This window comes from Cladophialophora carrionii, assembly GCF_000365165.1.
Source record: "Cladophialophora carrionii CBS 160.54 unplaced genomic scaffold supercont1.13, whole genome shotgun sequence".
NCBI lineage: Eukaryota > Fungi > Ascomycota > Eurotiomycetes > Chaetothyriales > Herpotrichiellaceae > Cladophialophora > Cladophialophora carrionii.
The window spans coordinates 272,620-402,288 of NW_008481820.1; the positions used below are offsets into that span (position 1 = coordinate 272,620).

At 54.7% G+C, this 129,669-nt stretch overlaps 43 protein-coding genes and 1 non-coding gene across 44 annotated transcripts in view; 18 read left to right on the plus strand and 26 right to left on the minus strand.

Annotated features, from left to right (window-relative positions):
* G647_10247 (uncharacterized protein) overlaps nucleotides 1–573 on the plus strand; it is a gene marked incomplete at both ends in the record, with an annotated part of 1,275 nt that extends 702 nt beyond the window's left edge. The window contains one exon of the mRNA XM_008726239.1: nucleotides 1–573. This exon is cut by the window's left edge and continues 702 nt beyond it. Within this exon, the coding sequence (XP_008724461.1) occupies nucleotides 1–573 (573 nt within the window).
* Nucleotides 574–1,534: 961 nt separating this feature from the next.
* On the minus strand, nucleotides 1,535–2,235 carry G647_10248 (uncharacterized protein; the record flags this gene model as incomplete). Its single annotated transcript, XM_008726240.1, has 2 exons — nucleotides 1,535–1,800; nucleotides 1,863–2,235. The coding sequence occupies 2 exons, from the start codon at nucleotides 2,233–2,235 to the stop codon at nucleotides 1,535–1,537; spliced, it is 639 nt and encodes a 212-aa protein (XP_008724462.1).
* A 907-nt stretch (nucleotides 2,236–3,142) lies between these two features.
* G647_10249 (uncharacterized protein) lies at nucleotides 3,143–4,192 on the plus strand (the record flags this gene model as incomplete). The annotated part of the gene is made up of 1 exon (XM_008726241.1): nucleotides 3,143–4,192. The coding sequence occupies one exon, from the start codon at nucleotides 3,143–3,145 to the stop codon at nucleotides 4,190–4,192; it is 1,050 nt and encodes a 349-aa protein (XP_008724463.1).
* A 461-nt stretch (nucleotides 4,193–4,653) lies between these two features.
* Nucleotides 4,654–5,565, minus strand: G647_10250 (uncharacterized protein; the record flags this gene model as incomplete). The annotated part of the gene is made up of 1 exon (XM_008726242.1): nucleotides 4,654–5,565. One exon carries the CDS (start codon nucleotides 5,563–5,565, stop codon nucleotides 4,654–4,656), a length of 912 nt encoding a protein of 303 aa, XP_008724464.1.
* Nucleotides 5,566–6,342: 777 nt separating this feature from the next.
* On the plus strand, nucleotides 6,343–8,452 carry G647_10251 (uncharacterized protein; the record flags this gene model as incomplete). The annotated part of the gene is made up of 3 exons (XM_008726243.1): nucleotides 6,343–6,381; nucleotides 6,435–6,859; nucleotides 6,931–8,452. 3 exons carry the CDS (start codon nucleotides 6,343–6,345, stop codon nucleotides 8,450–8,452), a joined length of 1,986 nt encoding a protein of 661 aa, XP_008724465.1.
* Nucleotides 8,453–9,411: 959 nt separating this feature from the next.
* Nucleotides 9,412–11,270, minus strand: G647_10252 (uncharacterized protein; the record flags this gene model as incomplete). The annotated part of the gene is made up of 6 exons (XM_008726244.1): nucleotides 9,412–10,007; nucleotides 10,065–10,305; nucleotides 10,360–10,547; nucleotides 10,604–10,694; nucleotides 10,751–10,880; nucleotides 10,933–11,270. 6 exons carry the CDS (start codon nucleotides 11,268–11,270, stop codon nucleotides 9,412–9,414), a joined length of 1,584 nt encoding a protein of 527 aa, XP_008724466.1.
* Nucleotides 11,271–13,052: 1,782 nt separating this feature from the next.
* Nucleotides 13,053–14,105, plus strand: G647_10253 (uncharacterized protein; the record flags this gene model as incomplete). Its single annotated transcript, XM_008726245.1, has 2 exons — nucleotides 13,053–13,134; nucleotides 13,267–14,105. 2 exons carry the CDS (start codon nucleotides 13,053–13,055, stop codon nucleotides 14,103–14,105), a joined length of 921 nt encoding a protein of 306 aa, XP_008724467.1.
* Nucleotides 14,106–14,214: 109 nt separating this feature from the next.
* On the minus strand, nucleotides 14,215–15,193 carry G647_10254 (phosphoribosylaminoimidazolesuccinocarboxamide synthase; the record flags this gene model as incomplete). Its single annotated transcript, XM_008726246.1, has 2 exons — nucleotides 14,215–14,991; nucleotides 15,050–15,193. 2 exons carry the CDS (start codon nucleotides 15,191–15,193, stop codon nucleotides 14,215–14,217), a joined length of 921 nt encoding a protein of 306 aa, XP_008724468.1.
* Nucleotides 15,194–15,489: 296 nt separating this feature from the next.
* G647_10255 (uncharacterized protein) lies at nucleotides 15,490–17,808 on the plus strand (the record flags this gene model as incomplete). Its single annotated transcript, XM_008726247.1, has 1 exon — nucleotides 15,490–17,808. The coding sequence occupies one exon, from the start codon at nucleotides 15,490–15,492 to the stop codon at nucleotides 17,806–17,808; it is 2,319 nt and encodes a 772-aa protein (XP_008724469.1).
* A 207-nt stretch (nucleotides 17,809–18,015) lies between these two features.
* G647_10256 (uncharacterized protein) lies at nucleotides 18,016–18,584 on the minus strand (the record flags this gene model as incomplete). The annotated part of the gene is made up of 3 exons (XM_008726248.1): nucleotides 18,016–18,229; nucleotides 18,288–18,312; nucleotides 18,365–18,584. 3 exons carry the CDS (start codon nucleotides 18,582–18,584, stop codon nucleotides 18,016–18,018), a joined length of 459 nt encoding a protein of 152 aa, XP_008724470.1.
* Nucleotides 18,585–19,184: 600 nt separating this feature from the next.
* Nucleotides 19,185–20,342, plus strand: G647_10257 (uncharacterized protein; the record flags this gene model as incomplete). The annotated part of the gene is made up of 3 exons (XM_008726249.1): nucleotides 19,185–19,571; nucleotides 19,630–19,854; nucleotides 19,908–20,342. The coding sequence occupies 3 exons, from the start codon at nucleotides 19,185–19,187 to the stop codon at nucleotides 20,340–20,342; spliced, it is 1,047 nt and encodes a 348-aa protein (XP_008724471.1).
* A 581-nt stretch (nucleotides 20,343–20,923) lies between these two features.
* Nucleotides 20,924–22,835, plus strand: G647_10258 (glycerol kinase; the record flags this gene model as incomplete). The annotated part of the gene is made up of 4 exons (XM_008726250.1): nucleotides 20,924–20,926; nucleotides 20,981–21,117; nucleotides 21,207–22,377; nucleotides 22,548–22,835. The coding sequence occupies 4 exons, from the start codon at nucleotides 20,924–20,926 to the stop codon at nucleotides 22,833–22,835; spliced, it is 1,599 nt and encodes a 532-aa protein (XP_008724472.1).
* A 166-nt stretch (nucleotides 22,836–23,001) lies between these two features.
* Nucleotides 23,002–24,463, minus strand: G647_10259 (uncharacterized protein; the record flags this gene model as incomplete). Its single annotated transcript, XM_008726251.1, has 2 exons — nucleotides 23,002–24,307; nucleotides 24,420–24,463. 2 exons carry the CDS (start codon nucleotides 24,461–24,463, stop codon nucleotides 23,002–23,004), a joined length of 1,350 nt encoding a protein of 449 aa, XP_008724473.1.
* A 707-nt stretch (nucleotides 24,464–25,170) lies between these two features.
* G647_10260 (uncharacterized protein) lies at nucleotides 25,171–26,320 on the plus strand (the record flags this gene model as incomplete). The annotated part of the gene is made up of 2 exons (XM_008726252.1): nucleotides 25,171–26,219; nucleotides 26,242–26,320. 2 exons carry the CDS (start codon nucleotides 25,171–25,173, stop codon nucleotides 26,318–26,320), a joined length of 1,128 nt encoding a protein of 375 aa, XP_008724474.1.
* A 2,236-nt stretch (nucleotides 26,321–28,556) lies between these two features.
* On the minus strand, nucleotides 28,557–29,315 carry G647_10261 (uncharacterized protein; the record flags this gene model as incomplete). The annotated part of the gene is made up of 1 exon (XM_008726253.1): nucleotides 28,557–29,315. One exon carries the CDS (start codon nucleotides 29,313–29,315, stop codon nucleotides 28,557–28,559), a length of 759 nt encoding a protein of 252 aa, XP_008724475.1.
* Nucleotides 29,316–31,124: 1,809 nt separating this feature from the next.
* G647_10262 (uncharacterized protein) lies at nucleotides 31,125–32,679 on the plus strand (the record flags this gene model as incomplete). The annotated part of the gene is made up of 4 exons (XM_008726254.1): nucleotides 31,125–31,205; nucleotides 31,254–31,392; nucleotides 31,442–31,895; nucleotides 31,947–32,679. The coding sequence occupies 4 exons, from the start codon at nucleotides 31,125–31,127 to the stop codon at nucleotides 32,677–32,679; spliced, it is 1,407 nt and encodes a 468-aa protein (XP_008724476.1).
* Nucleotides 32,680–33,142: 463 nt separating this feature from the next.
* G647_10263 (uncharacterized protein) lies at nucleotides 33,143–35,800 on the plus strand (the record flags this gene model as incomplete). Its single annotated transcript, XM_008726255.1, has 2 exons — nucleotides 33,143–33,175; nucleotides 33,233–35,800. 2 exons carry the CDS (start codon nucleotides 33,143–33,145, stop codon nucleotides 35,798–35,800), a joined length of 2,601 nt encoding a protein of 866 aa, XP_008724477.1.
* Nucleotides 35,801–36,354: 554 nt separating this feature from the next.
* Nucleotides 36,355–37,645, minus strand: G647_10264 (uncharacterized protein; the record flags this gene model as incomplete). The annotated part of the gene is made up of 2 exons (XM_008726256.1): nucleotides 36,355–36,611; nucleotides 36,667–37,645. 2 exons carry the CDS (start codon nucleotides 37,643–37,645, stop codon nucleotides 36,355–36,357), a joined length of 1,236 nt encoding a protein of 411 aa, XP_008724478.1.
* A 1,244-nt stretch (nucleotides 37,646–38,889) lies between these two features.
* On the plus strand, nucleotides 38,890–38,973 carry G647_10265. The gene has a single exon. It is a non-coding gene; the product is annotated as a tRNA-Cys (tRNA).
* Nucleotides 38,974–42,014: 3,041 nt separating this feature from the next.
* G647_10266 (uncharacterized protein) lies at nucleotides 42,015–42,644 on the minus strand (the record flags this gene model as incomplete). The annotated part of the gene is made up of 1 exon (XM_008726257.1): nucleotides 42,015–42,644. One exon carries the CDS (start codon nucleotides 42,642–42,644, stop codon nucleotides 42,015–42,017), a length of 630 nt encoding a protein of 209 aa, XP_008724479.1.
* A 1,439-nt stretch (nucleotides 42,645–44,083) lies between these two features.
* G647_10267 (uncharacterized protein) lies at nucleotides 44,084–45,350 on the minus strand (the record flags this gene model as incomplete). Its single annotated transcript, XM_008726258.1, has 4 exons — nucleotides 44,084–44,636; nucleotides 44,697–44,938; nucleotides 44,991–45,074; nucleotides 45,189–45,350. 4 exons carry the CDS (start codon nucleotides 45,348–45,350, stop codon nucleotides 44,084–44,086), a joined length of 1,041 nt encoding a protein of 346 aa, XP_008724480.1.
* Nucleotides 45,351–49,507: 4,157 nt separating this feature from the next.
* On the plus strand, nucleotides 49,508–51,034 carry G647_10268 (uncharacterized protein; the record flags this gene model as incomplete). Its single annotated transcript, XM_008726259.1, has 1 exon — nucleotides 49,508–51,034. One exon carries the CDS (start codon nucleotides 49,508–49,510, stop codon nucleotides 51,032–51,034), a length of 1,527 nt encoding a protein of 508 aa, XP_008724481.1.
* Nucleotides 51,035–51,241: 207 nt separating this feature from the next.
* Nucleotides 51,242–52,153, minus strand: G647_10269 (uncharacterized protein; the record flags this gene model as incomplete). Its single annotated transcript, XM_008726260.1, has 1 exon — nucleotides 51,242–52,153. One exon carries the CDS (start codon nucleotides 52,151–52,153, stop codon nucleotides 51,242–51,244), a length of 912 nt encoding a protein of 303 aa, XP_008724482.1.
* Nucleotides 52,154–52,776: 623 nt separating this feature from the next.
* Nucleotides 52,777–55,275, minus strand: G647_10270 (uncharacterized protein; the record flags this gene model as incomplete). The annotated part of the gene is made up of 3 exons (XM_008726261.1): nucleotides 52,777–52,902; nucleotides 52,955–55,018; nucleotides 55,072–55,275. The coding sequence occupies 3 exons, from the start codon at nucleotides 55,273–55,275 to the stop codon at nucleotides 52,777–52,779; spliced, it is 2,394 nt and encodes a 797-aa protein (XP_008724483.1).
* Nucleotides 55,276–56,872: 1,597 nt separating this feature from the next.
* Nucleotides 56,873–58,396, plus strand: G647_10271 (uncharacterized protein; the record flags this gene model as incomplete). Its single annotated transcript, XM_008726262.1, has 1 exon — nucleotides 56,873–58,396. One exon carries the CDS (start codon nucleotides 56,873–56,875, stop codon nucleotides 58,394–58,396), a length of 1,524 nt encoding a protein of 507 aa, XP_008724484.1.
* Nucleotides 58,397–59,907: 1,511 nt separating this feature from the next.
* Nucleotides 59,908–60,521, minus strand: G647_10272 (uncharacterized protein; the record flags this gene model as incomplete). The annotated part of the gene is made up of 2 exons (XM_008726263.1): nucleotides 59,908–60,089; nucleotides 60,218–60,521. The coding sequence occupies 2 exons, from the start codon at nucleotides 60,519–60,521 to the stop codon at nucleotides 59,908–59,910; spliced, it is 486 nt and encodes a 161-aa protein (XP_008724485.1).
* Nucleotides 60,522–60,965: 444 nt separating this feature from the next.
* On the minus strand, nucleotides 60,966–61,826 carry G647_10273 (uncharacterized protein; the record flags this gene model as incomplete). The annotated part of the gene is made up of 3 exons (XM_008726264.1): nucleotides 60,966–61,535; nucleotides 61,589–61,760; nucleotides 61,816–61,826. 3 exons carry the CDS (start codon nucleotides 61,824–61,826, stop codon nucleotides 60,966–60,968), a joined length of 753 nt encoding a protein of 250 aa, XP_008724486.1.
* Nucleotides 61,827–62,273: 447 nt separating this feature from the next.
* Nucleotides 62,274–64,881, minus strand: G647_10274 (uncharacterized protein; the record flags this gene model as incomplete). The annotated part of the gene is made up of 5 exons (XM_008726265.1): nucleotides 62,274–62,303; nucleotides 62,423–63,568; nucleotides 63,627–63,897; nucleotides 63,948–64,652; nucleotides 64,742–64,881. The coding sequence occupies 5 exons, from the start codon at nucleotides 64,879–64,881 to the stop codon at nucleotides 62,274–62,276; spliced, it is 2,292 nt and encodes a 763-aa protein (XP_008724487.1).
* Nucleotides 64,882–71,099: 6,218 nt separating this feature from the next.
* On the minus strand, nucleotides 71,100–72,317 carry G647_10275 (uncharacterized protein; the record flags this gene model as incomplete). The annotated part of the gene is made up of 1 exon (XM_008726266.1): nucleotides 71,100–72,317. One exon carries the CDS (start codon nucleotides 72,315–72,317, stop codon nucleotides 71,100–71,102), a length of 1,218 nt encoding a protein of 405 aa, XP_008724488.1.
* A 2,574-nt stretch (nucleotides 72,318–74,891) lies between these two features.
* On the minus strand, nucleotides 74,892–75,593 carry G647_10276 (uncharacterized protein; the record flags this gene model as incomplete). The annotated part of the gene is made up of 1 exon (XM_008726267.1): nucleotides 74,892–75,593. One exon carries the CDS (start codon nucleotides 75,591–75,593, stop codon nucleotides 74,892–74,894), a length of 702 nt encoding a protein of 233 aa, XP_008724489.1.
* A 2,242-nt stretch (nucleotides 75,594–77,835) lies between these two features.
* G647_10277 (uncharacterized protein) lies at nucleotides 77,836–78,672 on the plus strand (the record flags this gene model as incomplete). Its single annotated transcript, XM_008726268.1, has 2 exons — nucleotides 77,836–78,218; nucleotides 78,264–78,672. 2 exons carry the CDS (start codon nucleotides 77,836–77,838, stop codon nucleotides 78,670–78,672), a joined length of 792 nt encoding a protein of 263 aa, XP_008724490.1.
* A 2,078-nt stretch (nucleotides 78,673–80,750) lies between these two features.
* On the plus strand, nucleotides 80,751–82,642 carry G647_10278 (uncharacterized protein; the record flags this gene model as incomplete). Its single annotated transcript, XM_008726269.1, has 2 exons — nucleotides 80,751–82,345; nucleotides 82,450–82,642. 2 exons carry the CDS (start codon nucleotides 80,751–80,753, stop codon nucleotides 82,640–82,642), a joined length of 1,788 nt encoding a protein of 595 aa, XP_008724491.1.
* A 1,436-nt stretch (nucleotides 82,643–84,078) lies between these two features.
* G647_10279 (uncharacterized protein) lies at nucleotides 84,079–85,074 on the minus strand (the record flags this gene model as incomplete). Its single annotated transcript, XM_008726270.1, has 1 exon — nucleotides 84,079–85,074. The coding sequence occupies one exon, from the start codon at nucleotides 85,072–85,074 to the stop codon at nucleotides 84,079–84,081; it is 996 nt and encodes a 331-aa protein (XP_008724492.1).
* An 843-nt stretch (nucleotides 85,075–85,917) lies between these two features.
* Nucleotides 85,918–87,096, plus strand: G647_10280 (di-trans,poly-cis-decaprenylcistransferase; the record flags this gene model as incomplete). The annotated part of the gene is made up of 1 exon (XM_008726271.1): nucleotides 85,918–87,096. The coding sequence occupies one exon, from the start codon at nucleotides 85,918–85,920 to the stop codon at nucleotides 87,094–87,096; it is 1,179 nt and encodes a 392-aa protein (XP_008724493.1).
* A 994-nt stretch (nucleotides 87,097–88,090) lies between these two features.
* On the minus strand, nucleotides 88,091–90,979 carry G647_10281 (uncharacterized protein; the record flags this gene model as incomplete). Its single annotated transcript, XM_008726272.1, has 1 exon — nucleotides 88,091–90,979. The coding sequence occupies one exon, from the start codon at nucleotides 90,977–90,979 to the stop codon at nucleotides 88,091–88,093; it is 2,889 nt and encodes a 962-aa protein (XP_008724494.1).
* A 610-nt stretch (nucleotides 90,980–91,589) lies between these two features.
* On the minus strand, nucleotides 91,590–93,990 carry G647_10282 (uncharacterized protein; the record flags this gene model as incomplete). Its single annotated transcript, XM_008726273.1, has 2 exons — nucleotides 91,590–93,704; nucleotides 93,760–93,990. The coding sequence occupies 2 exons, from the start codon at nucleotides 93,988–93,990 to the stop codon at nucleotides 91,590–91,592; spliced, it is 2,346 nt and encodes a 781-aa protein (XP_008724495.1).
* A 710-nt stretch (nucleotides 93,991–94,700) lies between these two features.
* Nucleotides 94,701–96,119, minus strand: G647_10283 (uncharacterized protein; the record flags this gene model as incomplete). Its single annotated transcript, XM_008726274.1, has 1 exon — nucleotides 94,701–96,119. One exon carries the CDS (start codon nucleotides 96,117–96,119, stop codon nucleotides 94,701–94,703), a length of 1,419 nt encoding a protein of 472 aa, XP_008724496.1.
* Nucleotides 96,120–96,876: 757 nt separating this feature from the next.
* G647_10284 (uncharacterized protein) lies at nucleotides 96,877–98,133 on the minus strand (the record flags this gene model as incomplete). The annotated part of the gene is made up of 3 exons (XM_008726275.1): nucleotides 96,877–97,529; nucleotides 97,581–97,996; nucleotides 98,051–98,133. 3 exons carry the CDS (start codon nucleotides 98,131–98,133, stop codon nucleotides 96,877–96,879), a joined length of 1,152 nt encoding a protein of 383 aa, XP_008724497.1.
* Nucleotides 98,134–99,405: 1,272 nt separating this feature from the next.
* On the plus strand, nucleotides 99,406–101,118 carry G647_10285 (uncharacterized protein; the record flags this gene model as incomplete). The annotated part of the gene is made up of 3 exons (XM_008726276.1): nucleotides 99,406–99,613; nucleotides 99,664–99,898; nucleotides 99,948–101,118. 3 exons carry the CDS (start codon nucleotides 99,406–99,408, stop codon nucleotides 101,116–101,118), a joined length of 1,614 nt encoding a protein of 537 aa, XP_008724498.1.
* A 788-nt stretch (nucleotides 101,119–101,906) lies between these two features.
* On the minus strand, nucleotides 101,907–102,526 carry G647_10286 (uncharacterized protein; the record flags this gene model as incomplete). Its single annotated transcript, XM_008726277.1, has 2 exons — nucleotides 101,907–102,443; nucleotides 102,497–102,526. The coding sequence occupies 2 exons, from the start codon at nucleotides 102,524–102,526 to the stop codon at nucleotides 101,907–101,909; spliced, it is 567 nt and encodes a 188-aa protein (XP_008724499.1).
* Nucleotides 102,527–104,558: 2,032 nt separating this feature from the next.
* G647_10287 (uncharacterized protein) lies at nucleotides 104,559–105,035 on the plus strand (the record flags this gene model as incomplete). The annotated part of the gene is made up of 1 exon (XM_008726278.1): nucleotides 104,559–105,035. One exon carries the CDS (start codon nucleotides 104,559–104,561, stop codon nucleotides 105,033–105,035), a length of 477 nt encoding a protein of 158 aa, XP_008724500.1.
* Nucleotides 105,036–105,711: 676 nt separating this feature from the next.
* G647_10288 (uncharacterized protein) lies at nucleotides 105,712–108,661 on the minus strand (the record flags this gene model as incomplete). The annotated part of the gene is made up of 2 exons (XM_008726279.1): nucleotides 105,712–108,130; nucleotides 108,183–108,661. 2 exons carry the CDS (start codon nucleotides 108,659–108,661, stop codon nucleotides 105,712–105,714), a joined length of 2,898 nt encoding a protein of 965 aa, XP_008724501.1.
* Nucleotides 108,662–109,178: 517 nt separating this feature from the next.
* Nucleotides 109,179–112,464, minus strand: G647_10289 (uncharacterized protein; the record flags this gene model as incomplete). Its single annotated transcript, XM_008726280.1, has 3 exons — nucleotides 109,179–109,265; nucleotides 109,323–112,222; nucleotides 112,272–112,464. 3 exons carry the CDS (start codon nucleotides 112,462–112,464, stop codon nucleotides 109,179–109,181), a joined length of 3,180 nt encoding a protein of 1,059 aa, XP_008724502.1.
* Nucleotides 112,465–113,898: 1,434 nt separating this feature from the next.
* G647_10290 (uncharacterized protein) lies at nucleotides 113,899–118,974 on the minus strand (the record flags this gene model as incomplete). Its single annotated transcript, XM_008726281.1, has 1 exon — nucleotides 113,899–118,974. The coding sequence occupies one exon, from the start codon at nucleotides 118,972–118,974 to the stop codon at nucleotides 113,899–113,901; it is 5,076 nt and encodes a 1,691-aa protein (XP_008724503.1).
* Nucleotides 118,975–129,669: the final 10,695 nt, after the last annotated feature.

The following is a 129,669-nucleotide window of genomic DNA, read 5'->3' on the forward strand; positions in this document are numbered from 1 at the left end:
TGGGACTGGCCGACCGATATCCCCGTGCTGCTATTCTACCCCAGCCTGGACGCTCGACTGCTGCCCGACGAGCGGCCGCGGCCCGAGGGTCTCGATCCGCCGACCGGCTTTGTCGAGCGCTGGCGCATCGAGCGCGAGTTGATGCCCACGTATCTGCCGCCGGAGAAGAGAACCCACCCGCGAGCCAGTCCGGGGTTAGCGGAGATCACGGTGGCGCAGGAGGGTGACAAATTCGGACTCCATCCGCGGGCGAAAGCACTCCTGGTCCTCCCGCAGTTCGACTCTCTGAACTCGCAGAGTCTGCTCTGGATCCAGAAGGTGCATGACCAGGGAAGAGGTGCGGATCTCTCGGTCGAGGAGGTCAAGGGCGTCGTGCATGGCTGGACGCAGTTTCCTGATTCGTGGATCAGCGAGGAGCACCGGAAGCTGAAAGTCGAGGCATTCGCGAGGGCGAGGGCGTTTTTGTTCGAGTGGTGGCATCTAGACAGAGAGAAGGGGGACGACGTCCAGGTCGAGGTTGCAGCGAACAAGGGAGACGACGTCCAAGTTGATGTTGTAGGCGACAAGGAGTGAATTGGAAACGGACGTTAAGTTCGGATGAGAGAGTCGCATGATAGGGATCAAGATCAGGATTACAGAACTTGGAGGTCGAGTTCAGCCGATGGCTTGGCTGTGAAGGTTACAGAATATTACTGGTTTGCTCTTCCTATTCCTATTCTCGTCGCTATTCCTGTCCATGTCCATGCTATGTTAGCTTCATGTTCCTGTTCCCGTGCTTGGCCAGGCTGGATACTGGATAATGTCAAACGACTAGTACCTATTGATCTGTCCTGAAATGCTTGAAATGTCGTGTACGACTTGATATCAGACTGTGGCGACTCCCTCACACAGCATCTATGTAGACAAATTGACTTGGACGTCAAATATCTCGCTTGACTGGATAGATCTACAAGCCAACCGTAAGCCACCACTTCAATTATCACAATACTACATTTCAAGGGAGGTCATGGGCTGGATCGAGGTAGGCGGATTGAAGAGCGTCGAGTCTTAAATGCTGTGGTCTGTCCTACTTGTCTTTCACCTACATACTTTCCCGGGAATTGCGTGATGCACGTGTTTGGCTTCGATTCCTGCCGGCCATACTCGCGTGGTGGACTCACTATATTCCCACTTCTGAGCACGAGGTATGTAGGTGTGCCGCCTTAGAACCACGCCTGGCTACCCTGTCCAACCTCCACTTGTCCAGAGTTCCCTTGGCAAGGCTGCCTACGACATTTGCTGGGCTGCCTACGTGAGAAGCTCGACCTCAGTCGTGTCCGACCTCGAGGGTGCTCAAGGTGCGACAGGAAACTACTGGAGAGGTAGTCGCCCTAGGGGCTCGGAGTACCGTCTGTAGCTTTATCCTTGTATCTTTCCTCGCTGAACGCTATCACAGTACCTTGCCCTGCCATTCCATGTCCATGTCCATGTCGCTGCGGATAACTCAGCCTCTTCCTCGTCGCGCTTGAGTCGCGTCATGGCTCGACAGGCTGCCTTATTCATTCGACTGTCTCTGTCCTTGTGCTTCCCTCAGCATGAAATAGACACTTGGATTCGCCGACCCGTAGTTCCACTGGGGGCTGAGGACCAATTCATCAATGTCCCGGAAGCCGAATTTCTGATACAACCGGTGCGCAACGGGGGAGGACTCGAGATATGCAGGCAAGGCCAGTGCATCTGCAATATCCAGGCCCCATCTGATCAGCATGCTGCCGGCTCCGCGTCCTTGATACTTGGGATCCGTCTGGAGGAGGTCAAGTACTAACAGTCGCTCTCCGTCAGTTGAACAATCTTTCCCACCTGTACCAGGACCACCGACTCACAGCAATGCGCTTTGTCCCCCATCAACTCACGTCGCTTCCGGTGAATGCCACCAAAGTACTCTTCGCACGCCTCGATGTTACATCCCGGCCCGAATGATCGGCCTGGGACCGGCACTTTGGGCTTCTCGATAATCTCCCACTTTGCAAATGCCGCCAGTTCACCCGTCTCGGTGTCCACAGCCTTGACCCAACGGACGGTCGGATCTTCACGCAGCTGCTTGATCATTCCTTCCGCACGCTGGGCTGCAGCTTCCGGTGGGAATGGGCCAGGGAACAAGATAGGGCTCAGGGGGTTGGAGGCATAAGCGAGACGCTCGACCTCAACGATGCGAGGGGCATCGGCCTCGACGGCTTCCTGCAACACGAGAGGCATCGTCAGAGCGAGGTCTCTTGAGTGCAGAAAGACGTGTGGGTAGGTGTAGTAATAGTGGCTACTACTGTCCCATGGTCTGCCTCAATAATCCCCAGGAGAACTGCTGCTGCCGCCCGCCAGACTTCTGGCTCGAGCTGTGTGGAGCTCCTAAGACATGGCCTGGTGTGCGGGCATCAGGTCAATGCTCGATGCTACCTCGAATACCTCCACAGCCGCCTTGCAGGTGTTAGTCTGTCCGAGCTCGCGAATCGCGTGTAGGATCACAGGGCAGAGACGCAACGTGGTGAGTCAGAAGATGCCCGCGGAGGTCTTCGATTGCTGCCGAAGCCAAGCGTCACGTCAGTCGCCGAGTCCAAGACTTTGGCGTGACTGACTCGCCTTCCGAGTCGCCGGTGTGTTGATAATCATCCTCGTCTTGCCCTCGCCCTCACTGCCGACTTGTCTGGAAAAGGCATCAAATCTGGCAATGCCATTGGTGCTCTGCTCTTGAGGTGCAGTATGGCGCGTGTATGCGACTGTCGCTCTTATCAAAGCCCCGAGGGCGACCATGGGAGTCCGTGGACACCGTCAACGCCGCACGCTTCCCAAGGCAGACCTGGAACCATGAATACGAGTGTAGGTTGGCTAACGGTCCACGGAGGCGAAAGAGGAAATTATGCTGTTTGAGACAACGATAGCCGACGGCGACCTCTGGCCATCTGCGGTCGTCGCGCGACAGCATGGGATGTACGTGGAAGAGATTCCCCTTCGGTACGCCCCAGACAGATGTATAAAGGTAGGAAGGTGGTGTGGTCTGTTCGAGCAGAGACCTCTCGACCAGACCTTCAGCTACATCCTCATGTCCAAGCATTGTGCTATCAGGCTTCAGCAGACCTTCAATTCTTGTCAGCACCCATTCTTCAGGACAATGTCGACGACGGCGCTTCCAAGCACGATGCGAGCCCTCTTGCACAACCAGAAGACCCAATCGCTCAGCATCGGTACGACACCCCTCCCGACGCCATCCCCGACTCAATACCTCGTCAAGACACATGCCGTGGCCCTCACGAATGGCGAGCTTCTCTGGCCCCGTCCCGAAGAGCTCACCATCTCGACCCCGGGCGTCGAATTCGTCGCCAAAGTGGTGACATCCCCGTCTGGGACCGCAAAGTTCCAACCTGGCGACGAAGTCTACGGCCGCGTGCAGTATCCCAACCCGGGCGCCGCCAGAGAATACACACTCTCAGACGACGGGGAACTCGCTCTCCGTCCGAAGAACCTCTCCGTCACCGAAGCAGCCACCGTCCCCGTCTCCGCCCTGACCGCGTGGCAGGCCCTCTTCGAGCACCTCAACCTCTCTCCTCCACCATCCCCGGTGTCATCGTCGTCTAACGCGACCCCAGAAACAGCCAACGGAACCGCACAGAAACGCATCCTCATCACCAACGCCTCCGGGGGCGTCGGCATCTGGGCCGTCCAGCTCGCCAAGCTTGTCGGCCTATACGTCATCGGCACGACGGGCACCCAGAACGTCGACTTTGTCCGCTCCCTCGGCGCCGACGAAGTCCTCGACTACCGCCAGACCAACATCCAGAGCTGGGTCACCGAAGCCGAAGCCCCCCACAGCCGCAAAGTCGACTTCCTCTTCGACTGCATCGGCGGGTCGTCCCTCGCGCAGGCGTGGCATGCCGTCAAACCGCACGGGCAGGTCCTCTCGATCGTGCCGCCTGCGGATATGCAGTGGAAGTGGGACCTCGAGCGGCCCGAGGGCGTTGATGGCAGCGTGACTGGCCGGTTCTTCGTCATGCACCCTAGTGGCGAGCAGTTGGGTGAGATCACCCGGTTGGTGGAACTCGGCAAGCTCAGGCCCGTCGTCGACAGTGTGTATGGGCTGGACGAGTTCGAGGGGGCCTTTGACCGGTTGAGAAGCGGGAGGACGAGGGGCAAGGTCGTGCTGAGAGTTGATGATCTGGAGTAGTGACCCTCTGCCGCACATACCTTTAGTTCTATATCCACTTTTGGTGAGGATGGAGGAGAGGGGATACGCGACGAGGATGCGCGTGAACGGGAGAGAGATAAAGCCTGGAGCAAATCGTGTCAGGGGATTGATGGCCCTAATCTGCTCTGCTCCATCCTACGTGAGTGTGACTTGGCGCCAACATGGAAATATGCAGTCCTTACTGATCAGAATCAAATCTCGACTCTTACTTACACGCATCTACTTCTAATTCTACGTGGACGCCCTCGTCTTTCCATACTTGCACGAGTTACTCATCCCAAATCTACCTGATCATCAGATCAAAGGAGTAGCTGTTTAAAATATCAATGTTCATTACCGTACGTGAAACGCTTTGATACACCACCCAACGCTATGCTGGCTCAAATATAATGCAGATGAGTGTCCTGAAATATATGTTTATCATGCACCTCGTGTCCCATTTATTCGTAAAAGATGAGAGCTCTAACCTCAATGCTTTGCCGACCAGGCGCGTCGGCGGGAGTCTGCGGGTCCACGAAGGCCGTATGCGGTGTGTAGGCCGCAATCCCCTTCTTACCGCCGTTGACCTCGCTGAACGAGTCGAAACACTTGATAAACATGACTTCCTCGGGCGTCATATCCTTCATGTATAAGAACTTGTGGTTCTCACTGGGTTGGACGGCAAAGGTTTCACCCTTGACTTCGTAACCTTCTGTCGACGTGGCTGAGCTTGGGTCAGGCAAGACTTCCTTGCCTCGATCATCATCATCCGTGGTGCCATTACTGGCGTCCCGCTTGGGGTAGAGAAGGTCGACCTTCACCAGGTCTTCAGGCTTGGTGCTCCGATAGTCAACGACAGCTAGGGGAAAATCAGAGGCAGGGTTGGCGATCGGCCGCCAGATGTTGACAATTTGGTAGCGACCTTTGAGGAGGTCCTCTGCCTCCTCCGCTGGCAGGTGCCGGCGCACTCTGATCTCCGCCGCCCTGGGCGTCTGATCAACATGGACCTGCTGGACGGGTTGACGCGGCGAAGCTTTCTCCCTGCGGCGAATGGTGTGGTCGAAGAAGACAACCTTCTTTACACCGGGCAGCTTTTGCCGCAACAGAGCCTCAACCTCGGCGTAGTAGCCTTCCCGGACTTTCGCATCGTCGGTAAACGCCTTCTCTTGTGCAGGAGACTTGTAGACTGCGAAACCGGCGTTGTCGATGTTATACTCCCGTTCTCGTCCTCGGATGTCCTCCACCGACCGTTCCCGGTCTGTCAGCTTGTAGGAGTAGCCAGGTCCGTCGACTTTGCCCCACGGCTTTACGAAGGGGACATCGCTTTTAACGTAGGAGGCAGGGTCAATGTACTTGAAAGTGGCGGCCGTCATATTGCCAGCGCGGGGAGCACTAGTACTGAAGAGTCGAGGGGCAGGAGATACGAAGGATCGAGGCGGCGTAGCGTGTGACAGGTTCCTCAGAAGCGAGGAAGATGCCTTGACAGTTCGGAGTGAAGTGGCGGCTTGCATGTACAGTGAGTGTTAGCTCTGACGGTTCGTAGAGTCGGTGGAAAGCAGGTGTGGTGGGAAAACTGGAGAATAGTACCTGTTTGCCCCGTCACCTCGGTATATGTATTCGTACGCGAGTGTCCTGGAATTGTCAGCAGTCGAAGAGTCGCGAAAATATTAATGACGTTGAAGAGTCAGGCCTGAGAGGGTAGATTTCCCTTCTCGTCACTCCAATGTCCCAATCTGTAAAATTTCCCTCGAGGCTCGATGACGCGAGCAGCAGCCGACTGCATTGGCTTCAGATCTGAATTGATTTCAAAGGCAGTCGTTCGGAGTTGCGTCGGACGTGGTCGGAGAGCATCACTGCCCCGCAAATAAGGCGCCAGATTAGTAACAGACGTCATGTCTTGGCAGCCCGCGCGATCGTCGCTATGATTGGCTGGCCTCTTTCACCCCACTTGCAGCGCGTCAACGCGTGAATTTCATCCCTCGCGGCGCGTCTGTTCAGCTGTCCAGGGGTGGAAGCCTACAGCACCAGCAGTCTAGGTGGAGAGAATCCACTGTGTGATGAGCAGCCTCAAGCAGACCAGGTCTATCTTATCACTTACCCTTTAGCCGAGACCGCTTTGGTCTTTGTCTGCATCACCACATCAAGTCAGAATGGCAGACCGAGACATCTACTCAGCGACCTACAGCAATGTTCGCGGCCTTACTCCGCCCGTGTGGATAGAGACTAACATGCGCGATTGTAGGTCCCAGTATATGAGCTCAAGATCGGGAACGACCATGTCATGCGCCGCCGATCGGACGACTGGGTCAATGCCACACACATCCTCAAGATCGCCGGCTTTGACAAACCAGCCAGAACACGGATTCTCGAGCGAGAAGTGCAAAAAGGTGTGCATGAGAAGATCCAAGGCGGATATGGAAAATACCAGGGAACATGGGTGCCTCTGAACGAAGGTCGCCTGCTGGCAGAGAAGCATGACATTCTCGACAGCATATCCAGGATCTTCGACTTTGTGCCGGGCGACCGCAGTCCTCCACCTGCTCCAAAACACACCACTGCTGCATCGAACCGTCCGAAGCCGCCGAAGCAGCCTGCTCCGCCACGAAAAGTCCATCAACAGCAGCAGCAGCCGCCGCCGCCGCAGTTGCAGAATAGCTTACCCAGTGAGTACTGCAATGTCCTCCTCAAGACGAGTACTAACTCGATGTAGTTCAACATCATTACCCAGCCGTCGATAGCTACGAGACCGCCAGCATCCCTTACAATGGTACCGACAGCCGGGATCCTACTCCGGAGACGGCATCCTTCATAGCTGAAGACGACTTCCTACCGATGTCACAGACTTCCGCAGCATCTAGGAAGCGAAAGCGGGACTTCGAGGAACTCCCTCAGACTGTCTCCGAATTGGAGCATACAATGTATGGCGATGAGTTGCTCGACTACTTTGTGACAGCTGGCGACGATCCCATCGGCTCCAATATCCTGCCTCCTGAACCACCCCTGAACTTCCACGTCGATAGGCCCATTGACAACCTCGGTAACAATGCCTTACACTGGGCTTGCGCCATGGGAGATGTTGTGGTTGCGAGAGACCTTCTCGCGCGAGGCGCCAATCCCGCGGCCCCAAACAGCAGCTCAGCGGAGACACCATTGATTCGAGCTGTACTGTTCACCAACAACTACGACAAGAAGACGTTTCCCAAGATTGTGGGGATGCTTGCGCACACAGTGGTGGAGCGGGACACTTACGGAGCGACTGTTTTCCACCATATCGCCGAGTCAGCACGGACGCGAAGCAAATGGAATTGCGCTCGGTATTACTGCGAGGTTTTGATCAACAAGATGCAAGAAATGGGCTCGAATTATGTTCAAGCACTTCTAACCTCGGTCGACCACAACCACGATACAGCCGCTCTGTGCGCAATACGATATGGCTGTGTCAAGGTTGCGACTTTTCTGCTTAATCACTGCCCCGAAGCGGGAGACATTTCGAACCTCAAGGGTGAAACTGCCAACGATTACCTGAGAGCGCTTCGGGAGAAGAAAAGCCTCAAGCAACCTGGATCTTCCCCACCGCGGACGGGAGAGCCTGTCTCATCCAAACAGTCCCGACGCCAACGTCAGAAGGAGTCGGTGTCTCGAGCAGCATCCATGGTCCTGGATAAGATCGGGCCGCTGATGGACGAAGGAGGTGGCAAGCTGGCTGACTTGTACAACAAACAGATGGCAGAGAAGGACACAGAAATCGCGGAGGCCAAGCAAGCGTTGACCGAGCTCGAGAACCAGCGCCACAAGATCCGGCAAGAGACCTTCTCGTTCATGGCCCGCGCCGAAGACGCCTCCAAGATCCCGGCTCTGCGTCAGGAATATGACATGTGCCTGAACGAGATGGAATCCCTCCTCGAAAACAAAGAGCATATCACCCTCCAGACCGAGATTTTCCTGCAAGATCAGCTAACCAGTCCCGAAGCTTTCCGCTTCCCCAACATCCACCCGCTGTCGCCTGATGAGATCCACGCCGCCGCACCATGGGCGGTCGAATTGAACACCCAACAACAGATCCGCCGCCTTTGGGTCAAAGAAGTGGCCAAGCTGATGGGAGACGCAGGTACGGGCGGAAGGGTGGGAAAGCACAGAAGACTGGTTGCTCTTGCCACGGGCCTCAAGGAAGAAGACCTGGATGCCATGTCCGAAGAGTTGCTGGAGAGTTTGCAGGGGAATCAGCCTACTGGAGGAGCACCTCAAACGCCGCCAAATTAGCCCCCGAGTTTGGCAGCCCGGTAATTAGACACGATGAGTAGCAGTACGGTTTTGTGTGTCGGAACGAGATAAGCCAACCCCCAGTAGCAACACGAAGTACTGTTTTCTGTTTGTGGGACTTGCCATCATGGTATTGTAGGTTGATAAAGCGCGTCGTCGTTCTTAGTGGCGGGCCTACTTCCTTGGGACACCCTATTGTAGAGCATATTGTGTGGTACAATACTAGGGCACCCATTCACAAGCTACAGTATACTGCGAGATGATATTGTGAATAAAGCGAGTGAATGTCATGCAAGACAAGTTCCAAACCGATGGCAGCGATCTGCGGAAGTTAGCTCAAGCTCATTGCATTTCACGGGAAGTGCTCTATGCACTTTTGTTGTTCTGCTATGCTGTCTGCTAATGCTCATATTATGCATTGCACTTGCACTTTGATTGTTCTGCTCTGTCCATGTCCCCTGACGCTCAGCCCTATCGGGCATGCGTCCTGTGTTCCGCTCATTTCAGGTCTTTTCCTATCAGCCATGTGCAAGTCCCTTTTCTTGGTGCAATTCTATTTGGCAAATGCCTCTCAGCCCGTTTCAATCCTCCAGCAATGCGTGCGCCTTTATCCGCGTAGAATGTCAATGTCTGACAATGATACAAGTCCTTGATGTGTCTTGTCTCGTTTTTGCGAATTTGTCCGCGTAGTGTGTCAGTCTCTGACCTTGATGCAAGCCCCTTGTCGTGTCATGTCTGTTTGTGCGATCTTATCCGCGTAGAGTGTCAATGTCTGATGGTGATTCAAGCCCCATGATGTGTCGTGTCTGTTTGTGCGATCTTGTCCGCGTAGAGTGTCAATGTCTGATGGTGTTGCAAGCCCTTGATGTGTCGTTTTGATGTGTCGTGTCCATGCGAATGCTCAGCCGATGTAGATGTGCAAGTAACGCCGTGTGTACGCCTCGAACGCCACCACAATCCTAGTATTGTGTCTCTTCGCCAGTTTCCTGGATGGTAGGGACAGACTGAGGGAGGTAGATGGCTGGGCCAGCAGGAGCAGCGCCAAAGGGAAGGCCATGGTAGGCGTAGTGGGCGTCAGCGAGGTGGGATGGTGTGGGAGAGAACATTCCAGTTGGGAGCATCTGATTCAACGGCATCTGCATACCGTGTTGGGATGGAGGAGTCACGATTCCGAAGCCAGGTCTGACGGCTTGCTGCATTGGCGTTGCGTAGATATGGTTGTTGTGAGGCACGGTGGCGGGCGGGGTGATGTGATGCTGGCGGTCGTAGCCGCCAACAGCAGGGTGACCATGGTTATGGCGATGACGAACGTTACCGCCATCGTAGCGGGCGTTGTAGTTGCCCATGACGTTCGCCATGCCATCATTTTCGATGGCGGTACCGTTGCTGGCGCGGACGCCAAGCGGCAACACACGGGCTTGATGACGGGCTGAGTATTCTTTGGCCTCAACGCGAAGCTTGACGCCATGGAAATGACGTTCGCCAGCGGCAGCATGGATGGCTTCATGTTGGTGGGCGAATTCGACAAAGGCAAAGTTGTTCACAACAGTGCTATCTACGACAAACGTTAGCGATGTAGGACGACAAAGCCACTGGGTTGACTTGGATTTACCATAGATCTTGCGCATGACGTTCACATTCAAGACATGGCCAAATGCACTGAAATACTGCTCCAACTCGGCCTTGTTAGTTCCTTCGGGCAGGTTTCCCACGTAGATTGACTTCTGATCAATGGCCGAACGTGGCTGCTGGAAGCCACGGACGACTGATCTGCCGTCGGGGCCCACGCGGAAGCGAGGTTCCAGGCCGGGCGCAATGAAGAGTCGGTAGGTATTTCTATGGTTGTCGAAGAGCTACACTTGTGTTAGATCGAGTCGTGGACAACTATGCAGGTGAAGCACACTCACTCTCAGAGCATCGCGACAGTCCAGGTAGTATGCGAAGCGCACGTAGATGGCCGTGGATGTGCCTGTACCATTGCGAGTGGGGGTTGTGGTAGGAGCGACGATCTCTAGGGGCCCAAATCTTTCCAGAATGCTGCGTGCTTCGGCTTCAGTGACGGTTGATCCATCAAATTTGCTGAGGATGACCGCTCCTAGAACAAGTATTAGCTCGTCGCCACCAAGCAGATGATATAGACTGTTGACTGACGCTCTGCTTTTGCCCGTTCGATGCGGATTCTGCGACCATCGAGTACCATGCCGTATGCACCCGACACAGCGGCGTTGGCTGCCTCAACAGTCTGTATGCATAATCAGCAGGTTGGGGCGGCGCCACCATGTTGTTAGATATGCGTACCTCATATTGCACAAAGGCAAAAGGATGCTTGTTTCTGTCTCGGCGAATCTTGACGTGGTTTGGTCCGTAGGTGTCGAAGGCAAGATGGACGGTGATTTCCAATTCCTCTTCGGTCCGGCGCACGGAAAGACTAGAAGAAGAATCAGTTATACAGCTTGTACCGCCCGGCGCTTGGATCTTACTTGGCGACGAAAATCAGAGCGTCGGGTGGAAAAATTCCTTGTGCATTAGCTGCCGTAGGGATTTGGTTGACTCGGTCAGGTCGAGGAGCGAAGCTATGGGAGCCTGCAGGAGCACGGAGGTTGTTCAGGATTCTGTGGGCGGCCGGATTTGGAGCACTGTCGTTGGAGGTGGTGGCAGCGGGAGTAACGTCGTTGGCGTTGATAACGGCGGGAGCAACGTTGGTGGCAGTAGCAACGGGAGACGTAGCACCGAAGACGTCGTCCTCAGCATTCAGGCCAGTTGAGTTCTGAACTGGAGAGCCCGATGCAAGAACGACGACAGGGACTGAGGGTGCCATAGAGGTACGTTGGGCATCGATAGCGTCTGAATCGCAAGCAAACCGTGAGCATAATGAAAACAGGTCGCAAAAAGCCGCGACATGGATTGTGGATGGGCGTGAGGAGGACGTCACGATAGAGCACTACTAACCTGAAGGTATCTGAGCAGTGTTCCCGCTCTCGCCCCCTTCTTGGAGCTTGGTCTCATGGAGCTCCTCGATGATCGAATTCATCTCAGGCTTTGGCGACAGCACACGGGGCGTAGTGGTGGCTGAACGCGAGATTGGAAGAGGCAACGCTGGCAGAACCAGACGCCGAGGGGAAGAACCGGCTGAAGAAACGAGTCGAGAAGTCATTTTGCCAGCGTTACTTCGTGCTGAGGTGGTTTTGAGATTTGGTGATGGTGTTTCAGGCCTTCTCTTGCTGGTTTTGGCTTCGACGTTGCGTTTATGAAAGAGAGGGGAAGCTGTGCTTGTTGTAAACGAGGTCGAATCTGTTTAGCTCGAGTAGAGAGCTCTTGAAGCAAGGTGACAATAGCTGGCAAACGAGCAAGGGTGTAAAGGCAGGTGGGGGCAAAGTGAAAGAGGTGACAGGTTCAAGTGAAGGAGTCCTGTATAGAGGGGGGTTCATTCAAAATGGTCTTGGCATCTGCATTGTCTTCACCACCAGCTTTCCCGACTCTCAACGCCCTTCCCATTCTTTAGACTTAACTTCATCACCCTGTTTCAGCGATCTTTTGACCTTGTGGAGATCAATAGGCAGCCCATCGTCACTAAGCCCCGCATAAGGACGATGGCCAGGTCGTCCTCACTTCACATCGTTATCCATAGTGACGGCTTGTCAAGTGCCCGCAGTAGCTCTCGATCCAAGGGGCGGCCACGTTGTGAGTAACAGAGATCCGATTTTCGTGACCTGTTTTCGGGTACCGCGACATCTTGTGTCGGTTCCCTAGCGGCTGTCGGTACTTTTAGCAGATTCCTGTTATTGCTTTGTGGTCCCTTTCCACTGTAGTCTTCAACCTTGACCATCCTTTCAGTACAACGAGGAGAGCGGTCCATGGCAACGGACATGCTCCTATCAGCCAGGCAAGCACGGGAATCGTTGTTGATGAAGCGAACACACCTTATGATGCTTCCCGGGTGCAGAATTGGGACTGTGAGAGGGAGTTACTCAGGCATAACGTGGATCTGCCTCAGCTATCTTCATGTGGCCGGTCGGTTTCCGTCCCGACCTTTTCGTAGACGGTCACGGCGAGAACGAACTCCCACCATGCTTGTCGCATGCTTTGATCCCTGTCGCTGAGGCCGGACCGCTCAGATATGGAAGAGTCACGCAATCTGAGAGGGTCACACCCACATCATCGAAGCTTGTCAGTGGTATTGGAATGAAGGTCGACGGCGTCTCCACGGATACATTGTTGAACCCTTTGGGAAGGCGTATCTAGGTATGGATCTATCATGGACTGGAGGCTACAGTAGACCTGCCGTCACATTGTGCCATGTGTGGAAAGTGACAAAGGACAAAGGGAGTATCTTGAACACAGGGAGGAGCAGACTGATGAAGTCCAGCGCAATGCCCCATTGAACGCTAACGCTATTTGGAAATCACCTTGGCAGAGATACAAAGCGGCGATAAATTACGTCATCACCTAGACTTATCGAAGACTGATAAGTCACAGCGACATTCTGAATCAACGCTGTGCCAAAGTTGTGCAAAGCCAGGAGACAGACTATGAGCAATACAATCATGGGCTTCTCATCTCATGGCTGAGAGTGCGAATCACTACCATTGACAGTGCAGTCATGTTCTTGCCCACGGTCAGGCGCTGTGCGCCTGGCTTCTGGAAGAAGACAAGCCAGGAGCTGGGAAGACAAACCAAGTTCGGTATGTGATCTTGTGATTGCACAATCTAGATTCCGGCGAAACCCTGGTCTCCTGGAACGATCCATACGAAAGTGACGCTATAGACTTGATTTTGCGTTGCAGCAGCAGAAGCTGACCTGTGCTGTGTGACAGCTTTGAACCTGGAAGGCCTCCAACTACCGGTTGCGCCCTACCCGATATTCGATTTCGCGGATACCGCAACGATAACGACGCTGAAGACGATGACAGATCAATCAGTTGGCGGCTTTTCAACCGCGAATCTTACGCAAAAGCCTCGCGATGAATCGACGGACCCTCCTACACCCGCACACATTGTGTTCAGCGGAAATATCTCCACGAAACTGCCAGCTAATCGACCAGACATCCAGAGGACAGGTTATGCGGCATGGCGAAACCATGACCGAGGACGAACATTGTTCGGCGAACTGTTCTGGAATGTCGATTCCTACATGTATCTGGCGTTACGGGTGAAAAGCGATGGACGGAAATATTTCGTCAATATACAAACAGACTCAATTGTCGAGTCAGACATCCATCAGCATCGACTGTACACGAAATATCACAAGGGCGCAGAAGGGCCGGACAGTCCAGCGCAGTGGGAGACTGTTTGGATCAAATTGCATGAGTTTGTACGCACGAATCATGGGATCGTCACAGAGCCGCAGTCAGAGATGCTGCGGCAGAAAGTCAAGAGCTTTGGCATAGGATTGATCGATAGACAGCCGGGTCCCTTCGAGCTTGGAGTTGCTGCTATGTGGGCTACGAACTTGAATGAGAGGGGCCAGGTTGATGGACGGACAGGGTGGGAAGAGGGCGACCAAGGCAGCGCAAGACTCAGCGAAGTCACGCTAGAGAAGCTAGAACAGAAGGCCGAAGAGAGGAGGAAGATGCCAGAACAGAAGAAGAGCTTTCGGGAACGAGTACCACATTTTGGCAAGGTCGGCACAGGAGACACGAAGGCGTTTCGATGACCGTGTAACTGTTCCTGCAGGGGCTAAATGCCTGAAACTGTACAATACATTCCCGCATCTGGATCGCTCGAGACGTCTTGGTATCACCCCGCTGCGAAGTGCTCAAATTCTAATTCATGGCTCCTAATGCCGCCTCTAGAGACTTGCCTGTCAAGACCTTGAAAGCTTCGAGATACTTGGCCCGAGTAGCCTCGACGACGTCGTCCGGCATTTCCACATCATCCTTGCCCTTCAGGCCATTCTGTGTCAACCAGTCGCGCAAGCCCTGCTTGTCAAAACTTGATTGACCCTGGCCAACCTGGTAATTGGACTTTGGCCAGAACCTCGAACTATCTGGTGTCAAGACCTCATCAATCAGAACCACCTCGTCCGTTTCCTCGTCCAAGCCAAATTCGAATTTGGTGTCTGCAATGATGATGCCTCTCTCTCTTGCATAATCCCTTGCAGCTTTGTAAATTTGGAGCGACAATTCCTCGATCCGCTTCGCGTGCTTCTCACCCACAATCTTCGCAGCGTGTTCTATGGATATGTTTTCGTCGTGCTCACCAAGCTCGGCTTTGGTGCTCGGCGTGTAGATCGGCTCGGGGAATTCTTGCGACTCTTGCAGTCCTTCAGGCATTTTCCTGCCATTTACCTCACCGGTCCTCTTGTACGACGACCATGCGGAGCCTGTGATGTAGCCTCGTACAATAGCCTCCAGAGGGAATACCTTGAGTTTGCGCACGAGCATACTGCGGCCCTTCAGCTGAGCAGCAACATCATCGGGTAGTGAGGGTGGCAGATCGAGGGAAAGAAAATGGGTCTTGAGGGTCGGAATTTGGTTCTGGAGATATTGAAACCAGTGTGCAGTCATGAGAGTCAAGAGGACGCCTTTCTGCGGGATACCCTACGCGTGGTACTGGTTGGTGAGCTGTGGGAATGAGCGCAGGATGAAGGGTGCTTACATTCTTCATGATCACATCGTATGCAGAGATCCTATCCGTAGCTACAAAGAGCAGGGATTTGGAGTCGACAGCATAAAGCTCCCGCACTTTGCCTGAGGCGACAAGAGGGAGGGCATCTCCCACATTGGTCTTGACAAGAGCCATTGTGGTAGAAGCCTGTAAAGTTGATTGCGGGACGAACAAAGATTTGTACGCAAATTGTTTGCGAAAAAGTCCCAGTACGAGCGTACGAGTACAACTTGTGAGGTACTAGTGAGTGACGTCAATGTCGGCCAATCATAACCGATCAGGCTGTGGACGCGCCTTGTGCGGCTTTCTACGAACGCGTCTCTCATGAATGAGAATTGTCGTGTTTGACAAGGCGGACAGGAGACAACCCTGGACGGCCTGTCCCCTCTCAATTCGATGCATGGGATGAAGTCGTCAATGTCTGCAACAAGATGAGCCGGTATCTGACACCCGGCAAAATCACTTTGCTGGTGGTAGCGTTCCTCTATGCCAGTGATCTAGTCCCGATCAAAGAAGCCGCAGCTGTGCTGTCATTCATCCTTTCCCATAGTGTACCATCACAAAAGCCGTTGTCGTCACTCCAGTCAGATCAAGGTGTCGAGCATGCTTTGCCAATCTCAGCATTCGAAGCCGCTCTTTCACCTCTTCCATCGGCACAACCAGGAAGGACCCTGTACGACTTGCTACTCAAAAGAATATGGGCTATTGACTGCTCTCATGCCCTTGAGGCCTTCATCGCGAATCTGCCAATCCATCTGAGGAAGTCAAGGGAGCAGATTCTACTTGAGCGTGAGACCGGGGAGGAATTCTTTCAAAACAATGGCCGGATCCTTGGGACGTCACCTCTGGGTTCGTTCATCCGTCGCTGTTACCTCGAGTACATCAGGCTGCAGTTCCAGGATAGCATCATCTTATGGCAGGATTTCGTTTCGTACAGACTTCCCACTCGACAAGCGTATGAGAAGAAAAATTATGCGGAAGACGAAAACGCGCTCGATTCGAATTTGGCTGATATGAACCTTGACTCGTCTCATGCTCTTACCCAGATCATGTATGGCAGACTGGCGGAGGAGGAGCAGCAGCAGCGTGGAGCGTACAGCATGTACGACGTGGAGAAGTTGATGGAATTCCAAGCTTCTGAGCTCCAGCGGCTTGGTGGAAGACTGCCAGACGGAATGAAAGCGGTTCTACACCAGATTTCCCGAGCGGGCACTACCATTCCCAAGATGGCACATTATCTGAATTTTCTTGACTGCTGGCGAGCTGGGGACTATCACTCCGCCTACGACAATATTCATCGTTACTTCGACTTTGCCATGCAGACACAGGACAGATCATTTTACCAGTACGCGTTGCTGAACCTTGCTATTCTGCAAGCTGACGCTGGCTGTCCGGCACAAGCGCTTCCGGCCATGCAAGAAGCCATTGCTGCTGCCCGCGAGAACAAGGACACGACTTGCCTCAACTTTTGTATGAGCTGGGTCTACCATTTCGCAAGATCCTTTCCAGGGAAAATGGATGCCATCCGAGACAGCGGCATCCTTGGAAACGAGATCGAAGGCCTTGCCTTTCTCAAGACGAGAGCCAGAGACGCTGAAATGTGGAGTCTTCTCAGCACGACATTTCTGGGCGAGGCGAAGCTCGGCCTCCAGTACGGGGACAGCATTGCGGGTGTGTTCGAAAACCTTGCGAAGGCATCACATATCAACATTGTCCGGTCAACACAGCGTCTCTCTGGAGCGACACTGCTTATGAAAGGACCAGCCTTTGGCCGCGTCGGCCTTGCTCACATTGGTTGGTGGTACAGCCAGATTTTTATGCAATGTCATTCCAAAGACGCCTCTTTGGAGGATGTGATGAAGTGCACCTGCAGGTTGGCTTCTCTTCTTGTGCAGCGTGGACGATACGATGAAGCTGGGGAGATGTTGAATAATGTCCCACCACCCATGCTGCGAGTAGTGAAGTTCCAGAACTACATCAGTCTCTATGGTGGGCTACTGAGGGTCAGGCGATTTCTACATCGAGGCAACTATGATGGGGCGGAACGCCTGCTTCGTCGGCTGCGAGGACGAGCTTCACCGGACGTGGAATTACGCTTTTCTCTCTCCATGTTTGAGGTCGAGTTGATGTTGCGCCGAGGCCTGTTGGAAGAAGCACTGCAGAAGATCGAGGACTTGTCTCAAACGGCGGTCAAGAACCAGGAGATCAACGATATCACTGTGCAGATGCGACTGCTCAACCTCAAAACCAGGGTATTGATCCAAAGTGGCAAGTCTCTGAAAGCATTTTCGTTGATTACACGCGCAATACGAATCGCACACAGGGCACGACATCTGGGTGCTATGTGGGAATCCATCGGTCTTCTCGCCACGATCCTCAACGAGTTGCGGGAGTTTGCTGCAGCAGCGGACCTGATGCAGTCAATCATGCCCCGAGTCTTGGAATGCCATGACTGTGGCCTCGCGGCGCGCTCCTACTCGGTGCTTGCAGAGGCCAACATGGGCCTAGCTGGATTAGAGACCGACGAGTCCACGAGGCAGAAGGAGCTCCTTGGACGGGTCATAGAGCACCTCGACCGTGCATGTACCCAGTTCGGACACCTCGAAGATGTGCGGTGTCAGCTGGGTTTGTTGAAGAAAAAGGCGACGATCATGCATTGGAAAGGGGATCTGGTGCTGGCGAACGATACAGCAACGCAGTATCTGGGATTGCTCAAGGAGTACGAGGCTCAAACAGACTGGACGGAGTGACCCATTCTCAACTCGCTGCAGTCCTTTTGCACCACTACAGCCATAAAAATATCGTGTATGATCAGTGAGACTGTGTTAACGCGGTGCCATGTCGAGCTACCACCTCACTTCCATTCCTATCCTTATGTACAGTTAAGGTCCACCGTCACCGACTCGTGCTTGAAGAATCCATCCAGCATGTCGTACTTGAGTTTGGCAGTTCCATGTTTAAGTTTGCTTGTCTGTTTTGTGATAGTTGACCTTGTCGTTCCAGAACAGAGTCTTATCACCGTCACCAAAGAAGAAGTTTCTCGTCCGGATGTTTTGGTAGGGGTATTCGACCCGTTCTTCCAGAGGAGGCATGTGTTCCCAATGCTCCCAATGTTCGTTCCACAAGTTGTAGGCGTTGATGGCTGAGAGGACAAGGCAAGGAATAACAACACTATACACAAGGTCAGACTTGTCTCGTGCGACTACAGTACGTCCCCGGGATCTCGTACTAGATGGATAGTTTGCGCCAGAGGTCTGCAATACGTCAGTCTTCTTAGCCCTCATTTCACAGCCGACCACGTCTTACCACTAGTAGCAGCAGCGTGAGCCTTTACAGCAGCCCTTTCTCGGTTGAAAGCATTATCGGCAGCTCCGGCTAGTTTGCTTCCTCCTTGACCTGGGGGGCTCGGGACACCACTGGCAGTGTTTGCATATCTTCGCTGTAGCGTCGATCGAATGGCGGGCCGGAAGGCTGGTGAACGGAGGTTCTGCTGCGCCAGGCGCAGGCCCACACGCTGGAAAGACATCTTCGTGGCCGCAAGAGAGTGGAGAGCTGAAATGGTGACTTTGTCCACGATGAGGACGAGCATCACATGAGGTTGAAGTGAAGTTCGCAGGAGCTCGACGGCAGCTCGGCTGGAACTGGGAAGGTTATCCGAGGGTCGTGCGATGACCACGAGTACGCCGTATTTACACCGTACCACCAGGTGCAGGTGCGCTGTGTATGGCGTAACCGCTGCAATGGTTCAACGAACCCTGTTACCAGTAATATAATGCGCGTTGTGAGCGGCAGCACTTCCCTTTGCACCTGCAACGGGTCTTATCAACTTGTTTCGAGTATGGCTACTGTGTACATCACCATCTTCTTGGCCATGTAAAGCAGCGTGGGACCCCAAAGGGTGGTTTGATCGCCAAGTGTTTTTCGTGACCGCGTATCAACAAATCCGCTTTACCGCATTGGAACTGCGAATTGTACCTCATGAGATCCGAAGCTTCGACCTCACTCTTCTTTTCAATTGACCTCCATTTGAACCTCTCCACTCCTTACCACTCGCTCTGCAGCTCCAGTCCAGCTGGCTCTGGTCGGCCTGTAGTCAATTACGCACTACTGACCAACCATTGCGAACATGTCGGCAACAATGCTGCGCACCAGCGCCCTCCGATCGATCCCGCGCTCCTTTGCTGCCTCCGTTCAAGCTACCACCCCGCGGTCGAGTGTCCTCAACAGTGCCCTCAGAGCTTCCCTGAAGACCTCTGCTCGTCCAGCTCGGGCTTCCCGTATCCTTGCCATCACAGCTTTCCAGCCCCTGCCAAAAGCCCTCGTCCGGCACGCGCACAATGCCCATATGTACGACATCGACAAAGCAGAGAAAGCGCTCCATGAAAGGGTCTTACAGCCGATCCCAGAACAAGTATCCACCGGATCGTCAACTCGCCACGTTTCTGGTGAGGTTCAGAGCAAGGCCGCTGATGACGAAGATGTGGATATGATGGCTGGTATTCGAAGTGACTTTGTAGGTAGACAAGGTGTGGGCGATGTTGTTCGGACTTGCTAACCTGATGGGGTCCCAGAATACGATCAAGGAGACGTTCAGTCTGGCGTCCGTACCGCGCGAAGCCATGTACGTTGGCCTGGCTGGTGTGGTTCCGTACCTCTTGACTTCTCTCACCACCGTCTATCTTTCCTTCGACATTCAGTACGCAGCGAACCACGGCCAGGGCTTTCTCATGTCTGGCGAGTTGGCCGAGTCACTACTTCACATCATCGAGCCAATTCAGCTTGGCTACGGAGCTTCGGTGTGTCCGTTTGAGCAACTTTGGAAGGAAGACTGTGGCTAATGCTATTCCAGATCATCTCGTTCCTTGGTGCCATCCACTGGGGTCTTGAATGGGCCGGATACGGTGGATTCAAGGGCTATCCCAGATACTCCATGGGTATCATTGCTACAGCCGTGGCATGGCCTACTCTGCTTCTCTCCGCCGAGGTCGGCTTGATCACCCAGTTCCTCGCCTTTACCTTCTTGTATTATAACGATGCAAGAGCATCTGCCCGCGGCTGGGCTCCCCCGTGGTACGGAGTTTACCGCTTCGTTCTTACCTTTATCGTCGGCGCCAGTATTGTGGCTTCGTTAATTGGACGCGGCCAGATCGCCGATCTGGTCACCCGCCCCCCTGGACCTGCCGACAAGTACAGAGAACTTCGAGCCAAGCAGATGGCTGATATTGGACCTGAGCCAGAGGGAGAGGAAGAAGAAGAGGGCGAGGAGGACGGTGATGATGAGTAGACGACGTGGGGAACCTGTGCGTTGAAATGGAGAGTCGATTCTGAGACTGCTGATTGTTTGCAGGGGATCAGTGATTGTACATATCAAGACCAAGGCAGGAAACCAAAGTATCCCTTTTGTTCAACAACAGTTTGCAGCCCGTTTTTGATTGCGACTCTCAGTCACGATAGGGACCATTGCCGCAGTCATTTCCACGAAAACCCACCGTGAGGGACAGCAAGCCATATTCCGATATGGAACATGCAGAAATGATCTGTCGGTTTGTTACAAGCAGCCCGACAACGCCGCTCGCTGATATTGAGCATGAGAGTGGCACAGGCGCCTTGCCTGCCACTCGTACAGCTCGCCTTGTCTTACATCATAAGGTGACTAAGAACAATCACCTGCATCCCCGCACTTGTCCAGCTTCCCCAGACATACAACAGCTGCTGCTGTTCGGTGCCGCATGTATTTGGCTTGCAATTTCCTCTGTCTTGCGGATCCTCTTTGCCTGATCTGAGACACGGACATTCATGCTGTTGCGACTCAAGCAGCACTGGCAGCATCTCTGTTCTAATTCAAGCTCGGGACATCCATCGAACATGGTCTGGCGCCTCGGAATTCAGCCATGGATGCACAAGTACTGACCAGGTCTCCAGGCTGATAAGTCGGACGAGAGTTTTGTCGGCGCGATTGACAATGGCACTACTAGTTCAAGGTTTCTCATCTTCGACCGAAAGGGCAACCCCGTTGCAGAGCATCAGATCGAGTTCAAGCAGCATTATCCACATTCAGGGTGAGCAGCCAATGCATCAGACACGATCCTGTCCCAGCATGCGTCCTTTCTGCATTCTCCCACTAACAGGCCATATTCTCTTTCTTCAGGTGGCACGAACACGACCCCAACGAACTCGTCTCCTCCGTCTCGACCTGCATAGACAAAGCCTGCGCCGAGTTCACCTCTCAAGGCTATTCCCTTTCCAACATAAAAGCCGTCGGCATAACGAACCAGAGAGAAACAACCGTGGTATGGGACGTCAAGACGGGGGAACCTCTCTACAATGCAATCGTCTGGACAGACACACGCTCTGCACACATCGTGCGCGAACTGAAGCAGAAATCCGGCGCAGATGAACTTATAGGCCTCTGTGGTCTACCGCTCTCGACATACCCCAGCTCGACGAAGTTATTGTGGATGATGCGACATGTCGACAAAGTGAAGAAAGCATACGAAGAAGGACGCCTCGCCTTTGGCACGGTGGACACCTGGCTGGTCTACAAACTCAACGGCGGCACTGACAAGAATGTGTTTGTGACCGACGCCACCAACGCAAGTCGCACCATGTGGATGAACATCCACAACCTCAAGTACGACGACAAACTGATCTCCTTCTTTGACCTGGACGTCAAGACGCCGAAGCTTCACCTCCCCAAGATCGTGCCCAGCTCCGATGCAGAGGCGTACGGCGTCCTGGCGAGCACGAAGCTGAAAGGCGTCCAGATCACGGGTTGTCTGGGCGATCAGTCCGCCGCGCTGGTCGGGCAGAATGGGTTCCAGCCCGGTCGCGCCAAAAACACATACGGCACGGGATGCTTCTTGCTCTACAATGTGGGCGAGAAGCCCGTCATCTCGACGCACGGCCTGTTGGCCACAGTGGCGTATGACTTCTCCCCGCAGGGCATCGCGCCCGTGTATGCGCTCGAAGGCTCCATCGCCGTGGCGGGCAGCAGCGTCAAGTTCCTGGTCAACAACCTCGGATTCGCGTCCGAGTCGTACGAGATCTCCGACCTCGCCTCCACGGTGAAGGACAACGGTGGGTGCGTGTTTGTCACGGCCTTCTCGGGCCTGTTCGCGCCGTACTGGTACGACGACGTCAAGGGCACCATATTCGGGCTTACGGCCTACACGGAGAAAGGACACATCGCGCGCGCGACCCTCGAGGCCACGTGTTTCCAGACCAAAGCCATCTTGGACAGCATGGAGAAGGACGCGGGCGTCAGGCTCGAGGAGCTGGCCGTCGACGGCGGCATGAGTAATAGTGATTTGTGCATGCAGGTAAGTGAAAGGGCAAGCAAGCAAAACTCTCGGTTCATCCAATTTGAACCCAGCTGAGTGCCCGTGTGGTTGTGGCTGTGGGCGGTACCTTGATCTGAATCAAACCTGGGGTGGCTTGCTGATTGATCGAATGACCGGTTGACTGACTGTGCGTGACGCGTGCCGTGTAGACGCAAGCCGATATAATCCAGATCCCCGTCGACAGGCCGAAGATGCGCGAGACGACGGCGCTCGGGGCAGCTATTGCGGCCGGGTTTGCGGTGAAGGTGTGGTCGTCGTTCGACGAGCTCAAGGAGATCAACTCGGAGGGGCGGTATTTTTTCAAGCCGCAGATCTCGAAGCAGAGAAGCGACAAATTGTACAAGAAGTGGAGTCAGGCCGTGGAGATGTGTCGGGGATGGATGGCCGAGGATGAGGAAGAGGAGGAGTATGAGAAGGAAGAGGACGGGAAGTCGTGAGGCTTTGACAGTGCTGATTTGAGATGGAGAGACATGTACTATGAGTACTGAAGACGCTTGAACAAACGTGGGAAACCACTCCCGCTGTGATATTGGTACAGCTGTCCGTTTACGTATAGTATCTCTGGGACGAAGAGAAGAGTCGATCTCTCGACCCTCACGGCTCTCATGGCTTTACATGTCCATTGCTCTTCATCGCCTGCTTGGCCTCGTACTGCTCGATCCTGACCTCCCAGTCCCGTCTCAAAGCTTCCATCTTGTCCCACACTTGTGCCCCCCGTGTGATGAACTCAGCCACGTCTTCCTCCGTGGCATCAGTAGAGCCAGTCTTCCGTCCGAGAGTGCCACCCCACCATTTGTCTCTGAAGGGCCTGCCTGAACCGTCGAGACCCCAGCCCGCCACATCGGTCACGCGAACATAAGAATGGCCCAACCGGTCCACTGAGGATCCCCATTTGCAGGGTCCTCCGCCGTCGTTGCCCAACGCTTCGAGTCGCTTTGCCTTGATGTCTGCAGGGGATGCCAGAGCGAGCCATGTCGCCGAGGCAGCACCGAGGTAGGCCGTCACATTCGCCCACGGTGACCCGAACCAGCGAGCGAGATAGATTCCGAGGCGGTAGCATTCATGGACGATCCAGAAGAGGCTGATGATGGTGGTGGTGCAGATTCCCGGATGGGAGAGTAAAAAGACTGGATCTGACTCGACGGATCGTGACCTGCTTGAGCCCAGCGAAGTTGACGGTGCGGTGTACTCTGTGACCTGCTTCGCTGTTGCCGGCTGGTTTGCCGCAGTGAGGGCCAGCAGGTCTCCCATCCTCTTTGTATGCTCGTACGCCGCATCCGACTTCAAGGCCTGATGGTCTTCGGGGTGATAGTGGTGCGAGTCGGCTTCGATGGACGTCGACCAGATGATCTTGCCGGGAGACTCCCCTGGACATGCACGGAACAGGGGCATGAGCCAATGCACCAGCATGTAGTGCCCAAAGGTGTTGGCGCAGAACACCTCGCCGAGGAGAGGTTCCTCGCCCGCCTCAGACTCTGGTGGGAACTGGGGCTTTGTGACCAGTCCCACCAGTCCGAGCTTGTAGGTTGGCCATGTTGTAGCCTGCCTGATCTGCGTCAAGCACGACCACAGGGTCTCGGGCCAGTTGAGGCCTGACCAGCCTCCAATGCCGGCATTCAGGACGATTGCATTGAGATGAGGGAGGTCCGAGGTGAGGAGTTTGCGACTGAGGGCGCGGACGGAGAGGAGACTCGTCAACTCGACATTTTCCGGCTGGAAGTAGATCCTGCGACGGGCCGACTTTGAAGGGCGCGTGTGTCTGGCGAGGTGCTTCTCGAGAGCGGCGAGAGTGTCAGCACCCTTGCGGGCACTTCGCGTGGTGAAGACGATGGTCAAGGTGCGCTCGTCGGACTTGTGAGTCGCAAGATATTCGTCGATGAGCCGACAGCAGGTACCTAGACCGAGGCCACTTTAAGCGCGGAGCATGTAAGCGTTGCACGTTTGGATCGATTGGGTGGAACGCGTGGGTGCGAATTCAGGAATAGGCACAGGAAATGTGGTGGAGGGAGATATTGCCTTACCTGTTTGCGCCGGTTACTAGGACATACTGGTCGTTGCTTGTCATTGAGATGGCCCGTTGGGACTATTGCGGAAGGTTCGAGATCGATCTCTAGACAGTGTGAGGATTCTCTCGAATACGCTGTGTAGGCCGCCTCGAGAATTTCTCTAAAAATGGTTTCACAAGACCGCCATGGTATTGATAGTGATCCGTCGGTGGTGGCACGACTCGGCTCGGGGACGGCTGAGACGGGGGCGAGGCGTGGGTTTGGGGGAGTCGCTGGGCATCAATAGGCGTCCACCAGCCCCCAGGGCTGTGGCTCATCCGCACCTACTTGGTACAATCACATATTGGGCTCTTGCGCACTTCACCCTTCTCGTCCTTGCAACACCATGATGTACGCTCTCCCTCGGTCGTCCTCGACGAGCACAGCTCTGCCACCACTGCGATACGCATTACCTTCTGCTACTGGCGGCATGTCGGCTCGAGTGCCGCCAAAGGCTAGACGTTTCAGACCGGTGTGAATGCATGGCTTGACCATGCTTCATTGGCCTGGTTGGCGACGCCCGACATGGCTGCATGGCCAAATCTGGCAATGTTGTTTTCATGCGATGCCTTGGTGGCGAGGCTGTTGAGCTGAAGTCATCTATCGAGTCAGCTCATGAGTTCATCTTATCTAGCACCCCCCGGAGGTGCTGTTCAATCTGAGATTGCGGCCATTTCAACTACTCTCTAGGGCTTTCTGTATCGTCTTCAAGCATTCAATTGCCGCCATGGGGAATTTCCAGTTCATCCCTCAGGATCCAAACAAGCCTCGATACTCACGCAGAATTCCCGACCTGGAATGGGAAGCGCAGAAGTCTTTCCTCAAGCAACTCCATAACCGTGATTTCACAAGGGAACAAATGGTCACAGAACTTGCCACTCGGCGGAACTTTCATGTGTCGAAAAATCGCCTGGATAACCGAATGAAAGCTTGGGGCTACTCCCGGTACAGGCATCCTTCGTCCCCACCACAACCGTTGGAAGGAGGTGCCATACAGTCTACTACAGCGACCCAGGTGGCAAGAGAAGAAATTGAGGGAAGAATGCATCATGCTCATCGGCTTGAGGACGACAAGGCGGGCCGCGTCCAGCAACACCAAATACTCACACTCCCAGATGCGGGGAGGGTGCCTGCAAAGGAAGTTTCCATGGCACGGTTACAAGCGGTTGACATATTTCTACCAGATTTAGCGAATGGATCTTTACCCGTCACGGAGACGGAAACAGCTCAACAGCTCCATATGAGGAAAGTTCCACAACCCAGCAAGCCTATCTCCATGATTGGCACGCACTCTTCGCCACATACTCGCAGTTCATTCGAAGAAGCGGTCGCTAAGTTCTCTGAATTACCCGACGACGAAGATGGTGGGTTGGAAGCTACCTTGATGAAGCTCCAGAGTCAGTTCCCAAACAGAGCATCTCCAGAACTCGACGGGTCATTCGAAGAAGCGGTCGCTAGGTTCTCTGAAATTCCCGACGACGAAGATGGTGGGTTGGAAGCTACCTTGATGAAGCTCCAGAGTCAGTTCCCAGAAAGAGCATCTTCAGAACTTGACAACTTCTCGCTGCCTCGAATGGTGCAACACCACCGGGGAGCATCGTCGCGAGATAGCATCCAGGACTGCGGTCCCGAGCAGATGTCGACGGAGACAACAGAGCGCAGCCATTCAAGAAAATCAGAGGAACTCCCTGGAGCTGGTCTGTCGCTGTTGGCAAAGCAGGCGGAACTATCTGACAACACAGCTGATAAGGTGCCGGCCACAGGTTTCGGTGCAGGGTATGCTACGTTTGCTGGTCAGACACCGAACATTTCTTGGCCTGACGTTGCTCTCAGTGATCTATCTGACTTGCCATCCCCCGATGGGTATGAATATGTAGCTGCCAGCTTACTGGCCCCTGGAGATTACACTTGCAGCGATAGAATGCTCGCATTACACCGAAAAACCAGCAAGCAACCTGGTTTCGATGTCATATCCAGTCATCAGGTGTCGGCATTCAAAAAGGCAGGGGCTCTCCTCTACACTCTCAAGGCCTACGAAATGGCCTTCGAGTTCTATTTCCTTGTCTGGCAACACTTTACCACATTGGCACAAGATATAAGTCCAGATCTGGTTATAGCAGTTGTCAATTGCGCACGCTGCGCATTGACACTTCGCCAGCGCTCCGCTGTCAAGCAAGGGGTCCGTTCATTACTACATTGGGCAGCGTCGATTGAACAAGGAAATCAGGCCTGGCTCAGGATGGCGCGTCCCTTCTGGCGATACCTCTGTTCTATACCTGGATACGATTTTGATGGGGTCAACTTAATGCAATTCAACTACAGGCCTCTCACACCGTCAGAAATCACCATCATCGACCCTGCCATTGACGGAGACAACGTGTCTTTGGCGCTCAGCTGGACGGCTGTCGACCCGTGTAGGGTCATCGACCATGTCAAGTCATGTGCAACAACCAGATCCTCTGTGCTTGATGCTCTGCGAAAGTTTGCAGGCTTTGTACAGTGGAAGGCAAAACTAATAGATGCTGTCGTTAAACACGGCGGGGTCCTGAGTGAGGGTGACACCCGCCGAGTTGCGCGAATATTATCCTGCCTGCTTCTCCACTGCTATGCTCACACATTGTTGGTAACAAAAGGCTCGCATACGCCTGATTCCGATCATACCTTGTGCGGAATGCCGTGTGCGTGGGAGGAGATGGCCCTGTTAGTCTGGCCATTCATTGTCATGGACGATGTCCGTCGAGAGTACCGTCCCTCAGGTGCGTCACTATCTCAGCTGTTACTGTCTTCCGTCGTCAAGTTTCAACATACGACGACTATAGGAACTTATGGGTTCCTGGATTTATTGGAACAGCGCCAACGATCGACGTACGACCCCTGGTTTGGAATCGAGTCCTCCGTTCGTCATGCACAGGTTGACTGGGTTTTTGACGTGGCATCAGCTGCTGCGAAGCTCAACGCCACCCCAGACTTTTCCTGGCTTGGAGAGTTCGTATCCTCCGATTCTATCATTCTGCACAACACGTTGGACGCGGACGTTGATTGTTGGACATTGAAGTCAGTCAATTTGACGGACTTGACGCTATCCGCTGCTATGCGCACATGGTCAATGTCCGATACCTCATCGATGAGGTCTTTTCGAAAGTTCTCTGAGCAAATCAAACCCTTGATCCTGGAGCGGAACAAACAACGCAGGTCTTCTGACGCGATGTCTCTTGACTCTCGAGCCGGTAGTAGGTCCAGTCTCTCCTCTGTTCTGTCAGGCTTTGCATCGCGTTCATCACGCCGAAGGAGCCCACTATCGTCTGTGCATGAGACGGAAGCTGAAAGACCGGAATTGACCCAGCGTTCCACATAATGGTGGAAGGTTTTGATGGTGTTCGACCACGTCTCAAAAAATCTCTTCTCCGGTTCCAATCTCGACCAGAACCCTTCAGGCTGCACACACGGTACGAGGATGAGCAGAGTGCTGGTGGTGGAGACTGGGCGCCGTGATTTACACCCTCAAATAATGGCGCGCATCCAGACAAAGAACACTGGTCGACCAACCGGTTCCCCCCACATGAACTCACCTTCAGATGTGACTTGACCGATGTGAGATTATAGCAGAGCTTTTCAGAATCACCACCGGTCTCGTACTTGAGGTGAGGATGCCCACGAAAGGTGCTCGAGTGGAGAGCCATGCAACTACGATTCCGAAAATTGGATCTAGGAGATCCAAGCAGCACGTAGCGGCCTTTACACGCTCGAGACAAGTGCTTCAAGGAGACATTGGATTGTAATTGCGTCTTGACAGATCCTCAACACAGCAAGTACGGGGAGAACCAGAAAGCGCTTGATTCGATATACACTGTTCGCATCCAACCCAAGGACCTCCCTCCAATGACTTACTCATCTTTGCTTATGGATGTCTGCTCAGGGAATCTGAAAGGGCAGATCATCCTTACGGCGAGATTTATACATGCGCGACCTCCGAACAAGCGACACAAATTGCCACCTTGGCTCCTTGGAGGGCAATACCCTGACGTGCGATCACTGCTGATGCCGAAGCACAGTTGGACCTGCTCGAACATTCAATCTCAAATTACCGACGACATGTAATAGGTCTTGCACACCCTAGAAATGTATCCTTGCAACTCCGATCATCTGGCCACCAGCACCTCCCTCTTGCACCAATAGCACTCTCTCCAACCCGTCTGCAGTATCTCGAGGCTCTAGTTGCACCACTCCTTGTCCACCTTTCCACTCGCCTAGAGATCTGACACTCTTTACCACATTCCGATGCGCCAAAGTCTTTCCAGCATTCTCGCCTCTGGGTATCTCCACCTCTTGCAGGCTTGGGTCATAGAGAACCTCGAAGACTCTGCCTCGCCGACCGACGGCAGCGGCAGCTGGTGTCGCCTCCCTAATCAGGACACCTTCATCGAGTTTGGAGAACAACAACCATGGCCAGTCTTTACTGGCCAGATGCCCACCCTCCTTGATCAGCTTCTCCAGCTTTCTTGTCGAATTGCCTACGCCTTCCGACACGCCATTCACGACGACTTGCGGAGTGTAAACTCTCGACGTACCACTCGCTTCAGCATACTCGCGCTGGTGAGCATCTGCGGCTGGGATGCCGAAAGGATCCTTCCAACCGAGATGGTCCCAGTATGTGACGTGGTAGTCGAGCACGAGGATGTTCGGATCGGCTAGGGTGAGAAGCGATAGCAACAGCGTGTTTGTAGGCGGACATGAGTTGCACCCTTGCGACTGGAAGGCTTCGACTATGATCGGTCTGTTTGGTCGGGGCTTATGGACGTGTATGGCGCAATCACAGTCCTCCGGGTGGGGATCGAAGAGCGCATAAGGGGGAGGCAGGGCCGGCTCTTCCATGTCGGGATCGATTGGCGGAGGAGCGTCCCATCTCGTTCGATGAGTGTGCTGTGTTTGAGTGGTCTGTTGTGTCTGCTGTCGTGGCCGCTGTTCCTCGTCGCCGTCCCCCAAGCAACATGAGAGCCACTTCATTGGATTCATTGTAACTCGCTGGGAAGGAGAGTGGTACTTGTCGGAATGTCAGGAAACAGTGCGACACTCTTGGGCGAGAAGAGAGGATTGGAAGCATATATGTTTCTTGTTGTGAGAAAACCAGGCGGTGCGATGGGAGCATAGCCTTGCTCGCCCACTTGAAAGTTCAAGGAACGAAGTCGATGAATACAAATCCAGGACTAGGACAAGCCAAAGCCAAGCCGCCTCTTGCAGCCTCGAGGCGGACCATGGAGACCGCATGACCTGCGTACCGGGCTCGACCAGGGGCACAATTTGATATTGATTGCCACAGTCCCGAGAGCGCCGGGACGCATGGTTCAATTGTCACTTTATCACAGGCCTTTGCCGCAACCCAGGGGCATTTCTAGCAAGAGAAGACTAGCCCCGCCAGGCTGAGCGGGCTTAGATCTCACAATGGGGCCGAATGTTTCCATCATCAAGGCGCGCTGCCGTAAACGAGCAGCCAATCATGGTGTTTGGCGGAGACAAACCAAAGGGGTGCTTAATTTCAATCGCGGCTTCGTGATCAGCATCTACTCTGGATCTTTGCCTTGAGGAGAGGCTGCTCGCACAATCTCCTTCTGTCGCCTCGAACGCTAGCGAGCTCTACGATGATGTGTCGCGTTTCCCAGGTGGCGCCCAACATGCTGGATCGACGGCTGTAAGCAACGAGAATCGACAACACCGTTGGTTGTCAATAAGGAGATCCTGCACAACGCTATAGGAGCTTCGTGATCACGACCTGGGTAAAGACGTGTTTTCATGCAGCCACCGCGAAGTCATCAACAACAAGAAGAATCATAACCGTTGGTTCGACAACACCGAAACTCTCAGTCTAGTCTGGAATCGTGCAGAAGAAACGCCGCCAAAATGCAAGGTAGGACCATAGTGGTCTCTCGGGGACCAACAAATACCATTTCACCATCTGCCATCTGCCATCTGCCATGCTTCCCGGGTCGAGGGAGGCAAGCAGTTGCTAGGAAATTCGATAGGTGAACAATCTAAGAATGATAGCTCGGATTCATAGTGAGTGAGTGCGGCATTGAACTCGACGCAGGAAGTGTCTACGCCCTATACAAATCTCGGACCACAGCTTCACATGTCCGACGACACCTTAACTGGATGCCGCAAATTATACCATCAGGATAAGCAACGCCTGTGTGGTTTGAGAACGAGCCGGCACTGCGTCCATTCTCTGGAGAATTAGCACTGAATTAGCAGACCATCCCCCCGTTGCCAACGTCGCCACTTGCATTATATATAGCGAACCGCCTGGAGGCCAAGCAAGATTCTAGGGATGAAGTACGAACCAGGGCACCGACTGAGTGGTTCGAGGGAGAAGGTCTCCTGCATGCGGTGGTTGTCAAGTCCGCAATGAAGAATGTGCAACATTCCAGGCCGAAAATGGTACAAATCTACTCGGTTGGTGCCGAAGATCCGGCCATTGTTCGAAGCATGTCACCATGCCTACGGGAGGTATGTCTCTTTGTTTGAGCCAAAAGCCGGAAACAGAAAGACGCGCCATCACTTCAACAAACTGCTTCCATTCGGCACCCCCGACCTCGTGTCCTGACCATTGCTGAGCGAGCACGACTATATGGTGCAGTCAGAGTACTCCCATCTCTTCCGTTGTCCGAACGGAGCGCAGTCGCCATGATGTTCCTCGTCCTACTTTGGCAATTTGCCTGCCTGGGGCTTGTAGAGGCCATCGCAGTCACCGAACTCCCTATATGTGCAGTAAGTGCATGGGGTGTCGCTAGGACGGACGAATGCTGATTTGAATAGCAACAATGTCTGTCGAATTCGACGTCGGCCCAGAAATCATGCTCAGTGATCGATATCGCCTGTCTCTGTTCGAGTTCGACTTACGTCGCTTCGCTGTCGTGCTGTCTGTACACCGAATGCAATGCTTCAGAGCAAGCACGTACGTTGGCGTGAATATTGGCGAGATATATCGTTCTGACACTTCCCAGTTGCGATCCAGTTCAACAAAGAAGAATGCGCCAACGTGAACGAGACGGCACCAGACTTTGTGGGATGCTCACCCGCAGGCCTGTCGAGTGCACTTGCGAGCATGAGCATCACGTTCTCTCCCACCGCGTCTTCATCGGTAACATCTTCCACGTCCGGGTCGGTCAATCCCAGCATTACAACCCTGTCTGGAGACCCGATCTCAGAAACGGCAGCGAACCCGACTGGGAAACAGATCACGATAACGACGTACGCCGGGGCACCGCTGATGACGGGCAGCTGCACAGTGCCACACTTTGCGGTTGTCACCGATCCGGTGGGAAGGGTGACCGCGTTCCCGGAAGTTGGCTGTTCTCCGGACAGGCCGGATTGCTGTCCATTCCCAGATGGGCTGAATGGGGCTATCTCGAGATGTCCACAAGACTATTTCACAACTGCCAATGCCTGCTGTCCACTGTGAGTAAAGTCTTTGAATCCCTAGCGAGGCGTGCAACTGATGATCGGTAGTGGCTACCAGATTTATTATACCAACATTGGCTGGGAAACACCGTGCTACTCGGTACCAGCGACATCATATGTTCCAGCGTCCACTCCCACGGTAGCCAGCTTGACCCTCATCACCGACCACGTCTTCTCTCAGAAGTATCCGCTTCTGATGCCGGCACAAAAACCTAGCTTCCCTCCCGGAGCAAAGATTGCAATTCCGGTCTCCATCTGGGCGTTCATCATGATAGTATGTGCGGGAGTCTTCTTCTATGTGAGGAAGAAACGAAGGGCGAGAAGGGCAGCAGAAGCAAACCGCGTGACCACATTTCCGCCTGAAGAACCAGCGATGCCTCACATGTCCATGTCGAGAGCGGCGACCATGCACGAACTGGATATTTCAGAGGGGCGGGCAGTATCTCCGTCGGCTACCCCGGCCAACGGCTGGCCGATGTTCACGGCACAGTCGCCGCCAGCCTACGACCCGTCCAAGGCAGCACCTTCACCCATCATCGCTAAGCAGCCGCCGATTCCCCAGGAGCTCCCAGGGAGCACTTTTATTCACGAGCATCACCCAGCGTATTCGCCCGCCGGAACCTCTGCAGGTACACCCACTGAACCGACCGCGGGGTCTGCTCCAGGGACGCCTGAGGAGCAAAAGTCACCTGTGCTCTCGTCCGCCACACCGCGGTCAGAGACTCACAGTCCAGTATTTGTGTCGCCGATGGGGTCCCCGCGCTTACCGAAGACTGGTTGAGAGGGAGGTGTAGATATCTGAGTAGTTTCATAATCCTTCACAATGTAGCAAATATCAATGATTGATGTTGAAGTTTTCAGCCTCAAGCCCCGCCAGATTGAAATGAGGAGCACGTGACCGATTGCGAAAACGGGCCAAGTCGGAGCGGAGCGGAAGAACTTTCAGCCAGAGCGGAGCAGCCTAGATGACCCGATCGGGGTATATCGTCAAGCATCTCAACTGATGGTGCAGGCGAAGGCGTCACCTGCCGCCATCGCCCGTCGCCCTTCGTTGCCTCACTCATCTCTTTACCCTTCGCCTGCGTGCCGAATATCGTCGACGATACGAGGCGTGGCACGGCATGTCATCTCTTTAATCGTCTATTTTCTTTAGTGGCCCGTTGTTTGTCTGCTGGTTTCCTTGGTCCTTCTATCATCTTCCAGTGTCCTGCGGCCGGCGCCGCCACCCACTCAGTCTCTTCACAATGGCGCTCCAGGCTCCCCTCGCTCAGTTGCCTGTGAGTGTCTCAATCATGGCTCATAATCACCACACGCTGACCGTCTCTCTTATGCAGAGCCTGACTGCGATCGGTCCCGATGTGCTAACCACATTCCCTTCACTGTTCACTTCGCCGCTCCAGACCCTCCGAAAATACCGACTCGCACGGCTGCGACCTGAATCAGATGTGCGACAGATACATTCTGCCACCAAGAGGATAAGTCGGCCGAGTGTACAGGACCAGACACTGCGATTGTCAAACGGTTCTGATGCCTTGCAGGCCGCCTCCAACGTCGTTCTACCTGATTTCGTCGCCTCCCTTCCGACCGAGACCCGCATTCCCATGATCTCACCTTCGACGTCGAGATGCCTCTCTTCCACAGTCGCCTCCCACTTAAATCCCCTTTCGAATATGCGCAGTGCATTCTCGACGAGCGCGCCAAGGACGGCGCTGAGGGCGACGACGTCCGGAAACACGTTTATACCGTCTCGGACACAACCCTCGGTAGCGTCTTTGCTCTTCGGGCCTCCGAGAAGGGGAGGTCATTCAGCCTTGAAGCAGCAGTTCCGACAGTTCTCGGCGACCTCCTCGCGTTCGAACCAGAACATGCTCGCCCATGCCGAGCGCACCGCAAATAACAATCCAACAAGTGCCACTGCCCAGAATGCCTTCTACTCCGCCCTCCTACGTGCCAACATGCCCAAGCTCGTCATCGAAAGGTACCAGTCTGGTCGATACGCTACCAATCCCGCCGCCGATGCTTCCTACCTCAAGGCTTTGCAAATGACTGGCTCCCTTCCCGCACCAGGTGCTGCCAGTCCCAACGTTTCTGCTGGACAGGGCGGCAATCTCAGCCCCGACAAATTGCGAGCCGTAGGTCAAGCAGTCGCTGGGCAGAATTACGGGGGCCAAGTTGTCATGCCCAGCAACAAGTCGGGGACTGGGGCCAAAGAAGCACCGCTGTACGTCGTGGTTGAAGAATCTTGGGGTGCCACGATCCTGAAATGGGTCAAAACAATACTCTGGGTTAGCTTGGCTGGCTATTTCCTCTTGGTCGTACTCACCATGGTCGTGGAGATGACTGGCAGCTTTCGAACCAGAGTTGGCCAAAACAACGAAGTCCAGCCGCAGCACCAAACCGTCCGCTTCAGTGATGTCCACGGCTGCGATGAAGCCAAGGAAGAACTCCAAGAGCTGGTCGAATTCTTGAAAAATCCGGAGAAGTTCAATCAGTTGGGCGGCAAGCTGCCAAAGGGTGTTCTACTGGTTGGCCCGCCTGGTACTGGCAAGACGATGCTCGCTCGTGCTGTTGCCGGCGAAGCTGGCGTGCCTGTCTTTTACATGTCTGGCTCCGAGTTCGACGAACTCTATGTCGGTGTTGGTGCCAAGCGTGTCCGAGATCTCTTCACTCAAGCACGAAACAAAGCGCCGGCCATCATCTTCATCGACGAATTGGATGCGGTTGGAGGGAAAAGAAATGCTCGGGATCCTGCTTACGCCAAACAAACGCTCAACCAGCTTCTCACTGAGTTGGACGGATTCAGCCCTAGCACTGGGGTGATCCTCATTGCGGCAACGAATTACCCAGAGTCGCTGGATAAGGCCCTTGTGCGCCCAGGTCGGTTCGATCGCACTGTCAATGTCCCATTGCCAGATGTCCGCGGCCGGGTCCAAATCCTCAAACACCACATGCGAAATATGCCGATTGCTGCTGATGTGGACGCCACTAATCTTGCGCGAGCCACGAGCGGTATGTCGGGCGCCGATCTTGAGAACCTGTGCAATCAAGCCGCAGTCAATGCCTCCCGCCTGAAGTACAAGAAAGTCACCGCTCAGAACTTTGAGTGGGCCAAGGACAAGATCATGATGGGAGCGGAGAACAAATCTCGCGTGATCCGAGAAAAGGACAAGATTCAGACTGCGTACCACGAAGCTGGCCATACCTTGGTGAATTTGTTCACCCCAGCCAGTAATCAATTGTACAAAGTGACCATTATCCCCCGTGGCCGAGCTCTCGGTATCACTCACTTCCTCCCGGAGATGGACGCCGTGAGCATGGCCTACGACCAATTCATTGCGCAGATCGACGTGTCGATGGGTGGCCGAGCAGCAGAAGAGTTAATCTATGGCCCGAACAAGGTGACGAGTGGCATCGCCCATGACGTGCAGTCAGCTACACAGACAGCATTCTATCTGGTCACACAATGTGGCTATTCTTCCAAACTCGGAAACGTCGACCTCGCATCCGACTACGACAAGCTCTCGAGCGAGACCAAGATGGAAATCGAACGCGAAGTACGAGAGATTGTGGAAGGTGGACGACAGCGAGCAGACCGAATTGTAAAGGAGAAGCGGAAAGAACTGGAAGCGTTGAAAGATGCGCTCCTCGAGTTTGAGACGCTCGATAGAGAAGAGATCATGAAGGTGCTTCGTGGGGAGAAATTGCAGAAACTCGAGGTCGAGCTCCGCGAGGACGAGGAGAGAGACAATAATGACGGAGGAAACAAAACGCCGCCGAAGAAGGAAAAGGAGACCGGGCCCAAAGGCAGTCTGGGCATCAAGCTCCCAGATGTCCTTCTGCCGCCTGGCACAGGGGGACGGGGAGGTGAGAAAGAAGGGGTTTCGAGAGTCAGTGATAGATGATATTCCTGTCCGCGGATGGGTTGCTTGTCCATTTTTCTCGTGGATTATTTAGCGGGTAGAGGACGATGAATCTCTTATCGTGAATGAAAAGTAAAATCAAGCCAGCTGAGTTGAATACTCGAGTACATTGCTTGTGAACGGCGACGGCCCTGAGAATACTGAACCAGGGAGGGAGGCAAGCAGGCCCGTTCTGAAAGGTCTCGACCGTGTCATGATGGTGAAATCTTCGTCCAGGTGTATATCGACTCAGCAGCTCGTCGGTAGGGCACCGAGAATGGCGGTGTACACGGCATTTGCAGTCATTAGCGGGGAGAGTGACGGCAGACAAGATAATCCAGATACCATATCACGAGAGATTAGGACATGAAGTCCCGATATTCTCTATAAGCTCGCACGGTTCGCACGGCTCGCATTCTCGTCGTTTGTCACTTTTTTTCAGTACCTATATTTATCTCCTGTATTTGTCGTGTGGGTACCAGTCCGATCTTCCATGGTCAATCTGTTGCCAGGGCATGCCACCAACGCTGCCTTGTGGCCAAGTAAACCCTCTCTCTTTAATGCTCGCTCGTCTCTACATGAGACGCCACGATGGGCATGATGCCGGGGATACTACCCTTGCACTCGCCCAGGACGACTTGAAGATGTTTAGCCACCGTGTCTACGCTGAAGATGTCCTCCATGTCATCCACGCGGCGGCCGATCCCGCCTTTCCACGCGGCCAAGACAACGCTGGTCAGATCCATCAAATCCACTCGCGGCATGTCACGCCAGAAGCGGGTGCGCAGCCCCTCGGCAGCGTAGAGCAGACACACTAGCATGTTCAAGGCAAGGATGCCGCCGATGTATTTTGTCTCGCCCAGCGTTACGGCCGGAATCTGCGATACGTGCCTCGACCGGGCGTGTCGCGTTCGCAGCGACCAGACGTGCCGAAGACAGCGCGACGAGGACGTCGTCGATGCAGGAAGTCACGTAGTCGGCGACGCCGCGAAGGGTAGTGCTGGTGGTGGTGGAGGTGTTGGTGGAGGTGGAGCTGAAGTCGCCGCCCGTGGCGTTCTGCAGCTGATTGACGTTGAGACGGAGCGTGCGGCCGAGGTACGAGCCGCCGAAGGAGCTGTCGACGTACGAGAAGACCCACAGCCAGTTTGTGACTTTGTCGATGACGGCATCGGCGTAGCTGGGCCACGGTCCTTCGGCGCCGGGCGTCACGGAGATGATGTTGTTGGTATGGTTGACTAGAATGGAGAAATTCTTTGCCTGGAAATCGAGTTGGCATTGGATGTCCTTGAGCTGGCTAAACGACCATGCGTCTTGGGATGCCGTGGCCGCGGTCGTCAGCGAGAGGTACGACCGGCGCGTCTTGTTGCTGTACGTGGCTCCCCAGGAGAAAATGTCCAACGGCGAATAGCCGACGTAGACCCAGCCGCCCGTGGATGCGCCCGTGGGGTAGGAGCCCGCGGCTTGGTATATGTTCAACGTCCAGCCGGAGGGTGTGTCGAGCTTGTCGATGCGGTAGGCGCTTGAGGCGTTGTATATGCATGAGACCTCGGAGTGGAAGCCCGGCTCAGAGTACGAGATCCAATGGGGAGGAGAGCTCGGGCCTGTTGCGACGACGTCAACAAGCCCTGTGGCCGCGCCGACGCCGTAGCTTCGGTTGAGATAGAGAAAGCCGATCTTGTCGAGCTTTTGATGCAAGTGACCTGATGAATTGGTCGTCGATGCGTCGCTTGCTGAGTTGAGGATCACGCTGCGTAGGGCGCTGGGATCGAATGAGAAGAGGCCGTCGGCTGTTAGCCATTGACCGAGACTGCCAGGTCCTGACGTCGATGTTGAGGTATCACCCTCCATAGCGAGGACAGATTGGTTGGCTGGAAACTCGGGACAAGAGTTGTTTGAGAGATGATTTTCTCAGAGGGTATTGGTGTCATGGCACCGGACCACAGTGCAGCGGGCAAGAAAGATAGCAGGACGAACGTTATCAGCGGCACGGACAGGTGCCATGGCAATGAGAATGACACTCTGGGTATAGATGCTGCGTGGACAACTTGGAGTGCGTTGAGGGAGAATGTACGCGAAGAGATGGATGCTGTAAAGGAAGACTTCAGGACCGTACCTATCACGGGAGGTCGATAAATATATATTCTTCCCAACAATGTTTGTTTTGCAAATGTCATGGTTGGTGGTGCCTTTTCTTACACAGGGCTTGCACTTGAATAAGGCCGAGGACGTGGGATATGATCTGAATGGCAATTGCAACCGTCGTCCGCTCGTTGGTGATGAATTCGGCAAAGCCCTCGGAGCCTCTCCATCCATTTACTTTGAGGCCGAACAGATTGAACGCGACAGTGGACGTCAAGAGCAGCCCCGGTATGGGGAGGCCTTGGCCAATCCAAGCAGACTTGGTGGGAGACGACGTTGTTTTCTGACTATTCATGCTCAAGTATGCACCGTTCCGAATTCTCGTGCCGTCAGTGATGAACAGCAACCCTGCCAACTGGGTAAGGAAACAATGCGAGATACATCACGGGTCTCCAGGAACGAAGGACATGAGACCCTCAAGTACTTACTCCGTACGACGCTGGATTACCTACCCTTGGTCGGAATCTGCCTTGTCTCGTCCCACGCTACTTGGCGCCGGTAGCACTTCTGGACAGAGACACAGACATCGAAGTGCAAGGCTGCACATGTCTTGATTGGAATGTTCCCCGGTCCTCCGTTGGCCGTGATGGCAGATGAAACACTGCCTCAGAGGCAAAAAGCGCCAGCCTCGGGGTTAAAAGGTAGTGGATTTCGTACTTGGACGAGATAGTTCATGGCGTTGCATGACATAGGATCGGGGCATCGCAACTAGTCCAGAATAGAGAAGCCCTTCTGCTTCGCGGTTCAAGCGCTGACAACCGAGAGCAAGTGGAGAGGTTGGGTAGGGTTGAATATTATTATGAGAAAGTGAAAGTCGAGGTGTTGATCACATGCCGAACATGATAAAGCCCCAACCAATGATACCAACTGCCAAGAGCCTAAGCTCAATGTTAGGCAACATATATTATTGATGCACTTTTGTGTCTTGAAATCGATGGTGAAATCCTTCCGATGGATTCGTAGCTCAGTGGTAGAGCGAGAGATTGCAGTTATCTCCAGATATCTCTAGGTCACGTGTTCGAACCACGTCGGATCCTTTCTTTTGTAATTCCACGCAGGAGCCATGGTGCGTTTGTTTTTGTTTTTGGATGCCTTCTGCGCTGTTTGGTCACGGCGTTATTCGTGCCTTTTTGACTGCCTGTTCTATCTCACGTCTATGTGGTGCATTCCAATTGCGATTGGTCTTGGCACGTTGATCGGCAAGCCGCGGATCATTTTGGGGTGGACAGGCGGCCAAAAGTCGTTGCAGGACTTCATCCCCTCGCATTACAGCATGCGAACCGCTGGCGTGAGGTCAGAGTCGGCATCAGTCTGGGTTGTAGTATATGTACATGATGGACGGAGTACGCTGAGAACCCTCCCCTCGTAAGGGTTCAGTTGCTCAAGTCTCCGGGGAAAGAGGATGCTCAAGGCCTCTTGCATGAAGTCGTCAGAGAGACGAATTACTGGTGGGTTACGCAGTATCACCGTGTTAACAACGGCATGCATCAGCCTTCTGAAGACAACGACCAAGGTTGGTCATGATTGCGTTGGCTTCGCCGCAGAGTGCCGGCATACGGTAGATGCTCGGCTCGACCAGCGCCATGGATTATGGTCCAGTAAGGCTGAGAATTCGCTCGTGCATCGAGGAGGCATCTGGCCCAACTTCTACAACTGCCCATCAGTGTGGATCTGGCGAAGCCGGCGGACGCCCAGCCTCGACCGAAGCGGCATCAATCAAAACTTCAGCTCTGTCCACTTCGTACTGCCTGCCAGCCCCGAAAGATGGTGATGGTTGGTTCCGCGAGTCAATGGAGCATTCATGAACTGTGCAGACACGGCCACTCTACATAGGCAGCCCTGATTCTGTGTGCCCATTGAGCTCGAGACGCTCAGCAGATAATCAACCCGTTGCAGGCTCGGCTCGCCAGGCTCCCACGGAAGGCTTTATTTCAGCCGCTGAGCCTCTCACGGCACGCTGCATCTTTCGAGAACTCCTCTCCTCTAGGTCCTGTACTTCGATATTGGTAGGTATTCAAAGTCCGCTTCGATGCACTGAGGTCGTGCTCGAACTCCTCAGTGACTTGCCACTGGCACGGTATCGCAGAGATCAGCTGAAAGCCCTTTACTTGATTTTGACCTCCCCTCCTACGTAACGTCCTCCTCCACAGCGTCCAAGGGTACAGATGTGTACAGGGGAAGGGACTGCAGTGGAGGTACATAGTCTCTAGCCCTACTGTCTCCTGATATTAGCCGTCTCGGTTTGATGCTCTGATGCCCATTTTTGGAGACAGCCCACCACTCTAGAGGACAGACACTACAAGTGCTACTTACTCGGCGATCACGTTGATCCCCGCCCGCACACCTACACGTGTTCACAAATATCAAGGCGACCCTTCCTCAGGGAGAGAGGCAAACATGGTGGGCTTTGCACGAGATCGTATCCCAGAAACGTGCATGTCATTCCTTTGCAGCCTCCGCTCTTTATGGCCGCGTGCATTCTATCAAACCCCAGTTTCAGCACGCGTGATGATCTCTTGAGGACTTTGACAGCGACTTGACAGCCACAGCAAGGCGGATAGGCACGGCACATTCAATGCAGCAAACAGTACTCCGTACTGTACTCGTACGGGCGCCATGATCAGCAAATGCTTCATCGGACTGATCACGCAAACAGTACGATCGTCGTCGGGACTCAGTACGAGTACACGTTCGGCCTTCCACAGCACAACCACCTACTTCCTTGCACTTGCTTCCTGTGGCATGCTGGGCACGCTACGTGTCACTTTTGACAGCGATGGGCAAAGTGTTGTACCTTCGTATCAGAAGGGGCCATGTCTCCATAGCGGCTGATGTGAGGCGGACGCTCCACCGCGTTACCAATCGCTTCAGAGCACTCCAATGACTCGTACCAGGATTCTCATGCACAGGACACAGTAAACTTTGCAGCGTGATGCAATTTTCAGATAGCCATTCTGCCGGTACGCAAGTACTCCCGGAGGTGCGAGCCGACCGGCCGCTTGCTTGCTTGCTTGCTTGATTGATCGATCGATCGAGTTGAGTTATCCCCTGGCCATTGACGATTGACGATTGGGCACCATCCAGAGACCATGGCTCATGAACCATCCACATGACTCGCGAGTGTACGAGTACGAATAGCATCTTTGACTGCGGATGGCCCTCCTTGCCGCAGAGCTGCAATACGAGTACTCGGTACCGGGTGCTCGTAATACATGGCACATCCGAAGAAAAAGCTCGGTTCACCTATTGCATGCACGCCAACCCGCGTTAGGGCTAGCTCCGATATGCGAGGAGACCGAAGGGACCCAGTCGAGCCAAGCGCTAGCGAGGAAGTGCCCCGGCTTCCCCGGCTTTAGCGCTGCATTGCAAGTACCCACTCACCCACTCATCCAATCACTTGATCCACGCGCACACTGCGCGACCTGTTCGCAATCCCCTGGCGTTTGGCTTCGACGTGTCGCTTTTCATGTCACGGGCCACCGGGCCAACTCAATATTCCCAGGTGTGCAGTACGGAGAACTCGTCCTGGAAACCACGCACTCCGTATCTCAGAGAGAGCCACTTTCATCCTGTGTGGGTGGTTGGAGAGTACTACGTACACGGGCGCACAGGTCAGAAACGTGTCTGTTTGCTGGCTTGGATGGCTGGTTGTTTGCTGCTGGATGTTGACTGGAAACTACGGTGAGCCGGTCAGCGAGTACCCCGATTGTTTGCTCTCAAAGCTCGATCTCGAACACGAATGGAAAACCATGCTTGAGATTGTGCTCCCGATGCTGTTGCTTGGGGTTCTACATACCCAACGGCCGTGTCTCGTGACAATTGACCAAGTCTCCTCCTCAATCGACAGGTTGAACAGTCGACACCCATACCCATATCCATACCCACATTAGACATAAGCATACACGTAGACAAACTTGGATAACTCGCCCGTTTTCACTCTCATCATCGCATAGAAAACCCCGAAAGTTGCCGCACTGGGCCGCCACCACATCCGAGTCGACCGTGTGGGCAAGCCGTCAAGAGAACACACAATGCAAGGCTGATGGGGAGAGAGAGAGAGAGAAGCTCTCCGCTCCGCTCAGGCCGCCTCGGTCGGTCTCTCCTCGTCACTCTCGCCATCTTCCATGTCTTCAAGCCACTGGTTGAACGAGCGGATGATCTCCCACCCTCTGGCGACGCCGTCGCGCTGCGGAGGCGTCAACGTCTCGACAAATTCGAGCGCCTCCAGCTCCAGACACATCTCGCCGGACAATTCGTTCATCTTCTCGAACCGGTCCCAGGCCGTGGAGCCCCGTTCGATGGGGGCGTCGGTGTCGACGCTGGTGCGGTCCAGCCGATAATCACACTTCTGGCAGCAATGGTGGCGGCAGACCTTGCACCGTGGCCAGCTCATGATTTTGCCGCCGTTCTCGCACTTGCAGCAGCGGCCCCACGACGTTCGGTCCTGCTCCAGCCGCATCGTCATCAGCCTGTACATCCGCGTCCGAGCTTGCGGGCTGGCGGGCTGGTGTCGTGACCGGCTGCTGCTGCTGTTGCCACTGCCACTACCGCTGCCACTGCCACTGCCAGCGTCGAGGGGTGGTGTGGTGGGGGAAGCCGCAGTCACGTTCCCGTTCAGATTGCCACTGCCACTGCCACTGCCACTGCCATTTCCGTTCACGTGCCCGTCGAGAGCGACTGCTTTGCCGGTGTGTCTGGGGCTCGACATGGTCTGTATCGTCATCTGCGCCGAACAAAATAGGATGTGGCCAGAATCGTGCTTGTACTGGTCGAGGGCCGGGCGATGGACAGAGTTTCAGCAGCAGAGAAACGTAGAGGGCAGGAATGAAGAGTATTTACCTAGGTAGAAGTGATGATGAGGTTTGACAGAACTGCCAGTGACTTCAACCCATCGCCCCAGTATTTATTCCACGCGGGACACGAGAGTGGCTGCTTGACATGACATCCTGAGCCTGGTCGCTGCAAGGCATCGCATGCCGCAGTCACTGGGTGAAGGCCAGAGGGCCAACCCTCCCTTACATGAAGCAGGGAAGATGTGTTGGGAGCAAAAGTCATCCCCCAGGCCGTCGGGTCCAGGTGAAACTTTGGGCGTCAAGCCTGCTGAGCAGTCAAAGAGTCAAGACTCCCGGGGCCAGGATTGGTGAGCGAGTGGCTGGGGAACGTGCGCCATACATACCACTCGCAGGCTGCATGCAGGTTGCCGCGTCTATCGATGCAGGCTGTCATCTGGGTCGCAACACATATCGTGTCAGAGGCGCGGCAGGGGGATGGCGGGATGTTTGCTATCCAGCCTCGTTTGCTCTGTGGCTCCCAGATCCGAAGTTCTGCAGCCGAAGACACTGGAGGAGGGTTGTGTCTGTGTCTGTGTACAGGAAGCCCACAATTCACGGTTCACGGTTCAGGGTTTCATCTTGTTCGGTGAATCTTATACAGGCGGGCTGCTTTTCGAAGGCAAGTCGATTACCGTGTGTGCCTTCTCGCATCGCTCAGAGTCTTCGACGTCACCACTAACAAATGTAGAGAGTACCTTGCATGTCAAACCCCCAATGCTGTCTCAGCTACGCCCTTTGGGGCGTCTGCTCGCTTAGCCTCACCGCTGGCAATCTCTGACTGGTTGGCCTGTACGTCGAAGACCCTGTCAACCCGTACACGGTAGAGAGCAGAGCATGGCAAGAAGCCACCATCCAGTAGAGACGAGCACGGGTGGTACGTGCGCAGGCGAATTATACTTGGGACGCTGTCACGTTTGGAGGCATCTGGAGCGGGAAAAGGCAACGGGTTCATCGGATGGTAACGGTCAACATGGCAGACGAAGACGATACCGTCAAACCCCCTGCTCACCGCGTGCTGTTTCTCGAAGAGACAGGAAGGACTTCAGACCTCGCCGTACTCTGCCACACCGTATGGTGCTGCTCTCTCTGAGACTGGCTTAAAGCATGTGTCCCACCAGAGTTCTTTTCATCCTCGAAGCCCTGCTCAGTCGATCGAGGAGCGCACACCTATGGTCCGTCCCGTGCCGCAGGCTAACTATGATACGCGAAACTCTCTGGTCAGGTAGGGGGCCTTCGAAGGTTCTAAGAATAGGCACTGTGTGCCCTGAGTCGACCCCGACATGTCTGGGGGGAGGTGTCCCGTAGATCGTCCTCCTCAGTTGTCATACTGGATCAGCTTCTTGAACCAAGGGAGATACTTGGTCAGGGACCACTCCATGACCCTAGACAGGCAGATGATAGCCGTGACCAGTTGGGCGGGCTCCTCCAAATGCCATTCAGCTAGCTCATAGATGAGCAGCTCTTCGGGCTCGCCGGGCTCGCTCATCAGTGAGGCATATAACGTCAGGTTGTCACCCTTCCAGAGCCACAGCGGCTGGGTTGCTATGCTCTTGTCTCGTAGATATGGGTTCCATTTCTGCATCTCTTGTATTCTCTTGACGCCCGCCGCCGTCCAGACCCCTAGTTGTGCATCGCCCGGCCCCTCAGCGGCCAATCCCTTCACTTTGACGTGGGATAAAAGGACGTGGTTCCAAAGTCGTGGATGCTGACACTGATTCAGGGAGTCGCCGGCCAAGTTGGTGAAGACACGCCGAAGCCGCCGAATGTTATCGAGCTGGAAACACAGCGAGTAGTCCACCCGCTTTTGCGATGCCGGAATGCCTGCGGAAACGGGTAGAAGTGCCGGCGGAGAAATGCCAATGGATTTACTGTGTCTCGGTGAGTACGAGAATGACAAAAGGGAACCGAAGGGAACCGGAGAGACCGACACTGTCGCAATTTCCACCTCCAGATCAGTTCGCAGCCTCTTCTGCGCCAGGCGAAGCATCGGAAAGACCAATCTGTCAGACCATTCGTCCTCCGTCACCCTCTTCCTTTTGCACAGTTTGATCTCGTTGGTCAAGTCCTCGACGTCCGGGGCGAGATCAGCGAAGATCCGGAATTCGACATCTTTCGTGAATTGAGGCAGGATATTAGGCCCGAAGGGGTTCAGGTGGGAGCGGAGGAAACCCTGTTCTGGTGAGCAGGCGAGTAAATTCTGTCCTGGTGTAGAGGAAGCTCACCTCCAGATCCTGTGGAACCTGGCGATGCACTTTCTTAACCGCTCGATAGAGCTCCTCGAACCCTGGTATGAACTCCTCGAATTCCTATTGTCGGGAGCGCATCGTGTCTTTCTGAACGAAGGAGATGCTCATCGTGTTCGGTGCAGTGTCACGCCGCCCACCCATGGAGCCGGAGCTGAGGCTTTGAAATGCAGTCACGATACTCTGCGCGTCGTCACCGCTGATGTTGGTGCTGCGGAAAAGGCTCGCGACCGATGTGATGTTAGCAGTATCTGGTATCCGAGACGCAGCCCTCCCCTGAGGCTCGACGAGTTCGAGCCATTCGAGGACGCGCTCATCCTCATAGTAGTAGTCTGACATGGTATAAAGCTGCGAAGAAAGTCAACTGCAATATGTGCACGATGAGCTGTAGGTACACGGTCGACACGGTACTGTAGGTGACGCAACATGCGCTGTGACCCGCGCAAGGCACTGAGGGGACAAGCCCCGGGGCATGGGTGGTCGCCCGCGGGCCGCCTGGGCAGCCTCAGGCGCCCACCACCTGCTGCCTGGCCGCCCGCACTGGTGGCACCTGCTTAACTGATCAGCAGTGATGCTCCCTTCATTGAATTCGAGGCAAGCCTCTACCATATCTGAACCATATCGGGCGGCCAGAGCATACCCTTACCTTTTCATGGCAACCACTGTCTGTAAATGCCACTCCTGCATCCTGCGTCTCGGGGAACCAGCAGCTCATGTCGGAGGTAGGAGTGAAAGACCAAAGAACCCAAAAGAAACTCTTTATCTGCACAAAGAATCAAGACAGCACCAAGGAGTCGGTCTGAGCGCTCTCAAGCAGGATCTCGACAAAGAAACAAGGACAAGATCTATTTCTGCGCTTGAGTTCAGAACCTCAGATTGTCTTGGGTATGTACAAAAGCAATTCTCCTTCCCCCTTCAACACTCTCCTTTACGCTAGCTAGGATATCCCATCGCAACCACAAGCCGGTCTAATCTACACAGCTCTCAACACCAATACACATAACCACCATAAAGATGAGCCACATTGGAGCCAAAATCCTGGCTATGCACGGCGAGCGTCTCTCCAAACCCATTGAAGTCACTCTTGACGCTACTTCGCTCCCCAGGCCGGAAGGACTCATCCAACGGACTGTGGACGAGATCTTCCATCTTTTGTGCACCGCAGTCGTAACCACTTCTCTGATTTACCTGGTGGCTTACTTTATCATCACGGAGCCTTGGGACCAGGTTCAGCCCAGCTTCAAGATCTTCCATTTCGTCAAAACCATGCAGAAGTTGCTCATGTGAAGGAGTTGACCAACGGACATGGTGGAATGTCCTACTGGTACGCTTGAGGCAGGAAAGCACTGGACTGGCAGTTGTACATAGTAGTCGGCCATGACATGGTCTGAGAGTATACTCGTATATGTCCGAACAAAAAGAGTCATAGTCGCGCACACATTGAACAACTCAGCAGCCATAGTTCCTACCTACCATCAGAGAATCCCCCTCCATAGCAACTGTGAGTATGAGCTCTTCGTACCTGGTCCTCGGTATCTGGAACAAGATTCCCCCGGCTTGGCGGCTGTTGGAATTCATGAATTAGTTCATGCACGACATCGACACAGGAACTCCAAGTCACGTGCCAACTCCGTACCGAAAACAGCCAAGTGCTCCGTCGAGATGGATACCGCGAACCGCACTCTCATGGAATCGCACTTGTTGTCTATGTACAAACATGATTTACGACGGCTCATGTTAGGGGTAATAGTGCACACAGCCACCAGTACGAGTTATGTAGTCACGTTACCGGCACTTGACGACAGAGCCTTACTTGGTATGGGAGACTCAGAGCTTGGCCATATGAGGCTTAGCCTGGATAGCAAAATAGCAAAAACACACAACCGCCTACACCAATCAAGTATAGTTCATGAAGCAGTATGTGACTCGAGCCTGAACCGCGTCTGGGTCTGAACGGTTCTTATGAATTTTGGAAGATGAAGCGTGAACCGTATCCGCGGGACCCGGTTACAGGCGACGCTGCTAGCATGATATCCACGAGGACGACCCAGAGGGAAAGGGGCTTTGGACGCGCATCACAGTATCGCGTCTTCACCAGTTTTCCATCGAGCACCTCCGGACCTTCACTGCAAGATGGGCCCGGTCGAAGTGATCAAGTGCGAGTGACACCTGCCCTCTCCCTGCAAACCGTAAGAATCCCGCAAATGACACCGCTACACCCGCCTGATCCTGCGCAAGAGCATTAAAACTGGTTCGATAAATCATACAGTCACGATGGCGCTGGCCCACAGCCCGCCTCAACCAAAACAGCAAACACGAGAGGAGGCAATCGCACGAAGCAACAATGCGGGAGGAGCGCAGCAAGGCTCCAGCCGTGAGGCGGCGATCGAAGCGAACGACAGATCCACCCCAGAAATGTGCTCGACGCCCGTAGACCGCTCGGACAAATCAGCCAACACCCAGCATTGCCAAAGAACGCACCAAGCCGCCGAAGAAGGTGGCATTTGCGTCGCCTGTCGCCCAGGTCCAAGAGATCACACCCCTGTGCGCGAGGAGGTCGGCACGATTGAAGGAAAGAGCGCATCCACCGTCCAAGGCAGCACCGTCCGCTTCGAGGTTGACGGTTGAGTACAGTGCTCCGAGCCGGGCGGAGGACCGGGACAAACCAGGTGGCCAGATAAATCGAGACGAAAATGCCAATGATACCGCGAAGGGGCCTAGGCTAGGAACGCGGCTGCGGTCGACAGATGCAAAATCCGGTAGAACACCCACCCTGCCAGCTAGACCGGTGGTATGAAGGTGCAGGCCATGATAGGCAGTCCCAGAGGACATGAAGCGGGGGCGCTCGTTGAGGAGCACAATTCGCCCGTGAGGTTGGGTCGACGGGCGGGCTTGGAACTCGGATCAGAGGCGTGGTGTCCCTTTTGTGGCGATGCCTTTTGTAGCCCCAATCGAACGGTCGGTTGAGGGAAGAAATATCGAAGCCTGGTCCGAAATGAGACTGTGGAACACTAAACTGACAATTCATCCTTCCTATCAAGTGAGTGAGTTCAACGTTACTTACGCCGAAGGCTCGTGCGCCCGTCATTTCATATTGAGGATTGCTATCCTGGTTGTACTCTCTAGCGACATCTGCTCCCTCGTCAACCTGGAACGGAACCTGTTCATCATCCAGAAAATCGCGTTGCCTTCCGCGAGCACAGTCCAGCTTTCGAGCTGGGTTCGCGGTGCCTTGCCGCCGTATGTATCAGACGTAGGCCCTCCGTTCGCACTGTGGCAATTGCTTGTGCGTTTTGAAACAGCAGAACCTTCACTGCAAGGACAGGCGTGCCGTGCCGTGCTGCCCTTGATTCTTTGCTTCCGGTGCTGCTTGGAGTTGGTGACTGTGATTATCGTCCATTACAGTATACCGCAGTATACCTCAGTGTTCAAAAACACTACTCTTCCCTGAAGATGTTTCATGATCAGACGCATCCTCCTCCTGAGAGGAGGGAGTAAATTGGGAAGAGGACTCTTCTCGATTGGTACGCTCGGCTGGTGGTTCTGCCGCTTGATCGTCGGCTACGCCGTCGTCCTCGGGCCCAATATCTTGTTTCACATCATGCAGTTTACACGACCGCTGGAAAACATCGTCACACACCGTACTTGAGCTGTCGATCCCAAGTCGATCCCCTCTCGAACCGCGCTGTACCACTTACCGTTCATCTCTTCAACCGCCTGCCCCGAGAGAACGGACATTAGCCGACCTTCCGCATCCCTCGCCTTCAACTGAGAATGTGTTTGAGCCCTCGTGATTGCATTGAGTCTGTGTCGGCAAACCTGAGCAGCATGCGGTGGGAAATGCCTGCCTCGAAAGACCAACAGCTACAATGCTCCGAGAACAGGTAGATCTCCATCACTCCAGCTTTGTTGCCAGGTCTCATTACGAGAGCCTTCCATAGGCCACCCTCACAGTCGCGCGAGTCATCTGTACGCCGCGCCATTAAGATGACAATCCGGCTGCTGACCAGTAATTAAGCATGAAGAGTACCACGATGACAGTAGGAGAGCGAAACTTTAAGAAAGATGGGACAAGCGGCAGATACGTCTGGACAGCATACAGTAGGTAGCGGCTCAAATGACACGGATAGGATGTAGAGGGAAGAGCTAGCCAGTAATCAGAATACTGGATACATCTAAGGGTTGAATGAATTTCCAGATACTGAGAAGCGGTTTCTCTTCGTGACCGTATTCGCATTACGCATTTTGACATGGTCACTATAGCGGCACGAGGCTGTGCCACAGCCTTGTCTTCGGTCCCCTCGCTTCATTTTCCATGTCGCCGCAGTTTCAATCTACGTGCGATCTCTCCCTCCGTTCCAAGCATCCCATCGTCAAACCCTCCGCGCCCATACCTCCATCTGCGCAACGGGCACCGTTCTTCTCCAGTGCCCACGTTTTGCTTACCCTTATTGGACCACTCAACCTCCGCCAGCGTCGTCGCCATTACGACAAACATGGCGCAGTCCAAAAAGGTGCCCACGGCCGCGACGGCCACCGACCCGACCCGCAACGAATACATCCCGTCCTTCATCTCCAAGCGACCGTTCTGGGCCGAGACCACGCACTCCAGCGACACCGACTACCTCGAGCATCAGCGGCTCCAGTCGGCGCCCAAGGACACGCTCGACCAGGCGAAATGGTACGAGCGGGGCAAAAAGGCCGGCCCGGCGGCGACCAAGTTCCGCAAAGGCGCGTGCGAGAACTGCGGCGCCATGACGCACAAGACCAAGGACTGCCTGAGCCGGCCGCGGAAACTGGGCGCCCGCTGGACGGGGCAGGACATCCAGGCGGACGAGGTGATCGAGGACGTGCAGCTGGGGTGGGACGCCAAGCGCGACCGCTGGAATGGGTACGACGCCCGCGAATACAGCGCCGTCGTGCAAGAATACGAAGAACTCCAGGCGCTCAAGAAGGCGACGAGTGGCCGCAACGACGCCGACGACGACGCCCGCATCGCCGAGGAGACCGACATGGGCCGCTCCCAGCCCACGTCGACCCGCCAGCTACGCCTGCGCGAGGACACGGCCGTGTACCTGCGCAACCTGGACCTGGACAGCGCCCGCTACGATCCCAAGACCCGGTCGATGGATAAATCCGAAATGCCCGCGCGGGCCGAGGACGTGGACGTGTCCGAGGGGTTCCGCCGCCCGGACGCCGACGCCGACGACGCCGCCGCCTTCGAGGCCGCGCAGCGGTACGCCTGGGAGACGCAAGATCGGGACTCGGCCAGCGCGCAGAAGCTGCACGTCCAGGCGAACCCGACGCAGGGCGAGATCCTGCGCAAGAAACAGACGCAGGAAGCGGCCGCGAAGAAGGAAGCCACCAGGAAGGCTCTGCTCGAGCGGTACGGCGACGCGGCGCAGCCCGCGGCCAAGAAGCTCAAGTCCGGCGTCGTCGCGAACGAGCGGTACGTCGAATACGATGAGCAGGGCCAGATCAAGGGCGCCCAGCGCACCGTCGCCCGGAGCAAATATCGGGAGGACGTATTGACGAACAATCACACCTCGGTCTGGGGCAGCTGGTGGCGAGACTTCGCCTGGGGATACGCGTGCTGCCATTCTACGGTGCGCAATAGCTACTGTACGGGCGAGGAAGGGCGACGGGCTTGGGAGGAGAGTGAGGGCCTGAGGACAGGGCAGTCTTTGCTTGCGATAGGCGATGGTAAGACCAAAGAGGATGTCGGAGTGGAAGTGGCCGAGCAGGACACGGGCACGGGCACGACGGTGGCGGTGACGCCAGAGGTAGAGCAGAGGTTGAAATTACAGCAGGATGGAGAAGATGTTAGCGAGCGGAAGGAGACCGAAGAAGTGGATACGACGAGCTTGGGGCACACGAAGCCTCGAACGCATGCGAAGAAGCGGACGCTTCAAGAGCTGCAATCGGGCATATCAGAGGAGGAGCTCGAGTCGTATCAGAGGAATCGTCTGGCGGCCGAAGATCCCATGGCCGGCATGCTGGGCAAAGACGAACTCATCAGGTGAAGTGATCATGGGAAAAGCATTCTTGATTTCGTCGAGCGTTCAAGCGAGTCGGCTACGCGTAGCATCACTGAGCAGCGTAATGGGAGTGGCCGCGGCCTCTTGGGTAGGATATCAACACGTAGACTCGTGCCATTATGAATATCACCTTTCAGCTACTCATCGCGCCTCCGAATACTCGTCGAGAACCGCCTTCACGCCCTCACGCCCTCACGCCCTCATTGCCGCCGGTATGCCCCAAATCCAGACACAGAGCTTGGCACAGCAGCCGTCACATTTACTCTCGTCGTCCTCCTCTTCTTCCATAGCAGGGCCAATTGCACTGGCACTCCTGTGCGCGCTCGTTGCATCCGTCCTGCGCAAAGCCGCCAATGTGGCCGGTAGCTCAGCTGGTTCATATTCCGTCTTTTCCATTCTGGCCAAAGGAAGGTCCTCGATGTCTCTCTCCCCAATGCCGTGACCGCTGAAACGTGGGCCGAACGCCCCTCGGACATAGGTTCCATCATCAGCCCGAGCCAGCGGTCCAGGGACATTGGCCATGTATACCCAGGGAGGAAGGACAATCTTGATTGCAGAGGATGGTGCTTGCTCTAGGGCAGAGGTGTGGGGAATTGTCAACAATGCGCGTTCGACAGTGTCTGGGTCGAGCACGCGAGACATGCCAATCGCCGCCAATGTTCGTCTGAGGAGATCTCTCTGCTCGGGCTGGACCTCGTGCGGCCTCTGCGGCAGTGACTGTGTTGAGTAGACTGGTGAGACCCTATCTGGAGCCGTCGATTGGGCGTTCCCACTTGTCACATCTTGCTCACAGCTCTCGTCGTGCGAGTGCAACCACTGGCGGAGTGTCAAGGAGGTTCTGCTGAGCAACCGTCGTTCCAAGCGGAGTAAGGTCGCTTCCCAGCTTCCAAACGGAGGCAGTCCAGGTGGCGTTGGTTTCCTGACGGGTGGTGGATGGGCTGGTCCAAGTGGCCGCGCAGGGATCCAGTTGCTGTCCAAGCTGGACTCAGAATAGATGTGGTAATGAGTATCGACTCCAGGCATGTCGTTCTTCCTGATGATGAGGTCGAGGTCATTCAGCGAACGCGAAAGACGACGGGAGGTTTTCGGGTCATGGATGGACATGATGACCACGTCTGGCTAAGACGAAGCCGAGAAACCGTCGAAAGAATGGGTATAAGAAGCGACTGACTCGTCCATCGTGGCGATGGTATGGATATAAGTTCAGCACTGGCATCTACTAAGGAATGTGATCTTGTCTGTCGAGCCAGTATGGGATATGTGATGAAGTTTGAGTCCAGTCAAGAATCAGACGGGAGAAAGATGGCGACAAGGAGCATGAGAAAGGAAGGCGCATGACGACGGAAAGCGACATGCCGAAGAGAAGCGCTGTATCGAGGGAAAGCGCCATGGCATATCACGAGCAACAAGAGGCAGCAGCACCCGTAGCTCCAAGCTGGTTCCTTAGAAGCAAATGCCGATATTTCAAAGCTGTTGCCCAGGGCAAAGCGACGATTGCGCTGCAGACTGCTGTGGCAAGCCTGCATTCTTGACAAAATCAGTGTCCAACTGCATAAAAAGTGTTTCCAGAATATACTTCCTCCAATGCCCGTCCGTCCTCGATGCTGCGACGCCGACGAGTTCCGATCAGGAATGTAGTGTACAGATTAGCATTACAGAACGCCTGCGGGTCTTCCCATTTTACCCTTATTTTGCTGGTCGTCAAGTCGTATCGTTCGTGGAAGGAATCAAGTAGCCACGGCTGGCTCCCGGGGTGTGGCCGGCGTTGGCTTTGAAGCTGTCGACAGCTGTTGTTGGTTCTTCTTCAAGCTCTTGATGATGCCCTCAAGACGACGTCGTTCTTCTTGCTCGGCCTAGCAGACATGTCAGAAACCTTCCCCCACCCCCAAAGATATGAACCCTTACCTTGAGTACTTTCAGATTCTCGGCCCGGGTCTCGCGCATCATCTTTCGGAATTCATTCCTCAAGACCATTGCAGAGGTCGTGTCCGTGGGCGCTGAGACACTCGAGCCAAGCGACTTGACCTTTTCTTCGTTGAGCTGGTTCTCCAGATCTTCACACCTCCGCTGGATCGCGTCGACGTTCTCTTCCAGCCGCTCTCGTTCTTTCTCGTCCTCAATGCTCTGCTTGGTCATGGCTTCATACTCCCCGATCATCTCCTTGAGCTCGGTCTGGAGAGCAGTGACTTTGTTCTGCAGCTGCACAATGTCCATGTCCTTCGCCTCGTGTTCTTTTCTGAGCAGGCCAAGTTGACTCTCAAGCTCACTGTTCCGTGCGTTGAGGGCGTCGAGCTCCTTCTGGACAGCAGGGTTCATGGATACGTCCGCTGCTCGTTGAGCGCGTGTGCCATACGCCCCATCCAACTCAGCCTTGACCATGGTCAGTTCGGTTTGTGCTCGCACGACTTCCGACTCCAGTTCTGTCATCTCTTGACGCAGCTTCGAGACTTCAGACTCAGCCGCTGACTTCGCAGTGTTGACATCGTCGATCTGCTTCTGCAGTGCCGCAGTAGTCTCCGCATGCTCTTCTCGATCTTTTGCGTGGCTTGCTGCGAGATTGATTGCTTCCCTTTCCTTTTCCACGAGATCTGCGTTGAGCCGCTGTAGTTGCGATTCCAGTCCGTCGTGGTTGTCCTCCAATCCACGCCCAGCGCCCTGGCCTTGTCCGGCAGCTCGTTCTTGTTCCAGAACAGCAATTCTTTGTCGGGCTTGGTGAAGTTGTTCCGAGAGCAGCTCGCGATGGGCATCAGATTCTTCATTTTGCAGGTGGTCAAGCTGTTGGGAGACTTTGCTCCCTTCGGCCTCCTCCATCAAGTGAGAGATTGTGGCATCTCGGTGGACTTCCGACCTGTTGTTGAGTTCTCGCTGCTGTTGAATCTGGCGTGTAAGGATGGCTTTCTGTTCCACGAGGGTCTCAATACGCCGGGTCAGACGCTCTACGACGGAGGCCGAGAAAGCCAACTGAGAGTGCAGATCCTTTCCCCTGGGCTCGTCCTGCGGGACTGGGCTATGCGCGACGGAATTGGTCCGTTGCAGTATCTCATGGAGTCGTATGTTGACATCCTCAAGCTGCTCTTCTGTGTCGTATATTGACTGTTGCATGGCCCCACTGGATCGAGCTTGAGCAGCTTCCATCGCGTCGAGGCCTTGCGACATATAGCCCAGATATGCTTGGATTTGTTCATCGACACGGCCGACCAGATGGTCTTCGGTGGGTTGTGGAGGAGGGTCGAAGTGTTCCTGCAGGTTGACCTGGGTGATCATCAGGTGTACGCGCTGGTTCAATTGTAGTAGACGATTCGCAACACCGTCGGCAGCCCGAGGATCGATACTTCCAGCATGGCCTTTGTTCGGGATGTGACCAAACTCCGTCACATAGTCCGGAACTTGATACAGACTGCGCTCGTCAAAATCCACCGAGCCACGTCCGTGGTGACTGGTCATGCTCTCCGGGCTTCGAGGCAGTTCATTCCGTCGAATGTTCTTCTTCAAACCCCTGTGCGTCATTTGCAGAATGCCGGCCGTGTGCATCAAAATGCGTCTCTCTGTGTGCTCGAGCCGCTTTTCCAACTGAAACAGTTCGCGCGACAAATCCTCCACCTTTTTCATGCTCGCCGCATATTCGCCATCCGCACGGTGAACCGCATCGTTCTCGCTGCGTTTGCTCCCCAGCAAACTTCGACGTGACTTCTTGGGCGATCCCGGCCCGTCCGGAGATTCTCGCGTCGAGTAGAGGCGGTTGAGAGACTGTGCGGCATCGCGGACTTTGCTTTCCAACGCCAACCTTCTTCTCGTAGATTCGACCTTGGCCTTCAGATAGGTCCTCTCTTTTTTCAGTTGTTCCACCTCGTCAAACGACAGGACCTCGAAGTCTCGGCTGTCACTGATTGCTGTTTCTGCCAACAGGTGCATCGCGACGGGATCGTTGATATTGAGAAGGGTCGAGTTTCGTGGAGCATTTTGGATCTGCTAGTGAGGCGTTAGCACGCGTTGTCCGCCATGGACAGGACAACCTGACATACCTGTACCGGTGGGAGACGGGGCGTTGATTCCTCCTCGAATGGGCCTCGCAATGCCCCCGACATGAAGCTGGGCACGTGGCCAGTCGCCGGCGAGTGTTCGGCTGGTCCACTGGCGCTGTAGATGGAGCTGGGAACGTAACGGCTGCGGATGTTGTCGGCGCTCTCGCCGGAGGATTGTCTCAATTCATTTCTGAAAGACTGCATGGTCGGTTGGGGCGTTCAGCCCTGGGCTCAGAGACCCTCCTCGCCCGCGTATCCAATGCGTGCCAAAGTGCGAAGGCTAGGAAGAGGCGGTGGCTGTGGCGGAATCGCGGCGACCAGATATGGTCATGTTGTGTATAACTATATAACAATGTTTGATGTAGAATTACGCGCAGGAACAGAAAGGACAACGCCGAAGGAAGCTGAACGGACGTGGCAAGTCGCGGTACAGGATTGTGGTACTGTAGCAGGCAGGATCATTAATCGGTATTAGACCATCCACAGTAAGAGTCAGGAGAAGCAGGGGAGATGCGGTACGAGTACGGTGGAAAGGGGAGCTGAACTTGGGCGCGCCGGCGCGCCGGTTGCATGGCCTCCTTGTTCTCGAAGCTCATTTGGGACTGGTGGAGCGGGGAATGGGGCATGACCACCTAACGATCCAGTCGCTAGGCGTGGTGTTGGGGCGATCAGGCCCTGAAAGCTGCACGCCCAGTGGCCTCCGGCAGCCCGCAGCCAGGCAGCCCGGCCACGCGAGACACGTACTCAGTACTGGGTACGGAGTACTTTTCGCAATATACCCGGTAGTACCTAGTAGCCTGGAAATTCGCCTAACTGGGGCCTGTCCGCCCACGCGGTCGTTCATTTTAGGGCCAGCGGGCCAAATGCGTACAGTACGAGTACCAGGTACCTGAGGTGCGAGTAGGTATCTACCATAAGTCCTATTATTGCGATCACACTTCTCGTACTGGTACACAGTGGATCGACAGCCGACGAGCAGTCCCCGTGCCCTGGGGTGTTGGGAATCCGCGTCTCAGTTTGCATTGAGCCAGCTTTCTGTCCATCGTGAGAGTGAAGCGACAGGCTATTTACGGTATGTACCTCGTAGAATGTCACGATCTTCCTCGCCGGTCGTCGACATCTTGTCAAGCATTCGGTGGCGCCATCGGGGACGACCCTGTACTGCAAACAAGGACTTGATTAACGCACTTGGCGCCTCCATTCGCCAATCTAATCACCGTTGCCTCATTCATTTCAGAACAGAAGTTCGTCGTCGAGCGGGCACGCAGACTATTATGTACATCTCGTGTTGACCAGCCGTAGGTGAAAGCGAAATCCGCCATCTGCAGAATCACAACCTGCCCTTCCACCTTTCCGTGAGACGTGCATCGCGCCGACTCATATGCTGCCCATGCCTGTCCTTGTCGCCTTGATCTCCTTGGCGGCTTCGAGGATCTGCGTCCCGTAAATAAGGCCGTCGATTCTAATCTTGTTTCGCCCAGGGTTTCATCACGTAAGCAGGTGGACGTTACTGATGTTACTTCGCTATCTGCAACACCCATACCACGCAACCGTGACCTGGACTGACCACAGCGTGGCCTCACTTGTGTTCTGGCCGACGACAGAGAGACATGTCGCCTGGGCCGACATACTCCAGCTGCTCACCGTCAAACTCACGCGCGTAATTCCAAGACCCCGCTGCTTACCACACCTCATCGATCTCGCCGGTGCTCCTCTTGCGGGAAGACGGCGCGTGACGCTGTGACGGTCGCGCTCTTCAGAAGCTCGACGCTTTCGAGGTCAGGCCACAGCAAGTCCTATCATGGGCCAGCCTGACCAGACAACGACAGTCAAGGGAGGAGTCGTCCGCCAGGCTGGCAGCTCTTCTATTGACTCGTCCTCCCCACTGGCCGAAGACGTGGGCAATGGCCGACCTTCAGGTCTTCCTCCTACAATATCACGAATCTCGACCTCCTCTGCCGTCGAGTACAAGGTATACAAGCGACGCTTCTTCGGACTCGCCCAGCTCTGTCTGCTCAACATAGTCGTGTCCTGGGACTGGATCGCTTTCGCCCCCGTCTCGACCACTACCGCCGAGTACTTCGACACCTCGGAGACCAGCGTCAATTGGGTCTCCACGGCGTTCCTCTTCGCCTTCTGCGTAACCACCCCAGCGACCTTCTACGTGCTTCACAAGTATGGCACCAAAGCCGCCATCGTGATCGCTGCCTCACTGCTGCTGGTCGGCAACTGGGTCAAGTACGGCGCCACCCGCGCAAACAACTTCGCGGGCGTGATGGTCGGCCAACTGATCATCGGGTTCGCTCAACCCTTTGTACTCTCCTCCCCAACCTCCTATTCGAACCTGTGGTTCAGCGCCGCCGGCCGTACCACCGCGACCGCCGTAGCTAGCCTGTCCAATCCCTTTGGCGCAGCGCTGGGTCAACTCATCTCACCCTTCTGGGCGGACAAGCCATCCGAGATCCCCAATATGATCCTGTACATCAGCATCATCTCCTCCGTCGCCGCAATCCCTGCCTTCTTCATCCCCGCGAAACCGCCCTCCCCTCCATCCGCCGGCGTCGTGGCAGACTACATGGATCGCACGACGATCCGCAACGACCTACAGATCCTGTCTCGCTCTCCAGAGTTCTACCTCCTGGCCCTGCCGTTCATGCTGTACGTTGGCTTCTTCAACGCATTTTCGTCGCTCCTGAATCAGATCCTCGAGCCGTACGGCTTCAGCGAGGACAACGCCGGCATCGCAGGCGCGGTGCTCATCGTGGTGGGGCTCGTCTGCGCTGCCGTCTCCAGCCCCTTCATCGACAAGTACAAATTCTACCTGGTGTACATCAAGGCCGCGGTGCCGTTGTTGGCGCTTGCGTATTTGGTCTTCGTCTGGGCGCCGCAGTCGAAAAGTCTGGCGTACGTGTTCGTCATCTGTGCGATCCTCGGGGCCGCCAGCTTCGGTCTAGTCCCTGTGGTGTTGGAGTTCATGGTCGAGATCCACCACCCGCTCGGTCCAGAACTGGGAAGCAGCCTGTGTTGGTGCGGTGGACAGCTGCTCGGCGGTATTTTCATCGTCATCATGGACGCGTTGAAGGACGGCGCCGGTGCCGACCCGCCGAAGAACATGAAGCGGGCGCTGATCTTTCAAGCCGCGCTGGCCATGCTGGTCATGCCGAGCCCGTTGTGTCTGGGCCTCTTTGGGCGCAAGGCTCATGTGAGGAGGAAGAGGTGGGAAGCAGATAGGAATGCCAGAACAGAGGAGGTCATGGAGGGATATACCGACGGGAGAGAGGAAGATGAGCAGGTTTTGAACAGCCACAACGGTAGAGTCGTCTGAACGAACTAAGTGCGTGGACCAGAGAGCTACGGTACCCAACGCAGGGACGGTACGCACATAGGTGCTATGGAATATGCAATGGCACCCAGTACACCGTCAGCCAGGCAGGAGGGCGCGCAATGAAACCGTTTAAATTATGCAGAACGCTCCAATTCCTACCGGGCAGTTTGGACCTTTCGACCTTTAACCCCCATGCGCGTTTTCTTTCACCACAGCAAGAAAATTGGTAGTCCCTGACTGACTTTACACGCGGGAGGAAAACGTTACAACGTGTCGATAGGACGGAGGAGGCCAAGGCCTTTGCAGGAAAGGGTAGGCGAACGCCGAATCTCCCAGGATACGAGGTACTGTATCTACTCCACCGCCATCACGTAGTTCTTCTCTCTCTCTCGCGTGCGTGCGCGGGTGCTTGCGTGCGCGGGTGCTTGCGTGCGCGGGTGCGTGCGTGCCTCGTCATGCCGGTCTGCGACTGGGACACTTGGACAGCGTTCCTCCGGCGGGTGGGCAACCTACATAGCTGCTGTGTCCGTTCCACGAAGCAGCAACGGTAATCACGTCTCCCAGATTGCGCATGGTCTCGCGATGGCAGGTCCGACTCTTTTGTGACATACAGAGCAGGTTCCTCTCATCTGGATATCTGGATACTGCGGAAGAATGGGACGTCCTGCAACGGAGAATGGAACAGTACTTCACCTGCCTACCTCGATGGAGGTGATATATTCTGGCATCGTTGCGGAGTGCTTCACCTGCTACTGCCATGGAGGTAATACATCCTTTGGCACCATTGCGGAGTACGGCATACGTACTGTGTAGAGTCATGAACGATACTCATATGGACGCGAAAGGCCAAATTCCCTTCTGCGAGCGTGAGGCAGCCGTCAGCCTCTCAACCACTTTTCAAGGAAAACAACCGCAAAGGTGAACGGCGGGATTTGAACGAGCGTCTCGGGAAATGAAAAGCACACGAGGCGTAAAAGGCAGCTCAAAAAAAAAAAAAAAAACAGAGAACGAGCCGCCAGATCTTGAAACTCTCTTCTGAAACTCTCTCGATGCAATGAGGTGTAGACTGTACAAAGGCGTGATTGTATGTATGTAATGCGGCTTGACGCAACCAGCTCTTCCCACCACTTCCGCCAACCCTCTGTCCACCGACTTTTGAGTCTCCTTCAATGCCTCAGATGTCCATGGCCGTAGACCCTGCGTGTGTGAAGTGTCCGTATTCTGGCTGTGGACCTCTCTGTTTGACCTGCTGTGCTTGCTTGCGACGGGGAAAGGCCCGGTTCAGCCAGGAGGGAGGGAGGAGGCGTGGTCTGCGAAGAGGCCCTCTATTTCAGCTGCTTGAACAGCTTGGGCGCCGCACATTGGGTTGCACAATGTTGGAGGTGGAAAACTGTAGTGAGCACGAATGAACCTATTAGCTTTTGCATTCTCCACCGCAATCAACAGGCACAACTGGTCCATGCATGTTGGCCATGCGTGCCATGAGGGAGGAAAGGACTCCGATGAGGTATTCAGGTAGGCAGGCGGAAAAGAGCTGCCCACGGGCAGGACAGGACAGGACATGACATACATTCTTCGACGCAGTTTTCCTTGGGGCCTTTGTAGTCCGGGTCCTCCTCCTGCTTCGTGACGCGTTCGACGCACTCGTCGAAATGGTGCTTGTAGCCCTGGCATTGGGCGGACCGAGCGCACTCTGTTCAGTGATTAGCCATTGCTCATGTACTGTTCGTTCGCGGGAATTGCTTGTAGCAGGGGCTGCATTGCAAGTCTTGCTATGATATCGTCATTGCCACAGAGATGAGATGTAAAATGGCCACGTACCCTCTTCTAGCCGGGGCTTGGGGTCGACTGGCTCTTCCTCTTCCTCCTCCTCCTCTTCTTCTTCTTCCTCGTCGTCGTCGTCTCCTCCTTCTTTCTCTTCTCCTTCGTCAGCTTCGTCTGCGTCGCCTCCACCCTCTCCGTCATCTCCTTCGGCAGCACCCTCTCCGTCTTCCTCTTTCTTATCCTTGTCGTCGCCGCCTTCCTCTCCCGAGTCCTCCTTGTCGTCTGCCGGAGCTTCGGCCTGGACGTCTTGTACGAATGAGACGGAGCTCAGGAGGTCGGAGAAGAAGTCGGTGATCCCCATGTTGCAGAAGTCGGACGCGGCGGCGTCGCTGGCTGTAGGTGAGGGCAGATGTATGGGTTTTGGGAGAGCAGCGGCGGAACACGATTGTCAGACTCAATGCTGGCAGAGAGGAAACGGTTTGTACTGGTAATGCAAAAAGTCGAATGTTCATAGAGCTTGAAGCTTCGACGGAACATTATCTCGTCTGTGATTGGCCCGTCGACGAGCTGCTCAGTACCAATCAAACTCGCCCATTCTTCGAGTCGGTCTTATCCCCCTGTTGCTATCAGGGGCTTGCGGCAATGACGATGATCATGAAAGATATAAAATTCATGCGTATTGTGATACTGCTAAGACTCAGGTATCTGCCGGAGCCGATCTGGCGGCTGTGTCTCTATCTGTTTGACTACCCATGCTCAACCGGAACGCCCTGCCGCACGGGTAAAACGACCTGCGACGTTGCGCCTAATCCTGAGTCTGCGACAACCTCCGATCCAGTTCGGCCTGTATGCTCTGCTGCTGTGTCTCCTCGTACCCGGGCGGGGCATCGCTTGGTGGCTGGGCATCCTGAACGGGCGACCCTCCTCTTCTCAGTTCTGGTGTCCTTGCCACAGGCGAGGCTACGGCACCGCCCGTCTCGTCAGCATTCTCCGGTGCGACCCGGTCTCGGCCGGATTCTTGGTAGGAGGGTAGCTGGTCGAGGTGGACATTGTCCAGATTGACGTGGCCCAGAAAGCTATCCTGCGTCTGTCCTGACAGGTTGTTTTCCCTCGCGGTTGACACGACTTGCTGCAGTCTCTCCTTGATTCGTTCGAGGGTCGAGTGAAAGTCCGGTGCGCCCCCCTCCTTGAATGTGAACTTGAGCTCGATTGCGGCTTGCGTGGCTGGGATGTTTCCACCCGGTACCGGTTGCAAGACGGCCTGCCACGCATTCGGCCCAAACCACGGTACAGTCATGTGGGTGTCGTGAAGATTGAGAAGCGGGGCCGAGAACGACTTTAGCTCCGTGGTCGGCTTTTCTGGAAGATACACAATCTGTTTGCCGTGTCAGTGGAGGTACGCAGCAGCACCTGGGCCATATGTCGTACTCTCTGATTGGTCAGATAGACCGTGCCCGAGCTGCAGTGTATAGCCAAGGGACTGTTGCCCGGGTATGTTGTTGGAGTGGTGATGGCAAGGCCGACCCTGGGGGTGGTCTTGTGGATGATTCTCTCTGCTGGCAGGAGTACAAAGGAACCCTTTCCATCGAGCATAACCCAGCTGAAGATGACATCATCAACTCGAGGTCCAGAATGGCAGTCGCTGTGCTACATACTTGATGGACATCTTGACAGTACCGACACTGGTGCCGATGATCGATCTCGGAGGCAAATGCTGGTAGAATCGCGGTCTCCTGATGTCGAGACGCTGGCCGCTTGAAGAGGTCTGCCTGCCTACCTAAATCCGAGCCAAGGGAAAGGCGACTGTAGACTGTCAAAAGGATCAATGCGAAGTCATGGTGTGCGGATCTATGGCTAGGCCGGAAAGGTGTCAGCTCCTCAAGCCATCAAAGAACATGTGAATGTCGAAGTAGATCATCGCGTAAGTCATACAATCGGGATTCTTCATTAACGCTTCGAAAGGGTCGTGTTTGACCGTCACATGCCGCCAAGCCGGAACCTGCGTCATGCCGCTTTACCGTGGCTTCCTTCCGTCTTCCCTCACTTTGCTCCTGCCACCGTAGCGCGAGGAGCCTTGTAACTTTCAACCCGACATTACGACAACAATCCAATGTCATCTGAGAATAATGATACTCGTGCGGCCCTGTAAGCAGTATTCCAGTTGCGCATCATCACTTCTTCAACCCGTGGACTTGGGCCAGAAGTTAGACTTACCCAGCACACTGATGGTTCTCCTATATAACCTCACGGATGGCCGCTTACGCTCTCTTGGACATGGGGTACCAGAAGGCAGAGCATCGCCGGGTTGCGGGTCTTCGATGCCAGGTGCAGGAGGTTCTCACCACGGGCATTGACGTATTTGACGTGGGCTTCGAGGCCTTCCTGCCCCAGCAAATACTCTACCACCTCAATATGGTTTGCCGAGACAGCCTGTGCGATCGATTGAGGGTCACGCAGCAATTCTGTCCGTAGCTCTGTCTTGTGTTGAGCTCTGTGCAGCAAATGCTGGACCAGGGGCATACAGCCAGCGCGAGCAGCTATGCAGAAAAGTTCGCTGCCCCATCGGTCCCGAACGATTGTGTCCAACATGTAGTCGACAAGTCCAAAAGCCACGTCCCAGTCATCATGGCGTTCACGGTTAACAGACCATTGCCTTATGATGAGGCTGAAAAATCCGAGATTCCGAAGCCGGTGACTGAATTTGTCTTCCAGGAAGAGTATCCTGAGCCCGGACAAGTCGCCCCACTGAAGAAGTTGGTCGGCAGCGTTGAAGGCTGGTGTTGGAAGAAACCTCTCTGCGTCGAAGTCCGAATGCTGGAGCATATCGCACAGCAGGGCCTTCGAACCGTAAAGCGAAGTAATGCTGGGAGGATCATACAATCGACTGTCAAACCCAAACCTGGAGAGGATAGCGCAACCTGGACGGCAGTTTTGGTTGATCCAATTGTCGAGTCGAGTCGAACTCGCTTCGCATAGGCGCTCGACCTTTGCCAGGCGTTCCAGATTCCCACCCTGGACGCCGCCAAAATGCTCGGTCCAATGGCTCGCTGCGTATACGAAGAACTGCCCGAAGCCTCGTTCGTTCGGATCGTACCGTATCATGTTCTCTCCCCAGACCTCCCACGTGCAATATGGATCATACTCGGATAGGTCGGTGTCCTCGAATAAGTCGAATTCCTGGGGCAGCTCATTGATTGCAACCTGCTGTTCAGAAAATAGATGAAAGCTGCCGATTTCATCTAACAGGAGGTAATTCATGCAGACATCCAAGGTGAACGCCTTTGGGGTCTCGAATTGCTGACTCTCATTCATCCGGTCAAGTCCTGTTGATGTCGTAGGCTCTGGCAGACGGGCCCAGTCTCGTGTTATGAAGTCCTTCACCGATTGGTGTACGAGTCGGACTTGACGCTTTCTGTCATACGCTATAGTCGATCCGAGTGATAAAGGGGTGAACAAGACTCATCACCCTCTCGTGGTCTACCAGCTGGGCCGGAGCGTTGACAGTGGTGACTTGATGTTGAGCTGTAGCCAACGCTACAGCCCAAGCGAGTTCTTGTACGCTGAGTGGCCTCCGCGCAGCAGCCAGGAGCATCAATGCGGTAGCGACAAGCTCCTTATTCTCGAAAACATCTGATGATTGTCGTGCGATCATGGGAGATAGAGCTTCGAAAGCTGCTCCGACAAGGGAAATTCCTCCAAGAAACGTCGCATCGGCCCCACGGCGCTTAGCTTGCGAACTTCGATGTGTTCAATTAGCATCTTCGTCCATATAGCGCTCCCTTGGCACAAGGGAGGTACCGCCTTTATCAGCAGTTCTCTGACATCTTCCGAGAGATGATCCAGCCGCGTCTCGACTGTGTGGCGGACAATCAGGGTATCCCTGTGCAGGTCGGAACTCAGATAAATCCCAGCCACTGCCCTGAGCTGCTTTGAAATCTCTTCTTCAGGCTGTGAAGAAAGTAGAATTTTGAGCCTCGGAGTTTTCTGTGATAACGTCGTCAGCAGTTTCAAAAGAGCCTTTCGCGATCCTCTATCGCACTCATCCAGACCGTCAATGACGACGAAGATTGGACGATCGAGAGTCTGCAGCAGCGTTTCCAGGAACTGCCCCAGCTTGCTTGTGTTCGTTTGTGGCTGAAGGACCCCAGAAGCCTGATTCTGCCTATGCCATTCATAGAACGTCTTCTTTAGACCAGGGAGCTGTTCAAGGAGCGCTAGGATCAGCGTAGAGAACATGGGGCCAGCCTGGCCAGACTGAGCGTCTCGGCAGTAGTAGTAGCATGTCTTGGGTGGTGGTATTTGGCACTCATTTCTTCGGCTCAGCTCGTCCACAAGAAATGCCATGGATACCGTTTTCCCAGAGCCCATGTCACCCAGGACCGCCAGCCACTGGGAGTCGGAAGCACCATACCAGTCGATGAAGGCAGGATGTTTGAGCAGGAATCGACAAGCATCGTCGTTGCGGAGTTCCTCCAATCTGGCATGGTATTGGCTTTGCAGAATCAGCTTGTCACTGCCCAGCCACCGAGCCACCGAGGTCGGGCAAGTGCGCATTCACCATATCAAAGAGTTCATACAAACGTACTTTCGGTGTCATAAAGCATGGCTTTGATATCCTCGACGACCTCCCACGTCGCTTTTCCTACAAGTTTCCACAGGGTATCAGCATGTCTCAGGAAATCTTGAACGATATCCGGCAGGCGGTCAGTCTTCAAGACCATTTTCATCACCAATTTCACACCTCTCCTGGTAAGAATCTCGTGTGCGACTCTGTAAAACTCTAGAATTGTCTGATACACCACACAAATGCCTGCAGGCGATCAGCGAAAAGTCATAAAACGCAGGGAGGACTGCATCATGTACCTTGTGTATGTCTGTCCTATCTGCCTCTGTCCAAGTGTATCGCAATCATCAATGTAGGACATATGTTCTAGCATTTCCCCGATCTGCTTCGCAAACTGCAGGTCGGCGGTTGCAAAGCTTATGGCAATCTGTGTTCAGAGGTCTCAGTCAAAGGACGTACTGATTCCTATGGCGATAATGCTCCATCGAAATAAAGCTTGAATCTCCGAAGTGGGACCTGTATTGAATGTAGGTATGCCACACCGCGAAGGAAAGCCGACTCGTGTGTTGCATCTTTGTCCGATATCTCCTCAAGTGCTTTGAGGAGCTGGGCAGCACTGCTGCCCGTGAGAATGGTGATGTCAAAGTCTTCTCCAAGATTATCGATTGCTTCACGATAGGCAGTGCTCCAAAGATCTGAGGAGCCATTTGTGCTAATACTGCTGTAACCATGATTTGTCCGATGAATAGATTTTTGTTCGGGATTGCTTGTGGATATGGTGCTCTGAGTGGTTTGCAAAGGACTCTGAGCTTCATTTTCTCCCCCGACAGTCGACCTCGTGGATACATCGTGTGTGGAATTGGACGGAAGCGAACCTCCACTATTTTGCTTGGTTAGCCAAAATCACTGGCAGAATTATGATACTCACTTGTTTACGACTTGTGAATCTCCATAGGGTCGTTGAGGCACTGGTGTGCTACTTAGTAGTATTGTCCGAAAGGCGTTGGAGCTTGTGGCGGAAGGTGTCCAGCCGCGTGCATAGATTGTGGCGAAAACTCTCGTCCTGTGTGGACGACGGTGATGCCATGCTCGCACTGAAATATCAGAGCAGGCCGTAACAGAGCAAGGACATGATAGAGGTCTCCCAGAGAGAGCACTCCGCATCGCACCAGATCTGAGTGAGGGTTCCGTCTCGGGCGCTTAGATGATGGGCCGGGCTTCATCTCGGGCGCTTAACTATGTACTAAGTATGTAATAGCTGCCAAATGACAGTGCTGCATGGTGTCTGCCAAGAATAATCGCAAGAGGAAGTTTCGCCAAGGCTAAAGTGCGCTACTATATATGTTTGTATAATGCCAGAACAACCGGTTGACTAGTCGATCCTAACCAGTCGCTGTCGGTACATTCTGAAGCCAGTTACTATGTACAGTATCAATCTTGTTCAAACCACTAGCAATATAGTTGTAACACCCTATCGCGACTAAATCAATAAAGTATCCAAGAAGTCTCTGAGAAGTTCAGCGATTTAAGGACAGTGAGAAGTGTCAGATACTTCTCAGACACTTTCTCAATACTGATTTAAACTCTATAGGATTGAGCAGTACTGTAGTACTGTACTAGGTACTAGTATCTGACCCAGGTCTGATCCAGGATCAGATCTCAATCCGAGGCTTAGTACTGTATGTTGATAGTAATGTATCATCGATCTGAGCCCGGTCTAATCCGCGATTGATCTAGGTTCGATCCCGGATCACAGCTACTTAGTATACTTTATGAATTTAAAAGTTTCGTCAAGTTTCGTCAAGTTTCGTCAATCATTTTTAGAGGTACAGTATTTTAAAGTCTTTTATAAAATTAGCTACTACAGTACGGAGAGGAGTTGCCACGCTAGTTACGGAATGACAGTATTTTAAAAGACAGGCCTATTTCTATTAGTTGTCCCTGGCAACCGCCCCTAATTATTTTACAGCTAGATAGCGAGCACTTATAGTGACCCCGAAAGACTTCTCTAGCTAGCTATAGCTCTAGGCGTACTTAAGGCACTGAGCCCCCTAAAGGATGGTGAGATGACAAGAAACTCCGCTTTCATTCTACCAGTAGATGCCATTTTAGTTAGCGTGGTAACGACTTTGTGTGCACGCCTCCGTACTTATATATCATAAAAAGTTAGTACTTGGTATTTACAGGAGTATATAAGTACTAAGTACTTATATAGTATATATTAATACTAGTAAAAATAATAAATCTAATACTTACTAGGGCTAGCTTAATTAGGTATAAGTATATTTTATATATTATAATCATTAGCACTAACCCAATTAGGCGAATTTTATACTATACTATAGATATAGTCCTATCTTATTCTACTAGTCAACTACAGACATGGTATATATGTACTTATATAGTCTAAGAGAACTATATAGTACTAGTAGTAAGTCCTTAGTAACGTTACATTACGGCTATAATAGTAAAAAGTCCCCACTAGGTACATTATATATGTCTAGTACTTAGTGCGGAGTACTATTACCTAGTATAATATACCGTACACTACTATACTAGTAAGCATATATAGATTAGTCTTCCTATATCCTAACTAATACCTATAGAAGAATGCCGTCCTATTCCCTCCTACAGTACTGGTTTGTATCAGCAAAGCGGGCGGCGACAGCAGCATCACCCCGGGCTCTACTAGCAGTCTCATCGAATCCATGAAGCCGATGCATTTGTCGTCCTAAACTTTGAAGCCTTTAGAGATAGAGAAAGCAGCCATCGGCGCATTGAGCAAGCGGCTGGCGATTGACCGCCTCGACGTTCTTGCTCGACAGCACCACAATAAGTACTTTACTATGTAGTACAGTAAAGTGCTTAACGTCTAAGACGTCGACTTGAGCAACGGCTCAGACTTAGGTAGGGGTCCGCCGCAATAATTATAGACAATGTCGGAAGAATGTACTACTTGTAGTATGCTTAGTCCTTAATGTTGATGAAAGGCGATAGTGCGACCAAGGGACAGAGGGTGAAGAAGACATGCAGGCCGAATCTCGAAATGCAGAGATGAGGGACAAAATCTGAGGGGCCGCAAGTGACGCTGTGGCAACAAGTTGTCAACTTCGTTCGACATGATGTATTCGCCCCATTGATGGCTGAGGATGACTGACTCGAACTTTCTCGTGCAGGGTGAGGTTGAAGCTTAGTCGTTCACATACACCCTTGGAAGCAGTAAATATATCAACCGCTCTGTGATTGGTTCCCAGTCGCCCGAACCACGCTCGTCGGATTTGAACCCTGCTCTGGCTCATAGAAGAAAATAGGATGTAAGCAGTATCTCCGCGATCGTGCCCAAGGCGAAAGTCACGCTAGTCTCTGTCCAAATAGTTGGCAAGTGCTGAGCACACCACGTGCGTTGTAATAGGCGCGCCAGGAAATTTGGCATATCACACTCGCCTCGTTGTACACTTTCTTCTGTCTTATTCTGGTGGTCTGAGGTGTGGTTGTCGCTGCTTTCCACGGTAGTACCTTGCCTTACATGACGAGATCGTGCATCGGTTGGGAGACAGCGATGTTTGACCGCATGGAGTCAGCACTGGCCGCGCTGAACCAGCTCGACCATGTGAGTTCCTCTTGAACTGTAGTATGCCGTCAATGGCGGTCGGCAGATCCCCCCCACAGCCGCGTGAATGAGCCAAGAGACTTCAAGGGAGAAGAACTTGAAGCGAAGTTGTTCCTATTGAATTTCAACTGCCAGTCAATAAGCTCAGTCGGGTCTCAGTCGGTGGGATCAAATTGTGCTAATGTTCGCTCACGCTTTCGGGCAGCATCTCCATACCCTTCGAGCCATGGATGGCCAGATGCGGGACCGATGGAAAAATCAGCCGCAAAATGTCCTGCAGGACCTTTGTGTTATTTCTGTCTTAAATCACCTCACGGGTAACTTCGAACAGGTCACTATGGAACAGAGAGTCCCCCGGAACAGCATTGTCGGTTTTGAGAAGCAGTTGATAATTATTCCATCTTGCTTTCTGGTCTACCCCGTCCTAGTGCTCCGACAGGAAGACGCCCCGGGTTTTGATACAGACTCATAAATGGGCTTTTGATGTAGGCAACACTGCTCTTCTGGCTGTTGGCCGCGTGGCGTCGTGCAAGGTAGTGCAGCAGTCGCCAAATCGGTTGGCCTCCTCCGAGGAGACGAGGACATCTGTCTGGCCAAGGACAGCTTCATGTCAGGCATGAAGCAGGAGTCAAACCAGTCCTCTTCGTCGAAGTGGTGCATGAGACCTCTACTGCTCTCTTCATCTTACTCAGATACACAGTTGTTCCTCAGGTCACCTTGCGTTCCTGATCCAGTAATAGATCGGCGTGGTCTGACTAATGTGACCAGCTGCGATGCTGGGTTTTCCTCGATGGGTTTCGTTCTGATTTGTAGCCTTTTGCTGTTAAAGCGGTGGGGACTTCGCCGTCATGCTCGTTCGATCGTTTTCGCTTCCGATCACAAGGCCGCAGGAGAGGAGCCTGAGCACGATGGAGGTCAGCTTCTGAGATGAGAAATGGGAGTGCGAGAGAACTTCTTGGTTCAGGCCACCAGGAGATGGAGACTTGTTAGGCATTCATTCATGCTCGAGGCTGTAGGGATTGGGCATTTCCTGTTTCTGACGTGGGTTTCGTGGATTTTTGAGGCTCGGTTCTTTCCAGCAGCTCAACGGCAAGTCTCCAAATACTTTAACAGTTAGTATTTAATAAAGTCAAGTATTGAGGAATTCTCTGAAGCACGCACCCGATACCAGAGGATGCTGGTCGTGATGGCATACTATGGCCTGCGGCTCTGCTGCGGACTAAACAAAAACAATATGCGTGTTCGCGAGGGTGCTGCGTTTGAAGAACGAGGGCATGGGCATGGGTCCTGAAGGATGCAGTACGAGTAGTACTTTGACCTTGTGTGTATGGCCTGCACTGTTCACAGCTGATCAGAGGGATGAAGACTGATCTGGTGCTTGATGTTGTGACACCTTCTTCACGTGTTCTCAGGTTCCAGCGGCGTCACGCTCCGTAAGTCGAGGCAAGGAACGAACGCATAGCGCTCATGTCCAGGGCAATTGCGCGGCACTTGGCGGGCACGAGTACCTCGTACTTGCGCGAGAGGGAGGTGATCAAGCATGCTTGGCGAGACTTAAGCTTAATTTGAGACCCACACCTGGTCATCTCGCCTGCAGGTGATAGTGGCCTCTGTCTCATTATCACACGTCGCCTGAGGTTCCTTTCTGTAGGAGCATCGCAGGTCGACATAATGGCTGCACAAAAAGGCCATGCGACCTAACACTGTAATATTCTGGGTAAGACTTAAGACTTCGCTCTCAGACAGTACGACAAGACTCGATCAAGCGGGTTAGATTGTATTTGCAATTTCGCTCGGCCTTGTCTCTTCTCACTCTTCAGAACGAGTTGGGCCAAATCAGATTTAGCAATCTAAATAACCCTGCGAGAAGGGGGAATGCTCCTCAGCTTTCGAACAAATGGCGGAAATTCAACTTTCTAATTTTGGGGGATTGAAGCCACGTCCGGTGACGCCCGGAAATCTGTGGCCGGTGACGAAGTTGTCACGATTATCCAGACATTGCAATACAGTATGTATCTACTATGTGGCCGCCTGCGCGATCAATGGCTTGATGAGAACTTTCGAGTGCAGCGGACTAAATCAATGGTTCGATTGGGCTTGATCGAGCAGTATCTCGAACTTCCTCTCCAGCTGGAGCGGCCACGCTACAAGGACAGACATCTACCACATCCCCAAGTACAACATCCACTCAATCAACAACTTGAACCTCAACAACTTCGACTACTCACACCATCACCGCAACATCTTCGCTGGCCCGTTCCACGACGTCTTCGTTCAAGCACAAGTTCAATGTCGATACTGTACATAGTAACCACCACCGCGGCGCCGACAGCCACTTCGACGACCACACCCACATCGGCACGATTCCAACCACGAAGCCGACCCCTGGTGCTGCTGACTGCTGCGAAAGACTACGCGCGTCATGACGCCCTGTAGGTCTTAGAATGAGTGGCAGTAAGCCATAGATAAACATGTACTTTCCAAGGGTGGACTTTGTACCCCAGAGCTGGCTACTGTGTACTGACTGTGTGGCATCGGGCCGCCACTTACTGTATTAGGCATCAACCGAGGTAACTAGACGCCCCGCCGCAAGTCCCGAAGAGTCACCGATCGTTCACTGTAACTGCGACGTTTTCCCTCCTTTCCCATTCACGTTGCACGGCTCCATGAGAAAGTGAAACACAAGCTCCCACTAACCTCCCCATATCAATTGACATCCGCTTGCGATAGCATGCCCTCTGCCTCTGCCAGAAAACGAGAACACCTCACAGGTTTGCGCGTGCTGGCTCGGTGAAGTCAGCACTCTGCCGCGGGACAGAACTATCACTCTTGCTTGCATAGTATTCCAGAACTGCTTCTCTCAGCGCCTGGCAGCCACGGTCAATGTGCCTCTCCGGCTCGCCCACGACGCTATAGCCCATGTGCCCAACCCTCACATAACGATGGCCGACTTCTTTATGCATTCCGCCCACAATGGTGAAGCCCTTTTCCGTGACCCTGGACAACAACTCTTTGGATGACAAACCCTGGGGAAGCCAAAACGCCGTGAGGCCGTTGGCTTGGTGCTCTGGCTGTCTGGCCAGCTGGGTTAAGCCGAGCTCCTGCACCACAGCTTTGACTTGAGCGCTTTTCCGCCGGTGCTGCTCAAATCTCTCAGGCAGCGGACGGGAGAGGATCGACGTCAGGGTGGCGTGCATTGCATGGACAAGCTGGGTGGGCGGGGTTGCGAAATAGCTCGACTGTTTCTTCTCGTAGTTCTGCATGATGGGCAACCACCTGGGGAGACTGGCGTACCACGAAGTCGGCGGTGCTTTCCTTGTGGTGGCCACCTCAATGGCGCGGGCGGATGCCATGATGATGGCAAGGCCAGGTGGACAGCCGATGGCCTTTTGTGACCCGGTGGCCACGACATCGATGTGCCATTTGTCGAACTGCAGGTCTTCGGCGCCGACGCTGGCAACGCCGTCGACGATCAGCAGTGTTTCGGGCGATACTCGTCTGAGCAGATCCGAAAGGGGTTTCAACGGCATGAGAACGGCCGTCGACGTGTCGACATGCACCACGACCAGAGCTTTGTACCGGGTCTTCCGCAGCTCTTTCTCAACGTCTCGAATGTCGGGAGCCCCGCCGATGGGGACCGTCATCTTCTTCGTACGGGCTCCATACGTGGAGAGACACTGCTCAAAGGCATCGGAGAAGTACCCGGTGCTGAGACACAGTACCGGCTCTCCGGGCTCGATGAAGTTGGTGGCCACAAAGTCCCAGCCCAGAGTTCCGCTGCCTCCGAGGACGAAGGGTTGAGCGTTGGGATCTTGACTCTGGAAGAGCTTGCGGGTCATTGTCAAAACATCGCCAAATGTGTTGCAGAAGGGCTGAGCAAAATGCGACTCTGCCCAGGAGGACATGGCTCTCAGAACAGCTGGGTCGACCTCAGTCGGTCCCGGGGCAAGGAGAATTGGGCTGGTTCGAACTTGGGAAGACATGTTGCTGACTGTCTATAGAAAACTGTGCTCAAATCAAACTCGACCGTGAGGACTTCAGGGCTATATCACACTGGGTTCAGCACCACGATAGGAGAACTCCAAGAAGATATGGCCAGAGACATCGCGGGCGGTGACACCACATCAACAGGCCTCTGCTCCGCCTCTCGATCCTGCTGTATCAGGCTGGCATCAGCTCCCATCAGAAACGCGTTCCGTACGCTTCACGCCTGCAGCTATGGCATCTTCTCGGGAGAATACGCCGTCCGGAGTTCTCAGGAGTTGCTTCACCACCAATCACGTTCTCGGCCTGATCAGCGCGCGGTCTGACCCCGGGGTTAAAGGTTCTGCCGCTTGAGACAACCCATGTTGGAGATCATTTGTACAGTCTCCCATGTAAATCTCCCCGGGACGAACGAGACGAGAACTCGAGATCTGAAGTCGGATTGACTCGGAACAAATGAGGAGCAACGAAAACCGTGTCAAATGGGAAGCAGTTCCTGCGTGAGCTGCCCGGGCTCGACAAGCTGGGGGTTACGGTATGTCAGCGAAGGTATCCACTGAGCTGAGAAGTCCTCTGCAGGGCACTAGAGGAGCCAGACGTTGAAGGAGGAAATGCCGTGCTCTTCGCTGGTCCCGACACGACGAGCGGTGAAGATTTCCCTTGAGACGACCACTATACCAAGCGGGCACAGGTGGATGGCGAGACAGTCCTTTTCTTCCGCATCTTCAACAACTAATCGCCTGATTAGCTGGTGTCAGGCAGAGAGGTTGGAGCTCCTTCGACACCGATTGCATGATTGTCGGTCGGGGCACACCATCCTACAGAACCCTACCAGGGTGACAATACCAGTACTTGCGCGGGTCCACAAGCTCCATTGCGATAAGCAATGTACCCTGATTTGGATATCGACGTGAGCGTCGTGCTTGGCTCCCGCAGGTCACGGAGGGCCTCCGCGCCGCGTCTCGATCCCTGGGGTACATCCGGGGAATTCTCGCCACCCCGCGCTACGGACAGGGTGTCCGTACGCGAAGACGAGGAGTACCTCGTAGCACGCGTGAAGAATGCTTAGCGTGAATCTCAAGGCGTGCGTCGTGATTCATCTCCGAGACATTCCCGCGCTCAGCATCTTGCGCGGCAAATAGGATAGAACATGGCAGGCGGTCGACCTCGATGGCATCGCGACACAAGACTGGTCGTCGAATGTCCTTGCTGTAGATTAGATTGTCAGATGGAGCGAATATCGGAATTGTCAACGCCGGGGTTCTGATGAGGTACAGTACTGTAGCCCCCATCTGGCTGGGCTGTGCTGTGCTGTGTTGTCCTGTGCTGTACTCGACCCTGCGGACTGTAATTAAGCAATTCCCCTGGTGGCTCGCACGCCCAAGTCGACTCCTCCTTGATGTTCCAGTGAGGGCACGGATGGCTCCTGCGTTGCGACGAGAGGCACATAATCAGCTCCCATACATCTGATTAAATCCAAAGCTGAACTGCACGGCAATGTAGGCTAGGCGGTAGCAGGTGGTATGTAGCTCGGACAGGGCGGTCACGTCCTCCGTACGAGTATCATTCGAGTGGTTGTGGAATCGGGGTCGAAATTGCCCAGCTTCTTGTGCAGTACCTACCGAACTTCTGTGCCTTCTGCTGTCGTTCCCTTGTCCATGGCGAACCAGCGGTACTCGGGTACATTGTACGGCCACACCACATCAGATCAACCATGCTCTCCCGTTCTATTAAACACAAGGCGCCGCATGTCACTTGGCCTCGTGCAGGGTGCGGAATCGCCCCACGAGCCCAGGGCATGGCGACAGGTACAGAACCTCGCTGACTGCAGATGGAGGTCCCACGTATCGAGCACTCCCTACGTACCTAGTGAGTACTAGGCTGATTACTCCGTACATGACGCCGCAGTTGAATACCTGACCCTTCGAGACACAATGTCTTGACCTGAGACGACCCTCTATCATTCTCTGACGAATGTTAGGTGCGAGACGTTCCGTTACCGACCAACGCACTCGCTTGGAACTCTGCCGTGATGGCGCTGTTGCCGCGCGCCGGTTTCTCAAGTAGCCACCCCAAAGTTGCCGCACGTCCCGTCGAAGGTGATAGCACTACACGAAGTGGTATAAGACTGTACGAGTGCGAATGTCAAGAGTGGCACAACAGCGCTGGTGGGTGTCAACAGGTGGCACAACGGAGCAAGTCGAGGTTGTAAAGAGGTGCACAACATTGTGAGTAAGTGTCAAGAGCTACTCAACGCGGTTCAGAATGTCAACTAGCTGGTCCATTGCGGAGTCAAGTGGAGCTGAAGTGAACGTCGATGTGGTTATCAGGTGTCGAAACTCAAACATCTATTACCTATTGTCTCGACGTGGCTGGAGCCCCTTTCCGCCGGGCACGAGTCCCCAAGCAAGCTCCCGGATGATCGTCTCATGGATGGGTCAGGCGGGTTGACGTCGGAAGGGGACACATTCAGCTGTTTTCCGTCCCATGTCGCTCTGGCCGCGAGCGATTCCTCAAAGCGAGGTTCTCGCAGCTGCATTGCCCTCCAAGGACATGATTCTGCGACCGGACAATCATTCATCACCGGACGATGACCATTCATTATCTTCATTCAGGGCAATGACAATTCCTTTGGCCCTGATATCCTCCTCAATGGAAACCGACACGCGATACAACTCCACCACGATCTTGGGGATTTGGCCGCCCGGCTCCTTCTGTTCCGCCCTTTTGGACGTGGCTTCAAACTCGAGGTAGAGCACATGGGCCCTCTCGGTCGACAGGAAGAACGTCCGTAGACGTGCGAGCTCGAGCGAACCCCTGCGAGCATATTGCCCGCCAGTGAGAGGCACCCAAAACGCCCGTCCTAGTCGCAAAGCGATCCGTCCCAGGGATATGTCCCTCCGACACGGACAGAGGCGACGACACAGTCTCCACGAGCGGTCGATGCTGGAGAGTGAGGCCAGGATGATGGCCACGACCTGCTTCGATGCTTCTGCTGCGGCACAGATTTCCTCGTCATCATCACTGTCCATGCCGATGATGCGGAGGATCCGCAACACCGACCAAGGCGCGCCGGTGAAGCACCTCTCCGATATCGTGTCGCCGTACGATTTTCTGATCAGATGGGGGTATCTCTTCATGACGTCGACGAGGCTGCCGGTGAATTCGACGTAGGGATGGGAATATGGTGACGCCGAGACCACACCGGGAATGAGATCGGCGAATGGCAGCAAGTGTCCGCTGCTGGGACATGCTTTGTGCCCTTTTAAAGCCATCCTTCAATGCTGTGACCACCAGGGGATCATGTCTCAAGTGTTCCAATCTCTTTCATATGGCAACGGCCTTCGTCGCCCAGTGTGCGCTGTTGCCCAACTGCGGAGGCTTCATCAGGGCTGGTGGGAGGAGGCTTGTTGATCCGGCGAATGTCGATTCTCGGGATCCATGTCGATATGGTTGTCTCAAAGGGCGAGGGAGGGTGTGGGCTGGCCGCAGTGCAAGGGCTGTCCAAGTCGACTTTCAGGGTGAAAGGCGCCGTAGGGGAAGCTCGGTCCAGCTCTCTTCTGAAAGAATGCAGTCAAATAGTTAGACTCGTTCGATTCGTCCACCCCCTTGCCTCACACTAACGTGCCGGGCCGGGGACAAATGAGCCTGCTGCAATAGAGGAAGCAACAAAACAGACCAAGGTCCCCCTTCCGCCAAATGGCGAAGAGGTGGGCTCTGCTGCAGCCACCCCTACCTGTACCGCTGCACGATTGCTTCTGCTGGTCCTAATTTCTTGTTCCCTTTCGGAAGCATCTTCGGAAGCGGCGTGTGTGTGGGAGGCGTCGAATGACTGCTGTCAATCGTCCCACACCCCCCGGAGGCCTGCATGTCACCGAATCCGGGGGAAAGACCGTAAAATGACAGATGTAGTCGTGGCCTCTGTCTGACCCACTTCCGATGCATCGACTGCCTGTCTCAGATAGATCCTGGATTGAGCCACGAAGATATTCTTCAGGAGATGTCTTTCCTGCAGACTGGTCGTGCAAGTCTCGCACGGCGCGCAAGGCTACACCTGTTGTGAACCACACCGCAGAGCCGTATCCCTCGTGTATCCCAGAAAAAGCCATTTGAAGCCAAGCTGTTTAGGGACCGCCGGCTAGAATCCAGGCTTGACCACTTCACACCACCCTAATCGGTGGTGCATCAGTCGTATAGATACAAGCATACTCGTAGTCTCGTCCGAGTCGCCTCAACCGGACAGTTCTAACGATCTCAGGGCCATCAAGTTATTCCTAGACCTGGCGCTGATGCAGCCACCCCAGTAGATCCTAAAACCAGAGCTCAAATGCAAAGGGCGCTATTGGGTTCGGCCAGAATTAAGGTTGGAGCGGACTATTTCGACCCAGTCACTGCAAGTCCGCCAACCTTGAATTCAGGGAGCACAAAGGACACCAAAGCTACTCGTAGTGTGGAGAGTGGGCGATCGTGATGCTCGAGATCGATAACGAGAGAATGTGGGATTGTCGGGCTTGGCGCGGGGCTGGGCGACCGATCAGAACATCCTGACACGCTGCTCTACTCGGACTGCAGAGTGCTGCACAGTAGAAGCTCTGACGGCTCCAACCCCGCAGCAATGACTCTGACATTCGTTACCAGTACGGAGTAGCTTTAAGGCTCGAAATCCTAATCCAGGGGCACGATGCCGCCTCACTGCCAGCCTGACTTCCCGCACATCCCGGCACACTTGAAGGTGTTGTGGCTTCACGGACTCAGAACGATCAAAGGAGCAGGAAGTCCGCATCAGAAGACGCCCCACCGTGCCGTGACAGGATGAAGATTCACTAAACTTTCTCCTGACGATTCGGACACGGATCGAGGGATTCGTCAAACGAAGGACACTGCCGGAACAAGTGCAACCCGATCCCGGTCGAATTGAGCGTCTGGAACTGTGAACCGTGAGGAGGTGGAATGGCAGGCAGGCCGGAAAAAAGTGCCGTATACCAGCATGAAGCCTTCGACAACCAGCAAGACATAGCCCACGTTCTGCGTCCACGAGCTACAATCAGGCATGGACGGGACTCTGCTCGATCCTGTCGATGGCTGTCGCCGATCTGGCGCCGGGGATCTCGACACGGCTGAATTGAACAACACACCCTTGCTAGGTGCAGGGGGGACTGGAGGAATGAGTCGCTCATATCTGCTAGCGCCGTCGTGGGTGGAAGGCTGCTGGCGGAAGCGCGACCGAACCGAACCGAAGTTTCGCAAAGTACGGGGGGTATCGTCTTCGGCTCAGATGCGGGAGAAGTGGATCGATCAATGATTGACCGGGGCCTTTGCCAATTGCAGCAAGCGTCATCTGCCTTCAGCTTTTGCGGGCTTGACACCTCCCATCACTTCGGGATTTGGCCCGTGCATCATGTCCTTCGATGCACTTGGGTTGGCTCTCGAGGAAAGTACTAATGGCCCGATTGCCTCGAGTCACACAGCGCAAAATTCTTGGGCACACCTCTGCAAGCATCTCAGCACAACGGCGCAATGGACCACATTCTTCTATGGCAGGACGACCAATTTCCCCCTGCACCTCCCCCCTCACCTTGTCCTGATCAGATGGAATTCACATACGCCTACGGTTTCCCCGCGGGCCAACTGACCTTTACTTGGCCTACGGAAGGCGAATATCTTGGGGAGACTCGAGCAGAGCCATCTTCCCAGAGCGGCACCGACAACGATGCGCTGCCGGTTCTCAGCGCGACATCGTGCGACGGTGATGGCTGCGAATCAGCGATCGACAACGACAAGCATGCCCGAGCCGTCAAAGTCACGGTCGATGCCGAGACCTACTTGGTCGATATCCTCAAGGGAGACGTTCTGACTCCAGTTTGGCTGACCGACCAAGGTCAGTTGTCTCCTGCGCTGCGGTAGGTCCAGGCCTTCACAAAGCCATGCATTTCTAACTCTCCCAGTCACGCGTTGAACGATACCATCTGCGATGCCTATATGCTGGTGAAGCTCTCTCTCTCAGACCACGTACCGTCAAGGCTTGGGGTGCTCGACCACGTTGAGAGAGCCGAGGTGCCCGAAGTGCGTCAGTTGAACGACGGTTCGTGGGAAGTGCTTGTCCTGAAAACATACGTCCCGGTGTTATGTCGCAGGCTCTACGAGGCACGCCGGCGCTTCCATCTGGATCTGGCGTACGACGGGTTCGAGCCTCGCAAGGAGGATGTCGAGTGCTGGGGACTCGAGAAAGCCAAGCATCTGTGCGCCATGTGGTTCGAGACAAGGGCGATGGAGGTGATCCGAGGCGCCTGCTATATCGCCTCGGTCTACTACCGCAGGCGCTTGGATTTGCTCCATCAAAGAGTATTACGATGAATCTGTATGTTAGCTCCAATGAAACGAGCGCCCTCGACTCCGGAACGGGACGCATGTTTGGTTGTTTGGGTGGCTAAAGGTCCTGGCGTCTGGCGTTTTGACGAACACGCATCTGCTCATGCCAGTGGCAAAGCACAACCTTGCAGTGTTGAAGCCTCACTTGACTTCTTCCGCACTAATTCCAGTGTGAAGGAACTTGCCGGGTTGATGCAGTCCGCTTGGGAGAAAGTCAGAGCCTCTGTGAAAATTAGGCATCTCCGGAGATGATCAGCCGAACAGGAGAGGCGATCACACAGATATCTGCAGCTAGTCCGGCGGTCCATGCACATGGTCATTCGGAGTCGTCGTTTAGAGTGATCAGCTCCACGCCTTCGAGTGCCTCCTAGTGCCCTAGAGACCTGGCACCTCTGCTCTGGGCTGGGTGTGCGCTCCAGTATGTCATCAAAAGCCAACGAGAGGCTCAGGCGGCCGTGTCTCACCTCGAGCAGGCCTGCGAGTGCAGGGTAACGTCCATGCTTGAACCATGCACGACCAACCCTCCCGTATTCAACGACAGCTAGACGTCCAAACTGGCTGTATCCTGCGCGATGGCAGGCTCCCCAAATGTGACAAGTCAAGTTGTTGGTCGCCGGTCAACATCTGTTGGTGGACGTTCACCAAGACTCCTACCTGGAGAACCCTGTTCAGGAGGCACCTTGGAGTGACCATCGACATTTTTGAGTTTTGGCTTCCGAGGACGGGTACTTATACAGGGATCAGATAAAGTGAAAGGAGATGTGAAGCTTGGGTGATGACGACGAGACTGCGCGTTCGGTCCCTCTGACTGGCCGAGATGCAGGTGCGGGGTGGCGGGGAACGGATGAGGCTGGGCCGTGGCGGCCTTGAGGCTTTAGCGCAGGTTGGCGCATGTCGCCCCTCCAAAAGTCGATACTCCCATGCAAGGGAGAAGTGATGGGCCAGGGCGCCTCGTTCGGATCTTTGTGCCGTGGAGGGAAAGCTGTTTTACGTACATGTCGTCTCATACACAGTATGAATCATGATGCAGCTTGGACATAGGGACATCCTGATCGAGCGAACACGAAACCAACCTGAACATTCATAGCCTCATCCCTACGAGCAGCGGCTGCAGGGAACACGATTCATGTACGGGCACGAGCACATCTAGGTGACTGCGTTCACAGGCATGGCGCAACGCATAGAGTTTGCATCCGCTGGAGGATGAGATTGTTGCTGGGCCGAGTTTGTGTGGCATGGGAATCCGAGGAAGCCATTCCGAATACCCTTAACCGCGCAAAGCAGAAGTGAGTGAGCCGGGTGTGAGCATGTGGTGAGCATGTGGTGAGCCGGTGGTGAGGAGGTGGTAAACAGGCAGTGAGCACCGAGTGAGTGATTGTTCAATCACATGTCGTCACTTCTTGCTGACTCCCAGCTCCCCAACCAACGGACGGCGCTAGAAGAGGGGTTGGTGGTCAATGCTCACTTTCACATTACTTACGTGAAACTCTCCGTAAACTCTCTTTGCGCCCTGATCGCTTCTGTCCTCGTACTGTGCAGCAGCCACTCCAGGCTATTGTCTTCCTAGTCTCCTGGCAGACCTCGACTCGGACTCCCCTCAGGCTTTCGGCCCGCCGCGACAACCGAACACTGAACTCTAACTCCACAGCGAGGATAGCGACATTCGCCAATCTCGCTCCCTTGCAGCGGATGGATGCAAGGGGATGGCTAACACTGGATTGGAGACGCCACTGTGATCGTATCTGCATCAGTGGGGCCAGACAGCACTTCCCCGGGAGCTGTGCAACCAGTCAGCGATCTCGAGGAATGCAATGGCAACCACCACCAAACATCGGATCGTTGGAGCTGCTGTGCAGTGTACAGTAGCCAGTTCGGTGTGGTTGGATGGCCCTGCCAACACGAGGTAGGCCAGTCTTCTTCTTAGCAGTCACTAAGCACCCGAGGGGTACAACAGCACTTCACATCTGCTCATCTCTCATCGCCTCCCCAGAAAGCTCTGCCTCTACAACCTCCTTGCACTCCCCTTGCCCGTGGCTCATTCCTCCGTATGCTATTGAGCAGTCATGAATCCCGCTGAAAGTCAAGCAACGACGTCCTCTGAAGGTCAGTCACCGGCTGCCACCGAGTCCCTCAATGGCCACGTCACATCGGATCTCCCCTCCATCTGTTCCACGGACCAGCCAAAAGACCTAAGACAAAGGAGCCCTGCGTCACCGGTTGGCCAAGGCAACCCGGACGCTGAGGACGAAAAGCCAGTAGATGGTTGCTGCGAACACCGTCGTCTCCCCGATGCATCTGTCAGGGAACATGATCGACGAGAAAACATACCTGAGCGGCTTCAGCGTCTTGAGGCCATGTTGAATCACCTGGCAGACAGAATAGCTCTGCAGCCGCAGCCGGCCCCTAGCAATGGCCGCATGGGGCTGTTGTGGCGAGGTGGCGGTTCCTCTCTCAGCGTGGAGGGCTTGCTTGCCATGGCCGCAACACGATCGCGTAAGACATATGCCCCGGTGACACCACGGGCTTTGGTCATGGCACCAGATGTGTCATGCTTGCTCGACCTGGAGCCCACCACCATGCACCATCTGGCGATGTCCTACATGCAAAACTTCCACCCCCGCAACATGATTCTGGACTGGCAGGGATCCGACATGCGGGACGCCCTTCAAGCGGCGGACAAGAAATTCGAGCGGACTGTCGACACCTGTATCCTGTTGCTTGTGCTGGCCATCGGGTCCATCTCGGCGTTCGAGGACGGCTTCAACTATTGGGATATCCCGGGAGCTGGACCGTCGGGGCTGAACCCGCTCGACGAGATTGGTGATGTGTTCTTCAACATTGCGACGTCAATGTTTGTCGAAGCCCGGGACGTCAGTTGGCCCAGCGTCCGCTGTTGGCTCTTGATCGCCTTCTACCATTCGATGAAGCTTCGCGTGTACGACCAATGGCTGGCCGTTTCGCAAGCCGCCATGACTGCGATGATGCTGCTGCGGATGGACGAGCGCTCGAAACGCACGCATGCGCAACTGTACTGGGCCATCTACCTGCAAGAGAGTCAACTTCTCTCCGAATTCGACTTCACGCCTACCGGCATCGCGGAATTCGAAAGCATCATCCCGGCCCCGCCTGCAGGAGGCGGCAAGCCACAGGACGAGACCCAAAAGCAATACTGGGACATCTTCCTAGCTGAGATTCTGTTGTGGCGCATAGTCAACAGAGTTCGCTATTATGTGGGTGACGCCGTCCGGTTCGACGGCACGGTCACCGGCATGTCACCGGCTCCCTTTGCGGCGCCAGCGCTGTCGATGATCCGTGGACTCGACCACGAGCTGGCATCCTGGCGCCTCCATCTCCCGCTGTCATTCCGCGCCGAGTTTGAGTTCGACCCTGGGGCCCAGGCCATGAGCTGGCGACGTCACCGCAGCGTGCGTGAGCAGATGATCGGAACGTTGCAGGCCGGGTACTTCAAGGCCAAGGCCATCCTCTTCAGGCCGTTTCTTTTCCACATTTTACACCATGGCTCCGTCGAGGGGTTCTCTCAGGAAGAATCAACCGGCGCGGCGATGGGTCTGGAAACCGCGCTGCAGGCTCTGTTGTGCAGTGGCGTGCTATGCGACAATCTCCGCCTCGTGCCGCTGCTCATCGTCCCATCGAGAAGGTACGTTGTGTCCAGCTCCTGTCCGCGCACAATCCTGTCTTTCCATTCCGCCCCGTTTCTTCCTGCCAACCACATGTCCAAATGCTGACCTTGAACTTGGACAGTTTCCTCGCGCTCGCAATCTTGGCCAAGGTCTTGCTACAGAGTCCTCGTTGCCAGTCACTCGTACCTCCGGCCTGGGAGAAGACACTGCCCCTCATCCGAGCTCGCCTCCGAGACCAAATCGTTGCCCGTTCGACTGTCATCGGCCAAGACCTGGAGACCTTGTCCCTCCTTGACGCAGATGGCACTGCTTGAACATCTCCGCAGGCAGGGCACCTGTTATTGCACCACTGTGGGGCAATCTGACTGCTGGAAGACGTTGGTCTACACAAGAAGCAAGAGGCGGGCTGGGATAGACAGCACCGGTTCCGCCCACCCCATAAGCTTCTATGGAGGAGAATGCCTTTCTTCGTTCGACCAAGACAACGCAGGCAGACTTCTATGTTTTTATATTCTTCAATGCCATGGCCTCAGGCGGAGTGGACCTGTATCAACACCTTGTTGTATTAGGGATCGTCGAGGACGTGCGAGTTAGGTTAGTTACTGGAGAGAAGGCCGGGGTTTTATGTCATCGCCGTGGGACGTCTGCGAGACGTTGGCGTCGCTACGGCGTGGCATGCTGTTTCAATCCAGGAATACCGTTCCCTATCGTAACGTTGGCGTCGCATTCGTCTTTCCGTGAAGGCCCATCTTTCGCTTGCCACGACGCACTCGAGTCATAGACCTGGGCTGCCCTTGCATGTGCTTTCCAGACGCACGCTTCCTGTAATTTAAAACCTTGTCAGTCCTCGACACTGGACGCTCGATACTGTACTGTATTGTAAGACACAGTCGTGAAGTCTCGTGGGAGGCTACACGCAGCACCGTCTCCCCCGTGCAGACCAACCATGTGTTGTCCAGTGCCATGGCCGAAACACATATATCGTGTAACCAGTTGTTCCGACGTTGATCTGCCACCTGGCGACTCCGTCACCTTAATAGCAAGCAAGATGATTAAACATGCGGGAGGGCGGGGAGGGTTATTCGAAAAAGGCCGCCACCTCCGACGGTAGATAAGTAAACTTCAGTGCCACGTCTAGCGATGCTTTTTGCACAGGACGAGACGCTGTAGAAACACGCTGATCGCTAGGTACGTCACCTTCCTTCGCTGGACTATTCCAGACTTTCTTTACTCGCAGGACTAAAGGCGGGGCCATGTGCAGGGGGGAGGGGGGTTTGCCACTAGATCGGGATCGACGGCTGATGGTGATAAAGAGACAGCACGAACAGCGAAATGCAGTGCCGGGAAGTGCGGGTACAGTAGGACAAGGAGAGCACTGGGCAAAGGTGGAGGTAGGGGCACGGGCAGCGGCACGGACCCAAGACGCCCACTATAATGTACTTGTGGGCGCCTCTGTACAGTGTATGTAGTATATCCGGCCTGCTAAGGGAGCTAATTGATATCGACATGAGTCTTAACCACGATTACCTACAAAGGCAGGACAGAAGAGAACACACTTCTCAACGTAAAGGGCGAGTATCTTGGTTTAGGACTTGTTTCCTGCGGTGCACGTTACGTACAGCATTGGTATGTAGCTGTAGTATTGACATTTGTCTGTCTAACCATAGCGGTCGGTGTGAAGATGGTCCAAGGTGTTTGCTCACGCGAGTACTCCCAGTGTCTTTTATTCTTCCCTGAGTAAGCCCCCCGCTCACAGCGAGGCTTTGAGCGCAGGCTTGTTTTCGGGTGGTGCGGCATACATGCCTCCTGCCGAGACGTCATGCTTGAGAGGTTGTCCGGCGAGGAAGCGTCGCAGGTTCTCTGCGACCAGTGCCTCCGAGTATCGAGGTTTCCCTCCCGCCGCATGCGGTGAAAGAATCAGATTTGGCGCTTTCCATAACGGGGATGACGCGGGCAGAGGCTCGGTGTGGAAGACGTCCAAAGCGGCACCACCGAGTGTCCTTGCGTGGAGTGCTTGGGCGAGTGCATCTTCATCCACGCATGTTCCTCGGCCGACATTGATGACCCAGGCATGATTCGGCAGCAACTTCATGCGTTCGGCGTTGAGAGCATGGAAGGTTGCCTTGGAGCCTGGAAGGATCATGATCAGAGCGTCGGTCTGAGGTAGCAGCTTGGGCAGGGCGTCGTTGGTCTGTACTTGGATGCCGTCAATGATTTCTTCAAAGAGGCCGACGCCTCTCACGTTGGCGCCCAACGCGATCAGGTGAGGCGCGAGCTTCCGACCGATGTTGCCCATGCCCCACATGAGGATGTTGGCACCCTTGAGCGACGTGAACGAGCCCTTGGGTCGATCGGGAAGGAATCCACCTAGATGTCCCGGCCACTTGCCCTGGTTCTGATAGTCACGCATCTCGTACAGCTTGCGGGCGGCACTGAGGAGGAGTGCAAGTGCATGTTCGGTCACCGTCTCATCGTGTAGATTGGTGCCGGCTGTCACCTTGATGTCGGGGGAGAAGCCCGCCGCCAGGACATCGTTTGGGCCCGCGAAGAGGGACTGAATCCAGCGGAGGTTACGCATCCGTTTGGCGGCGTCGGCGAGGTTGGTGTTGGCCCATGTGACGATGATTTCTGCATCGATGAGCTCTTCGGGAATCGGTTTGTGGACATCGTACTGATGCAACGAGACGCCGAATCCTTCGAGACTGCTTGGGTCGAATACCAAGGAGTTCGGGTAGAGGAGCTTCATTCTTCTGTGATTAGAGTGGGAGTGGAGAGGCCTGGAGGGAGAGTAGTTGTGCTCTTCGCGGACAACGAGACCGATGCTGTTGATTTATTCCCAGACATGCGTCCCTTGGGCGCTGACCATGCAGAATCCGCTGTCCACCATTCTGGTGTAGCGTGGAAGTGCATCTTCGTGTACGGAGTAAGTTTGCGGGGGAAATCGGAGCCCTTGCAGATGACCCTGGGATGACCTCCACGGGGGAGGATGATATCCCGGGATACGTCGCAGGACGGCCGAAGCGTACAAGGTCTAGGCCGGGTAAACGTTCAAACCAGATGCGGGCGCGGAGACATCATATCCTCCTCCATCTGCTCTGCCATTCCGGGAACGCGAAGCCGCAGGGGTCCTGGGTCGCCGTGTTTGGGCAGCTTACCTCAGTCGTCCGCTGGCGGGAGACGATAATGAGTACTCGCAGCAGCAGACGGGGCAACAAGGCTGCCGTCGCAGCTCCCAAGGCTGAGTCTCTTGGCAGGGGAAGCAGCCAATCACAATGGGCGCTACACGTCACCGCCCGGCTGTCACCAAGTTTGCACCTGAGAACTGAGAGTCGCTCCGGGGGCCTCGAACTGGGTGACCACGTAAACCTCAACCTCGACACAAGTCCGACTGTGAGCTGTTGTGTGCATATGCTTCGCCAGCCGCTCGTTGTCACCGCCTGTGTCTGACCATTCGCCCTGCCGGGAAGTTACCACGCAAAGCTGTAAGCTCTGTCGCAGCGCGACCGCATCTTATGCATTGAGCGGACAGCAGAGCATTGCTCAGTCGTGCTGTGCCACAGCCCTCTCCCACCGCGGCCAATCTACCACCATGGCATCTCGTTCCGCCCACAGACTCACCTCCTCCCTGCGGAAATGGCTGCTCTCCTCGCCACCGGCCGAATGGGCCCTCAACCAACTCCGCGAACTCCTCATCGGGGCCTTGCGCCAGGGACCCGTCCCGAAACATGTCGCCTTTGTCATGGATGGCAACCGTCGCTTTGCACGAAATCACCGAATCGAGACCGTCGAAGGACACAACTTGGGCTTTGAAGCCCTGGCCAAGATTCTGGAGGTGTGCTACAAATCCGGCGTCCACACCGTGACAATCTACGCCTTCAGCATTGAAAACTTCAAGCGCAGTAAATACGAGGTGGACGCATTGATGGCCATGGCCAAGATCAAGCTGAAGCAATTGGTTCAGCACGGGGACCTGCTCGACCGGTACGGCGCCCGCATCCGCATCCTGGGACAGAGGGAATTGATTAAACCGGATGTGCTGGAGGCCGTGGACAAAGCGGTCGAAACGACGAGCCATAATCAAGGCAAATGTGTCTTGAATGTGTGTTTCCCTTACACCTCAAGAGAGGAGATCACGACCGCGGTCAAGTGTGTGGTGGAGCAATGGAGTCGGCCTCTCCCCGAGGAGCATCCAGCCGGCCAGAAGGACAGACAGAGCCCCTTCCGCGAGGACCGAATCGCCCAAGCCATAAGGTCGGAACAGGTCTCCCAGCACTCGACCACGACGCACCTCTCGCCCCCCGGCTTCCGGTCCCCATCGTCAAGCACGACCAGCTTATCATCATACTCGCCCGATCTGGCCTCAGACCACGACACCGAATCTGTGTCGACTTCCACCACCCTCCACCATGACGACGCACCGGCACCCTTCTCTCACACGTCCTCCACGAGCCAGAAACCGCGCTACCCTCCGCCCGACTCCATCACCGCCGAAACAATCACCTCCAACACGTACACCTCGTCCTGCCCGCCCATCGATCTCTTGATCCGCACCTCCGGCGTGTCCAGACTGTCAGATTTCATGCTCTGGCAATGCCACGAAGACACCGAGATTGTCTTTCTCGACGTGCTGTGGCCGGAATTCGATCTCTGGAGTTTCCTCCCCGTCCTGTGGGAGTGGCAGTGGCGCAGGCGGCGCGAGCAGAAGATGGAACACGAGATGAAGACCACGCGGCCGGATCCGGGGGCGGGTAAGGTGCATGCTACCTGAATGGGAGGTGCATCAACAAGAGCTTGCAACTTTGCGACATGAACCACGGTGACGGTGCTGGCGCCGAGGAGAACCCATGAAATTTGGCTTTGGTGTAGTCCGGTGTCCCGAGCCACATCAGATATCCAGCGCGGGCACCCGGAATTTGAACCAGCCCACAGAATCGCCAACCTCAGGGGAACCAGGCGTCTATCAGGCTTACAAGCCAGCGAGCCAAGCGGTCATGAGTTCAAACAAAGTACATTGAGAGCGTGCGTTGTTTGTGCGAGTCTCAGGATTGCCGTACGCCGCGGTTTTGTCTTCCTTGATTGCTTTAGTGGAAAACGTCAGACAGATGGATATCCTTGTACAATTTCAGTGGTCAGCCCGACCGAGTACGGAGTACATACGTCTTATTTCTATGCCTGCATAGCTACTATCCACCATCTGGTATACAGGTGGATAACCACCCACCTAGCTACCTACCTTCTCATAAGCCTAGAATACCAACATTGATGGACTCCAGAGTTGCTGCGGGATACAAAGTACTATAGGTACATATAACCGAAGCTATCGAGTGGGCTATACGACGTACCGTGTATGGCGTACAACGATAGACCAATCTACCAGTCCGAGGAACTACATTATACTTACTTAGTACCTCAGCGTACGTGGCGACTCATCTTTTGCTCGGCGGCTCGCCTTGCAAAATCCAGCACATGAATCATTATACACACAAAACGAGTCTGGACGAGCTGAAACTTGCAAGGGCTATCACTATCGCTCCAACGAGAGCCACGGCCGCAGCTACAGTGGCTAAATTCCACGTTCAGGTGCACGTCTAGTCTTACGTTCGCGATGCAATCCACCAAACTCGGGCACGATCAAATCTTATTGTTAAAACGTGCATGGTCAACGTTGGAACCTCGTCTTTCCTATCGGCCTTATCCGCTCTGTCCACCCTTTTCTTCTTCTCCCCTCTCATCGAGTTCCGCGGCACATGCGAGGCTCGAGGCTAAGGCCCCGTGAAAAAGCGACACGCCTCGATAACGTCGGCGTCCCCGTTGGCAAAGTCCCAGCCGACGATCCGACTGTCCTGTGAACAGCATACAATCCTCCTGGCGTCGAATTGTAACTTGAATACCCTTGACACCGAAGAGGCCGCCGCGCTGGGTGCAGCATGCTGGGCGGAGGGTTGCCCGTTCTGAGATGCTGCGGTCGCGGCAGAGAGGGGATCGGAAGGCGCGCGCGCTTGCTGTTGTTGCCGCGGATGCGGTTGAGATGGTTGCTGTTGGGCGGCTGAGGTGGCGGCGAATGGTCCGTCATGAGGATGATGGGGGATTGTGCGACGGTGCCCATTTGTGGACGAGCCGGCGTGTGTACTGCCCGTCTGCCGTGCGCGTGACTGCGAAATAGAGTTGTCCAATGTCTGAGTGACGGCCGCCTGAGCTTGTGCCGCGGCCTGTTGAGCTATTGATTGGACGCTGTTGCCGTGTACCGTGAGGTTGATGTTGTTGCGCGTCGGACCACCAACCTCGACAGATCCGTTGAGTGCTCGACCCAGGCCTGTGACGTCCGCGAGTCCAGTACCGAAATTGCCAAATGATGTGTTCACGGCTTGTTGGAGGATGTGAGAGACGGACATCACGGCCGGACGGACGCTGCCAGCAGCACTTTCGTGGCCCGTCGAGGGGAGTATCGGAGCCTGTCGAGGTTGCTGGGCCGCTGGAGCAGCGCGAACAGCCGCAGCAGTGCGGACAGTGTCGGCCGCTCGGTCGTACAGTAACTGCTGCCGATGATTCAGCTGTGGCTGTTGAGACGGCGACTCTTGTCGCAGGACTTGACCCATGACCCAATCGCCCTTGGCGTTCTTCCGCCAGATGATGATTGATTCATCGTATGAGCCCGACACGATGCGACCCCATTTACTGCCGCCGCCCCCCGGAGGTAATCTGGAGCCGATGGTGAATCGCGAAGTGCCCTCCACATTGATTCTCGCACCTTGCCGGAGCGCCCGATGCTCGAGAACGACACCACTCGCAAGGAGGTAGTCCAGGTACCTCTTCTCGACGCGCCTCGCCTCGTCCTCCTCGTTACTCCCGGGCAGGTCGCCAAATCCGGCTTGCACGGTCCGCACCAGGTTTGTATGCCCCTTGAGCTCGGCTACCTCAGAACCTGTCACCGGGTCATATATTCTCACTGTGTTATCACTACTCCCGCTGACAATTCGCTTGCTGTCGAACTCCACGCAGGCAATGCCCTTCTGATGCCCTTGTAACGTCCTGAGCAGCTTTCCGGTCTTGGCATTCCACACTTTGATGTATCTATCACCAGAGGCGGAGACGATGAGATCACCGTTGATCTGTATGGCGTTGACGGCTGCACTGTGACCTTCCAGCGTCAGCAGAAGCATGTACGGCTTTATAGCCTGTATCTCCCCATTGGCAATTCCGGCTTCCAGGCGCGATGGCCCCATTTCCGCCGTGTTGACAATGTATACAGGCACGCGAACATGACCGCCCGGTTTGACCTCGGGATAGTCCTGGTCCGTAGCAACCATGTGTTTTCTACTCCAGACCTTGATGCGTCGGTCTTTGGAGCAGGTAACGAGGTAGCGTTGGTCGAAGCGGAGATTGAGGACAGACTCTTCGTGCGCAGATGGGATTTCGTGTATCTTCTGCCCGGTGGAAAACCGCCAAATGATGACACTTGCGTCGCTGCTTCCCGAGATGATGACATCCTCCTTCTCCGTGGGATCAAACTGCAGGCAGAGCACAGACTGATAGTGGCCGGTCAACGGTTTCCCTCTCAAGCGGCGAGTTTCGAGGTCCCAGACACGGAGAGTCTTGTCCCGACTGCCACTGACCAGCCACTTGCCAAAGAACTGGATAGTGTAGACGCATTCCGTGTGACCTTCGTGGGGGTAGCTGGGATCGGGTAGCTGGAACGTGGAATATCGGCCTTTGATCCAATTCTGTTCCAGCCTCTGCCGTTGCCTGTAGAGATGGACCCAGTTCAGCTTCTTCTCTCCGTTGCTGTCATAAACGACGAGTCGCGTCTTGAAGGGATGATCGGGAATGCGAGATGCTCTTTTACTCGAGCTGACTTCGCCTTCGGTGTCACCAGAGTAGTCCATGTCTTCGTCGTCCTCTTGGCTTTGCCTCTTGTTCGGCCGCGAGGGAGAGTTCTGGATTCTTGCCAGTGCATCTTGCATCTCCAAGTCGTCGGTCTCGGACTGCATGTCGGTGTCTACTTCAATGGGACCGTGCTGTTCCCGCCATTGATCGACGTCGGCCGGGACAGGGGTTGAGGCTTCAGCCAGAATCGCCTGTCGTCTCTCGAACCAGTCGGACGTCACTCTCTTTTTCAGGGAGGGTTGACCATGGGGCGGCGCTCTGGCCTTCTTTAACTGTTGACGCCCGGCTGACATGCGTGAACTTTCAAATTTTCTGATTTCTTTCTCGTTCAAGCCCCAGCCTTCCAACCTGTACAGTTCCTGCCACAGCATGGTGTCCATGATCCGCGTTTGCCACGTCTTTGAAGCTAGTGAGGCTGCCAACAGCGTCTCCGCGTCCAGGTAGGCGAATATCTGCAAAGTGATTTCCTGCGGGAGCTTCTCCATCGGATCCATGTGCAGCAGAGGCGTTAGTCGGTCGACCACGCCTGATATGTGAGATGTTCGCAGCGTGCGCAGGATCTCGTATGCAATCTCGGCGCGCGCGTCTTCATTCTGTGCCAGGACCCATTCTTGAAAGCGGGCCGCCGTGGCCGCGAACATGCGCCCATGCTCGTCCGGGCTGGCCGAGTCTTCGGAGAAGCCTTCATCCAAACGGAAGGGCGTCGTCGACGGCGGGGGACACGGCGGGCGCGGCTGGTCAAAGTGGTTTTGGTCGAAGGGATCCATGGCACTGGGATCAGGCTGGGGTCTGCTGGAATGGAGGAAATAGATCCCAGGATAGAACGGCAGGAGGCCGGGAGGCGACAACTCAGTCGCTGGTCATGAGGAGGGTCAAATCGGCGCGTCCGTCGAGACAGGGTCTTTGAGCTCGGTGGGATGCAATGACTCGACGGCTGTTCAACAGAAAGCAAGCAGCCTCGACTAGGGACGGCGCTGGTTACTACACGCTGTCGGTCTCTGTGAAAAGTGTGACCAAATCAAAATCTGTGCGACTGAGTACATCAGGCTACAAACGTTGCCTGCATCGTTGGGAAGGCGATTGGTGTTGAGGTGCCCGGTGCCAAGTTGAAATGCGTTGTGTTGCCTTGTTTCGACGGGTGCTGGCATCATCGCAGGCCGCAGCACAGGACGGAATCTTCCGTTCCCCACATTTCACCGGGGGTGCCGATCAGGATCCAGCGTCTTGAGCGATTCATTCCTTATCCTGGGGTATACGGAGCTGTGATAGCTGGCCACAACAGCAACGGGCATGGACATACAAGAAACCCAAAGAGTACAAGCCATACAATGTCTGAACATTCATCCGCTGGTCATCGACTCGTCATCTGTCATTTCATCACCTGTCCTTCTTGGGCTCCTCATCTTCGGTTGCCGGGGTCATTCGGCCATCGTCCGCCATGTCATAGCTGCTCTCCGTCTCTGTCTCCGCTCCCTCGCCTTCGCGTTTTCTTCCTCTTTCACGCATGGCCCCGCGGATGCGTTTGCTGACTTCATCGTGGTCGAGGCTCGTCATCTTGAAAGTGCTCGCAGACGTAAGAGCTCCGCCGGCAGAACTACTCCGGCTGCGACTCTTTGGCGTCGTTGGTCGCGATGCGAAAAACCCAAATCCTCCAATGTTGCTGAACGCCTCGTTGGACGGCAACAAGCTGAACATGCTCTTTGCCGACGGCGAGTCCGGCGATCTCTCTTCGAAAGCCGACGAGGTGGGCGTCGTAGGCTCTGCGGAGTCGATCCTCGGCTCCTCTGGCATTTTCTTGTATTTGGATTGATACACTCCTTCCTTGTACGGATCTGCCACAATCCGAGCGGCATCGAAGTCGGGGAAGACTTCTGGCCCTAACTCGTTGATCACGTTCGTCACCCTTTCTGACAGCGCCTGCCGACGTTGCCGGAGTTTCACGAACCGACTCGAAGATCGTGGGTTCAGAGCGACAAAGAGCGGCGGCAAGGATTTCGCGACATCCATGCCAATCTCCCCAATCCTCAAAGCGGCAAAGGTGACCATGATACACACAAGGAAGAAGAGCACGGCGAAAAGCCAGATGGGGATGAAGTCGGGCACGTACGTTCGGGCCACCATCCACCAGGGAACTCTGTAAGTATAATAGCCGTCACGCCGATTGTAGACCAACCACAGCGACACAACAACGGTGTAGTAGATGTAGAGCGCTGGCGCAAACGCCATGGCCACAAGTAGTTTCCACGTGCCAATAACGTCCCGCCCTTGCAGCTTCACCGTCGATGCCGCCAGAGCTTCTCTGGACTTCCGGACGGATATGACTTTGGTGGTAACAAAGACAGGCCAGAACATGGCCAGTCCGGGGAGAGTTCCTATGCCCAACAGGAACAGCTCGCCTAGTCGGTAGATTAGCGTTCCAAGGATGAGCCACCACGGACGTTTGGCAGGATTGCCCCACTCCACTTGATGGTCGCGGACGCCGAGTGCTCGAAGTTGACGATTGTATTCAAGAACGTCTTTTTTCAGCTCGACGACACGGGGGTCGTCCTTGTAGGTCGTGTAGCCCTTGACCAGACGCCTGTTCAGCTCGACCACCAGAGGTAGGGGCAGCTTCTTGCCAAGCGGGTTGTACAGCCTGCGCGCCGCTTGTACCAGCATCAGGGTGTCGTAGTCGGGGCAGGACTGTGTCACCGCGACCAAGCCTTGGAAGACCGTCTCGAGTAGAGAGCCGACCGCGTTTCTGCGTTCGCCTGCTTTGTATTTTTCGACTTGCTCGGGATCAACTTCAATGGGATGTCCGAATTCGATGACAGCCCTCGAACGGAACTTGTGTGCATGGAAATAGTTCATGCCGATTGGAATGATCTTAACACCACAACCGGGATGCTTGGCTTCAGCCCCCAAAGCCATGAGGGCCACACCCGCCTTGAGAGGTAGCAGATCTGGACGGTCATGGCTGCCTCCTTCAGGAAAGATGCCGATGCAACCACCATCTTCGAGCTCGTCAAAGACTGCGTCGTATACTTTGGAATGGTCGACGTAGGGAGCGACCTTGAAGGAACAGCCACGCTGTTGCTCGCTTGGATCATCGTTCGGGGACCCAGTGCCGGTCAGAGATTCCAATGCCTCCGCCGTCTTGAACGGTTTCTTGAGACGGATCTCAGTGGACGAGATGATCTCGGCAATTTCGGTGCTGGGGGTCTGACCTCTCACTTTGGGCAGGACAATCAGTCCTCCTACCTCAAAGTCGCCATTTTTAAAGTCTGTACCGACGCCGCGAATGAGAGTAGGGTCATTATCTTGGTCTGGAAGAAAAATCTTGCCCTTGGCCGGCTTGACACTGTCCATGGCTCGGCCCACGGGTATGGCTCCAATCGCCGCAGATAGAGTCCCAATGAACTTGCGCTTGGTGGATTTTTCCGCAATCAGATATGAAATTCTTCGGTTGGCTTCGTTCTTGAGGAGTCTCATCAAGATCAAGGAATCGACGAACTATAGCATCATCAGTACCGGCGGGAGCTGGCGAGAACCGGGCAGGACTGCATACCTGATTGGCATGTGGTGCTGCAACGAGAATGACAGGGCCGGTCTTGGGGATTTTCCAAGCTCCTCGGGGATGTACTTCGCGGAAGAAGAGGTCTATCAGAATGGATAATGCCCAGAGGACCAAATCGTAAAGCCATGGTTTCTGTAATTGATTGCCCTTCTTCTTCCTGCCATGGAATCGCACCGCCGCCTTGCTCGGGCCACCCCCCGATGGATCTCGCTGTGAAGGCATATCGCCCCGTGCTGACGTTGAGGTCTCGCACCTGGGCTTGGTGCCGTGTCAACGAGAAGGCTCGCGGGACGAGGATGAGGTGCGTTTGCCCATGCACAGGTTTGCCTGACGGGTAGGCGACCTGGAAGAATGCACGGCGTAGCGCTGAGATTTAATTGGTCTGAAGGTGCAAAGGCCAAAGTGAGCGACCAGACGGTGGATGAATGCCAAATATAGTCAAGCAAATGGTGAGAGTAGAAGCGAAGAGCAACGTGTCGTTGAGGGCGATTGCATCAGGTTCGTCCTCTCAGTTCAAAGTTGTTGAGGAGCTGGGATTTGAACGTGGGGTCGAGATGAAGTCACCGACGCTGCGCCTCTGGTTTGTTTGCGGCACAGTTTAGGCGCAACAAGGCCGGGATTAGGCGCCCGTGGCCGCCCAGGATCTGATTCCCCTCCCCCCACAACGCCCGCAACGCCCAGAGCGCCCAAATATTCCCAGCATTGAACTGGCGGGGTGAGTTTGGCCTCCGGCTTTTGTATGCATGGGGCAGACAAGGCTGCGAGGCGCGTAGAGCAACTGCTCAGGATCACGCCTGCATTCTGGTTTACTCAATGGTTAGATTCTGAAATACGTATCGTCGACGCTCATGAGGGTGTATACATTAATTACTCGACTGGGCTCATTGGGCATCGGACGGAGATCCAACATGCCTCCTCCCTCGCGGCAGAGCTCACCGGAGACTCTTCGATCCGTCGTCCTCTGACAGCGGCTGACCAAGTCCCAACCTGTCCATATTCCTTTGCGCATCCTCCTCCATCCGCCTCATCCTCTCCCGCAGGTGAAAGTCCCGATCCTTCCACCGAGCTTCCCACAGGTCCTCGACCTGGTGTCGCGCCTTCTCCAGCATGCTCTCGACATTCTCCTCTAGATTGCTGAGCCTCTTCTTCAGGTCGTCGATGATAAAATCTTTCGCGCGGAGCTGCTGTCTCAAAACAATGTCCTTTTCATTCAGCTTCTCCCGCAGTTCGGACACTTGCTTGTCCTTCAAGAGCATCGCCTTCCGATGTGCTGCATCCAATGTGCGCATCATACGCGCGTAATGCAGACTGATGTCGTTCTCGTCGTCCATCGAGAGAGGGGTGCCGCTCTCCTCTCGTGCATGATCCGACCCATCCGTGCTCGCCTTGTCCACCAATGGGTAGCGATGTCGCATTGCGGTTGCGTGCTGAGTCGTGACCGCTCTGTTCGGAAACGGAAAGGCGCCTGACGCGTTCCGTCCGATGTAGTCGGGCGATGTTGGTTCACGGTCGGCGGGCTGCTCACCAAGGATCGCGCCCGCAGATCGAACCTGGATTGGATGCCCCCGGGATGAAACATTCTGGAGGCGCCGGGGCCGATGGGTTGCCTGGGGAATGTCGCTTGAGGTGATGAGGCGAGGCAGGCGCACGCCATTTGTCCTGCTCAGAGGCGATGACTCTAGCACCGCGCGTTGGAGGGTCGATGTGGCCTCTTGTGAGGCTTCCCACCTGCCCTGGGCTTGTGGATGCTGAGCAAGTGTAGCGGGAAGGGATCGGTGGCTGACCTGATCGTGCCCTACTGGAGAAGGCATCTCTAACTCTGTTGGGTCGAGGACGTTGGCTCGAATTCCGCGGTCTGTATCAAGGGTGACAAAGGTCGATCTTGGTGTGACCGCGCCACCCTCTGCCTCGTCCCCTTCCTCGTCGTCCTCATCGAGGGTGGCAGCTTCATGGGCTCGATCTGTCCGGAATCGAACCACTTCTCCTGGCCCGGTATACGGTGGAGGAGCATCAGCTGTCACTCGGGAGCCATCTCGACTGATCCGGAACAACTGTCCGCCCACATTGATGTCAATGCTGCGTGCATCGTCTTGCAGAGTAGTCGTAGTGAACTTTGACTGTGTCGAGACAATCGATGAAGCGCGGCTGTGCCTGGTGACCCGAGAGTTGTTCAGTTCGCGCACCCAGGGAGGAATGCCCTGAACGGGGGTCGTCTCCTGGTTGGTGCTGGCCGGAATGTCTGTGTTCAGTGGTGGCACCTGGTCTTGTTCTTCTGCTGCGGCCTTTGCATGACAATCGACACCATTGTTGCTTCCCCTGAAGCTTGGAAGAGCACTTGCGAGCCGAAACATTGTGTCAACGGCTTTGGCGGCGACCGAGTGGGATTCTCGGCTCCGAGTCAGCGCCCGATAGCCTGAGCAGGTGAGTGTCCGGACCAGCCACGGCAGCAGATGCGAGCATGCTGTCTTGTCACAGAGACATCCTACGCATACACTGGGTCTGCGTAAAAGCGAAGCACGATATCAATCATTGTAGGCAGAGAGATAGGAACTGAGCGATGTGGCCGTTTTCTTCGAAGGCAGCAGCCCAGGCAGGCAGCCTTAAATGCACAGCCTCACCAATCCGCAAAGGTTTCGGTTTCCACGGACGGGTGGCATTGCACCCGGGTGCGTTTCCTGCAAGCTGACGGCATCTGCACGACACGTACAAAAGTCCCAAAGTCTCAGCGGTCCAGAACCTCCGTATGCCTTGTGCAGCGAAGGATGATAGAAGGAAGGCCGGGCCGTAGCGACCAGTTAAGCATCTCAATTGATGTTGGGCGAGTATTGACAGGTGGCACCTCGGCTCACGACTGTACTAGACACCCATGCGCTCTATATATACACAGGAACCGTTAACAATAGCAGATGTCCTCCCTTTTCCGACGGTCGTCTAATCATGATCATACAAGGTACTTCCCGTCCTGTTCACCCGTATCGCAACAAGACCGTACCCAACCACGAACGATGTCCCTATCGCCATTTGCTTGAACTAAAGCAAAGCCTTCACCACCGAAGAGGTAGTCCCCGAGACGTCCCTTTAGAAGCGTTGTCCCAGCTGTCTGATTACTTATGGCTGCGTCCTCGGTATACTTTCGACCGTAAACGACTTGTCACACCTGATTCCATTGACCACAGCCTCATACCGAACCGAGTTCGCCGAATCACCGTCGCCTTGTCCATTGTCACTGGAAGTGACAGGTTGGTTTCCGAGTTCATGGTCGGCCGTTGTCACCATAGACTTGCTGATGGGATACGTGTCCAGATCAAAGTCGAGGTCGTTCTTGGAGTCGAATTGGCTGTGGTTGTTCCTGCTAGGCTGGCGCCACGAAGCCATCTGCTTCTGATGGTCCGCTGTCTGCGAGTTGGTTGGCCTGGTGGGTGTCCGGCTTGTCAGACGTTGGATGATGGGAAACACCTCTTTCAGGAAGACCCAGATACCCGGTAGCGTGGTCACGTAGACGGCGACCGAAGCCTCGCGGAAGTACCAGTTCATGTACACATAGCTGATCAAGGACGGGACCAGGCAGTAAATGGCTCGCAGGATGGCCGCGACGATGACGAAACCTCCCATCCCAAATATGATGCCGAGGATGAGCTTCTGTTGGATAGACAAGCGAGCTGATAGGACAGGGGGAATGCCCATGAGCATTATCAGGATATCCGTGGAGATGTTGAACACGGCGTTGACAATCTGATAGTACTGATAGGTAGAACATTGGGCTTGGAGACCCCATTAGCAGCCGTTTCAGGGGGGCTGGATTCAAGGCTTACCATTGTTCGGTGGTACGGCCCAATATTGCGAGAGAGGTCGACAGATGGTGAACAAGGCGATTTCGTCTCCGAGGAAAGCGCAACAGACCCATATGACCACACCCCAGAGCAGCTTTCGTTGCCGTGCTTTGTCGATAATTTTTGCATAGAGGACGAGCATCGCCGCCTTCATGGTCCAGATGGTGAGCAGCTCGGCGTGCTCGGAGACAAACACCCATTTGCTTCCTCGAATTCGACCATCTGTGATTTCGGGTGTGAGAGCAGCCTCTTCTTCCGGCGTCATCAAGTTGGAGCCGGGGCCTTTCAGCATCTCATTGAAGGCGATGACCAGTAGTGTATACCAGCCAAAGCCAAATGCTATGAGCGCATCGTCGACTTCAAGCTGCCTCAACCCAACCCTTTTGACTTTTCCGACTCTGTCACCAGGTTAGCTGACGGGGCTCTTGGGACGCTGTCGGGGCAATACTGACAGTCGCAACACCACGAAAAGCGCACCGACCCCGTACAGACTCCATGATTCTGGCACAAAGCCAGGGTTGGGATTCGTTGACATGTCTGGTCACTTGGACGATGTCCCGGTCAGAATGTCGCACCTGAGGTAGCGACAGAATTGAATTCGAGGACCAACACGCAGCGAGCGCAGGCGGATGCGCAGGAATTCCACCCACTTTGTAATACCGATCCTCCACGGTTCATTGCCCAAAACAGCCAAGTCGACCCTGAGACACTATATTCCCCCGTTGAGGGACAGTGTCCAGAACATCATTGGGAGCAGATACGGTATCGGCTCGAGAGTTAGTAGGTGGAGCTCCACGAGCTCGCCTCGCGATAGTCAGGATTGTCGGTGGAAAGTGCAAAAGGGGTTGGCCGACCAAGTGGGCTTGCGCCCTTTTCTCCCAACCTGCCGTATGCGTGTTGGGGCTCTTCAGCCAAGACAAACCCGCGGTCGAAGGTGTATGGGAATTCCTGCTGCCAAGGTATGCAAAGCTTTGGGATCACACGGCGAGGATAGCAGAGACAAGACGCCGATGCTGTTGCTTTCGTCGCATACAAGACCCAGCTCTCAATAAGGCCATGTGCCTGCGGGTGCCAGCTGTCAGGTACAGTGGGTGCAACCGATTTCCGAACTGCTGCCAGATGGATAGGCGATGGAGCTCGAGAAAATTCATAACCGGGTAGGCCCTTGCAACTCGGGCCGGGCGACGAACCAAAGCAGTAACATCCACTGTGCCAGAGTCGCTGGAAGTGGTCCCTTCCGTGCATGAGATGAGAGGCATGGTGTGATTCAGTGACACATAGATTCTCTGGGAGCAACAGGGGAGCATGGAAAAGCGGGAGAGAAAGTTTTGCAAGTGAGTGGCGGGTGAATTGGCCCATTGAGCGAACAGGAGTGTGTCTGGGCGGCGGTCGTCGGGACCCACTGACCCCTCACAGCTCTGGGCTCTGCTTGGCTCGGCCTCGGGAAGTCGCCCACCTGCTCGTACGGGCCCGTAGCTTCACACTCCTTTCACCTTGGCCTCACCTCCACTTCACGCCCACTTCACGCGCACTTGATGCCCACTTCACCTCGTGCAAACTCTCAGAGCGGAGATATCGAGACATGATCGAGAGGACCTAGCGCGCCACCTGGCGGCCGGGATCCAGGTACCATTTGCATGGACAAGCTGCGACCCTGTCATGCTTGTCTCATGTCTACCTAGGTATTGGTGACCAGTCGCTTGATCTGTTTCTGCACTCTTCTCACCTTTCTCAGTCCCTTTGTCCTCGTTGTTCTCGTTGTTGTTTTGTGTTTGCTCCCGTTGTATGCGTGCTTAGAGGTTCTGGAATGGCGGACAAGAACCCAACGGCCGATGTGTCGACCGACTCAGAGGCCTCAGAGAGAGGCAACATTATCAACGCATCTGGACATACTCAAGAGTTGTCGCGCAACTTCAGCCTGATCTCCCTTGCCGGTGTCGGTCTTGTGGTTGGCAACGTGTGGCCGGCCATTGGAGGCTCAATCCTGGTGGCCATTTTCAATGGCGGTCCTCCAGGTTCGTCGGGCTCCCATGCAGTCCTCTTGACTCGTGCTAATGCTTCCCAGGTGTCCTGTACGAGTTCCTCGTCGTATCCGTGTTCTACTGGATCGTGGCAGCATCCATAGCTGAGCTCGCGTCGGCGATCCCCTCATCCGCCGGCGTCTATCAATGGGCTACCATCACGGCAGGGAAACGATGGGGTCGTGTCGTGGGCTTCTTCGCGGGTTGGTGGAATTGCCTTGCCTGGATTCTCGGAGCCGCGTCGATGACATCCATCTTTTCAAACACGGTCGTGCAAATGTGAGCGCAGAGAGGGCTTCCATGAGGAGGACACGCTGACACTAGGCAGGTATGCTCTGAAGCATCCGGATTTCGTCTCGAAGCCGTGGCACGTCTTTGTGACATATATCATCGTCACCTGGATCGCATGCTTGATTGTCTGCTTCTTCAACGAGGCCATGCCCCGGCTGAACAGCATCGGCATCTTCTTCATTCTGGCCGGATTCCTCATCACAATTGTGGTGGTCACAGTCATGCCCGGTCGGGATGGCCGACCAGGACATGCATCTTCGGCTTTTGTCTGGACCGAGTGGACCGCTGATATCGGGTATCCCAACGGGTTCGTTTTCGTGGCTGGTATGCTCAACGGGGCTTTCAGCGTCGGTACTCCGGACACTACGAGCCATCTTGCCGAAGAGATCCCCTACCCACAAAGGAACGTGCCCATTGCCATTGCATGCCAGATGAGCATCGGCTTTGTCACCGGATTTGCCTATCTGATTGCGATTCTCTACGCCATCAACGACTACGATGCTCTCTTCGAATCGCCATACCCAATCGCCGAGATCTATCGCCAGGCTACCGGCTCGGCCAACGGAGCCATTGGGCTGCTCACTCTGGTCCTCATCTGCATCGGCATCTGCGTGTGCGGTCTTTACATCACCTGTGGTCGAACTCTGTGGGCCTTGGCTCGCGACGGGGCCACGCCTTTCCCGAGCCTTCTGGGCCAAGTCAATCATCGACTCGGCATGCCATTCAACTCAACCATCACGTCCGCCATTCTCGTCACCATCCTCGGAGCCATCTATGTCGGCAGCACTACGGCCTTTAACGCCTTCGTTGGGTCGTTCGTCTTGCTGTCCAGCTCCTCCTACACAGCCGCCATCTTACCGCACCTCCTGACCAAACGCCGCAACATCGAGGTCTATGGCCCCTTCCACCTCAAAGGCGCCATTGGATTCGTCTTCAACTTTATCGCCTGCGCGTACATGATGGTTTGGTTCGTCATCTATTGCTTCCCGTATTATCTGCCGACCGATGCGCAGACAATGAACTACGCCTGTCTGATCTGGGGCGGATTCACCATCTTTGTCGCGGCATGGTGGTTCTTGGGCGCGAGGAAGGGATACCAAGGCCCGCCCATGATTGTCGATGGAGGGAAGGTGAACCTGGCGGATACCTTGAGGAAGGTGGATGCTACCCAGACTGTAAGGAATAATAGCCTAAAAGCAGCCGCCTGATGGTGGTAAGATTTGAGAGAATCTCCTTCGGCTGGCGTTCAGCGCCTGTCGCAGGAATTTCAGATAGATTTGTTTGAGCCTTTGTCAATGATTTTGCCTGCTCGAGCGCGGTTCTCGCTCCTTGCAACAACTCAAGAAAACTCTTCATTGTCCTCTGCATGATGCACCTCCGTGGCCTTGGCCTCGGCCGCGGCCACGACCATTGCCACTGAACCAAGCTGCGACAGGAGAATGGGAACCCGCCCGAGTGCCGGATCTGGCAGAGGCGTTTGAGCAGTCGGAGCTGCACCCACGGAGTGAAACCCTTCTCCCGTGTTCCTCGGCGACACGAAACGCCGCTACGGCGCGGTGGTCGCCAAGCAGGGTTGGCGGAGTGGTACTGAGGGTTGCGCGAAAGGCGATGTAGGCGAGAGCGAGCAGAGGACAAGATCCTGCGGGCAGCTGCATACCGCAGAGGCACCACAGATCAAGGATGGTCAAAGGATGGTGCAAACAAGGATCTGATTCTTGTGTTTGATAGGTGTTAATCTTTCATGATATCATGACTGAATCTATGCTTTTCTCCTTTTCTTCTCAAGAAGCGATACAAGAGTCTGCGCCCCCATGACGAAGCAATCACGTTTTCCACAGTCCTCGCCGCAGGCCGTGCATAGCCGGCGTCGGTGGTCGTCGCATCGTCGTGGTTGTGGTCGTGGCCAACATGGATATCACAAGTTCCTGTATTGGGTTACCCAGACCAGCAGTTGTGGCGTTCTTCAGTATCTTTCCGTCCTCGGGCCCCCTAGGTGTCATTCGTATGTCGACAGGCTCGCCTGGTTCACGCTCTGTCGGAAGCAAGGCTCGAGCAGTCTATGGTCAGGCCCGCGGGTGAACAGACGGCAAATGCTGCGCTCGTACATGAGCACCCAGTTCAACCGCTCGCCGGACTTGAAGACCAACTTGACGATCTCAAAGAGCTTGCTGCGCCCTGCGCGTTCCGGTTCGTCGCGCGCCTCGACGTCCTGCATCGCGAGCACGACCAACTCTTCGACCTCGACAAAATCGACGGCGGGCCTGAGAGGGGGGCCGTACGAGTCAAAACAGCTGTAGAAGAGGCTGATGATGTTTGAGCTGGTCAATTCGACCTTCCAACGGCTCTCGAACTCCAGGCCGAGGGCCAGTTCCGCGCTGGCCCAATCGAGAGACAAGAGGGTGACGAGCGGGCTGGGACCCAGGCTGGCGCCGACCCGGGGGAGCAAGAACCGAAGGACGTGATACAGCGCCGCCATGTCTGGCTGACAGACGGGGTGAACCATCCCGGGGTTGGGCGCCGCCGCATCCACTCCCTGGCTCCGGGTTAGAACGAAATGTGCGTGTCCCAGGACCGTCAACGACTTACCTGGGACGGCTGTAAAGGCGAACCCGGCATCTCTGCAGGAGGGTTTCCGACCTGTTCCACCGATCGATCCGGGATATACGGAGTACTTGGCTCGCCTCACCTTGAAGTGTGGGTAATACCGACCCAGGCGAAGGGAGGATGAATGCAGCCCACAGTTCAAGACACTCTCGACGTGCACGGACCCGTGTCACTGTACGGCATCATGCCAGCAGTCGCCGCTCGGTGCTCGATGCGAGATCGGGACCACAGCAGCAGCCCGTGCTGTTTGTCGCGGAAAGTGTCTCGTCATTCAGCTCCCCCGCTTTGTCCCCTGCCTGCGGCCGAAGCCAACTGATGGATGGATCGAAAGCTTCGCAGCGAGTCCAGCGGCAGCCTTAACCGATCGACGACGCCATCTCGCATCATCACGGTGTCACGTGAAAATAATGCGGGGCGATGTTACTGGAAAGGTTACCCGAGCATTGCCCAGACAGGGCTAAGAGGGTTCACGGGTGTTCTGGACTGTAACCCCCTTTGTAAGATACCGTATTGTTTATGTAGGCCTCTGTAACTATATAGACATGTCTGCCCCCAGACCCCTTTGAATTCATCATGTCCTCCGAGCGAGTCGCAGATCAATCGAGGCAGGCTGTGTCATCCGTGTCAGAAAGGTCCCCCGACCTTGGCCTTACAGGGTTGTTAAGCTTCACGTGACACTCACGTGATCGCATTGGCAACATTAGTCATCACATTTCGTGTCTTGGAGAAAAGGTCGCTGGAGATTCTCACTCATCATACCATTGTTCTTGATAATGATCGATTCTGTCGTGCATGGTAGCCATGGTGCGGCCCTCGAACCGAGCCAGCGACCTTGCCGTCGTGGCATGTGCACATACCTAAACTCACGGTCCTCGCAGCAAATGTGTACACGAAGACACTATGTTGGACACGCTCCAGCAGAGGCCTTCTTTGTCCCATGGCGTTTGTATTTCTGGGCCTTCTCTCCTTTGTTCTTGATGCCACAGTCTTCGTGCGAAACCTCAGCTATTGTCCTCGCTCCGTTGTTGCCCAGCCCAGAGTTTCTTTGCCGCCGCAGACTGTTAGCAGGGCGGCGACTGTTTACCACGCTCCATGCAACCGACCTCCAACTTTCACATGCTAGGGTCGAGCGTGTGTCAAGTAACCCAAGGTGATCCTAGAATGCCGGGCCTTTGCCTTTATACCCCATGTCACGAACCGGGGGAGGTCAAAAGATCAAGTTGTGCAGGGCGCGACCGAGGCTGACTGTGCGCGTATCGCTGTTGGGGACATGCGCATCATCGTCCTCCGGCCGGTCGCTTGGAAAGGAAGAGAAGGTATCGAAGGCGTACCGATTAGCACAGAGACGTGTCTGTCGTCGACACTCGGGATCGCGATATATTGTATAAGGCTCGGTTTGGACATGACATGCTGCTGTCTAGTGATGACAGCCTTGTGGAATGACTGTCTCGCGGTAACAACTGCCTCGCAGTGAAGCCCTTGCCGTGACATGCTCACACGCAACGACATCTCTGCCTCACCCTTGCATTATTTCTGCCTCGTCCGCGCAAAGGACCCTTAGGGTTCAGAGGATGCCCTGATGGTCTTTGCCTGTACATTTCCTTCCTCGCGTGCATGCTCAGCATGGCTATGGATACGTTCCATGCGTCTGTCCATACCCAATATCTGCTTCGGACTCGCCTCGCCTCATCTCGATTCGGCTCGGCCACATCATTGGCCTTACAAAGTCCTTTTGGACCTTACAAAGACGCGAAAGCACCGCACTACACAAAGCACCGCACTACACACACAAAAGCACGGTACTACACACACAAAGCACGGTACTACACACAAAAAGCACCGCACTGCACACAACCGCGGAACAAAGCCCCTAGGTACAGCAGTGAGTTTGCCCCCCCTCCTCCTCTCAGTTTAAAATATGTCCCCTCCCTTCCCATCCGGTGATTGAGCTCGACCCTCTTCTGAGGACGAGTGAGGAGTACCTTTTTACTAACGCGTACGCCTGCCCAGGCCAGCAAATACCGCATACAGCCAGCCCCCAATAATGGCGATCCCACACGAGATCCACGCAGCGTTCGACGAGTTCGGCGACTTGGACTTTAGCGAACTCATGTACGGGACCGCCCTCTTCGTGGGCCTGGGCCGGAACTTCTGTCTCGCACGGTACTACGCGTTCGAAAACTTCGTGCTGGACACGTGCGACGAGATCCGCGACCGGGACCCGTCCTGCGACCGGAGCGGCGCCACCCTGGTCGGCTTGATTGTTTTGGTTGTCGTCTTGAGCGCGACACCCGGGCCGGTGGCCTTGATGGTCGTTGCCGTGCTGCTTTGTGAGATGGTCAAGCTGTTGCCGGAGATGGTGATGGGGCGAGAATGGGACCACGAATACGACGAGGAAGGACTCGACTTTGAACACGACGAGGAAGGACTCGACTTTGAACACGACGAGGAAGGACTCGACTTCGAACACGACGAGGGAAGACAGGACTTCGAAGATGAACTGAATGTAGAAAAGAGATAATTAGAGATAGGGGTCGAACGGGACAGAAAGGATCGAGGTCGAGAGTCAGCGATCCGGTAAGTACTACCTACTAAATACAGGGTTGTATTAATCCTTGTTACCTTGCGCGTTATTCCATCCTACGTTGTTTGTACGCGACCGTGTAATATGACTACATGCGTGATGTTGTGTAAACAGTATACACAGTAATTACCACCCAGTTTGACAGAATTACGTTCATCCGGAGTTTTAGCCCTACGCAGATAACGCGCACGGTAATACGGATTAGTACACCTCCACATAAGGTATGTATCGTACGTTGTGTAGACATCGTCGCTAACGGATGTTCTGGTGCGGTGACGGGACTGGATCGACTCGGACGCAAGGAGATTGGAGACATACATGGACAGGCCTTCTAGGGCCTCGTAGCAATTGAACCTGGAGAAATATACACAATCCGTGCGTGCTCGCCGTTGTCGGAAACGAGGGCGGCCAGCCGATCAAGCCATGTCACATCACTGCACGGTGCAAACTCCAGCACTGAAACCAAGACCCCAACCGACCGTCCGAGATCTTACAAGATGGGATGGCAGATGTAAGCGAATAGAACAGGACAGGACAGGACACAACAGGCCGCTGATGGCCATGTGGACGAGAATCTACACTGACGCCCTGACACATTTCGAAGCCCCTATCGCTACGTGTACATGCGGATCTCCTGCCGGTTGATCTCCCCACTCTCCCCCTCTTGCACCAGTGGCGGCGAGTACTCGCTGGTGCTATTGCTGGTGCCGGTACTGGGTCTCTCAGCTGACAGCGGCTGTGTGTGCATGTGCTCTTCGGCCACCTCGTCACGCGGAGGCGTCGGCAGATTGACCAACTTTTCTGCCGGCTCATCCTGTCCGAGACTTGCATCTGGTGTCGGTAGGACTGGTGGTGCAGGGTCAAGCTGTTCCTCGCCGTGCCCGAAGAAGTCATCGCGATGTCCACCATCGTAACGTTCATCATCAGTCGGACTGGCTGGAGCAGACTCGATCGGAGCTTCCACAACGAGCACTTCGTTCTCAGCCTCATCAGCTGGTTGCATGGAACTCTGTCTCTTGCGTCTCTCCGGAAGAGGTGGTTTGGGAGAGGATTTGGCCGGCGTCGACCCATCAGTCTCGGGACGCTTCGGCAACATTGGAGGCGGTACTGGCTTCCTCTTCGACGCCAGAAAAGAGCTAGATTTGGGTCGTTCGGGCGGAGGCAGCGGCATACCAGGAGGCGGTAGAGGCCTCCCACGACCCATTGGTTCTCTGGGAGAAGAGGCACCGTTCGAAGCTTCCTCGGCGGCTTTTGCTGCAGCTGCTTGTGCTTCACGCTGCCTGTTCCTCGCCAGCACTCCCCAACCCCATTTCTGGGCTGCCGCAGCCGCGGCATTGACAGAGGCCAGCGCTTGTTTCCGATCCCCACTTGTCAATGACTTCGCGCCGAACGAGAATTTCTTGGGAGGCTCCCTCTCTGCCTCGACCGTGGGCGGTCTGCTCTCATCCTTCGTTTCATTGGTCTCGGAGGGCGCCAGGGAAGCTCGGCTGGCATTCGTCGGCGTTTGTGGAAGGGAAGAGGATCTGCGACTCAAACGGCCAGCCTGTTCACGGTCGTCGGATGCGCCAGAAGTGGTGCTTGAAGAACGTCCTTTCATAGCCATTGCCATTGCCGACTCCACCGGTGGGGACCCGGCGGGCGAGTCTGGTCCTGACTGGTTGCTAGAGCTCGATCGTGCCGAGATATCCTTCAAGATCGTGGCAACGCTCTCGCGATGGGCACCGGCTTCTGAGCCTCGAGTAGGGGTGTTGGCGTCGGCATGATTGGTGGTGATGGTCGGATCGGCCGCGTTAGCGAACGAGGTCGATCGTAGTAACCGAGGAGTCGCAGAGTCCGGCCTGTCGACCGGCTCCGACTTCTTCTTGCCCCAAATCTCGTTCAACGAGGCCAGCGATTTCTTTGCAGCCTTCGCCGTGCCTATGCCGCCGTTATCACTCAGGGCTGGCATGCTCAACACTCTCTCATCTTTGGAGAGCACGGCGGACGTCGGGGTCCCCGAGCTGTCTGCTTCGGACAGGTCTTCGGGTTCCTCGTTGGGGATCTCCGTCGTCGTGTCTTGCGCTTCTCTCTTCCAGATACCACCCCGGTATTTCTGAGGCATCGTATCGAAGAAAGGTATATCGTCCCAGAATGGATGGACAATGCTCTCCGCGACGACTTCTCGGATCCTGCTTTCGATGGTACGGAGGATGAAGGTGTAGGTAATTTGCCGCGAGCTGACAATGGGTTCAATGTCGAGATCCAGTTGTGGCATCTTCTCGAACGTAAACCAGAGTCTGTTGGAGGGCGGCGGTTTGCATCTGACCAAGCCGTGTCCCTGTAGCTTCTTACAGGTGACGGCAAGGACCATATCCACCTCGCGGGCCTTGAAGCGCGCGCCCAGGTCGATGCGTGCCGTGGCGGCGATTTCGATGCGGAGGCCGCCGGTGTAGTTCACATCGGCTTCGATGGTGCAGTCTCCATTCACAGTGAGGTCTTTCAGTCTCGGGTTGGTGAAAAATGGGGCGCTGGTGCCCAGATCAATCTTCCGCAGGCCCAGCTTCGTGATGAATGTTGGCTTCTTGACGCGCGAGATCTTTTTGGTCAGCTTCTCGCGAAGGAAGCCTTCTATCTCGGGCGTTTTGTACAGAGCGAGGAACACACGGCCGATGATGGCATTGAGCCACCTCGTCTGAAGGTGCTCCTCGGACGAGTGAAGCTTCTGCACCAGCAGCACCGCATGCCCAACATCGAACAACTGCGGCACGGGCGGCTCGTCCGAGATGCCCTTCTCCTGGTTCTTCAGGATCGCATGGTAGAAGTCTTCCTTCTCCGACAGGCTTTGACCGAACAGAAAGAAGGGCATGGATGTGGCCGTGTCCCCGACCTGCGTCTGTTTCCGCCTCAAACGAATGGCATTGCGCTTGATCCACAATTCTCCCTCAGGTATGTCTTCCCCCCCAGCGTAGATGTCGACGTCGTGGTAGTCGAGCGAGATGACGTAGCGGACTTCCAGCTGCTGGATATCGTCGTAGAGCATGAGGTGTCCGTGCCTATGCATGCATTAGCCTCGAAGTGTCTGAGTGCGCCCCTCCCCAGACCGACCTAAGCACGACGTAGAAGACATTGTTCGTCTTCTTGGTGCCCTTGCCCGCGTTGTCCTTGTTCGGTTCGATCGTAGGCTTCTGCGATCGGTCGAATATACTCCGATACATGCTCTGGTAGACGCTCGGAGATTCCTGCGCCACCACGTCGCCAGCCGGAGTGATCTTGTCCGGCGGCTTGGTCAGGACCACTCCGGGCACATATTCTCGGCATACGGCAAAGTAGCCAGCAGCGACGTCTGTGTCGTGCCTGCGGTGGAACTGCTCTGCGAGGCTGTCGGTAGCGGTCTTGAAGGCAGCTTTGTCATCTTCGGCACGCACCAGTTGTGCAGGGTCATCGTCGAGCGGTGCTTTCGCGCTCCCGTTGTGAGGAGAAGGTAGGGTGTAGTAGGCGTGGGCCAGCACCAAAATAACCACAAGAGGTAGAAAGGTGAGGCCGCCGAGGACGTAGACGAAGAGGAACCATTGTAGGGAAGCCATGGGCTAGGGCGGCATTGGACGTGTTCCGGGCGTGAGCATGGTCAGCCGAGGGATCAGCAACAAGGGAAACGACTAGCATTAGAGCACCGAGCGTGAGTGAGAGAGAGCGAGCTGTCGATCAAGACAATGGAGTGAGTGAGCATGTTGCGAGCGACCGTGGCAGCAGCAACAGCGGCAGCGGCAACGCAGCGGCTCCTTCCTGGCGAATCGAGTGACGTATGCGCAACATGCGCGCACCACTCACGTGACGGATCCAGTCACGTGATACAGAGAGTAGACGATTCCCGCGAGCTCTTGTCGGGGCAGGCTGCCTACGCGACAAACCAAATCCGCGAGTAGTGATATTGATAAAAGGGACTGGTCTGAGGTTGATGATAAGCATACACACGGCTGTTGCTTTTGTATCAATATCGGACTGGACCGTCCATAAGGTACGCAGCATCCCCCCCAAACACCCCACCGCCACCGGTATCACAGAACCGGTTGAGCACCTTCAAACACATCTGCTCCAAGCAACCTAATCCTCACGGTAACTCAACTTGCGCATCTCGGCCAATCTCGCCTGTGCCGCTTCGAGAGCGTTCCTCAATTGTAGAATCTCGACCTGGCATGCTCGTCAGCACAATACACGACAAAGGAAAGGAGATACCAGATCACATACCTGCTGCTCCATCTCTCGAACCTTGAATTCGTGTCCGCTCAAGGTGGAATAGTCTTCCCGATCACCATCATCACGTGCCTTCTGTCGGATGATATCCTGCACTTGACGCACCAAGCTCCGGCATGCAGCTCCGACAGCGCGGCTGGCCTGTTCAAGACGATCCTGGGTCTGCGACATGAAGCTCGCCTTGACGCGCGACGCCGCCACCAGTTGTGCCGTCGAAGCAGCCACATCGTTCGACGCCACAATGAGCTGCTCCGGGCTGTTCCTCCCAGAGATGACACCGTCGGCTGTTTCAATCAGCGTGTTCGTCGAAGTAGCCACTGCTTTCGCCGCCGAGATCAGACCTTCGGTCCAGCGGTTGTTCTTCTTGTAGAACGCTGTCCTGCTCGACGACCCTCGTCCTTCGCGCACGATTTCATTTTGTGACTCGGTCGCCGCTTTGATCAATTGGGCGATGGCATTGGTGATGGCGACCGCCGCCTCCAAGATGGTATCGTTGACCTTGAGCTCATATGTCGAGTAGCCGTCGCGGGGCTTGTTCTTCATCTTGGCGAGACGTTGAGCCGCGGCTTCAATCGCGTTGGCTGCTTTGGTCAACTCATTGTCGACAAGATCCCCCAGATCTCCCGTCGTGCTGATTTTACTTCCTTTGGGTGCAAAGGCGTCTGCGAGTTTGGACAGTCTTTGGAGCTTCATGAGGACGTCGTGATTGCTGTTGATGACCACGTCGGATTTCTGCATCGGTTCAAGCCCCTCCAGGCGGAACGATTGCAGGTTGCGGAAGAATTGAATCGTGGAGAGCGCAGCTTGGCGGGCGGCGTTGGTCAACTCATCCCCTTTCTTCTCTTCGGTCGCGAACCGTGTCAAGCCTTTGGTGTTCGACAGCACATCTGCCATCGAAGCAGCAAAGACCGAGACCGTCTTAATGATGTCTGCGTGATCGCTGCCAGGTCCATCCGCGACAAAGTTGTTGAATGCAGTCGAAAACTCGGTCGCACTGGCTGATGCCTTCTCGACTTGAGACAGGACGTAGGGGGCGGTGGCGTTCTGGTTGCCGGCCTGCATGGGTGAGTCGAGTTCGTAGATAGCGTCGTCCACTCTCTGCACACCACTTTGAAGTACGGAGTCGATGATATCGTTGATCTTGTTGACATTCGTCTTGATCACCTCGTCGATGGCAGTGTCGAGGGCACCGTCGCTCTCGCCGTGGCCCAGCTTGAGCTCTTCCAGTTCTTCCAGTGCTTGTTCCATGCCCGACTTGTAGATTTCGATTTCGTCGTCCTTCTCCTTGAGCGCCGCTTCGTGGTCGTAACTGCGCTCGCCCTGTTTGGCACGCAAGTCATCAAGCTGCCGGGTCTTGGAACGGACCGCTTCCTCCAGATCAGCCATCTCCCGGTTGTACTTGGCCAACAGGGAGGAGATTTCGGATCCCTTTGCTCTCTCGGCATCCTCGGCTCGGTCGAGAGCGAGTCTGAGCTCGCGCTTCAGTTTCTCCACTTCTTCACGGTTCGAACCTTGGACGCGGTCTTTCTCATGCAGAGCCCGATCGCGTTCTCGGATCATGTCGGCCAACTCGAGGTTCTTGGTCTTCATCTCCCGTTCGAGTCGTTCTCGCCGTTCGATGGCCTCTTGGGCCGACGCCGCCTTCAACTTGAGGGATTTGGTGGTTTGCAGCAGGTCCAGATGTTCCTGTCTGAGCTGAGAATACAACTTGGCCAATGCCTCATACTTGGATCGCCACGTGTTGACCTGTTCTTGTAAAGACGTGATCTGATCATCTTTGGACTGTGACTGTAGCTGGTAGTTGTTGTTGAGCTGTTGTAGCTGTTCCTCGAGAGCCTTCATTCTATGATCATATTGCTGCAGCATCAGTTGATCCCTTTCGTACTGTGCCCGCGCATTGAGGTTCTCCCGCTCAAGCTCCGCCAGGCGGCCTTGTGTCTGAGCTGCATATTGGTCTCGGAGAAGCTGTTCTTGGGCCAGACGCTGCTGCTCCGCCTGCAACCTCTGCTGCTCTTCAAACTGACGCTGCGCGTCTTGTTGTGCAGCCAACTGCTGTCGCTGTTGGTCTTCCCACTGTTGTTGCAGCCGGCGCTGTTCTGCTTCATACTCTTGTTGTTGCCTCTGCGCTTCTTTTGTCCAGAAGTCTTCAATGTCCTTCTGATTGTCCGGGGTGCCGTTCTTCGCGACGGGAGACGGAGGCTTCTCGATTTCTTTCGCTGGCCGTCTCGGCAGGGCAGGTTTCTCGTCGTCTTCGGCGAGGAGGCTGGGAGGGTCTTGAGGCAGTTTCGGCACCGTGATGAGCGACGTGAGATAGCGGAGGTTGGAACACTCGTAGTAGAACTTGACGAGACGATAGTGCTGGCCATCGTACCTAGTGCGCAGCGGTTCCAGGGCTTCGTCGTCGCCAGTGGTGGTATGCATGGCTCGCAGCATGCTCGTGATGAACTTATAGATGCCATAGCTTTCCTGAACCAGTGGCACTAATGCCGCAATCCTGCACTCGTTGTTCGCGCCGCCGCGAAAGTGGGAGAAGATGAGTTTCTGGAAGGTGTCGATCTGGTCCTGCAGAGTCATCAGGTCGGAAATGGTCTCGTAGCCTTCGTTAGGGTCGTTGATGGATTTCAGGCTGATGTACTCTTCGTACTCGAAGAGGCCGTTAAACTCCGGGTGGTTGCGGTGGAAGCCCAGCTTGGCCAGCAGGAAGAAGACGTATTCTCGAATGAGCGGGCCGTATCCTCGCAGCCCTTCGCCCATGGCGCCGCGGGCCAGGCTCTCAATCCAGTTGACGTTCTGCTGCGCCTCTTTGACCGTGACGGGGTGGCCTTCCTGCAGCACCTTGTGGATGGTGATGAGAGCCTTGAATGTCTGCACCTCGTCGGCCATGACCGGCTGCACTGTTTCTGCGTCAGCACGTGACAGCCGGCTCGCAGACGGCGAGCTTACCCTTCATGCCCGCCCAAAAGGACAAGGACGAGCGGTGGTCCCAGGTGTAGACGATGCACGATCTGACATGTTTCCTCTTGGGCGCCGTCTCCTCGATGCTGGTAGCTTTGCGGATGTTGATGGCCAGATCAGACTCGGTCTTCGCCATGTCGATGTTACGACCGGTGCCGGTGGCAAGCGCAGGGTAGGCCATCTGGGAAGACGAGGAGGGAGTAGGAGGAGGATAGTCGTCAGCGTGTTGGGTCTGGCCAAAGCCGTCATAAATGGCACCTCTCGCACCGGAACGCCTTCTCCCAGCCGCGTCGTAGCTGGGTGGTACGAAGTACGCCAGCCTGACGGATTGCGCGGATAAGTATATGTATGGGAAACGAGAGAGCAAATGAGTGGATCTATCCCTGCAATGCTATGTCACACAGGCAGCACGATTTCGAATGGAAAGCTGCGGGTGCGAGTGTGAGTGGAGGGCGCGGGAAGGGAGCCTCATCACACTGGTTGCACGTGACAGTAGCGCTACCGCGCACAGCCACAAGCCGCGAAGCCGCGAGGCCGCGAAGCTCGTACGGTGAGCCACAGACCGTTAGCTTTACGGTGGGGCGCAAGGCCAAGACCACATTCGGCACGTGACAAAGATTTCTGTGAAGCCACTCGTGGCGACAATCCTCCTCATGTCGCCGTCCGCAGCCTGCTTCGTCCTTTCATCTTCGCACTCCGACACCTTCGTGCCTCGTTCCAAGCTCTTTACACCCCGAGGCCTTGTGCAGACATCCAAGACCCTTACCCTTACATTCTAGACAAGTACTATAACCTGGGCTTGGCCATATTCTACTCTTGTGGTGATGCTACGAAGCGGTTCAACAGTTCAATCCTACGCCCTGCACCTTCCTTGCTACTCGCACGAGCTTCCCCTCTATCACCTCGGCCTCCCCAACGAGCGAGCGGAAGCAAGAGGCATGCCGGCGATGCTGGGACTGGGTTGGTCAAAGGCAGAAGATGTCCCAGCCACTTCATGGTGACGGTGATTACCATCCTTCTACATAGATCGGATAGGGTCTGAGTGTAGAGAAGAGCGTTCTCGAGGTCAAGGTAGAGTGTCAAGAAAGGTGTCTGTGGTATGTTTCATGGCAAGCATGATCAAAAAGAAGACCAAAGGAGCATCAATCCATCATACTCTTCACGTCTCGTATCAGTGGCCCGTCTTTGCCGAACATATTTGGCTACAACTACAATAGCACCCAACACAAGCACCACCCTTCTCCCTCTCCCACCAGCGAATCGAGTGATGGCCGAGTGATGGTGCAACATGCGCAACACGCGCTTATTGACCACGGCCAAACACTGCTGAGACTGTGGTGCTGAACCCCTCAAAGCACAATGCCATCAATGATGGAAAGACTATCATCCAGTTCCCAGCCTATGTATACATTTCTTCAGTCATGAACCATCCGGGGTATCTCATGCATTAATCCGTGTCCAACGTGCCCTTCCTGTACCAGTGTCCCAGATGCCAACATAGACTCGTGAATCCTTCCAATGCCTGGGCTATGCATGTCCTCGTTCTTGTTTCCGTTCCCGTTCCTGACCCCGTCCCTGTTACCGGTCGTCAACCTAACGCATCTCCTCGTTCGCATTACCAGGCTATCGCCCCCGACTCCAGCATCGTCAATACAGGCAGAATGACAGCCTCTTCATGCGCAAGTCTCGCTTTCTGCTTCATCCTCGAATAGAACGCCGGACAGTCCTTGTTATCACAGCGAATCTCCTCGTTGCACCCAGTTCCCGTGCATGAACGACACGCCTGGGCCACCTGCGTCGCTTTTCGTTCTGCCTTCATCAGCCGCGATCGGAGGGTAAACATGCTTTTGACGGACTGCTTGGAGCAGCGCCGACACAGCGGTGCCGCTGATTTCACCGTGTTCATCCGTGCTCGACAGACTATACACATCGACGACTTCATGTATGACTCGATCGTCCGCTGGCGCGCGCCACCGCCACCTTGTTTCCCACCCGAGGAGAGCCCTGCTTGCCCGGCCTCGACCAGGCGGATGGGTCGATACTTGGGCATTTCGTCGTACCATTGGCGAACACTAGCCCCGACGAGATTGAAGATTCGCTCGAGCGGCGGAATGAGGTTCTTGGTGATATAGTACTCTGCATCAAGCGCCATGTGTGCATCACCGAGCAAAACTTCAGGCGCCACACAGCGGTCAATTAAGCGAGCCCCCGGATAACCCGTCACAACCACGTACGGCACCCGCTCACCGTACTGAGGCTCCAGCCGGGGGTCTTCCAGCATTTTCCGAGCGCTGATGAGTGCACCAGGGGGAGGCGGCCCCTTCGCGCTGTACGTTCCGAGCTTGACTTCGCGAGCAAAGCAGAAATCTTGAATCGACACCTTGCCGCGCATGATCTTGGCGCATTGAGCTTGGAAGTAGGCCTTGACCTGACTCAAATCCGACGTGCGGAACAGCATTTTGAGTGCAGTTTCCTCCATCTTCTGCTCGGCTGGAGTGCCATCGCGCCGGACAGTCTCGATGCCTTTGGCGTCAAAGTCCGGCACAGTCTGTGTGCGGCTCTCGTACTTGAAGCCCACATATCTCTTCTTGGCCAGCAAGACGCACGGGTGATAGACCTTCTCGAATTTGAGCTTGATGGGTCGTGGATTCATCTTGGTGATCGCGTCTGCGATTTCCTCCCCGATATCGAAGGCTTGCGCTCTGGTCCGTCCCTTGAGATACACGAAGAGACTGTCGGTGTCGCCGTACACCACTTCAGCACCCCATCGGTCGACGGAATGGATGAACGCAATGGCTTTTTCCAATGTTTCCCGGCCTGTCTGGACAATGCTGTCTGCGATCTCCGAGCACGGCATCCGCCCAGAGAACGAGGCTGATGTGTATCCGTACGTCACGTTGGCGATGAGCTTGAGCGCAAGCTGTCTGTTATTCAGCAACCGCTGCAACGCCTTGTCGTCCTTGTCGACTTTCATGCCGCTCTTGACCATGACGCGCGTTTCCAAGATTTCGCTCAGCATCTTCGCCAGCAGCGACTTCCTGATTTCGGGTTTGGTGTACATCATGCCATTAGGGGAAACATTGATGTAGTCCTGCAGCAGCTCCACTATCCGCGATTCGCGACGGTAACTCGTGAAGCCCATCTTGTTCATGCCCCGCCAGCCGACAATCCTACCCAAGAACGTCGAGTAACAGTAGTTGTAAGCAATCATGACGCTGGGATACAGACTCTGAAAGTCGAGGACGAGCATAGGACTGGTGTAGAAGTCGCTCCGAGGCTCCATCACAAGCGGCAGACACTCCAACGCATTTTGGCCTCCAACTTGCCGGCGACTGGGCGATACGAGCATCAAATTTTCAGCCTTCGCGATCCGGAACATCAAGGATTCGACCTTGAATTGTGATCCGCGCGAAATGACCGAGAACCAGTCAACGCCCAGCAGGCGGGCCTGCTCGCTGGTTCTCGACAACAGCTCGTTGGCTTCGAGAATCTCAAGGTCAAACTGCGCCCTGGAGCTGAAGTACTCGATTACTCTGGCCTGGTCACGAGGATTCTGGCTTTGGTACCACTTGGTCAGGTCCGAAAAGCTGTAATGAGGTATCGTCTGATGCAGTACATGGAAGACGACGTTCTCCATGCTGTAACCCAGCAAATTCAGCTCCCCACGCATGGCCCTCCAAATATTGATCGTATGTCGTCCAGTGACTCGAACTGTCGAGGTATGGTTGAAGCCCCAGCGGTCATCCTCCCTGCCAAACCTGCCGTGGGACTGCGATTTCATTCTGGACAGCTCATCGCAGTAATTGAGGCCATACTTGACGCGCGCCCTTTCAATGAGGTATCCCCATGAACTGTTGTGGACTTCGTAGCCGGTCAAAATGTCAGGATCGTATGTCCGGACAATATCCACCAAACTGGTGAGAACGTCAAGTTCAGTAGCTTCCTGAGCCACTTCGTATGGTACACTGCGACCAATCTTCCTGGCGGTATCCGGTTCGTTAGCGACAGCTAGGATGCCGACGTGGACTCCTTCTTTGGAGCCATTAGTCTCCACGTCCTCGTCATCGCTCTGCACACACCAGAATAAGCAGGCGACGGCATCCAAGTCAGGATTTGGCGCCAGAGACCCGCGGGTGTTGACGTGAACCTCCAGGCTCATGATGCTCATGTACTCTGTTTCACGTTGTACGCTCGTACTGGGCTGCACCTGAGAGTATTTGAAACCGTGCTTGTTCTTGGGCGTAGGGCCATCAATCTGGGAGAGCATGCGTGTCTGCAATCCTGATTCCTTTGGAACGGGCGGCTTCCTGTCCTCCTCTTCCAGCCAGGCAAGCACATCGATATTGCGCGGTGGGGGCTCACCAATAACCCATTCGCGTATCCTGCAACGCTTCCGTCTTTGATTGTCTCGGACCTTCTCCGCAGCAAAATCAATCAACACAGCAGGCTTTCGGCCGAATGTTGCTGAGGATGTGCCGGAGGGATCAAAGTCTGGCAGGTACGGAATCGTTGCGCTTCCGAGTTTGAACTCCCGTCCTGCATATTCTCTAGCTCGACCCGGAACGTCTTTTTCGTTGCTGTAATATGCTTCCTGGTAGATCGCGTCTGGTAAACCAGACTCCGACATGGTTGATTCCACGTCCCCGAAGCTGGGTGGACAAGGCTGAAAAAGCACCAAGGTGTTGCCATTAGCAGGCTTCTGGAAATCTTGCAGCTTGACATTGAGTGGAGTTGACGAAGAAGTGCTCCGGTCCGTGGTAGGGGTTTTCGATGTGGTAGCAATCGAGGGCGCAGGAGTCTTGAATGCTGGAGAAGTCGCAGGAGCTTTGAACGTTGAGCTCTGAGAAGAATGTGGAGAGGCGTTGCTTTTCTGACTCAGGCGGAGGACCGTAGCTGGATCATTCGAGTTCTTGACCGAAGGAAAGGACAGGGTCGATTGCTGGGAGAGATTCGCCAAGGAGCGGGCTTCCCGACGGACGTCCTGGGGCTTAGACGCAGACGAATGCCCTTCAAGCGCTCTAGGAAGCCCTGGGATGTCTTGTGTTTCTTCCTGAGTTCGCTGTGCCGAAGGGACCGCTTTGAGTTTGATGAAGAAGTCGGGTTCCTCCTCCGAAACATGGGAGTCGGAAAGGAAATCTTCCTCATCAACAAAATATTTGTATTTCTTCCTCGCTCTAACTGAAGGAGTCTTTGCGAATCTTGGTCTCTTCGCGCCTTGCGGAACTTTCGTCTCCCTGGTGGCGCTTCCATTGTCGGGCTCCGTCGGCATGTGAAAGGCATCTTCGTCCAGATGGCCCTTATCAGCAGCAGGTCGAATGCCGTACATCTCGTACTCGGCGGAGCTGATAGGACTCGAGACTAGAAGATCCCCTCGAATATGAGCCTCGTGATCAACACCGTTGGCTTTGCCAGACCCGCCTGAAGCACCGTTTTCCGAATCTTGTGGGTCCTCCACACCCGACTCTGATCCGTCTGCAATGTTCTCTTCGCCAGAAGGTTCGGCCATGATGCTCTCTCCATCCTCAGCACGTTGATGGCTGCTCGAGCGTTCCGCATTTGCCGAGTCTACCAACTGGAGTCGTCCAGGGTAGAGATCTTCGACACTCTCCAGAGCTGTCCGAACAGTGTCTCCGAGTGGGACCGGTTTCACAAAGGTATCAAATGAGAGCTGCCTCTTATCACTTTTGTCGTACTCGTCAGCCACGACCTGAGCGATCTTCCCCCGGAATTCCTCTTCATGGATCCAGCCGCCTGCGGCGGTGTTTCGGGGGTCTGCGGACATTGAGATGAGTACCTCGGGAGGAAAAGGACTGCTGTTGAAATCTCTCAACCCCATCCTGATCTTTCGGCGTCGAGTCTCGTCTTTCCACAGACCCGCCATGCTTTGCACCAGCTTTGCGCCGGTCGGAATAGGATGAAGCCGCTCGATGAAGTCGTGATGGAGTGGCCGCTCCTGCACGCCGTTGCGATTCAAGATGTCCTTGACATGCACATCCACTTCCAGGGCACAGTGACTCTGCTTCGGAAGTCGTTCTGACGGAGAAATATCTGCTGGGGGAATCGACAAGTCGTGCCATTGATGCAGCGGATTGGTTATCTCGGCATAGCTTGGGACAGGAGCGCGGAATTTGACCTTTGCGCAGTCAATGTAGCTGCAGCCGTACAGGTTGTAGTCGCACATCCATTGCGCAATGTACTGCAGGTGGCTTTCATAGGGCTGCAGCACTCGCTTCATCACGGCGCCTTCCCGCAGCAGATCAGCCAGCCTCGTCATGTGCAGAGGATTGAGCAAATAGATCTTAAGGTAGAACTTGTATCCCACATGGTAGCCATAGAACGGGACACCCTTGACCAACGAGATATGGGCAACATATCGAACCTTGCCTTCGTAGATGTTCTGCCGATAGCTCGTGGCCAGGGCATGGTCAATCGACAGCTGGAGAGTGCGGATTGCCACATCTACAGCTGCCGGAGCCAGACTGCCGCTGTACTCAATGTATGTGTACTGAAACGCGCCATGGATATGCATCAACGCCCTCTGCCCCGTCGGAGTCGCGCCAAAGACACGGATGACTGATACGCGAGGTCGGTCGAATAGGCTCCCACCGAGGGGTACGGGCGGATCGAAGTCATCGATCGGGGAGGCCTGGTAGTGGTCCACGCAGTTCATGCGGACTCGGAAGGTGTCCATCTTGGATGCGATCAGGGAATCGACGCGTTCGTGTCATGTCGGAGGCGTCTCGTCGTGCATGCGGCTGCATGTATGCAAGTCAGACATATATGGCATATGGCCGGTGCAACTCGGTTTGCTCTGAACGTCCTTGGGATACTGTACGCGCTGAACGTATCTAATCGCGTGGAACTGGTGATTGTTGTCTGCCAGCAACGAGTCCGAGTACGAAAACGTGACTCGCACCTCATTGGCGGATCTGGAGTGAATGACGATCAGTCAATGGAGCCGGAAAAACTGTTCGGAACGGGGATCGGAGAGAACGTCCGAAGTCTGGATTACTAAGCAAAATCAGGAGAATCCTATCGGAACCCCAAGTACGGAGCAGTTGTTCTCGACTCAGGTGTCAGTAATGCTTCCTCGTTGCATACAGAATGCCAAAGGTGTGCTGATGTTTCTATAGGATGCAGGCTACATGCTCTGACAGCGAGTTCCATGCTGAGGGTTTGGCCATGCAACTTCTCGATACGCTGGCATAATTTTTTGCTTCCAGAATCGTCTCTGGCGCCCTGAACCCCCAAGCACCCTTTGGTGGATCTTACTCAACGGTTGTACGAGTATCAAATGTAACGTGTGGGAAAGGGCGCGGTTTTGTGTAGCTCCACCAAACCACCAGGGCACTAAGGAGCGTCCAGCGCTGTCGTTCGATTGTCCTCCCTGAGGATGCAGTCACACCCTGATAACAACCGAGTACTACATCGACTGCTTGTCGTTACCACCGTCAAGCTATAAAAGCCGCCGACGCCGTGGCGGCTGGTGCGCCTTCTTTCCAGACCGATATGCATCAAACACGGTCAGCTCGTCAACACAGCAGCCATGCGCTTCATTTCCGAGCACACTCCAATTCCAGTACCTAAGGTCCTTTGCGCTGTCACTCATAATGGCCACACATACGTCGTGATGAGAAGGTATCGAAGGTGACATGCTCGGGAACAGATAGATAGAGCACAGCCATGAGTCACAGACAAAACTCCCTTTGCAGCTCAAGGACATGGTACAAGAAATGCGGAGCATCCCACCTTCACCAGACCAAAGTGTACTCGTAAGCACAGTAGCACAATCCTAAACCTGGGGGGCCAAAGTTGCAGCCAATCAATGGTACCCGGTACATATACTCTGTACCCCGGGAGTTTCTACCTGACCTAGTCCTCGTTCATAACCCCCGAGACTTAGACCAGGTTGTGAAACTGGTTAGAGCTGCCGGATGGCCACGCTTTGCCGATTCCATGTACTCATACCATTCAGACTGGGCTAAATAGGATGTCGAAGGATAAACCCCATTCCTCCACTCCTGCGTGAGTCACACAAACGCCCATCAGTTGCCGCCACTAATCGCCGCTCACCGTCCGACCCAGAATGCCCGCATTGAGAGAGAGGCGGCTCAGGTGACCGCTTCAGTTTCGTCCTGATGAGGGAGGCTTGGCGAGGACTGTTTTTGCCGCACCCAATGCTATCGAGCCCGGAAAAACCATAAATATTGGGGCAAGTGAAGCGAACGCTTTCAAGAGCACCATTGTTTACGAGTCGCAGCTCTGTGGGCAAGTAGTTGTCACATTTTGAAGCTGTTGAATGCGGTTTCTTGTGGTGAAGATGGCGGGGTAGCTCGCATGCTAGGGCGGGGCTAGGACGCACTCCGGCAGCATCTCGTTGCCCAATAATATCAAGGAGAGAAGAGGCTGGTGGTACGGAAGAGGTGCGAGTAGCTTGTACGAGTAGCAGTAGGGATAGAATCGAGGGGCAGAATCAGGGGTAGAAATGCGGAGGGGGAGCGGGAAAGGGAGGGGTAGAGTCGGTGGGGGATTGTCAGTCGTTACTGGGAGGGGCAAATCTCCGCCAGTAAAATGCTAGAGGGTCAACCTGATGAAAATATCGTCGTTCTTATTGGTTAAAGCTCAAAGCAGCTGTTCTTGCTCACCAAAACGCCAGGATGCTGCAGCTCATGACGACATGCTGGAAAGTTACCAGCGAGCGGGGTAGTTGAGCGGCCGGACGAGCTACCTAACTCGTAGGCCTTCTGGACTCGTTGTGTCATGGCCAACTCGGTCGTCTTATTGTCGGAGAGGGGCAAAGAGTACTCGCAAGTCACTACCATTCGCCAGCTGTAAGTGTGGCTGTCAAAGAAGGTTAGGATGAAGTGCCTCGTACGGGTTACGGAGTAGGAGTATGCATAATGGGCTGCCGCCACACTCAGCGCACGTGGCTCGACATTGGTGACGAGGTGTACTCCGTACCTCGTACGAGTAACTCGTACAAGAAGGCGTGGTGAATGATGTCACTACATAAACCCGAATAAGGAACAGCTCTTGTCCCTGCATTGCCTGCCCATTCCTGGCCCTCCAGCAGTAATCACGATGCAACGCTTCCTTGACGTTGACATCGTAGTTTTATGCTTCCTCCTCGCCACCAACGATGTCCTCAAGAGTACAGCGTAATGAGCTAAGATATGCATCTACTCTCAGAGACGACCTGTCACTCATCTGACTCTCCCATTCGCGGTTCGGGTCAAAACCCCGACCTTGAGCCCCAACTCCCGCCAGCACCAGTGATCTCTAGGATGACTTGGACCTTTCCTCTTGCACCATTGTTGACTCAGACCACTCACGTTACCCAACCAGCCTCTTTCTCGACATCGTCTCTCGATTCGAGCCCGTCCAAGAAACAGGCGGCGCCTCATGCAGCGCGGGAAGCTCAATTCAGTCCCTGAGCTGAATGTGAACAGCAGGCAGAATGGATCGCAGATACTTGATCCCGCTTGATGCCTCCAGGACCGCCGCGAACTAGTTGTTGGTCCGTTCACGAGGCACGGTAAGTAGCAAGGAAGAAAGAGAGGGACAAGGTCGTCGGTCGAGCAATACATGATCTGAGTGAGTAAGGAACCGGTGCGTCTTGCTCTTGGGTGGTGTATCTCTGATCCCGGTCCTTGTTTTCGCGCACGATTATACGAGTTTGGTATCGGTGTCTCGCGTCGCTATTCCGGCCCCGGTACTGGTGGTGGTGGTGGACGGTCTGAGCTGATCACGGACTGCGAATTTAGGGTGTCCCATCGTCTTCCAGGCACTCCGAGATACACTCGTCTCTTTGCCCATCGCCTTGCACACACTCTCCCGCAAGGACATGAACAGATACATAGCCGGACTCGTGTACGACCCTCCGAGCACAGACCCTAGGTGCCTCACGGCAACGGGCGCGATAGCAGTCACATTCTGCTTTCCCGTCGGGAAGAACAGCTATCATAACATGACGAGCTCCAAAGATCGACCTTGGTGTACTGCATGTGTTGGGATGTGTGCATGGTCAGCAACAGGCAATTGGACGACGTCATCTAACGCTACGACATCGAGACCGCCCAGCCAGCCTGGAAAACAATCACATTCTGAGCCATGTGCAGGGAGAAGAGCGCGAGAGCGGCCCCAATTCTGAAGCTGTGGGATCATCGATTCCAATGCCGCCAAAAATATGTCGCGGCCGATCGTGAAGAGGTGTGCAAGCTGGTGGTCGCCATGTCCAAATGTACTCCACGAGCGGCAACATCATTGAAACTGTCCTGCTCTGGCACGAGAGTGGCGATCGCCCATGACGCTGGCTAAGAAGCCGCAAACGTTGGGTAGCAGTTGGCGCCAGCGCCAAATGCGAGTGGGTACGAGAACGCCGGCTGAACTAGCACCTAATCACCAACATGAACACGAAATTCGTCAAGTGTAAGCTCATCGACGCAGGATAATGGCACCCTTTGCATTCAACCGTCCAAAATCAGGGCAGAGCGAGCGGAGTATTGCCTTGACCAGGTGTTCAGTGTACACGTCTTGTTCGTCGAGGAGGGATATGAGGTACATCGACCCCGGAACGCCCCAGAGAGGGTCATAGTGCTGCTGTTGCTGTTGATGTTGCTGTTGTTGTTGCTGTTGTTGTTGTTGTTGTTGCTGTTGTTGTTGTTGTTGCTGTTGTTGTTGTTGCTGTTGTTGTTGTTGCTGTTGTTGTTGTTGCTGTTGTTGTTGTTGCTGTTGTTGTTGCTGTTGTTGTTGTTGCTGTTGTTGCTGCTGTTGCTGTTGTTGTTGCTGCTGCTGCTGCTGCTGTTGTTGCTAGTGCTGATGCTGGTGCTGGACAGGGCGGAAGACAGTGACATTGAAGTATACATAGCTAGCAACGGTCAGCAGCAAGGCAAAAACAACAGCGATCTCAACAAACATTATGGCTGCGGTGGAGGTGGAGGTGATGATTGCTGCTAAGTTGCGCAGCCATGTTGAATGCCTCTTGGTCGGTCTTCGTCTTGCAACACGTGAGTATTTCGTCTCTCGTTTGATTGTTATTTCCCAACTGACATAACAGGATGCTTGCAATATTCCTTCTCGAAAAGCCCAAGCTGCAACAGCCGACGGTTAGACGACCGTGTGTGGAATACCTCAACCCTCTGTACGGTGGAGACCATATTCTCGGTAGAAAGGGTAGAGCCGTACCCACATGTTCACGCACAGTCTCGAAATCACAACCATCTACCCGGAACTGTACTGCTAGGAGAAGAAAGAATGTGCGTGGTAGGGCCACGATGCGGTCCATGCAGCGGACATCCAATCAAATCACGATCGTGAACAGGAGGCAGACCGCGGATGAGTCCGTACGACCGAACAATAGCGTCGTTGATGGCGTGTACAGGCCCACTAGCGCGGTCTTGAACATGGCACAGAACCTGAGCTATCACTAGGGAGAGGACGCGATCCCAGTGAGGTCCCATCCGGCGATAACAGAGAAAACGATTGAAGCGAGGAGTAGACCCCGAGCAAGTCCTTGAGCTCATGCAAGGTCAGGAAACACGAATCGCGTCGCGCGCCTGAACCAGGAGAGAGGACCACGAATCCCGGCCCGGCCCTTAGCATCAGCCTGACCGCAATGCGACCTATCCAGTGGCAACAGCAAGAGCACGAGCAGCAGGCGGGTAGCATCAGGATCGAGGGCTCCAACGTCTGTTGGCGGGAGTCGAAGGCCTGCGCACGGCGGAGGAGTTGCAGGATATTGACGAGACGTGTAAATCATGATTCCGACCCTGGCAGTGACCTACATTCGCAGGTAGTCTCCGAGGTCGGGGAACGTTCACCTCACGATAGCCGATTGCGGTATCACGATGACGAAGACTGCAACCATCTTGCCAGACCTGAAGCCCACCAGTACACCATCAGGATCCGGAAGGCTAGACCGGACGAGAAGACAGGGCAAGTCGAAGCAGTATGTCGATATGCCCTCAAAGGACCAGACTGGGTCCCGAGCCTGCAGACGATCAAGGATGTGGTCACGTGGTCATGAAAGGCGTCCGGACCGTGTCCTGGGCAAGGGCTCCGGATGGTCAATAAAAAGCCCGCGCGCAGAATCGGGCGGCGTCGCACACATCGGCCTGCCCAACATCTCGACCAGGCGCTGTTTCAATACCCTCAAGTCGGGCCTAGTTGGGCACCGACTGGTTCTACTGGATAGACACGTCGGGGTGCGCGACTAAACACTCGGCCAGGTCCGTCTACATCTTGCATGGAAGGGATAGACGGATGCATATGTGGTACGAGATGATGGAAATGTTGGCCTGGTAGTCCCCATTGTGCGCCCGCCACAGTGGCAATCTCGTTGGTCAACAACTCCAAGATACAAGGCGGGGAGCTCGCCCGGAACCCCAGGAACCCTCATGTACGGCGTCCTGGTTTAGGGAGTTACACCAGTGTGGCGAGGGCCATGACTAGGATCGAGTAGTCGACACCGACCAGAAAACATCTGCGGAGAATCAGCTGTACGGTAACGGGATCGTGTCTAGTTTGTGACCGTGTTGGCACACTCACCCCGCCCGTGCTAGGGGGTCACGCCAATAACACAGGTCCCCGGCTGGGCCATGTCTCTCTATATGCGTTGATGATCAGGGACAGGTGCGCCATTAAGCATCCCACGACGGCATGCCCACGTACCTGCTTAGGGACAACTACACTGCCCGGTTCGTGAGCTGAGATGCTGGTATGGCTGCTTGAATGCGAGTGTAACCGTCAGCGCCTCGCCCACGATCGTTGTCCACTCCTACCAAGGTGATGAGAGGTATGTCCACATTTTCGCGCAGCTGCGTTGTGATTCACAGCGAGCGGGAATACATGGTGACGATCAGTGCATGGCTGCGGCTCTAGACAATGTGATCAACAAGGCAATGAGCACGTACACTAGCCTGAGATCAAGCATGCATTACCCAGCACGGTGAACCCGGTCATGAAGGGTAAAGACTACGACAAGGGGGTCGAGGCCAACGGTGTGTACAGAGCGGTGAAGCAGAACGAGGTGGAGCTGCCCAGCGGAGAGAAGAGAACCTGCTCAATATCCTGGTCCTGATCAGTGCACAGCACGAGGTTAAACATGGACAAATCCACGGACCCAGATTCAACCCACGGCTTACTCGGCTTGGTGGGTGACGCCTCGATCGAGGAACTGGACGACTGCATCGTCGTGCTTAAGGACGCTTTTATGAGCGCTACCCGTAGTCACGCCCTGTTTCAGAATGACGAGACGGAGGAGGCGAACCATCTATCCGCAGGATAGCGTGCAAGTACTGCTGAAAATGCGCGTTGTTTACGAGACTAGAACATGCTCCTACTGGCATGTGCGTGCTTTCGTTGTCGTCAGGGGACCTGGCTGCTGCTCGTGGGCGACGGCAAGTATATGTTAAGGTCACCTCCTGTCCTGGCCTATGAACACTTGATCAAAAGGCGTGACAGACCATCCTCGTCATGTTGGGAAAAGCGACGACCGTCACGAATCTCACCGCGTCGTCGTCGTCCTCTGCACATATGGCGTGTGTCTATCCAGGGTACGTACCTTGTCACGATCGTGGACAGCTTCACATTCTCATTTACGTCCTTCATCACCTTTGAACGGCACCAACGAGTCGCTGGGCTTGTAGTCGGAGGGGTCGTGACGTGCCATATTCATCATCACCCTCCACGGGATGTGATCGTGGCGGGTGCCGTTGTGTGTCATGAAAGAGATGATGCTCTTCTCTATGCAGCGTCCAGGTTTCTGCTTCGTTACAGATCACCTAGTCGACGAACCTCTGCATCGTGCCCCTGGGCTTGGCAGCGAGCATGGGTTAGAACCTAGGGGTTGTCCTGCAGATGACTGGGCTCGTGCCGGTGCGTACCGACGTCCCACTGAAGGCCCGGACCTCTCAATCCCCTCTGTACACCCACCGAGGTGCTCCATCTCACCGTCTCTGCTGAGCTCCATATCGCAGTAGGTTAATCTCATCTTCGAGTAGTCGGCTGTCTATCTCATCTTGTCCTTGACGTTTGGGACTGGGTTAATCTTGCGGGTTGTGGCCATGAGGGTGAATTGCACAAGAAGTTTAATCGGAATCAGAGCTGACGTGACTGATCACCGCGCGGGTTGAGATGCAGCACTAGGAGTTGACTGAGGAGATGACCTTCACCCTCGCTAGGAGATGGCGTCCTACGTAATTCAGGGTCTCTCTCTCGACCTCTTGATAGTAACTCTATACAGCCTTGTATAGCCTAATATAGCCTTATGCAGCCTTATGCAGCCTCATCTAGCCTTATATAGCCTTAAGATGTTGATAAGTATAACGGGAGCAGTTCGACTTGTCGAAAGTGTTCTCTTTCATTCAGACCATCGAAATTGCCGGGCAAACGAGGAAGGCTCATCGACTCCGAGACGTTGTCACCATGGTTCTGAACGCCGTTTGGGACCGCGCATTGCAGGAAGAGAGGGAGCATGGTGCAGTTTTGCCAGTTGATGACACCTGTGCTTTCAAGGTCATTAGAAACGGACACGTTGTAGGCTGGAGGTCGGGGCGCCTCAGTGTTAGGCAGGTAAGTCTTTCGACTTAGTTTGTCAGCTCAAACCTGAGAATCTATAAATCTACTGCGGAGTACTGGTTTCTGCCGATGCGCAGCCCTATTCGCTCAACGACATAGTGGCCCTTGCCGGTTCCGGGCGTCTCATGGCCTTTGGGTCCGGGAGATGCGGCGGTGTAGTGTAGTGCATTGATGGCTGGCCGCTACAGCCCTTGTTTCAAAAGCCCCTCCTTGGGCGCTTCGACTATGCTCATTCTAGCTTGCCCGAGTGTCCTCCACCTGCGGTTATCTGAATTGTACCAAGGCAGTGGCGGCGGATTACACGGATGGATTTGTACTATGTATAGCTGATCTGCTGTACTCTGTACACAGTAAAGGGCGCGGGACCGGACTTATTCCAGCTAGTGTAAACTGGGTTTAGCGTATAAATTACGCCGGTGTAGTCATCCGGTAGGGCTGTGCGGGGCACTAGCATCGGATACCCGGTTGTAGCCGGATTCCGAGATATTGAAGCGGTCAGTGTGGGCATGCGTGCGGGGTACAAGTTCTCGCACCACAGCACGAGGAAATCCGTAACCAGTAATTCGTACGGGGTACTAACCCGTCACGTGCACCAAAGCCCGCGCGCACCCGCACACCCCTTTCACAGTCCCAGTTGCACCTTAGTTCTCCAATTTAGCAACAATTATTTCGAGGTAGTCCGGTATTCTTTTATTCTTATGAGCCTTTAGGCGAAACCATGCATACAACTCTCTGTCAGGAACAGCTACTAAGCCTGCCAAGAGGACGCATACAACTCTCGCGCCTCTCGCATGAGAGTCCCATCCTCCTCTCATGCTTCGAGTCCTGTATGACCTAGAGGTCTAGGGATACCTAATACTATTGAGACCCTTAACTGTTACCCTCTGCCTATCGCCTTAGGCTGTCCCTAACACCAAATCTGAAAGTTGTCAACGCCTTCCTACCTGTAGACTGTATGACCGTGGCTGCATCAGCCTGGATTGAGTTGGTCCTTTCTGGTAAGGGCTGATCACCACAAGTCTCCTGTAAGGGCGAAGCGTTCGCGCCTAGGCATGCAGTAGCAGTCAATCCGAAGACCATGAAGGTGGAGGCAGTTAAACCAAATGACACCCTCCCTCAGTCCAGAAAGTCACGTGCGAGACTGTTCTAATGCGCGGAATGGACTGTGGACGAGCGATTCCGGCGCTGCAGAGCGAGAAATCGGGTGGTAATGGAGCAGAGAAAGAGGGTAACTCATATCATATCATATCAGACAAGAGCTCGAAGGTTTTCATGCCGATACATTAGTCTTGCTACTCGGTGCTTGCAGAGTTAGCCAGCTGGCGTCAAGTGTGCAGTGTGTATCTTGTACGAGTAGCATGGTCTGAGAAAGCTTTCGTGGTATGTTGGTATCTCCATCAAAGTCAAGGGAGAATCTGTTCACACTTTGCACTGACATTGCAAAACTCACTCGAAATGTCCGTCCGTCGGGGGTAGGTCCTTGATACACCTTGCGTAACGTGGCTGCATTGCCCGCGACTGCAAAGGTGTTTTGCGGGGTAATGGGATGTGGCATAACGGATCACATGACAGAACGTAATCGTTATCGATAACGTACGCTTACTAATTACCTAGATGCACCGACCCAGCGTCGCACTGCGGATCTGGTCAATTATGAGGACGTCTAGCATTGTTGTACCTCGTACAACGGCTTTTCATGATCCATTTGCCACTGCATAAATGTAAAGAGCCTTATAGGTAGGGAAGGACAGTAGAATAATGATGGAGGTCGGGAGGAGGCGAGGGACGACGCGCACGACGTTTCCGGATTACAGTTGATTCTCGCCTATCGCTGGTCAAGCCTTTTAAGATTAGTTCTGGGAAGCATACAGCGATGGGGTCGAGGGGACCGTTTTGGAGAGTATGCATGGGCACAAATTGAATCCTGGGTGCTGTCGAATTGAACAGCCTCGACGGCGGCTAGAAAGGGGCCAGATACAAGTGTAGCCCTTACCAAGATTTCTGTCAGCGCCACCGAAGGGACTCCTCAGGTAAGCACACAAGCCTTGAGCATTACGACAACAATATCGTCGACACCAGTTCGATTTCCGACACCGACACTCTGGCAGCGTTTACAGAGGAAGAGCAGGGCAAACATGTCTCCGCCAAGGAGTACACTGGAAGAGATCTGACAATGGGGAAGGTTCCCACCTGATTGAGGCACGTAGCTTCACCGGAGCATCCCAGAGACGGATGTGTGCTTGCAGGTTATGCCTGGCTTAAACAGATTTTGGTCTTAGCTAATCAAGTACTGTGTATACAGAATTGTTCTTGTTCCAGCAGATATATGCTTCCGCTGATCTCATCGGGCTGAAATGACCTTTGCGCAGGAAATCTATCTGCGCGACGACTGGCGACCAGCGTCAGGGGAGGTGTTGACGGAAGCACACAGCCCCGCTCAACACGAAGCTGGCGTCGAAGGGTAAATACAGAAAGGAGGCAGCAAGGGACTCCCATCTGGTCAGGGGCCGCACGGGGTTTGCATTTCGATGAAATTCATAATAAGTAGCAATATGCTCGCCGTTGGACGGATGTGAAGTGGATCATTACATATGAGAATTGATCACCACTTTCCCAGCATACACCGTACTCAATGGGATCTTGTTACAACCCTACCGCAGAACTGACTCCTGGACAAGGAAAATGTGTAGGATCGAAGTGGTTCGAAAGGATGAGTAATCAGTGGGGATAGCTGGCTCAGTAGCCAAAGAGGATGAGTGGTAGGTGAGGAGGAGTGGTAGGTGAGGAGGAGTGGTAGGTGAGGAGGAGT